The 112,699-nt window shown below is 45.5% G+C and overlaps 3 protein-coding genes and 1 long non-coding RNA gene across 15 annotated transcripts; 3 read left to right on the top strand and 1 right to left on the bottom strand.

The window, feature by feature from the left end:
- The first annotated feature begins 3,763 nt into the window (after nucleotides 1–3,763).
- On the top strand, nucleotides 3,764–4,255 carry LOC134729677 (zinc finger protein 157-like). Its single transcript, XM_063600889.1, has one exon. It carries the CDS (start codon nucleotides 3,764–3,766, stop codon nucleotides 4,253–4,255), a length of 492 nt encoding a protein of 163 aa, XP_063456959.1.
- Nucleotides 4,256–46,157: 41,902 nt separating this feature from the next.
- On the bottom strand, nucleotides 46,158–82,315 carry LOC129394904 (uncharacterized). The gene is made up of 5 exons (XR_008622293.2): nucleotides 78,473–82,315; nucleotides 70,790–70,880; nucleotides 67,458–67,827; nucleotides 51,715–65,338; nucleotides 46,158–51,254 (listed from the first exon to the last, which is right to left on the bottom strand). It is a non-coding gene; the product is annotated as an uncharacterized LOC129394904 (long non-coding RNA).
- On the top strand, nucleotides 51,886–92,527 carry ELMO2 (engulfment and cell motility 2). 4 transcript variants are annotated; one of them, XM_008951398.6, is made up of 22 exons: nucleotides 51,886–52,015; nucleotides 64,076–64,174; nucleotides 64,490–64,530; nucleotides 64,978–65,050; nucleotides 65,436–65,486; nucleotides 69,350–69,531; nucleotides 71,143–71,242; nucleotides 72,306–72,457; nucleotides 75,092–75,170; nucleotides 76,342–76,377; nucleotides 78,280–78,330; nucleotides 82,806–82,928; nucleotides 83,226–83,360; nucleotides 83,961–84,065; nucleotides 84,161–84,269; nucleotides 85,063–85,199; nucleotides 86,622–86,785; nucleotides 86,900–87,012; nucleotides 87,132–87,239; nucleotides 88,068–88,150; nucleotides 89,608–89,685; nucleotides 91,017–92,527. In XM_008951398.6, the coding sequence occupies exons 2-22, from the start codon at nucleotides 64,097–64,099 to the stop codon at nucleotides 91,215–91,217; spliced, it is 2,199 nt and encodes a 732-aa protein (XP_008949646.1). In that variant the 5' UTR covers nucleotides 51,886–52,015; nucleotides 64,076–64,096; the 3' UTR covers nucleotides 91,218–92,527. The 4 variants fall into 4 exon arrangements, with proteins under 4 accessions (XP_008949646.1, XP_003826050.1, XP_003826049.1 ...); XM_003826002.7 differs by lacking the exon at nucleotides 76,342–76,377; XM_003826001.7 differs by lacking the exon at nucleotides 76,342–76,377 and having other exon boundaries at nucleotides 51,971–52,015; nucleotides 64,047–64,174.
- Nucleotides 92,528–94,122: 1,595 nt separating this feature from the next.
- SLC35C2 (solute carrier family 35 member C2) lies at nucleotides 94,123–108,710 on the top strand. 9 transcript variants are annotated; one of them, XR_608374.4, is made up of 10 exons: nucleotides 94,123–94,232; nucleotides 99,822–100,198; nucleotides 100,812–100,962; nucleotides 101,950–102,013; nucleotides 102,713–102,785; nucleotides 103,308–103,514; nucleotides 103,622–103,705; nucleotides 106,234–106,409; nucleotides 107,570–107,699; nucleotides 107,936–107,954. XR_608374.4 is itself a non-coding variant. In XM_008951392.4 (10 exons), the coding sequence occupies exons 5-10, from the start codon at nucleotides 102,720–102,722 to the stop codon at nucleotides 108,064–108,066; spliced, it is 756 nt and encodes a 251-aa protein (XP_008949640.1). In that variant the 5' UTR covers nucleotides 94,123–94,232; nucleotides 99,822–100,198; nucleotides 100,883–100,962; nucleotides 101,950–102,013; nucleotides 102,713–102,719; the 3' UTR covers nucleotides 108,067–108,710. The 9 variants fall into 9 exon arrangements, 8 of the variants coding, with proteins under 8 accessions (XP_008949640.1, XP_008949639.1, XP_008949637.1 ...); XM_008951392.4 differs by having other exon boundaries at nucleotides 100,883–100,962; nucleotides 103,346–103,514; nucleotides 107,936–108,710; XM_008951391.4 differs by having other exon boundaries at nucleotides 103,409–103,514; nucleotides 107,936–108,710.
- Nucleotides 108,711–112,699: the final 3,989 nt, after the last annotated feature.

Here is a 112,699-nt window from a genome sequence, read left to right as displayed (position 1 = left end):
CTTGAGTCAATGCAAAGTCTGTGGTACTTTATATCTTTCGGCTACCTGTGCTAGATTTGTGATCAAGGAATTGTTACCAAAAGGGTAGATTAATAAAGGAGACTTGTGCCAAAATTTTTTTTTACCAAAAATGGGATAAACTGACATTATCCCACTGACCTAGCATGATATACTAAGAAGAACACAATATTCCTTATATAGGATTCCTGCCAAGAAATGTATAACCTGAATCAAATTATCAGGAAACACTCAGACAAACCCAAATAAAGCAACATTCTTCAAAAAAACTGATGCGTCCTCTTCAAAATTAACAATGTCTTGAAAGACAGAGAAAGGCCAAGGAACTAGATTAAAGTGGTCTAAATGATATGGCAACTCTACGTAAAAATGAACCTCAATTGAACCCCGGATCAGAAAAAAAATTATAAAGGATATTATTAGAACAATGAGTAAAATTTGAATATGGTCTAGATTTTAGATAATAATATTATATCTGTTTAAGTTCTTGGATTTGATAATTGTGGTTATGTTTAAACAATTTTGATAATTGTGGTTATGTTTAAAAATTTTTGATAATTGTGGTTATGTTTTTAAAAAGCCCTTGTTCTAGGTGATATATGCTAAAGTTTTAGGGGTGACAGTTCATATTTGTAACTTACCCTCAAATGGTGATGAGGATGAGGAGAGAAACAGAAGGTGGGGAGGCAGATATTTGCTGTTGATGAATCTGAGTAAATGGTTTACAGATGATCCGAATGAATCATCCCTGAAACTTTTCTGTAAGTTTAAAATATTTCAAAATAAAAAGTGTAAAAGGGTAAGAAAATTATTAACAACATGTTCAATGAAAAGACCCAAATCACTCATTGAGATTTTGGGGTCCCATTTCAATATCATCTAACATTGACCATGGTCATCTCTGGAAGGGGAGATTCTGAGTGTGCTTCTTAGATGAAATTTTCCTTTGATTTATGTGTATTTGCCGTTATGTGAGGTTTTTACTTTTGAAATCCAGTTTCAGGTGGAGGTAATATTTGCATTCTGCGGAAAAAGCTTTCTGGTCGTGGTTATTAATCTTTTACTTATTGCTTTGCTTTATTTTCTATAAATATTCCACTATGTTGCTTGGCTTTCATTAATTTTGTTTTCAGATGTGCAGTTGACAAACTCCTTTCCTTCTCACGGTAGCTTTGCCTCTGAAGTGACACTGATTGTAAGTGGAGTGCATGCAAATCCGCTACCTGGTGGGTTATGAGGAACTAGGGCTCCAAATAAAAGTAAAGATGACTTTGGACCACAAATCCCCCAACTTGCCAAGTAAGCCAGAAACTCTTCAGACGTTCCTTAAGGAAGGGGGCGCGGAGACTTGTGGGAAACGGAGTCTGGAATTTGATGGATCGCCCCGGGAGCGCCCCGGGAACCGGTCTTTCGCAGCCCCGTCTGCGCATGTGCAGACTTCCTCCTTGTTCCTTACTCCTGTCTCTGATCAGCGTGGAGCCTCCGCGTCTACGCGTAACTCAGCGACCAGGTGCTGCACTAACGATGCGCTCCGCAGGTGAGAGCCTAGCTTGGAGGGTTGCTTTGCGGGGCTTGGGGTAGGTTTGTGTTCACAGCCTGTGGAAGCAAAAACTTGCGCAAATCCCACGCGGGTTGAGACCCTCTGGCACTTGTTCCCGAGTCTGCCCTGCATCTGTCCGTCTAGAAAGCAAGTGACGGAGGAGGAGGTCCGCTGCGGATCTGCAGGTGCCACGAAGAAGATAAGGGCGGAGGGAACAGGTTTCCTGATCAGAATAAAGGGCTCCGTGAAAAGGCATTCACATGTTAAAAGAGCTGTTTCCAGAAGCTCCTCTAACTCGCAGGTGCCCTGGGCAACCATTCATCAGCTGGTCAAACCCACTACTCCAGCGGGGATGAGAACAATTCTTACAACGTTTACTTTATGCTGTACTATCATTCCTACCTTAGCAAGCCTATTGCAGATGCAGAGCCTGAGTTTGAAAGTAAGACGAGTTCACATCCTAGCTCTGTCACTGGCTCTCCATGAACACAGTGATGAACCTAAACTCTAAGACTCAATTTCCCCATCTGTAAAATGAAGTTATTTCTAAAACCTGCTTCAGGGTCGTTCTGAGTGTTGAATAAGAGAGCACCTCTAAAGCACTCCGCACAGGTCCTGGCATTTTCTAAGCACTCTGGAAATGCGGCCTGCCTTTCCCACTGTTCTTTTCACTCGGTGTGTCATTTGATTCTCAAAGACCCCCTGTAAAGTCGGTGTTACCCACCCTATTTTAACTGAGAAGAGAACCAAGACTCTGGAGGTGAAGTCACATGGCTAGCAAGTGAAGGATCTGGGATGCAAGCCTCAGTTTTATTTCCAAATCGCATGCTTCACAGCACTTAGCAGAGTGGCATGTCTCTATGGGCCAACCGGAGTGTGTAAGGACTGAGCCTTCCCTTAAGGATCTTGGAGATTTCTTGGTATCTCTGCAGAACCCTGGGGGTACTGTGTAACTGAGGCCTCTGGGAAACTCAAGGTCCATCTGTTTGTGCCCTCCACAGTTCTCAGGTTCCCAAAGGAGATTTGCAGGCAGTGGTTTTCAAACTCGCATGCATCAGTATCACCTGAAGGGCCTGTTAAACCCCACCCCACGACTGGGCCCCACACCCAGCGTTTCTGATTCAGTAGGTCTGGGGAGAGGCCCAAGAATTTGCGTTTCTATTTAGTTCCCAGGTGATGCTGATGCTGCCAGTCCAGGGTCCACACTGAAAGCCTCTGTTGTAGGAGATAGTGAACTCCAAGAGAGAGTTGGAACCGGCTGAAGGTCCCAGTTATCTGAATTTATTCCCTCTCTCCCCAGCCAGGGTCACCCTGCTCCTGTGAGGAGGGGACGCCAGAAGCAGGAATCTCGCCTGGGAGGTTCCCACCCTCTCATAAAACGCACACAGCTGCACCAAGGACGTCCGGGAAAACAGGCAAGTCTGTAAGCGCTTGCTCTTGAAGCAATTCCCGATTCTTCCGCCCTGAATAACTCATCATGTCGGAGGTTGCCAAGAACCGTCGGTCAACGAAGGTGTGGGCCAGCTGTCACAGGACAGAGGTGAGCTGGGCTGAGGATGGCGAGCTGGACTGAGGATGGTGGGCAGGAGGCCGGCTGCGGGGGAGGAGGAACTCCCAGGTGAGTACCTGGTGCGCATGACGGGGAAGATACTATCACCACTCCTCTCGGAAACTCTTCCCATGCCCCTAATTCTTCAACCCCTCTTCCTAGATTTCTGCAGAGCCCTCAAACCCCACGCATCTCCACATCTGGAATTTAGGGACATGCTACCCACTACCTACTCTTGACTTTATAGGAGTACGGGGAAGCTTTTCAGCGGTTATGTAATTGTGCCTCATTTTAAAAGTGAAAAATATTAACACAGTGCTCAAGTGAATGGATCTGGGGCCGGACTGCCCGGGGTTCAAAGCCCAGCTCCACCACATTGCTCAGTCTTCCCCTCGCTTTCCTATTCTATGAAATGGAAGTCATAATAGTAGCTATGCTTGGCTTTATTTTAAAGGTTAAATGAAGGAAGACATACAAAGTACTTAGAACAAGTCCTGTTATATAGTAACTACTATACAAGTATTGTCAGTATTTTTTTTTTTTTGAGACGGAGTCTCGCAGTGTTGCCCGGGCAACACTATGAAGGAGAGAAACACTATGAATGTAATGAATTTGGAAAATTTAGCAAGAAATCAAACTTTACCCAACATCAAAGAATGTACACAGGAGAAAAACCTGATGAGTGTAAAGAAAATGAGGAAGCCTTGAAGAAGTTATACCATACTCAAAATGAGAGAACTCATGCAGGAGAGAAAGTCTATGATTGTAAGAAATGTGAGAAATTCTTTCATGAAAAAGCATGCCTTGCTCAACATCAGAGAACCCACACAACAGGAAAACCCAGCAAGTGTAATGATAGTGAAAGAGTCTTAAAGAAGGAATCTTGCCTCACTCCCAATCAGAGAATTAAAACAAGAGAGAAAAACTGTAAAGGTAATAAATGTGAGAAACCTTTCTTTGAGAAGTTGAAACACACTCAACATCAGAGAAGGCACTTGGGGAAAAAAAATAATGGGCGTAATGAAAGTGGGGTGCCTCAAGTAGGAAGTCACAACTTACACAAAGCCAGAGAGCTCACAAAAAAAGAGAAAACCTATGACTGCAATAAATGTGGAGAAAGCTTCCATAAGAAAACAGATCTCAGATAGCATCAGAGCACACACACGGAAGAAAACCCTATGAATGTAATGAATGTGAAAAATCCTTCTTTGTGAAGTCCAACTACGCTGAACATCAGAGAACTCACACAGGAGAAGAACCATATGAATGTAATGAACGTGGAAAGTCCTTCTGCCAGAAATCAGCCCTCACAGTACATCGGAGAACTCACATGGGAGAGAAACTATATAAATGCAATGAATGTGAGAAAACCTTCTGTGTGAAATCAAACCTTACTCAACATTGAAGGACTCACACACGGTGAGAAACCCTATAAATGTAATGAGTGCTGGAGATCTTTCTGTGTGAAATCCAACCTTGTCGTGCATCAGAGAACTCAGGAGAAAAACCCTACAGATGTCCTGAGTGTGGGAAAACCTTCTATGAAAAGTCAGCCCTCACAAAACATGAGCGAATTCACACAGGGGAAAAACCCTATGAATGTAATGAATGTAGAAAAACCTTCAGCCAGAGGTCAGCCCTCACCAAACATCAAAGGAAAACACTCAAGAAGAAAACTATTATCAACACCCTCCATGTGCAGAAACGTGCATTTTCAAGGCAAATTTGTCAAACATCAGCAAAATCATAGGGCAGAAACACTAAGGTATTAATACATGTAGGAAAGTATTTGTTTGTAGGTTATAACGAATAGGAATTAGAAAATTAACATAGGAGTGAAACCACATGAATGCTTTGAACATGTGAAAGCTTTCAGCAAGTATTCAGAGCTGTGGAGGAAAAATTAATTTTAAGGTATATGAATGCAAAATGTTCTTGTGCATAAAATGTTTAGGTAGAAGTCATCTTTCAGATGTAATAGCAGAGTAATTAAAGAAAAGATTAGAAAATGACTTGTTCTTAATAGAATGTGAAACATTATCCTTTTGTAAAACTATGAATTATTTAAGTCATTGACACGATAGCGTTGAATATGTGTGAAGATTTCCTGAAGAATATTGGGCTATATATAGTTACATAGGATACGAGTGTGCTGTATAACATAAATTATGTGTATGTTGGATTTACACATGGGAACACAACAATACAATATATTTTATAAGTGAAAATTGAACGGTCACATAACCTGTGGTCCAACAATTCCAATTCTAGATACATACCATAAAACAATAATTCTCAGCTGGACTTCCTAAAGTGTGTTTGGAAATCTGTTGTTTTGATTGTCACATCATTGACATGCTACAGGCTCTGGGTAGATGGGAGGTCAGAGATGCTAAGTTCCCTATGATGTATCAGTGAAAGGACAGGAAATAGTCTTATCCAGAATACCGGTAGTTTCACCACACAAAAAAATTGCCTTACAGAAACTCTTGCACATCTGCACCCACAAATTTGTACAAGAATGTTCACTACAACATTGCAATAGTTTTTGTAAAAAAAAATTTAAAGAAAATATCCAAATGTTGATTAACAATAAACTAAATTAATAAATGTTCGCATAGTCATATGGTAGAAATAATATTCATCAAAGAAAATGAATAAAACTCTGTTAAACACATCAACGTGGTTATATCTTAAAGTGATGTTGAATTTAAAAAAGGGAAAAATATAGATACTCTGTTATGTTACTTATATAAAGTTCAAAAACAAACCAAGAATACATTGTTCAGGGATACATATATAAGTAGTAAATTTAGAAAAGAAAGCAAATCCATGATTAACACAAAATCTACAATATCAGTTACATTTTAGGAGGAAGGAGGGACTTACATTCAGGGAGAGAAAAGAGAGCCTTCATGGTTCTTAAATGGGTTATTTTTATTTATATAATGTATATGCATATTTATATCCATATGAATATCTGTTAATAGAATATCTGATTTTCCAGAAAAGTCTTAATGCATTAGAACATTAACAAAGGTGATGTTTTGTAGTAAGAATTGCAGCTAAGTTTTTTTTACACTTATCTATTTTTCTGTAGTTCAAGTCTCTTTAATGACTTTTTACAAGTATCCATACCAGTAGTCATTTAGGCCTACCCTTGATTTTCTTGATTGTCTTTTTCCATTTGTTTCCTAGTAGAATTTCTCCTAAATTTTTTTAAATGATAAAGTGAACACTGACCAAGATAGAAAAAGTAAGGAAAGTGGAAAAGAAAAGTACAATAGACTTTAAACAAGTAAAAATGAAAAAGAATCAATAAATGTTATCACAAATAATATGAACAAATTGAATTCCTACATCAAAGACAGAGGTAGTTTAACAGTGAGTTAGAAAACTAAATCCAACTATGTATGGCTTGTAAAAAAATGTACCTAAAACCAGGTGACAAAGGGAGTTTGAAATTTAAGGGATGATAAAAATAGATCCAGGTTTTTTAAAACATTTTTCCACTAAAGTGTGACAACATAAGGGTAGTCCTGTGATTACCTTGTTTAACCAAACTTCCACGGAGTTGTAGTCTAGGGGATAGGATGGATGTTAAAAGCTGTGGCAGGGTCTGCTGATAGCCCTGCAGTAGCCATGGTTCCCTTCTTCCTTTAATAGTAGAACTCCCCAGTGAATTCTGGCAGGGCATATGGCCACCCAACTAGACTCTACATTTCCTGTCCTACTTTGCTACCAGAAAAAAACAGGAAGGAAATGGCACTTACCTGTCCATTGTAACTCTCACATGGATTATTTGGAGAGTGTAGACATTTATTTCCGATGGATTTAGTGATAATTTATCCTCCTTTGAATAACAACAAAAAGCTGAAGGCCATCAAATATACAATAGTAAGGGATTGGCTAAAGAAATTATCACACATCCAAAGGGCAGAATATCTTGCTATTTGTCAATAATAGAAAACTCTGCTATAGCAGAGTTTACTACATGCCAAGCACTATTCTAGGATATATATACCTATATATATATATGTAGAGATAGATGGATATAGATAAGACGAAACGGTTATTTAATCCTCATAACAACCTACGAAGTAGATACTGTTATCCCTGTTTTACAGATGGGTAGACCAAAGCACAGAGGTTAATTTGCCCAAGGTCATATACCTAGTAAGACATGGAGCCAGGATTTGAGTCTAGGAAGTCTGGCCCCAGAGGCTGTGCTCCTAACCATTAGCTTCTTCAAAAATGATCTTGTAGGGGTAAATCCACTGATAGGAAAATATGTTCATGTTATGTTCCTTTTCTCTCTGCAGCTAACATTTCTAACCTTTCATGGTCTGAGAATCCACAGGAAACTGGAAAGGGCAGGGCAGGGAAGGAGCTTTCAGGCACGTCTGTCTTTTTTATTGATGGTGCTCTCTTCGTCATCATTTCTAGTGAGAAACTTTTAAAGATATCTTATTTTGATTTTATTTGGAATGATGAACAGCACACAGAATGGGGCAACTTCTAATCTTGACATTGCCTCTAACCGACTGTGTGACCTAGTCTAGCCCAGTTTTATTAATCTTTAAATTGAGGAGGCATATTTAGATAATACTATAATGCCTTTCCATTTTTATCATTCTGAACTTTGTATGTCAATCTATAGGGCAATCAGCACATCCTTAGAAGCCAAAGACAATGATGGATATAATATGAGTGTAGGGCCAGCTCAGATCAGGAAAGAATGAGTGGAAAATAAAGCATGTGTCTTCAGAGAATGTCTTTAGAGAAGGTTGAGATTGAATTTTCTCAGCTGGGCCTGCTGACTCTCTCCTGTCTCGAGTGTGCCCTCACAGATATCCAATAAGCCTTTTATTGTGGAGTCTGCCCCCTGCCAAGCCCCTCAGCTTAGCTCCCTCCTTTGAGAAGTGCCCTGAAACGTCCATTGGCACACAACCCAAGTTGTCTCTGCATGGGGTAACACCATGCAAATTTTGCACACTCTGAACAGAAGGATCAAGAATTGTTTATAGCCCAACTCCTTGCCTGGGGCTTTTCCACCCCTGCCTAGAGCTCTGGTGTGAGGTCTCACTGAATTTCTATTCCAGGAGTCTTGTCCTCCTAACACACAAGATCCATTGCATTCACATGGAGTCAGTATCTGAGCTCCAAGCACAGCTTCACTTTAGACAGGACCTCTCACCTGATAACCAATATTTGTCGCTGATAGTACACATTGGCCCCTGAATCTCACACTGGCTTCTGGTAAACTCAAACCAGGGGTGCTAGGAACAAATACAGGCCAGAGAGTACATAAGCCATCCTGAAGCTGCAGAAATACAGTGTCCTCCCAAACACCAAAGAAACATCAAGAAATCCTGGGCCTAGGAGGCTGGAGTCCATTTTTCTTCAACATTTATTTCTTGTGGAGTCATTAAGATCATTTCATGGGGCTGAGTGCTGTGAAGAATTCAAAGACAGTTAACGTCCAAGTCTGGGTTTTTTGGCAATATGGCGTATTGGTGAAGCACAACACAGAATGGAAAGCAGTTCTGGGATTTAAAACCCCAGCACTTTCGCCACCTACCTGCTAATGTTAGATGACTGACTTCACTTCTCTGAGCATCCATTTTCTTATTAAAATAAAGATGACATAAAATAATAAGATATCAATACTAACCTCACAATAAACATGTTCATTGGTACACTTAATTAAAAGAACCTAGCAAAGTATCTTGCATAATAGAAGCAATGGCTTTTATTAGGATCTTGTTATGCAACAAGCAAGGGTATGCATGCCATATCACATTTAATCTCCAAAACAGGCCTACAAGATAAGTTCTCTTTCCATGCTCATCTTAAAGATGAGGAAAACAAGGCTGATAGATATTCCTTAAAATTACTGGAGTTAGGCCAGGCGCGGTGGCTCACTCTTGTAATCCCAGCACTTTGGGAGACTGAGGCGGGCAGATCACCTAGGTCAGGAGTTCGAGACCAGCCTGGCCGACATGGTGAAACCCCGTCTCTACTAAAAATACAAAAATTAGCCAGGCATGATGGCGCATGCCTGTAATCCCAGCTACTCAGGAGGCTGAGACAGGAGAATCACTTGAACCCGGGAGGTGGAGGTTGCAGTGAGCCGACGTCATGCCATTGCACTCCAGCCTGGGCAACAGAGCGAGACTCCATCTCAAAAAAAATTACTGGAGTTATAGAGAAGCCCAGATCCCATAGAGACCCTGACTTGCACACAAGTCTCTGGCATCTGCATTTCTGACCTTCGTTACATCAGTTTGCACTCTCCTTGCCTCTTCCAAATCAGCACAAAATATTAATGCTCTTCCTAGTTGCTCTCAAGGAACTTACCTCTTAGAGTACCAGGCTGCATGCTGGCCAGGCTATACTTGGCAAGAGCAGTTTCTAGAATCATCTCTTGTGCACTTTGATGCACATTCCTGGCCTCCCATCCAGCACCCTGTTCCAGAGAAGGAAGCAAATGCCCACTCTCCAGCCCTGGACCCAGCAGATAGGAAGCCAAGGCCTTCTCTTGCCTGCCATTCCCTTGAGACCAAGTCTAGGACAGTCTGGGAGCACTTAATACGATTCCTCAGTGTGTTGTTTCTACCTTACAGGAGCACAAGTCAATTCCACCTGACATTCTCCCCCTTCCACCCCCAATCTCTATGCAAATGTCCTTTTCAAGGCACTTTCAGTTTGGTTCCTAGGACCAATACTTTGGATGGACAAAGATGTGGAGTCTCCCCCATAAGGCTGTAGACAGAGCAAGAGCAACCTCTTTCCCTAAAATGGAACTGTATGTGTGCAGAAGGAGCTACTAAACATCTGTCCCTGGTGACTTCCTCTGGGCAATGCAAGACCGCATTTCCCATAAATTTCTGTGGCACCTTTATTTGTGATTATGCAAGAGTTTCTGCTTTATTGGGTACACTGAATGCTTGCTCTCAAAGGTAATTTTTTTCATCCCCATAAATGCATGATTTTTTCAGTACCCACAGAGATTATAATTAGAAATGGTTTGAACACAATCTGTGTGTGTGTATGTGTGTGTGTGTGTGTGTGTGTGTAAAATCTGGAAGTCACCCCAAGATATAAATCAATTTCATCTATTAATATACATGAGACACTTAAATAAAACTCTAGGAAATAGAATCCAACAAGGTACTGAAAGAATAATAACCATAATCAGTAGCATTTCTTTTGGGAATGCAAAAAAACAACAAAAATCATTCAAAAGGAAAGCATTGGTCACCTTTGGAGGATGCTTTGAAAACTGGAAAATAAAGGGAAAGAATCATGAATACTGCCTTTCCTGTATGAACCGTTCCTCAGAGTAACCAAATAATTGTGAGGGGAATGTTTCTCTTGCCAGAAGTATTACAACCAGCAAATGAAGAAATCATGTTAAAATAAGTATATTACCATTGTGTAATCCCTAATGCATTAGTGGAGCTGGGCAATGATCATCAACAGCTGCTAACATTAAAAAAAAAAAAGCGGGAGGCCAGGCGCAGTGGCTCACACCTGTAATCCTAGCACTTTGGGAGGCCAAGGCAGGCAAATCACTTGAGGCCGGGAGTTCAAGACAAGCCCGGGCAACATGGCGAAATACTGTCTCTACTAAAAATACAAAAAAATTAGCTGGGCGTGGTGGTGCACACCTGTGGTCTCAGCTGCTTGAGAAGCTGAGGTGAGAGAACCACCTGAACCCAGGAAGTCAAGGCTGCTGTAAGCCAAGGCCACTGTACTCCAGCCTTGGCTACAGATGTCTCAGAAACAATTGTCTCAAAAAACATGGGGGAAGCAATAATAATTACCTACCTTCTGATGAAAGAATGTACCACCATATATTCATGTTCAAAACTTGCATCTAAATCTGATCAAGGCCAGGTGTGGTGGTTCACACCTGTAATCCCAGCATTTTGGGAGACTGAGGTGGGCAGATCACCTGAGGTCAGGAGTTCGAGACCAGCCTGGCCAACATGGCAAAACCCCATCTCTACCAAAAATACAAAAATTAGCCGGGCGTGGTGGCACATGCCTGTAATCCCAGCTACTCAGGAGGCTAAGGCTGGAGGATCACTTGAATCTGGGAGGCAGAGGTTGCAGTGAGCCAAGGTCATACCACTGCAACTCCAGCCTGGGCGACAGAGCGAGACTCCGTCATGAATAAATAAATAAAGCTAATCAAGCCTCTGGTACCAATGTACATGAAATGGCAGGAACAAAGGAACATGTTGCATGACTTCTCAGAGATGCAATCAGCAAGCCTAGGTGTGGGGAAGTAGGACAAAGGATCTGGTTCCTTAACAAATAAAAAGCGGAACAGGAGAAGCAACTGAATAATATATAGATTTTAAAGCCTAAGAGATCTTTACACATTCTGATACAAGGAAGAGGAGCTTTATTCCCTCCCCTTGAGTATGGGCTGCACTTGGTGACTTATATTTGGTGAATAGAGTATGGAAAGAGGAAAATAGTACCTTCATAGTGAAGAGACCTGGCAGACACTACCAGAACCAAGTGATAAGGTTAATGACACCAGTGACAAGTCATGTGGATATCATATGCTCCCTGATATGAAGTGATTAAAAGGATACATCACCTCCATGACATTCTTTCCCAAAATGCATAACTCTAGCCTAATCATGAGAAAACATCAGACAGACCCAAATTGAGGGATATTCTACAAAATACTTGACCAGTACTTTTCAAAAGTTTATAGAAACTGCAATCATTATGTATGAAAATTATATTTAAAAAAATAAAATGTGTGTAGGACATATGCACCTGACAATTAAGGAGATGGTTGTATGTAGGCTACTGCAATAGAGAGAATGTTCATTAATTAGAAACATGTTTAAAAAAGACTTGGGGTTTTATAACACAAGGGAGTCATTAAGGGAAGGGCGGTCTAAGCCATATAGGGAAGGCGTGTTTTTTGCAATTAACCATTTCCTGAAACACACAAGAGTGGAGCATTTCTTATCCATTCCTATTTTCCTGGAGCAAAGAGCTCAGGTAAAGTTGAATGTATCCATTCAAAAGAAGAAAGAACACTGCACTCCAGCCTGGTGACAGAGCAAGACTCTGTCAAAAAAAAAAAAGAAAGAAAAGAAGAAGAAGAGGAGGAGGAAGAGGAAGAAAGAAGAGAAGAAAAAGAAACAAATGTCAGATAATCTCACCTCCCACAAATAATAACATTTAATATGGTTGTTTTTCAAATCTGGAATTATTAAAGAACTATGTCTTATGATTATCTCTTCACTCAGCAATATACTTTTATAATGTAACTGTCTCAAATGTCTGTAAGACTCAGGAAAATAAGCTCCCATTCAAAAGCACAATAAACATAAATATACCTAGGATATAAGCAGGCAATTTACACAATGAGAACTCTCAAAAGCTAACACTCATATGAGAGGTGCTCACAAATGTTAATAATCCCAGAAATGCAAATTGATGCAAGAATGAGATATAATTTTACACCTATTATATTGGCAAATATTAGGAAGTTCAGTAAAACTGAGTGTTGCGGGGGTATGAGGGTACGGCAACCTCATGCACTGACCTCCTAATTGGACAAATTGAGGAATCCCACAGTGAGTACAGCTTAATGGAAGACAGGCTCCAGCTTCCACCAGGGATGCTGCAGGATGCTGTACATTTCCTTTCCACACCTGCTGACAGGCAGGGCTGGGCACACTCCCTGCGACTGGCCACTTAGGTGAGCCTCCCTAAGACTTTGAATCAGGGGCTAAAGGTACAAAGACCCGAGAAAAGTTAGCAATTCTTCTCAGAAGAAGCAATGGACTCCAGCGCCCAGCAGTATGACTTTGGGTGTCCAGTGGTGTTTGTGCCTGTGGCAGAGTCCTCCCAGGACTGCTTCTGTGCATGCCTTATCAGTGTTCTTCTCAGCTTGGAGACCCTGGGTCCCCATCCAGCAGTGCTTGGTTCTTTAGCTTTCAGGAAGATAGAGCAGACACGCTTCTCCCTATTCCTCCCAGTAAGGACAACTAAAAACTCTGAACATTTGGGAAACTTTCAGCCATTATTTCTTTGAATACCTTTTCAGCCTTGTCTTCTTTCTCTTCTCCTTCTGCAAGTTCGATGACACAAACATTGGGCCTTGTGATAGTCTCACAGGTCCCTGAAGCTCCATTCATTTTTTTCCATTTATTTTCTCTCTGTTTTTCAGTCTGGGTGATTTCTCTAGTTATAGTTCTCAGTGCAGTGATTTTTTTTCCTCTGTCTCCTCTATTGGCTATTGAGCCCATCCATTTGTTTTGGTTATTGTATTTTTTCAGTAGATTTAGTTTGTATGTAAAGCAAGTATAAAAATATTCTGAAAAGTTGAGAAAAGAAGGCAGACCAGCTAGGAAACTTGGGACTGCATAGTGCGTTCTCCTGGCTTTCATTTTGCCTCATATATCCCAGACTTAGAACTGAAGAAGCTCGCGACCTGGAAATTCTAGTGTTTGAGATGGGGGGGAAAGCCCCATCAAAAGCCTACTCCCTCTAGACAAAGCAAAAACAAAACAGAAAGCAGAAAATGGGCAGCCTTACGAGACAGAAAACCTTGAGACAATAACCTCTCTACTCCAGCCGAACACCACAGAAAGACTGTGGCCCTATCCACACTCACACAAGCAAAGGCAGAGGTGGAGATCCTAGAATTCCACCCACACCAGGCTGTAAAGAGGCACCCCAACTCTCCCCATGGGCTCCCTGCAATATCAGTGAAGACAGTGGGGGAGTCTGGACTTCCACTCCCATCCAGCAGTCATGAGGTGCCCCTCTCTGCTCTGCTGGGGCAGTGTACCAGAAAACCCAGAGGGGGATCAGGACTTTCACCACCAACTAGTGGTAATGAGGCCACCACCCCTTGTGTCAGTGGAGGCCCCTTGGGGAGCAGTCATGAGCCGCCCCACCCAACTGTCCCCCAAGTCAGGGAGGTCTTAGTAGAGGCCTAGGGAGAAGCTGGAATTCCCATTCCCACAACCAGTAATAAGGAGAGAAAAGAAAGAGGGTGAAACGGAATGAAACATCAAGGATGAAATGGGATATCACTACAGGCTCTGTGTACATCAGAAGGATAGTAGGGGAATACTACAAACAACTCTACCCACATAAATTTGACAGCTTAAATTAAACAGGCCAATTCCTCAAAAACTACAACTCACCCAGTATGAAATGGAATTTTAAAAGCTGAATTTGTAATTTTAAAACTAAAATTTAAAAACAGCTCCTAGACCAGGAGAGTTCACTGGACAATTCTACCAAAAGTTTAAAAAAGAATTAACACTAATTCTACAAAATCTCTTCCAGAAAATTGAAGATGAGGGTAGACTTTCCCATTTATTTTATGAAGCTAGTACTAAATCTGATACTCAAACCAAAAAAAAGAAGATAGTACAAAAAACAAAAGACTAATATCATGAATATAGATGCAACATTTTTTTAAATTAGCAAGTAGAATTCAACAATGTAAAAAAAAGTATACACAATGACGAAGTTGAGGGCGGCTTGCCCTGGCCTGTAGGTGCCCCTTGCTGTGAGCAGCCTGGGTGCCATGCGCAGTGGCAGGAGGCAGATGGGCTCCTGGGCAGAAGGGGGCAGGTCTCCAGTGAGGCCCCACCTTCAGGCCAGGGAGGGCCTGAAGGCTGGGGTCGGGCTGCCAGCCCCACAGACCAGAGTGGGAGCTTGTGGTGCCTTTTCTGGGCCTGCCCATGGACCAGTTGGCATACACTTTCCTCCCTCTGAAGCCCATAATACCCCTGCGCTCAACCAGAGCTGAGCAGACATTAGGATGACCAACAGCAGAGAGGAGCTACCCACTCCAAGGCCTCCTCTCTGCTGAAAGCTGCAGAGACGATGGGACCACCTGTATGCAAAGAGGAGCTTCCCACTCCAGGGCCTCCTCTTTGCTAGGAGCTGAACACTCATCATGACACCCTGGCTGTGGAAAGGAGCTACCCACTGCGGGTTTCCTCCAAACTGTTCTGTCGCTCAATAAAGCTCCTTTTCATCTTGCTCACCCTCCACTTGTCTGGGTACCTCATTCTTCCTGGTTATAGGACAAGAACTTGGGACCCATTGAATGGCAGGGCTGAAAGAGCTGTAACACAAACAGGGTTGAAACATGCCCCTTGCTCACTACATTGAGGGTGAAGAGAAAGAAAGAATAGCTATGGCCCTTCGGGAAGCCCGGACCTGGGAGCTCCCCTAGCCAGGGCTATGACTCTTTCTTGGGAGCCCTGTGGTTCCTGGCATCTCCAAGCTTCCAGGCACCACTTTGTTCCCCAGTACCAGCTGTGGAAGCTGTGTGCAGTGTGCCTGGCCCAGCCACAGCCTCACAGAGAACTAGTGCCCGTGCCAGCACCTGGAGCTGCCCACCCCACTGCAGCAGCTGACATGTCTGACTGCACAGTGGCCAGACCCTATGCTCACTCACACACCCCTTGCCACTCCATGCCTGACTTGCCTTTGGCAGACATGAGATCCAGGCTGGTAGCATGAGCTGAGCACAGCCTGCCAGGCCGAGTGGGCGGAATGAGCCCAGTGAGCCCAAACAAAACTTGGGCAAAGGCGCCACTGGCCACAGAGGTTTCTGGCCAGAAAAGCAACACCCCAAAGATCTTGTAACACAGTGAGGCTTACTGCAGGAATGCAGGGCAGTTGTACTATTCACAAATCAGTCAACATAATCCAACATACTAACTGGATACAAAAGAAAATTGATCTTACCAATCAATACAGAAAAAGCATTTCACAAAATACCCATTCATGGTTTTAAAAATGCTCAGAAAAAGAGAAATAGAGTTTGTCCTAACTTGTTAAAGAGCATCTATAACAACTCCACAGCCAGCATCATACTTAACAGTGAAAGACTGAATGGTTGTACCCCTGAGAAGAGGAAAAGGGCAAGGATGACTGCTCTTACCATTATTGTTAAACGGTGTTAGAAGTTCTACCCAATGCAATAAGGTAAGAAAAGGAAATAAAAGGCATACAGATCAGAAAGGTAGTAATAAAACTGTCCCTATTCATGGATAACATGCTTGTCAAAGTAGGAAATCTCAAAGATCTACCAAAAATAAAACAAAAAACCAAAACTCCTAGAGCTGATAAGTGACTTCAGCTAGACTGCAGGAATATGTTGTATTTCTTTATACCAGCAATGAATACATGGGCACTGAAACTTAAAATACAGTAGCACTTCCAATTTATCAAAAAACAAAATACTTAAATTTAAATCCAACAAAACATGTATGGGGCTTGCATGCTGAGAACTACTCAGGTTTAAATTGTAAGAGATAAAACTTTCAGAAAAAAAAATAGGAGAAAATATTTGGGATCTAGATAGTGAGGCAAAGAACTACAAAATGCTGATGAAAGAAATTTCAAAAATCTAAAAAAATGGATGAACATACTTATTTATGGATTAGAAGACTTAATATGGTAAAGCTGTCAATTCTTCCCAAGTTGATATAAGGATTTAATGCAATTCTTATTGTTACAGGGTAACTGAGTTCTATTGTAACACCTAATTGGGAAAAAAGGCAAGCAGGTTTTATTCCTGGCCAGGAATGGAGGAGGGAGCTCTTTCTCTAAAGACTCCTTCTCCCTGAGATATGAGGAGCTGGGGCATTTTAAGGAGTTAGATGTGGGGCAGGGAGGTACGTAAACATGTATGGGGAGGAACTCCAGATGTGCAGGTGCAGATCATGAACATGCTTCTTCATATAATGTATATTCAGAAAATGGCAGCAATTATCTTCTATGGGTGAGGTTTTAGCATTATGATGATATGTTAATGATCTAAAGGTAACACGGGGTCGCTGGTTCAGGTTTGCCCCGGTTTCACACAGGCCTTATCTTCCTCTGATAATTGGCAAAGGGTCCTGCAGCTCCCGGGCCATCTGGAGTTCTTTTAAGCAAGCTTACCTATAGATAAAGAAATAGAAAAAATTTAAGAAAAAAAATGAGTTTTTTCAGTTATCTACTGTTTAAGAAAATAATGAGCTTTTTCGGCTGTATCTCTGGGGCTGCCCTAGTAACACTATCAAAATCTCAGCAGGATTTTTTGTAGATACAGGCAACATTATCTGAAAGTTTGTATGGAAAGGCAAAGGCACTGGAATAGCTAACATAATTTTGAAAAAGAATAATAAAATGGGAGGAATCGGTTTCCAGTAATCAAGACTATGTGGTATTGGAGGATGGATAGACACAAAGATCAATGGAATATAACAAAGAATCCAGAAATAGACCCACACAAATATGTCCAACTGACATTTTACAAAAGTGCAAAAGCAATTCAGTGGACAAAGGATAGTCTTTTCAACAAAAAAGGTGGTGCTGGAACAGTAAGACATCTATGAGCAAAAAAAGAAAAAAGAAGGAAGAAGAAGAAAAGAAAGAAAGAACAGAACTTCACCCTAGGTCTCACACCTTACATTAAAATTAACTTAAAATCAATCTCAGATTTAAATTATAAGAGATAAAACTTTCAAAAAAAATAAGAGAAAATATTTGGGATCTAGATAGTGAGGCAAAGAATTGACAACAAAAGCACAATCCATAAAAGGAAACATTGAACTTCATCAAATTAAAATGTTTGTGCTTCAGAAGACCTTGCTACAAGGATGAAAAGACAAGCTACACACTGAGAGAAAATATTTGCAAACCATTCATACAACAAAGAACTAGTACCTAAAATGTACCAGTACTTTGTTGTATAAATGGTTTGCAAATATTATTATATATCCTCTGATATAAGGAATTCTCAAACCTTAACAGAAAAAAAAATCAAATTAGAAAATGGGCAAAAGACATTTTATCAAAAAAGATATATAGATAGTAAGTAAGCACATGAAAAGATGTTTAACATCCATTAGAGAAGTGCAAATTAAAAACACAATGAGCTATAACTGCATCCCCATCAGAATGACCAAAACAAAAAATAGTGACAACACCAAATGCTGGTGAGGATGTGCAGAAACGAGACCATCGTACATTGCTAATGAAAATGTAAAATGGTACCGCCACTCTGGAAAACAGTTTGACAATTTCTTTAAAAACTATGCAACTACAACCATAAGAACCAGCAATTTCAATCTTGGGCATTTATCCCAGAGAAATGAAAATTTGTGTTCACTCTAAAAAATAGACATGGATGTACATAACAGCTTTATTTGTAATAACCCAAAACTGAAAACAATCTAGATGCCCTTCACTGGGTTAAACAAACTGTGGTGCGTGGATACCATAGAATGCCACTCAGTGATCAAAAGGAATGAGCTACTGATACATGCAACAGCCTGGATGAATCGCCAGAGAATTGTGCTGAGTCAAAAAAGTTACATACTGTATTGGTGCTCAAGGGCTCAGGAGGGTCTCCAGATGCCAGTAAGGCCCCAACTCCAGCTGGTGTCCAGATTATTGGCACCATCACAAGAAAGAGCTCAGGGATGAGTCAGAATAAAGCCAAAGGCAAGAAGCTTTTATTGCAAATTGAAAGTACACACTTAAGAGAGAAGTCAAGCCTGCTTGAGAGAATAAGTCACACATAATGGAGTTTGGGTGTCTAATTTTATGAGTGTTTCTTTAATTAAGGGGTGGAATATCCCGGAAAAGGAGGGGATTTCAGGGACACACCCCCCCACTCCAGTTATTACCCTCTTTCTGCCTTACTTGGTTTTGCCTGGAAGAGTCATGGACATTGTCACCCTGACCAGAGTTTTAGCCATTTTCTTTCCCTTATTTTGGGTTTTCTATTATGCCATGGTTTCTTTGCCTAGTTCTTGTTTCTTTGACTGATTCCTTCCTTCCTTCCTTCTTTCCTTCCTTCCTTCCTTTCTCCCTCTCTTTTCTTTCTTTCTTTCTTTCTTTCTTTCTTTCTTTCTTTCTTTCTCTCTTTCTTTCTCTCTCTCTCTCTTTCTTTCTTCTCTTTCCTTCCTTTTTTTTTTTTTTTAAACAGAATCTCACTCTGTTGCCCAGGCTGGAGTGCAGTGGCATGATCTCAGCTCACTGCAACTGCCGCCTCCCAAGTTCAAGCGATTCTCCTGCCTCAGCCTCCTGAGTAGCTGAGACTACAGGTACCCACCACCACGCCCGGCTAATTTTTGTATTTTTAGTAGGGGCAGGGGTTTCATCATGTTGGCCAGGCTGGTCTTGAACTCCTGACCTCAAGTGATCTGTCCGCCTCTGCCCCCAAAGCGCTGGGATTACAGGCATAAGCCACCGCACCCTGCCTTTGGCTAGTTCTTTTTTGAGTTTTTCCATCCTCCTGCGACCACCCAGTGCTGTTCCCATCTCAGTATCATTCTGTTTGTATAGCATTCTTGAAATGACAAAATTTTACAAATGGAGAACAGATAAGTTGTTGCAGGAGCTAAAGAGGGGGTGTGATTGGAAGGAAGGGAGGGTGGCTACAACAGGGCACCATGAGGGATGCTGGTGCTGATTGACATGTTCTGTATCCTGACTGTATCATCGTCAATATCTTGACTGTGATATTGTTTGCAAGATGTTACCACTGGAGCATACTGGGTTAAGGGTACACAGGATCTCCCTGTATCATTTCATACAAATGCATGTGAATCTACAATTATCTAAAAATGAAATTTAATATATTAAAAAGGGATCTTGGCAATGATCCACACACAATGTGGGTTAGCTGTTACTACTGGGATGGAGAAGGGAAGAGGAAAAGAAAAATAAATCACCTACAGCACTGAGGCATCTACCTTATGTTTGCAGTGAATACAGATTTTCAAAATCATGGCCCCCCAAAATGACTTTCCACAACATGACTTTCCTTTTTATCACTGAGTGGTATTCCCCAGTGCGTGTGCACCACCGTTCGTTTAACCGACCATTTGCCCAGTGAAGGACATCTAGATTGTTTCAGTTTTGGCTGTTACAAATAAAGCTGCTATGGACATTCATGTCCATCTTTTGGAGTGAACATAAATTTTCATTTCTCTGGGATACATGTCTAGGAGTGCAATTGGTGTGGTATTTTCCATTATCCCTTTAAATCTGTACAATAGGGCTAGCCCTCGCCCTGCACCTGGATGGGACCTCAGGCAGGCAGTCCCCATAACCTCTATGATTGCTCTTAGGTAATAAACAACTAGTAGCTAGTTATGCAAGCAGCTGCATGTCTGACTCTGCGTCCTCATTCTGCTTTATGAAGAAGGCCTAATCTAGTCCCATACTGATAAACTAAATCAAATTCAGAGACTTCTGAGTCTTTTCAGATGGAGAACTCAGACACAGTCAGAATTGTTTTTTCTCCTTTCACCTCCTCCTCTTTAGGATGAATGCTGAACTTGGGGGACGGAGGGGTGCACAGATGCACTGCTGAGGCAGTGGTGGGGAGAGAATGCTGTTTCTCCATCCCATCTTGGTAGAGATTGTCTCAATAATTATCTTGCCTCCTGCTCCTGGGAGAAACTGGTCCTTGGCACTGGTGTTGCATGGGGTTCCATGGATACTGCTCGCGTGGACCCTAGGCACCGACTTAGTGCACCTTAGCCCACTAGGGTGCTCATCCATGGCGAGGAACCACATCATCCACTGCTTCCCAGCAAGGCTGTCCCAGCCATGTCCTGACCAAACATGACTCATGGTACTCATGGTATAAAATTATAAAGCAGTTTTATTTTTATTTTCCACTGTCCCTTTAAATCTGTTCTATAGGGCTAGTTCTTCCCTTGCCCCTGGATGAGACCTCAGGCTGTCTTCATAATGTCTCCGGTTGCTCACAGGTAATAAACAACTAGCAGCTAGTCACGCAGGCCCCTGTACACTGAGGAGACCTCCGTGTGATTCCTGTGTCACCGCTTGCTCCCTAGGGGAGAGACTGGCTTATTTGCTGCTTGCCACAGTGTTTGCTGCTTTCTCAAAGTATGCTGAACCTTTGGCCTTGAGTTCCACAGCTTCACGGCAGCCCATGGAGTGGGTAGCATCCATCCAAGCCCAAGGCGTCGCCTGTGGGACCTGAGGGCGGGGAAACCAGCGCAGCTCTGCAGATGCACATGCTGCTTGCTGCACTTGGAGTGAGAAACTGTCTTGCTCTCATCCGTTGCCTGCCTTGGGGACCTCTAGAGCCATGGCAGGTTTACTCCTGGCCATCCTCAGTGAGCCTGGGACTCTTTCCTAACACCCTGTCTACACTGCACCAAGAGGAAGGAGCAGCTCCCTAGGGGAACCAACCCTCCTGAGCCATGCGAGTTAGACTCACAGGACCCTGGTTCCAATTCCTCATGTGTGGTTTAGTCTTACCTGAGTATCTCTTTCATTTCCAACTTTTATTTTAAGTTCAGGGGTACAGGTGCAGGATGTGCAGGTTTGTTACATAGGTAAATATGTGCCATGGTGGTTTGCTGCATAGAGCATCCCATCACCCAGGTATTAAGCCCATCATCCATTAGCTATTCTTCCTGATGCTCTCCTTCTTCCCACCTCTGCCCTTTGACCCCCACCCCAGTGTGTGTTTTTCCCCTCCATGTGTCCATGTGTTCTCATCACTTAGCTTCCACTTATAACTGAGAACATGCAGTATTTGGTTTTCTGTTCCTGCGTTAGTTTGCTAAGGATAATGGCCTCCAGCTCCATCCATGTCCCTGCAAAGGACAGGATCTTGTTCCTTTTTATGGCTACATAATCCATGGTGTATATGTACCACATTTTCTTTAACCTCTACAATTGATGGGAATTTACTGGGGAAGCATCAAGATTTTCTTCTGCCACTTCTGCCTCTGTTTCTACAGAGCCTCAGTTTTTTTCTCAGTCTTTGTGGAACAGCCCTTTGCAAAAAGCCAGCACCGCAAGACTTAACCCAAGTCATTCTCACTCCTCTTCTGCTCCAACTTCTAGGAGAAAAGGGAAATCATCAGGTGATAATGCCCTAAATATCCCAAACTTCTACCCTACTCCTACCTGCCCCTCATCTTCCTTTCTGTCTCAGAGGCCAGGGAGGGGACTCCCCTCTAAAGCCAGTAAGAACCTGGCTTGGGAACTCCAGAGGAGGGGACTGTGGGCTTTGGAGTCAGAGAAAAGTGACTCTGAATGCCATTGTGACTCCCTCACCACTGTGTGGTTCTGACCCAGTTATTAAACCTTGCTGGGCCACAAACCCAAGCCTAGCTCTCAGTGCACGGCCTGTGATGGATGCTGGGCAAACAGCTGCTAAATGAATGGGCTGCGTTCAATTTATTGGAGAATGTTCCTGAAATGCCCAGCAGAGGGCTCTAGTTGCACAGAAAAGACTCTGCCACTTCTCTGCCTGGGTTGAAAGCTCTCTGCCTGCCAACCCCTTTGCCTCATTTCGGGCTCCCATTTTCATGAACCTACATCAATGCATAGCTCTGGCGAAACACTTTTTTGCAGTTATGTGTGTCACTATGCTTCCATGAAAGAGTCAAATCAGATAGCTTTACATTTTCATTACAATACTGCTTTTTCCCTGCCTACTTGGATTTTTTTCTGATGGGAATAAGTCATGATTTCTCAACAGGTCAAAAGAGCCCCCACAGGAATGAACATTGGTTCTTAGGATGCCCCCAACATCTTAGCTGTTACGTCTATTTGCGGCCCTCCAGGAGACCACAGTACGTAAACAGACACACAGTATATCTGCAGTATTTTATATATATATATATACATATATATTTTTTTTTTTTTTTTTGAGACGGAGTCTCGCTCTGTCACCCAGGCTGGAGTGCAGTGGCGCGATCTTAGCTCACTGCAAGCTCCGCCTCCCAGGTTCATGCCATTCTCCTGCCTCAGCCTCCCAAGTAGCTGGGACTACAGGCGCCCGCCACCACGCCCAGCTAATTTTTTGTATTTTTAGTAGAGACAGGGTTTCACCGTGTTAGCCAGGATGGTCTCGATCTCCTGACCTCATGATCCACCCACCTCGGCCTCCCAAAGTGCTGGGATTACAGGCGTGAGCCACCGCACCCGGCCAGTATTATATTTTCATGGGGAGGTGGACAATTAAAAAAAAATGTAAAATGGTTCCTTGGAGGAGCTATAAGTTTAAAAATAAGGGTTGAGCAACACTGAAATGAGGGAAGATGAATCAAGAGAAGATACCATCATTGTCACACACTTGGAGTTAGGGACACATAAGACAAGTCTTTCCTGGAACGTGGGGTACGCATGACACTGTCCAACCTCAGCAGTTCTAACTGCAGGTCCTGTCATTGTTTAAAACATCCCACGCACCTCACCCCCACCCCAGGGAGAACTTAAGTTCCAGTGCTCTGCTCTCATCAACCCCAGAGTTTCCTCTTGCTCCTTCATACTCCCTCCCTCCCATCCCCCCATCCCCCATCCCCAAGGAACCACTGATCTGTGTCGTGTCACTCTAGATTAGTGAGCATTTTCTAGAGGGTGTTATATAAGTGGAATCATAGCCCAATTTATTCTTTCATTCACTTGGTGGATATTTGGGTTGTGTCCAGCTTGGGGCTGTCGTGAATAAAGCTGCTATGACTATGAATGTATAAGTTTTTGTATGGACATATGTGCTCACTTCTCTTTTTTTATTATTGGTTTTTTAGAGACAGGATCTCACTCTGTTGCCCAGGCAGGAACGCAGTGATGGGGTCACAGCTCACTGCAGCCTCAACCTCCAGGGCTCAAATGATCCTCCCACCTCAGCCTCCCAAGTAGCTGGAACTACAGGTGTAGATCACCACATCTGACTAATTTTTTAAAATTATTTCTCTTGAGTGAGTACCTAGGAGTAGAATCACTGGGTTTTATGGCAAGCGTTTGTTTGACTTTTTAACAAAGGGGCTGATTAAAGTCTCTTTCCCCAGGCAGTGGGGCCTCTCTGGGGGAGGGAGCCACCTTCTGTAATTCAAAAGGATTCTTTCCTAGGAAGACTTCTTAAGAGATGTCAAATATTCATATCCATCCTTCAGAGAGCAGGGAGTTGACAACCACATCCAGTTATGCCAAGACAATTTTCTGGAACATCTCTCCAGAGGACGGAAAACACATATTACATATGTAATCTCTGGCGTGACAGAATATATTTGCTATAATATAAAAATGTGAAAAATAAAGTATTGTAGGAAAGGAAAAATTTTACCTTACCCTTTTAGAGTTTTTTTCTAACTGGGCCTGAAAATGAAATTGACATGAGACAGATCAACAGGAGAAAAGCACACACAGTTATTTAATGCAAGTTCTACCTGCACAGGAGCCTTCATAAGGAAACAAAGGCCCAAAGACGCTGTTAGAGATGAATGCATGGGAAAAAGCAGTATTGTAATGAAAATGTAAAGCTATCTGATTTGACTCTTTGATGGAAGCGTAGTGACACACATAACTGCAAAAAAGTGTTTCGCCAGAGCTATGCATGGCTGCCCAAAAGCCTCAGAACCAGGAAGTTGCTGATATAATTCTTAGTCTGAGGCCAAACGCTTGAGGATCCAGGGGGCTGCTGTTGTTAAGTCCAGAGACTGCTGTTAAGTCCAGAGGCTGGAAAGCCTGGAGAGCCTGGAGTTCCGATGTCCAAAGGCAGGAGAAAAAAGTGTGTTCCAGCTCCAGGAGAGAGAAGAAGAGAGGGAGGGAGAGAGAGAGAGAGAAAATTGTTTTGTTTTGTTTTGTTTTGTTTCTGCCTTTTTTGTTCTATGCAGGTGCCAGCTGATTGGATGGTGCCTGCCCATAATGAGGGCAGATCTCCTCCTCTCAGTCCACCAAGTCCCAGGCCAATGTCCTCTGGAAACACCCTCACGGACACACCCAGAAGTGATGCTTTACAAGTTCTCTAGCTATTCCTTAACCCAGTCCGGTTGACACCTAAAATTAACCATCACAAGCTCCTGAGGGCTACTTGGCCCCGGAGGGAGGGAACACCCGATCACGGGAAAGCAAACGATTGTGCAGCCAAAACTATCCACAGTGAGTCAGATATTTGTCAGATCAACCAAGTCGTAAGATCAGGTGGGCCCAGCAGCATGCCAGAATAGAAGTGGGACATGGAGGATTGAGCAGAAGGAGGACCAGATGGCATAAGCGAGCTGCGTGAGCAGGTAACCAGACCCCCATCTCATCCACCTGTTGTCTTGCTCTCAGCTCATACCGATGGCTGCATGGGGTGGAGAGAAGGGTCCTTTATGACCAGCCAACAGAGGAGGAAGGAGCCTGAGCTTGGTATATGGATCAGGTGCCCAGTTTTGATGGTAAATGGACACGTACATCCATCATGGCCTCATACATGAGAGGCATGGTGACCAAGAAGGGCTCAGATCGCTTAGGAATGAAGGTTGGGGTCACACCATCAGGTAAGCTACCAAGCCCAGCAGAGGTGCTGAGGGTGAGGGAAGCTGGAAGAGGGTAGAGGTTTTCTGGGCAGCTGCCTATATCGGCAGCTCTCTGCTGCAAGGAAAATTAAATTTCTTACATATTTAAACCACTGTAAGTTGGGTTTCTGTTACACCAATTCTGACTGATATAGTATTTCTAACAACAGCATATGGCTGGTTTTTGTTCTTCAATCCTATTTAATGAACTTTGCGTTTTAATGGGAGAATTCGGCTCATTTGAGGTTTGTGTAAACCTGGATATAATTTATTTTATTTCTTCCATTTTAACTCAGGTTCACTATTTATTTTACTTTGTCCTTTCTCTCTTTTTCTTGTTTTTGATGGCTTGGTAACATGGCCATTTATTAGATTTTTATTTTCTTGTAGATTTTTTTCTTTTAGATTTTCTTATAGATTCTTATAGGTTTCTTAGAGAAGTGCTATACTTTTCCATGCCGTGAGTGGTTATCTGTATTTTTTTCACATTCGGAATAAAATACACAATTGCAATTATATAATCCTCCATTATGTGAGAAAAGCATCTATTTCCCCACATTAAAGAGACCTATTTGTAGTATTTTTCTATCTCCACAGCCCGCAAAGATATTGAAACACTTTTACCTTCCATCTTCTTCCGCCCCTTCCCTAAACACTAGGCTGAGATCCTTCAGGACTTACAGTCTGACATTACTATTAGTCTTTCTTTTAGGATTCCTGTTCTCTCAGAAATCTGTATATATACTTACAGCATAGTTTGCTTCCACGGATGCAGATGAGAAGTCAAATGACATCTCATTGTTTCTTTGTAAGTTACTTATTTTCCCTCTCTAGAAATGAGTAAGCTTTTATATTAACAGTTGAGATTTCAGTCATTGTTTTCAGGACATGGCTAAAGATGAGTATTATTTTGTGTAAGTTCTGTTTGGAATTCAGTGGGTCCTTCAAATCTCAGATCAAGTCTTTATTGGAAAATTTTCAAGGACAATTTCCTCTATTATTTGTTTAATTATTGCCTGTCTTCCATCTGCTTTATTTTACAAATTTCTATTATCCTAATAATAATAATTCCAACATAGAATAATCCAAATATGCAAGTATTTGATTGCCTGCATCATTTCCTCAAACTGTTTATTTCACCTCATAATTTTCCTCTCTTTGCATTTTTGATTTGTGTTTTGTTTCATTTCTCCATTTGGCATTCTAGGTCAGGTTTCAACAGTGACTCTGCAATCCTTTGATTCATCTCTTGAAATTTTTAGTCTGAAAATGAGATTCTTTAGATCCAGAACATGTGTGTGTGTGCATGTGTGTGTGTGCGTGTGTGTGTGCATGCGTGTGTGCGTGTGCATGCATGTGTGTGCATGTGTGCATGCATGTGTGTGCATGTGGGTGTGCATGTGGGTGTGTGCATGCGTGTGTGCGTGTTGCATGCATGTGTGTGCATGTGTGCATGTGTATGTGTGCGTGCATGTGTGTGCGCATGTGTGCATGCATGTATGTGCGCGTGTTGTGCATGCATGTGTGTGTGTGTGCATGCGTGTGTGTATGCGTGCGTTTATGCACACTGTATTTGTGGTTCCTTACGTGTTGTTGTCATCATTGTTTTTGGTTCAGGCTGTCCTCTCTCTCCCCCAGAAGGTTTGTAGCTGTTGTTCTCTGCAATATGCTGGTTCTTTCACTTTCTCACTTCTGGGTCCCCCAGGATGGGTTGGTATTTTCCTTTGCTGACCCACTGGGGCCCATGTTCAGCTGCTGGGGATCTAGAGCAAGGCCAGTCTCTCGAGTAATGGATGTTGCAACAGTCTTTGACTTGCTGGGTCCGCTGGCAAGTGGTTGGTCCCAAAAGGTCTCCCTCTGCCCGCTAGTCTCTTCAGCTGCAAAGGCTGGCATTTTCCCAGTTGAGGAGAGGATTTAGCACTTTTGTTTTCCCCCACAGCTTTGTATGAGCTGGAACAATGAGACCATAGAGTGCTCACGGGGGCAGCTGCAGCCTCTCCCTTGGGAGGTCCTTGGATTTCCGTAGGTCAAGTGTTCCCGATTTCACTTTTCTTCTGACCATTACTCCTGGGCTCTGCACCTCCAGTCCCCGGACTGTCGTGGGGCTCAGAAGCAGAAACTTGCTCTGCCAACTCCCTTCTTCTGGACCCCAGAGATGCACTAGATCTCTACACCCCAGAAGCTGCTTGGCTCACAAAAGGCTCAGTAGCCGGTTTTAAATTGAAGGATGAAGGCAGCACAGATGTATTCAACAACCATCTCCACAGAATTCTCAGAGGAAATTCCACTATATTCTAAATGGCAGAAATATGTTCACAGACCACAATGCAATAAAACTAGAAATCGCCAAAGAATAGCCAAACAAACAAAAACCTCATTACCAACAAAACCCCTATAGACATGAATATTCAAAACCTACTCTTTTAACTATCTATTGGGTTCAAAAGAGAAATTAAAGTAGAAATTATAAATTATTTCTAATGAATAACAATGAGGGCACAAAAAATAAAAAATCTGTGAACTATGACCGAAGAAGCATTCAAAGGAAGATATACAGGCATATCTCAGAGATAATGCAACTTCAGTATCAGACCACCACAATAAAGCTAATATTGCAATTAAGTGAGTCATATGAATTTTTTGGTTTCCCAGTGCATATAAAAGTTATGTTTCCTCTATACTGTCATCAGTTAAGTGGGCAATAGCATTATGTCTATAAATGTACATGCCTTAATTTTAAAATACTTTATTGCTAAAAAATATTGATGATCATCTGAGCTTTCAGTGAGTCGTAATCTTTTTGCTGGTGGGAGGGTCTTACCTCAGTGTTGATGGCTACTGACTGATCTGAGTGGTAGTTTGCTGAAGTTCGGGGTGACTGTGGCAGTTTCTTAAAACAACAATGAAGTTGGCTGCATCAATCAACTCTTCCTTTCATGAAAGCTTTCTTTGTAGCATGTGATGCTGTTTGATAGCATTTCTCCCACAGTAGAACGTTCAAAATTGGAGTCAGTCCTCTCAAACCCTGCCGTTGCTTTATCGACTAAATTTATGTAATATTCTAAATCCTTTGTTGTCATTTTAACGATGTTCATAGACTCTTCACCAGAAGTAGTTGCCATCTCAATAAATTGCTTTCTTTGAGCATTCATAAAAAGTAACTCCACACTCATTAAAGTTTTCTCATGAGACTGCAGCAGTTCAGGCACACCTTCAGGCTCCACTTCTAATTCTAGTTGTCTTGCTATTTCTATCACATCTGCATTTACTTCCTCCACCGAAGCCTTGAGTCTCTCAAAGTTATCCATAAAAGTTGGAATCAACTTCTTCTAAATTATTATTAATGTTGATATTTTGACCTCTTCTCCTGAATCACAAGCATTCTTGATGTAATCTAGAATAGTAAGTTCTTTCTAGGAGGTTTTCAATGTATTTTTCCCAGACCTATCAGAGGAATTACTATTTATGGCAGCTATAGCCTTACAAAATGTATTTCTTAAATAATAAGACTTGAAAGTCAAAGTTACTCTTTGATCCATGGGCTACAGAATGGATACTGTGTTAGCAGGGATAGGAACAACATTTGTCTCCTTGTACATCTTCATCAGAGTTTCTGGGTGACCTGGTGTTTTGTCGATGAGCAGTAATATTTTGAAAGGAATCTTTTTTATTCTGAGCAGAGTTCTCAACAGTGGGCTTAAAATAATCAGTAAACCTTGCTATAAGCAGATGTGCTGTCATCCAGGCTTTGTTGTTACATTTATGGAGCACAGGCCAAAGAGATGTAACATAATTCTAAGGGGCTCTAAGACTTGAGAAATGGGAAATATGCATTGGCTTCAACTTAAAGTCACCAACTACCTTAGCTCCTAACAAGAGAGTCAGCCTATCATTTGAAGCTTTGAAGCCAAGCATTGACTTCTCTCTATCTGTGAAAGTCCTTAATGGCATCATCTCCCAATAGAAGGCTGTTTTGTCTACATCGAAGATCTGTTTTTTAGTGTAGCCACCTTCATCAATGATCTTAGCTAGATCTTCTGGAGAACTTGCTGCAGCTTCTCCATCAGCACTTGCTGCTTCACTTTGCATTTTTATGCTATAGAGATGGCTTCTTTCCTTAACCCTCATAAACCAACCTCTGATAACTTCAAACTTTTCTTCTGCAGCTTCTTCACCTCTCTGTCTTCACAGAATTGAAGAGAGTTAGGGGCTTGCTCTGGATTCGGTTTCGGTTTATGGGAATGTTGCAGCTGGTTTGATCTTCTATCCAGACCACTCAAACTTTCTCTGTATCAGCAATAAGCCTCTTTTGTTTTCTTATCATTCATGTGTTCTGAATTAGCACTTTTAATTTCCTTCAAGAAGTTTTTCTTTGCATTCACCACTTGGCTGTTTGGTGCAAGATGCCTAGCTTTTGACCTTTCTTGGCTTACAACATGCCTCCCTCACTAAGCTTAATCATTTCTCTTTTTTTAATTTTAATTTTTAATTTTTGTGGAGACATAGTAGTTATGTATATTTATGGGCTACATAAGATATTTTGATACTAGCATACAATGTGTAATAATCACATCAGGATAAACTAGGTATCCATCACCTCAAGCATTTTTCCTTTGTGTTACAAACAATCCAATTGTACTCTTTGTTGCTTTTAAATGTATAATTAAATTATTATTGACTGTCATCACCCTGTTATGCTGTCAAATATTAGGTGTTACTCATTCTTTCTATTTTTTTGGACCCATTAACCATCCTCACTCCCCTACCCCTCTCCCAATTACCCTTCCCAGCCTCTGGTAACCATCATTTGACTCTCTATCTCCATGAGTTCAATTCTTTTAATTTTTAGCTCCCACAAATAAGTGAGAACATGCCAAGTTTGTCTTTCTGCTCCTGGCCTATTTCACTTAATGCACTGACTGCCAGTTCCATCTACGTCATTGCAAATGACAGGATCTCGTTCATTCTTATGACTGAATAGTACTCCATTGTATAAATCAACCACGTTTTCTTTATCAATTCATCGTTGATGGACACTTAGGTTGTTTCTAAATCTTGGCTATTGTGAATAGTGGTTCAATAAACATGGGAATGCAGATATCTCTTCAATACACTGATTTCCATTTTTTTGTGTATATACCTGGCAGTGGGATTGCTGGATCATATGGTAGCTCTATTTTTAGTTTTTTTTAGGAACCTCTGAATTGTTCTTGATAGTGATTGTACTAATTTACGTTCCCACCAACAGTGTATGAGGGTTCTCCTGTTTCCACATCCTCACCAGCACTTGTTATTGTCTGTCTTTTGGATAAATACCATTTTAACTGGGGTGAGATGATGCTTCATTATAGTTTTGACTTGCATTTATGTGATGATCAGTGATGTTGAGCACCTTTTCGTACACCTGTTTCTCATTTGTATGTCCTCTTTTGAAAAATGTCTATTCATCAGATCTTTTGCCCATTTTTAAATTAGATTATTAGATTTTGTTCCTATAGAGTTGTTTGAGCTCCTTATATATTTTGGTTATTGATCCCTTGTCATGTGGATAGTTTGCAAGTATTTTCATCCATTCTGTGGGTTGTCTTTTCATGTTGTTGTTTCTTTCACTGGGCAGAAGCTTTTTAACTTAATGTGACCCATTTGTCCATTTTTGCTTTAGTTACTTGTGCTTGTGGGGATCATTTCTAGCCTTTGATTTAAAATGAGATATGTGCAACACTTCCTTTCACTTGAACACACAGAAGCCATTGTAGAGTCATTAATTGGCCTAATTTCAATATTCTGTGTCTCAGGGAATAGGGAGGCCCAAGGAGAAGTATAGAGATAAGGGAATGGCTGGTAAGTGGAGCATTCAGAGCACCTATAATATTTATGGATCAAGTTCACTGTCATATGGGCACATTCGTACCCCAAAACAATTAAAATAGTAACACCAGAGATTACTGATCACAAATCACCGTAACAGATACAATCGTCGTGAAAAAGTTTGAAATATTGTGAGAACTACCAAAATGTGACACAGAGACATGAAGTGAGGACATGGTGTTAGAAAAAAATGGTGGAGTTGCTCTATGCAGTGTTGCCACAATTCTTCAATTTATAAAAACACAATAGCTGGAAAGTGCAATAAAACAAGGTATGCCTGTACAGATTTAAATAATTGTATTAGAAAAACAAAACAAAGGTTTAAAAATAATGAAGAGGTCCCAGGTAAAGATACAGATTGAATATACAAGCCTAATTTTGTTCCCACTGAAACACCTATTAAAAATAGAGGAAAGGGATTTTGTTTTCACCTTGATATTTTGTAAATGTCAAATCCTCAGAAAAGGCAGAAGAATGCTACAATAAACATCCGTATATGAATCATCCAGATTCACCAGTTGTTAAGATGTTACCACACTTGCTTTATCTCTGTCTCCTTTTTATACATATATGCATACACATTTTTCCAGAATAATTTGAAAATAAGTTACCCATGTTATGACTCTTCACTCTTAAGTATACATCCCCTAAGAATAAGGACAACCTCCAATTGTCATAAACTGGCCTCCGTAGAAGGAAGACTCAGAGATGTGCATGCAGGAAGTTTATTAAGGAGAGCTCTTGGGATCAACATCTTGGAAGGAAGAAGGATCAGGCAAAGTGAGGAAGTGGACTGTGATACAGATTCAATAAAAGCAACAGTCATCTCCTTGAGGAGCTTTGAAGCTGTAATGGCACTTCAGGGTTGTCCCAAGTTGGAGTGAGGGGAGCTGGGGCTTTGTGCCTTCATGTCCACCAGTAATAAGGCATGAACTGCCTTGGGAGAGGGCGTGACCTTGGGTAAGCCTGGACTCTTCAACCCAGGCACTTCCAGAAAAGAGCTGATATCTGATGGCTATTTGCTGGCAACACTGCCAGCAGCTATAGAAATAAGTCCTTCACTCTTGAGGGGGAATCTGGGCAGTACACCAAGTGTCCACTACAGTCTGCCCGTTTGCCACACAGAGCCACTTTTTCACTTAGGTGCCAGGAGCTACAACTCCAGGATTCCCGTGGGCATCTTTCCTGGGAGAAACTTAAAAGGAGGGTTAGAGGGAGACACTACCAACCCAGCCAGTGCAGCTGGTCTCAAGGCCACAACGGTTATTCTTGCTCAGTGTGTTCAGGATCCAAAAATTAGTTTTGATCTGGAAACAAACAAAAAGTTTGAGTAGCAATATCCACATCACATGGGTTGGATTTTAAGAATAAAATTCCAAACTGGATAAAGAGGGATATTATTACTACAAAATTTAAGAAGAGGATTTAATGAGCATAAAACTTTATGCACCAAACGACATAGCAAATAAATATAGAAAGCAAAAAAGTATTAGAAATATAAAGAGAGCCTCATAAAAATACAATTTTGATGGGAGACTTCAACATGTCTGTTTCAAAGTCAGTAGCTCTAATAGGAAAAATGGATGCGTAGAAGGATTAAAAATAGAATCAGCAAACTCAAATAAGTATTTCTTCAACTACTGAATATAGATTTTTATGCATACATGGAGTATTTACCAAAATTTATCTCCTATTGGGTCATAAGGAAAATCTTGAAAAATTAAATAAATTAGGTATTTTATAGGCTATCTTTTCCATTCATCATCCAATAAAAATAGAAGTAAATAATTTAAAATATTACCAAAATATGCTACTGATTCGGAAATTAAGTGTAAGAAATACAGTGTTAGGTAACCGTTGGATCAAAGGAAATAAAAAATAAAATTACAAATTATCTGGAAAACAATGGAAAGGAGACCTCGTCATTCAAAAGCTAATGGAAGACAGAAAAAGCTGCAGTCAATGGAAGTTGTATAGGCTTAAGTAACTTTGTCAATAAATGAACTTAATACTTGTATATGACTCAGTTTATGTATTGCTACAGATCCATAGCAACCCTGTACCCCACGCTTCCTCCTCTGACATCAACCATTGCCCTGCTTCAGTGAACATCACATAGGTCTTACCATGTAAACCAGGTATCAAACTTTAATGTGCCTACAGATCACCTAGGAATCTTGTTAAAATGCAGATTCTGCTTCAGTAGGTCTGGAGGGGAGCCTGAGAATTTGCAATTTTTTTTAAGACAGGGTCTTGCTCTGTCACCCGGGATAGACTGCACTGTTAGAATAATAGCTCAGCTCACTGCAGATGCACACCACTGAGCCTGGCTAATTTTTTTGTCTTTGTAGAGGCAGGGCCTCACTATGTTGTGCAGGCTGGTCTTGAACTCTGAGCTCAAGCGATCTTCCTGCCTTCGCCTGCAAAGTGCTGGGATTACAGGTGTAAGCCACCACAGCTGGCTGAGAATTTGCACTTCTAAAATGCTCCCAGGTTCTTCTGCTGCTACTGGTCCCCTACACACACACACACACACACACACACACACACACACACACACACACAAACTTTAAGTAGCAAGGCTATACATCATCACCCAAAAGCAATCAGACTGACAGAAATGGCCTCTCCAAGGTTTAGTTAAGGTACCAGCTTGGAGACGACACCTTCTGGGGATGAGGTGCTTTCCTCCAGAATATGGTACATACACTGAATTAATGGCCAATATACAGTGTGATATCCCCAGGAGCAAAGGACTGGAAGTAAGATTAGCCTCTCAAACCAGCTGGCCATTTGGGGCCATTTTGGTCATTCATGCCAGTTGACTAGCAGATAAAGAAAGAATGGTTTTACCTGCTGAGATAATCCACTCTGTAACATGAGGAGCTGGGGTAACTGCTACACAATGAGAATCCAGGGAATCCCTGGGCATCTCTTAGGACTTCCATGCAAAGGACAGTCCTAAATTCCTTGCAGCAACTACAGTTAGACAAGAGCAAGGGCTCAGATCCCTCAGATCCCTTGAGGAGGAAGGTCTGAGTCACTCCACCAGGAAGCAACCCATTTCAGTTGCATAATAGCCAAGAGGGAGGGAAATCCAGAATAGGTAGCAGAGGAGGAAGACAATGAATTGGAATTACTATCCTGGAACAGGTTACAGCAGCAAAAACTGTACTTGGTTTGCCAACCCTCTAAAATTGCCAGAAGCTGCAACAAGTCACCACCTTGGAGGACTGACTTGCATCTCTCCCCTAGGAGATGAAATGAAGGCATCGTTCTTATATGTGCTCCAGATATTATAAGAGGGTGAAAGTAGGTCTGAATGGTGCAAAGTGGAATGTACCAGACTTGGTATGCACTGCCGTAGATCTCTCTGTGATATCTTCTCCCTAAGCCCTATACTCACCAACCTCAGGCCTAAACCCCTTGCCTTCAATCCTAGATAGAAGAGAGCTACAGGGGACAGCAAGCTAGTCCCTGGTCATGGAACGAGGTCAATGCCTCTGCCATTGACTACACTATAGATGGAGAATCCCCACAGTGGCACTGTCAGAAAAGGAGAGACAAGCTACTACCTGCACTAGCTAGATTGGTCTGGAAGGCTCTGGCTTCCCCGGCTGCTGTCTGGAGAGACCAGGTAATACAGCCTGAACGTGCTGGAGGGTTAATGCCCTGTGGGGGAGACTTTGAGCCACAGGGGATGAGACAAGAGACAGGAAGGAGCCATGGTTAAATTCTACTCACTTACTCCTCCTGAGGATGTTCCAAGACAGGGTAGTTCATACAACTTCTCTGAAGATCTGAAGAGGTACTGTGAGTCCAAGCAGTTAGCTTCATTAATTACAAAACTCGGGTCCTCTCAGTAATGCCTCTTATCTTTGCATTTCTCCTTCTTGCCTCGTTTTTCCCTCAATCTGGTTTCTCTGAGGTTGCACTCCCCAGTGAGGTGTTAGCATACAAACTTGCCAAAGGTTCTGTTTTCTAGAGAATCCAGGCTAAAACAATATTCTTGAGAAATAGAAAAAGGACAAGAAAATTAGCTGGGGGAAGGGGAAACTCATTAAGATGGAAGATAATACTTTAGAAATAGTAAGGGGAAATACCAGGAAAAAATAAATCCAAAATCTATGTCTTTAAGGAAAAAAAATCCCAGTATATCAGTCAGGATTCTATATTGCAAGCAACAGAAGCTGATTTGGATGATTAAGCAGAAAGCAAATTTATTAAAAAGATATTGAGTAGCTCATAGTATTTTTTTTTTTTTTTTGAGAAGGAGTATCACTCTATTGCCCGGGTTGGAGGAGAGTGGCGTGATTTCAGCTCACTGCAAGCCTCTGCCTCCCAGGTTCAAGCGATTCTCCTGCTTCAGCCACCCGAGTAGCTGGGACTACAGGCACACATCACCATGCCTGACCAATTTTTGTGGGCTTCACCATGTTGGTCAGGCTGGTCTCAAACTCCTGACCTCAAGTGATCCGCCCACCTCAGCCTCCCAAAATGCTGGGATTATAGGAGTGAGCCATCACGCCTGGCCAAGTAGCTCACAGTATTATCGGGAGGGCTGAAAAGTCAGATTCAAGGTTAAGCAATGCCCAAAGTATACCCAGTGCTGGCCTGATAAAGAAACTGCCACTGCTGTCACCACCCACCAAAGGCAGGGCCTTGACCTCGCAACCTCTTCTGGAACCGCCACCATCAAAGCTGGTTGCATGTGCCACCTGCGCCTATGGAAATAAAAACTCCATGCAGAACTTGATCCCTCATGTAACTGACTTCCAATTCATTCTACAAACGTCAAATATGCATATCTTAACTGTGAGAGAGATTGGGAATTTGAGGTCTAACTCCTACCCTGGAGAGGTGAAACTCATGATTGTGAATTTCTCCCAACAGAAAAGGGCTATTCAAAGATGATGGCAAGTGATGAATAAGACAGATGTCTACTATGAGACATAAAATAGATATATCCCTCATGAGGCAGATAAAAGATAAGTGAAAGAGAGCAAAAATGTTTAAGAAATAGCTCTGGCGCAACTGATCATCTGAAATAGAGCTGTCCAATAGAAATATAATGTAAGCTACGCATGTAATTAAAATGTCTTTTTTTTTTTTTTTTTTGAGACAGGGTCTTGTTCTGTCACCCAAGCTGGAGTGCTGTGTCTCTAACATGGCTCACTGCAGCCTCAACCTCCCAGCATCAAGCGATCTTCCTGCCTCAGCCTCCCATGTAGGTGGGACCACTGGCATACATCGCCATGCCTGGTTAATTTTTTAAAAAAATTTTTTAAAGATTGGATCTCACTGTGTTGTCCAGGCTTGTCTCAAACTCCTGGGCTCAAGCAATCCTCCCACCTCAGCCTCCCAAAGTGCTGAGATTACAGGCGTGAGGCACCATGCCTGGCCTAAAATTTTTCTAGTAGCCACATTAAGAAGTAAAAAGAAATATACAGTTAATTTACATAAATATTTTATTTATTCTAATGCATCCAAAACATTCACATTTCAACATATGATCAATATAAAAGTTATAAATTAGACATTTTACAGTCTTTGTTTTCCATACTGAGTCTTGGAAATCAGTGTATATTTTAGACTTACAGCCCATTCCAGTTCTGAAGAGTAATATTTCAAGTGCTCAATAGCCGCAAGTGGCTATGGCTACTGTATTGGACATTGCAGAGACAAAAGAAATAAAATTGGGACTTTATTTTATGTCATTTAGACAGAAATGAGCTCCAGATGAATTAAAGACTTAAATCTAAAAAACTGAAACCATTTTAGAAGAAAACATGTGACATTACATCAACCTAGTACTTGATGAGATCTTTCCATTTATTTGCAAATCAGATGGCAGATAAAGGGTTAATACCTATGTGCGTATCAGAATAAAAATGGTATCAGCATAAAAATGATCAAAAGCTATCCTAGACAATTCCCAGAAGAACAGGTCCAAATGTCGAATAAATGTAAAAAGATGTTCGGTCTCCCTAAGAGTTAAGGAAATGTAAATTACACAACAATGAGTTATCACTTTACTCACATCAGACTAGCAAATTGGGAACATGATAACACCTACTACAGGCTGGAAAGGGACACTCTTCACCACATCGCCAGCAGCTGTGACCTTGTTGGAGAGCAATCTGGCAACGTATATCAAAAGAAAACAACTCCACACATTCTTTCACCCGGCAACCCCACGCATGGGAATTCTTCCCATAGAAATAAAAACACCAGAATATATGTGTCTATGGATGTTCACATCAACAGTGATCATGATTGCAACGGGGGGAAAAAACCTGAAAGCAATGTGAATGCCCATAGACAGTAGAATTATTGAGTAAATTGCAGTACATTTATATCATGACATAATGCAGCCATTTAACAAGAATAACTGAAACCTCTGTCTACTGACTGGCGAGCACTTCCATCTTCCATTTCTGAAAGATGCAGAGAAATTTATAAACTGTGGTTCTATTTTTGTAAGCTATAGGAAGAGAAATCTACATATATATGTATATATTTAGATACGATTTTATGAGCATGAAGAAAGATATAGATGGATACAGTCACTCTGCTAGCAATGTTACCTGGGAAGAGGAGAAGCAGGCAGCATCATTGGACAGAAAAGAAGAAATAAAAGGTTAAAAGGAAAAAAAGCTATTATTTCAAGTCAGGACAATTTTTATAAAGTTATCATGTGTGTTTGAAAAAGGCAAACATTTATCTCTATATAAATTTATTTGATTAAACTTGGTGGGCTGGGTGCAGTGGCTCATGTCTGTGATTTCAGCTCTTTGGGAGGCCGAGGTGGGTAAATCGCTTGAGTTCAGGAGTTTGAGACCAGCCTAGGCAACATGGTGAAACCCCATTTCTACCAAAAATACAAAAATTAGCCGGGCATGGTGGTGTGCACTTGTGGTCCCAGCTACTTGGGAGGCTGAGATGAGAGGACTGCTGGAGCCTGGGAAGTTGAGGCTGCAGTGAGCTGAGATGGCACCACTGCACTCCAGCTCGGGTGATAGAACAATAGTAATAAATAAAATAAAATAGTAAATAAAATAGTAATAAATAAATAAATAGTAATAATATTAATAATAAAACCTTGTGGATCATGGTACTAGATCTTTGTTTCTTACTTGATTTTTGACTACTTGTTCTATAGATTTCTAAAGGTAAAGTTTCCCACGAAGTCATGGATTTGTTTTCTCTTATAATTCTGTTTTTGTATTACAAATTTCAATCCTATGTTACTAGGCACACACAAGCATAAGGCTAAACTGATTAGTAGATTGAGTATTTTATCACTATGAAATATTATTTTTTGTCTTTTTGAGTAACAATGATTATTTTTTCTTAAAATCCGTTTTGTCAAATGATAAGATTGCTTGTACCACTTGCTTTCCTTTTCCTGGCATTTTCCCAGTTACCTTTTCCAACTCTTTATTTTCAACCTTTCTATATTACTGTGTTTTACTGTCTCTTATACAACAACACACGGTTTGACTCTTTTTAAACTCAATTCGAAAGTCACTGTCTTTTAGCAGCGATTTTGATATAGTCATATTTATTATGGTTACTGATATATTTGCACATTTTCTACCAATTTACCTTGTGCTTTCTATTTTATATGCTGTTTTTGTGTTTCTTTTTCATCCCTGATCTTTGGTTAGCTGCTAGCATTTTACTTGTTCCCAACTAACTTTTCTTCTAATGACTTGAAAAGTATATGTTTAGTTTCTGTATCTTTGTATTTTTATATACATAGTTGCACATATTATTAATTGACATCCAGAGCTAATAGTATAAATAAAATGAGGCTCCTAGCATGCTTTTACTTCTCTCTCTTACCTCCTTTCCAGACTTCATAACTCTCCATCCTGAGTTATCTCAGATTTTAGTTTATTATTATAGGTTTATTGTTATAATTTATTTAGACTTAAAAGTAAACTTTACTGATTTTCTTGCTCACCTGTGCTTCTTATATCCCTTTTTTTCTTCCTAGATTTATTTTCTCTTTGAATATATTTTCTACACCACGGTTTCTCAACCAGAGGTGATACAGCACCCCCTCCAAATGTGGGGCTGCTGTGTATTGTCACGGGGAGGAGAAATGCTACTGGCATTTAATGGATGATGGTCAAGGACACTAAGTAACCTGCAATGTGTGGATCAGTCTTACACAATGAAGAATTGTTCCACCCCAAATGCCAGTGGTACCCTGTTGAGAAAGGTTACTCTATGTGGACAGTGAATTATAAACTTTTTGAATCTGTTTGTGTGCCTTAAAATGTCTTTATGATGTCCTCACATTCACTTGCAGTTTGGCTGGTTAAAGAATGTTAAAAGAACACTTCAAATTGAACTTAATGGAGTTTAATTGAGCAAGAAGAAAAAACAATTCACAAGTCGGGGAGCCTCCAGAACTGCAGTAGATTCAGAGAGACTTCAGGGATGCCTCATAATCAGGACAAATTTATAGACAAAAAAAGGAAAGTGACACACAGAAATTGAAAGTGAGGTAAAGAAACAGGCCGGGCGCTGTGGCTCACGCCTGTAATCCCAACACTTTGGGAGGCCGAGGCGGGCGGATCACGAGGTCAGGAGATCGAGACCATCCTGGCTAACACGGTGAAACCCCGTCTCTACTAAAAAATAGAAAAAATTAGCTGGGCGTGGTGGTGGGCGCCTGTAGTCCCAGCTACCTGGGAGCCTGAGGCAGGAGAATGGCGTGAACCCGGGAGGCGGAGCTTGCAGTAAGCCGAGATCGCGCCATGGCACTCCAGCCTGGGGGACAGAGCGAGACTCCGTCTCAAAAAAAAAAAGAAAGAAAAAGAAACAGCTAGATTGGTTACAGGTTGGCTTTGACTTATCTGAACACAGTTGGAACACGGAGCAGCATATGAGTGATTGGAGTATGGCTGCTGGGATTGGCCACGACTCAGCTACTGTTACAGATGCATACTCCTAAGCTAGGTTTTCAATCTTGTCTATTAAGTTAGGTTATGGTTAGTCCACAAGTATGGAGTCCTTCTCAGGCCATATTTAGTTCGCTTTAACAAGAATCATAAGTTCACAAGTATTTTCACCAGAAAACTTTAAACATGTTATTCTGTTTTCTTACTTACTATGTTGCAAATGTAAAGTCTGGTGTCAATCTTCTTCTTATTCCATCCTGCCTAATTTTTTTTCACTCTGAAAACATTCAGAGTTTCCTCCTTATCCTTAATGTCCTGAAATTTCATCATGATTTACTTACATGTCAGTGTTTTTACATTCTTCCTGTAAATATTCACTGGTTCCTCTCAATGTGAGTATTTCCAATTTCTAAGAAATTGTCTTAAATTTTTGCCTTGTTTTAGGCACTCTCCTTCCTTAATTTTCTTCTCTCCTCTAATTCACATTAAGCAGATAGTGGAACTTTTACATCTGTCATTCATGTCTCATAACATTTTGTTCATTCTACCCATCTATTTATTGTTTTGCACTGCATTCCGGGAGAATTACTTAGCATGATATTCTGATTCACTGATATACTCTTCAATCCATTTTGCTATTCAACCCATCTATTGAGATTTTTATTTCAAGAATAATTTTTTTAATTTCTAAAACCTCGATGCATTTTTTATTTTTTTAAAATATGAATACAGTAGGCTCTGCCATTTGTCCAAGGTATATAATGATACTTATTCCATAGTCTGGTTCTATTTGCTCTCTTTGTTTCCTCAGGTGTAAGTTCTTTGGTTTGTTGTTTTTGATGTTACTGTTTCATGTGTTGGGTTTTCCAAATATCTGGTGACTCTTGGCTATGTTTTTATTTTGAAGTTTAAAATTTCTTGTCAGCCTATCTGAAAGTGCTTTATCTGTTCACCACAGTCTAACTCCAGGGATAGAATATAAATTTGTTTTCTGGACTTGGAGACCTCTGTTTCTCAACCTGCTCACCCAGGACACAGTTTTGTATTCAGACTTACTGCTGCCATCTGTGGGGAGACACTTATGTAACTTACTATTTAGCCAAAGCAGGGTGGATGGGAGGGAGCTGGTCACCATGCCTGACGGCTTCTATTGCACTGCTCCAAATCAATCCCCTATGTCCCCAACCTCTTTGCTCTAGGTATGTACCACCCTTGGAATGACACCCATTAGTTACTGCCTTGGTGTGTTTGAGGCTTTTTTCACTTCTCTTTAATCTCATCTTTTGTAGTTTCTAAACCACTGGAGACATATGCCTTCCTGATTTTCCATATGGTTTTGGAACACACACACACACACACATTTCTGTTATTTCTAGATATTTAGGGGTTGGGCGAGGCTGCTGTTAGGTATCCCATCTGCCATCTTGACCCAATCATCCGTAGATCACTTTTATGAGAAAAAAATGATAATAGCTACTCCTGGGACCTGCCTCTGTTTCAAAACAGCTGTTTCTGCTGTGACTTGGTGCCCTCTGGCTGCTCCTCCTTTTCTTCCAACAGAATTTACAGTAAAGCCAGGCCTGCCTTTGTGGGAAGGCAGCCATAGTAGAAAGACTGACGCAGCATAAAGAGCATGACAGAGGGGACAGAGCAGAGGCTGTGGAGTCAGATAGGCCATTTGCTAGCTCTGTGACCCTGAGCAGCGGTTGCACTAGCAGAAATAGTAGTGCTAATCTATTAAGTAACAAGCATACATTGAGTATCTGCTATGTCCCAGGCAATATGCTATATGAACTGTATTCCCTGATGCATCCTGCAGGTAGGATTATTATTGTCCCTGTTGTACAAGTGAGAAGAGGCCAGAGGGGTGAGTCTCAACCTCATCATCTGTTAAACAGGAATGATAAGACCTACACTCAGTTTCATTATGGCAGTTAGCGTTAACATAATGCCAGGCATGTGTTGCACACTAAATACCTATTTGCCGAATAGGCAAAAGTGATATAATATATGTAAAATACCTGGCACATACATAGTAGGTATTCATTAAGTGGAAGCATATTACCATTATTATCATTATCCTTATTATTAGCATTCACTGAGATAATGACATTCAAGGATTTTATGTTCTTGGTTTCAACTATGTAAGAACGCCACCACCCCTCCCACCTTCAGATCTATGACATGGACTGATTTATAACTTTGCTGAGGCACGAATTTGAACTACAAGTAGCAAGGCTGGTGAGTGGGCGTGGAAATGTGCCCAGCATCTGTCTTCCAAAATGGGTTTATGTTTTTAATATATGACACCAGTTAACCCTCACCACTACCCCAAAAGGCAAATATCATTATTCCAGTTTTATAGGATGATAAACCTGAAGAAATTGCAAGCTGTGGTCACAGGGCAATGGTTTAGGACTCCAGGCTAAGCAGTTGGATGGACAGACGTGGTTCTTTGTGACTCCAGAAACGAACTCTCTGGGCCTCAGTTTCTTCTTCTGTAAAATGGACCTTACAGTGACTCTTTTGTCAACTCAGTTGGAATTCTACTCATCACTCATGCTTCAATGCCTAGTACAAATGCATTGTGCCACTTCTAAGGATTAGAACCATTCAGGCTGAACTGTCCCCACATGTCCCTACATTCCGCCACTTCCTCCGGCCCTTCATTCACCAAAAGCATCACATGTTGCTAAGAATCAGCTGATTGTACATGCATCTGCTCCCACAACCAAACGGAAAGCAACTTAAGAGAAGCACTTGAGGTGACAATGAGATGAGTCCCCCAAATTTTAGAAATGAGGCTGACCTCTGATAATTAAACGCTTTGTAAAAACGGCATAGAAACAGAGAAATATAATGTCCCCTGTTGCAGTTATTAAGCTGCTGGCTCTCAGCTCCAAACCTACCTTTCCATACCCTGGTCTGTGGTGCTGGAGCTGGAATTCTGAAAAACTGCACTTCTGCTTCACCAGCAGCTCTCTTAGTCTCTGCTAATGGGAGTGCTCAAGGGAGCTACAAGTCTAGAAGAGGAAAAAGCTTTGCTCTTTCCTGTTTGCTTTTTGTGGAATTGTTTTGAGCATCACTTATTCACCTTGGCAACAGCGGTGCAGTGTCTTCTTGTAACACCAGCTGAGTCCAGTTTGCAAGTTTCTTCAAAACTTGCAGACCAGATTCTAAGTCTTAATAATTTCAATGTCTTTTCTTTGTTTCTTTCAGCCCTAGAGGTGGTAGATGCTTTCTGCAGTCGCTACCCCCATGAGACCTTAGAGTTCTTTTGATCCTTTCCAGAGACCTACTTAACAACTTTATACCTGGTTAACAATTCTTTATATTGACTTATGTCTGTTCAAATAACTGGTGTGGTTTCTCTCTCCTGACTCAACCCCGAATGACACATTCCCTTGAGGGGGCAGAACATCCCCTGAGACAAGATGCAACGGTACACCTAAATAAAGACATAAAATCTTCAAAGAAAGATAATGTCCTTCAGAAAAGGGCTTGTCAGCCATAGGCACCTGGCCCAGGGAGGGTCAGAGAATAAACCCCAGGATGACATCCTCAGCAGTGACAAGAGAACAGACCACCACCATCCATAGCCTGGATGACTGTAAAGACTCCTGCTATAGACTGAATAACTGCTTCATGTGCCCCCTACCCTCCACCCCACTGCCCATTCATATGTTGAAAACGAATCCCCAATGTGATTGTATTTAGAGTGGAGCTTTTAGAAGGTGATTAGGTCATGAGTGTGGAACCTTCATGAATGGGATTGGTGCCCTTAAAAAAAGAGACTTCAGAGAGCTCCTTTCCCCTTCTGCCACGTGAAGACACAGTGAGAAGATGGCCATCTGTGAACTAATAAGGCAGCCCTCATTAGACATCAAATCTGATGACACTTTGATCTTGGACTTCCCAGCCCCTAGAACTGTAAGAAATAAATATTTGTTGTTTATAAGCCACCCAGCCTGTGGTATTTTGTTGTAGCAGCCTGATCAGCCTAAGGTAACCTCTACTGGAGGATAAAACCACCCCTTAGTGTCTGCAACCAGCTGCATTTCTTGCTTCTTTAAGCACAGGAGCCCTTCAATGGTCAGGTATAGTCTGGATGAGCAAAACAAACTGTTAATCTTATATAGGTTTGGGGAATAATTTGTTTGGGGATGAGTTTGGTTTCCACGCAGAGAGAGGGGTGACACCAGCCTGAGAAACATACTCACTGCAGTGAATCTGGGGCAGCTTGGCTGATTCTCAAAGCACAGACTATCACTGATTGGTTGGTTTCAGATGCAGATTCAGTGAGATGAGTTGTCATTAACCTATTAGGCTTAAGACCAGTTCTGGTGTTTACTCATTACTAAGGCCATAGAACAATCAGTCTTTTCCTATGAGGGTGGGGGCTTCTTAATATTCACATCCCACTCGGACTCCTTGCTTCCATCTTTGTATTCTACAAGCTAGTCTCAACACAATCTGGTCACAGCAACCAACTAGATATTTTTCAAAACTTAAATCAGATTTTGTCATTCCCCTGTTTGCAAGCTTCCAATGGATTCCTATTATACACAGAATAAAACTAACCCTCTCCACAGCAGGGCCAACAAGGCCCTTAGTAGTAGCTGCCTGCCTTCTCCTTAACCCTTCTCTTCTCTTCTCTTCTCTTCTCTTCTCTTCTCTTCTCTTCTCTTCTCTTCTCTTCTTCTCTTCTCTTCTCTTCTCTCTGCTTTTGTAATCCAACCACCCAGTTGAAGTCATTTTTTTTTTTTTTTTGCTGTTCCTTCTACCTGGAACACCCCACCTTTCACTTCTTACCTGGAAAACTCCTATTCATCTACCAGGTCTCAATAGAATCATCACCTCCACAGGGAGGACCTCCATGACTACGCTCTCCTCCTGCTTTGATTGCTGGAATGTAGGGAGGTGAGCCTAACCATTTTCCTATTACATTTATCACAGTTTATAGTCACACTGATATGTTTGTTTGCTTCTTTATATGCTGTCTGTCTCCCCTGTATCACTGTGAATGCCAGGAGGACAGGGACCATGTTTGTTTTGATCACTAACATACAGCCACTAGCTAGCAGACACGGAGCACTCAACAGATGTTTGTGGAAAGAATAGATAGACGATCATATGTAGAGGTCTTCCTAGATAAACCAGAGCCTCGTCTCATGGTCACTTCCCGCAGCCAGCCCTCCACAGCCAGGCCTTCACTTCCTCTATCATGGCTACCTCAACTTTTCAACAAATGGGCAGCTGCTCTGGACAAACTGAGCCAGTTCTGTAGAACTGAGTGTAGACACTCAGGGAGGTGTCTAGTGAAGCAAAGTGACCATACACCGGTTAAGGAACCCCCAAACCCGCCCCAGGCTCTGGGTTCCAGGACTCAGCTACAATTGAAGAGGATGAACACAATGGATGGTGAGACAGGGTCGGGAGTCAGCAAGACTAGCTCATTCTCCCCACCCCAACAACCGCCCCCCCCACACACACACACATCTGTTCAGGCCATTAAGACCAACTCTCATTGACTGAATACCTCTCTGAAGTAGAAGCAGGAACTTTACTTGCTTTTCTTTGTGTAACCCCTGCACCAGACCCATGAGTTAGTTCCTACTATTACCGCAGGACCCACAGTAAGGTTGGCAGTATTCAGCCAGCATAGCCACACCAACTGTTAAAATATTGAAATTCTTCCATATTCATTGGTAAATAGTAGCTGCCTCAAACCACTCTTCCCCAGCAACGCTGACCTCATCTTCCACCTCCAATGCCCCACATTCCAGTAAGTAAAAGGGTTAAAGCCTTGGATATACTGTGGGGGAGGCAGAGGGACTGTCTCCTGGGACCCTGGGGGGCGGGGGGGGTGCTGTCTGTTCTGATCTGTCAGTACTGGTGCCTCCCTGGGTGCTAAATATTTTGCATTGTTCATTAGGACTGTCTGCTTTGTTGTAGCCAAACAAAATGTTGTACTATTGTAATGTTGTTACTATTGGACAAGCAGATCCCAAGGGCCAAGCTGAGCACTGGCTGGGGGCTTGTCTCTGGTTCAGACAGATGCAGGGGATTCTAAGGCCAGCCACCCAGTGAGTCTACAGCCTCCCTGAGCTTGAATACAAAAAGCAGCAAACTCACCACCAAGTCCCAGCCTGGTTACCATTTTCAGAAGCACTGAGCCCTTGCTGTGTGTCTGCTCTGAGTGAGGCTCTGTACAAGGAGACTTGCCAGGGGGCACTCCAGACCCAAAGAAGGGCAACGTGGTCATTTCCAGGGCACAGACCTGGAAGGTCAGAGTCCACTTGTTCAAGCCTCTGATCTGCCACTTAATAGCGGTACAGCAAATGACCTAATCTCTCTGTCAGCTTCCTCGTGTGAAAAATCGAAGTCCTAACAATAATTCCTAATTCAGGGGGTCAGGGTAAAGGTTAAGTTAGATGCAGTATGTAAAGTCCTTAGGAGTAAATAAATTAATGTAAAATCCTTAAACAGCCCCTGATCCCCACCCCAATGTTATATTGCTAAGTGGCAGCTATTATTTTTATTTACTGTGTGCATTAGAAATTTTGCAAATCTCAGCCAGCTGCAGTGGCTCATGCCTGTAATCCCAAAACTTAGGGAGGCTAAGGCAGGAGGATCACTTGAGCCCAGGAGTTCGAGACCAGCCTGGGCAACATAGTGAGGCCCCCATCTCTACAAAAAACTTTAAAATTACCCGGGCATGGTGGCGCGCGCCTGTAGTCACAGCTACTCGGGAGGCTGAGGCAGGAGGATCGCTTGAGCCCAGGAGGTTGAGGCTACAGTGAGCCATGACCGCGCCGCTGCACTCCAGCCTGGGCAACAGAGTGAGACGCTGTCTCAAAAAAAAAAAAGAAATGAAAATTTTCAAATCTCATTGTTTCCCCAATGCCCCCCCCCACACACACAAATTTTCAAATCTCATTGCTTCCCCAATCACACACACACACACACACACACACACACACACACACACACACACACACACACACACACACACACACACACACACACACACACACACACACACACACACACACACACACACACACACACACACACACACACACACACACACACACACACACACACACACACACACACACCCCCCCCCCCCATACAACCGGCTTGCTTGATGTTGGAAGGTGGCTTCCGATGCCAGCAGAGGGCGCTGGTCTCCCGCAGGCGGCTTGAGCACGCCTTCCAGGGGCTGACAGCCACTGCTCACCAAGAGTCCGGCCCCTTCCTGGGCTCCACTCACACAAATACACCATAACCACGTCCCCCGCCCCCCAGTTCCTGGAAGAACGATCTTCGAAAATTAAGTTATTGTGAGTTATGTGAACCCCTAGCCTGCAAGCGCTGGTGCTAGACTGGCTGGCTGCCTCCTGCCCTTTTGCTTCCCGTTTCAAGAACCAAGTCACCATGAATTTTCTTAATGATACTTTATTCGCCTTTTTAGCCATTTTTCTTCTCTTTCTATCTGAGGCAGAGAGTGGTCTTAACGGAGACAGCGCGCTATTGCAGAAAAGACAGAGGCCTTGAAATTAAATAGAGCCGGGTTTAAATACTGGCTTCACCACTCAACCAGGTAACCGTGGGCAAATGTCTAAAGTCTCTGTGCCTCAGTTTCCTCGTTTGTAAAATAAAGGTGATAGCAGTATGTGCTTCGTAGAAACATGAGGATCAAATGAGATAAATCATGTAAAGACCTTAATACATAGTCTCATCTATATCCAGGATTAATAAGTGTGAAAAAAATGAAGAATTAAATGCGCAGTGGAATGCTGTTTCCACTGAGTGGTGTAAACAGAAAGTCGGACTGACTGAGTACCAGCCAGGCTGAGGTGCCTTAGCAAGCTTTTCACATCTCTAATCTTCAATCTTTCTCATCTGCAAAATGGGCACACTAATCTGCCATAGAAAGTTGACAGTTTTAAGTGTGGTAATGTGTATAACAGCCTCCAGTATAACTCTTGGCACATAGTAAACCCATGATAAATGCTAGTTCTATTTCCTTTAGCAGATAAATGAAGGTTTTGGCATTTATGAGCTACCATGTAAAAATCCTTTTGGGACGGGCACAGTGGCTTACGCCTGTAATCCCAGCACTTTGGGAGGCCAAGGTGGGCAGATCACTTGAGGTCAGGAGTTCGAGACCAACCTGGCCAACATGGTGAAACCCCGTCTCTAATAAAAATACAAAAAAAAAAAAAAATTAGCCTGGTGTGGCAGCAGATACCTGTAATCCCAGCTACTTGGGAGGCTGAGGCGGGAGAATTACTTGAACCTAGTGGGTGGAAGTTGTGGTGAGCCGAGATCACGCCACTGCACTTCAGCCTAGGCAACAGAGCAAGACTCCATCTCAAAAAAAACAAAACAAAAAAGCCTTTTGTTGTGGTGGCAGGGATTGTATTTGACAATAATTCTATGTGAGAAGGGCCATGATTAATCTGTAACTGTTTAGAAAGATTTAAGTATAAGTCAAGTTCATAGAGACCTTCCATTTACCCATAGGTCATTTTTGTTTACTCAGTGATGCAACCATTATTTTACATGGTCAAAATAAGATATTGACCCCATATTATGTACTATAATAGATATGTTCTAGGTAGCAGAGATACAGCTATGAACAAGACAGTCAAGATCTCTGCCATCATGGAGCTTACAACTAATGGGGAAGTCAGAAAACAAAACAAAGTAATATGACATGCAGTGCTAGGGAGAAGACTAGAGCAGGTTAAGGGAAGAGAAGGGTGGAGCGGCTGGATGATAGGAGACAGTGCTGTCAGGGAAGACTTGGAAGAGGAGATAACAGAGCATGGCCTGAATAAAGTGAAGATGGAAGCCATGTGATGAGCTGGGGGAAGAGCATTCCAGGAGAGGGAACAGCAAGTGCAAAGGCACAGAGATGAGAAGAAACTGTGTGTTCACAGAATGGGGAATTAGTATGTAAGACTCAAACAGTAAGTTAGGGCGAGAGTAGGAATAGATTAAGTCTGAGAAGTAAAGTGCCAGATCATCTAGGGTCTTGTAGACCGTGGTAAAGATTTTGTCTCTAAGCTCCCCACCACTCTAAAGATGGGCCATATTTGCCCGGTGTGGTGGCTGATACCTGTAATCCCAGCACTTTGGGAGGCTGAGGCAGGCAGATCACTTGAAGTCAGGAGTTCAAGACCAGCCTGGCCAACATGGTGAAACCCCGTCTCTACTAAAAATACAAAAATTAGCCAGGTGTGGTGGTGCACACCTGTAGTCCCAGCTACTTGGGAGGCTGAGGCAGGAGAATCTCTTGAAACTGGGAGGCAGAGGTTGCAGTGAACCAAGATCATGCTGCTGCGCTCCAGCCCGAGTGACAGAGGGAGACTCTGTCTCAAAAACAAAAAACAAACAAAAGTCAAATGGATTAGAGAACTGAGAGGGGTAGATAATTCACTCACACAATAAGTACTTATGGAAGGCCTACTATAATTTTAAAATTTTATAATTTACAATTTATTGAGCACTTAAATGCAGACATTTTGCTAACTGTTGTATATTTACAGTGATCTCATTTCTCAAAACAATCCATTAAGGCTGGTACTGTTATTCTCCCCATTGTACACATGAGGAGACAGGCTCAGAGAGATCTAGTAACTTACCCAGGGACAAACAGCTGGTAAATAGCACAAAGGTCTGCAAGGTTACAAAGCTCAGAATCTCTACTATCCTCTCCCACGTGCCAGACACAATTGCATTTGTGTAATCATGACATTCAGCTGCAGGTACTCCTCCTATTTGATTCCAGCCTGAAAACAGGGCACCTGAACCTAGTTGCCCACTGGGAGCAGCTGAGGTGGAGGAAGAGGGATCTGGAACTCTGCACTTCTGTGCAGTCTTGGTGGAGCTGTCCATCAAGTTGCCTGCCCTCCTTAGCTAAAGTGTGGACATGTTACCTGAGCTCAGCCAATCGAACCCTTGCTCCAGGGACTTTGACTCATCAAAGAAAACTCTGGTCAAGAAAGGGAAGAAAAACATGGAATTGATTCACTTGCCTGCCTAAACTCTCAAAGCATCTCCACTTTCTGTCCTTTTCTAAGCCTGATTCTCCAGCTTCCTGTTACCTCTGTGAGTTAAACACTAGCCTGCCAATAAAATCTTTTTTGGGTAAAGTTAGCCAGAATTGATTCCTAAGACTTGCAATCAAAGAACCTGCACTGGCAATATCAGGGGAAAAAAAAATGACACAGTCTTGTAAAGCTCTCAAGTGAGTGATTCATTCCTTGGATAAATGTGTTATTAAGCAGAGCCAGGACTAGGATGAAGCAAACTGAGGCACCCAGGGTACAAAATTTAAGCCTTTCTTCCTCAGTGTTGTGTGAGTGCAGGGTTGGCTCAAACAGCCCTCCCTGCTATCAAAGTTAATAATAAAAGGAACGGAGAAGATCATTTCGCTTTCACATAAGAGTATGAAGTGAGTGTCCCAAGTAGGCAGGTAGCATTTGGCACCTCCTGTGCTGTAGCTCTGTCCCCTAGCACATCATCGTCATCATCACAAGGTCAAGGCTGGGTCCAGCCAGTGAGAAGGAGGAAGAGTAACTCCTGCCAGAGCTTTAGCAATGTTAGCTATGGCTAAGCCTCAACCTCCCCAAGCCTCACTTTATTCACCTGTAAAATAGGACTAACAAAAATCATCTTTAATTCCAGATGTTTCGAGGATCAAATGAAACAACATATTTAAAACTGCTTTGCAGACTGCGCAGTGGCCTATAAGTGGTAGTCACTACATCGTCTCTTTGCTGAGTATCAGTTTCTTTATCTGCAAAGGGACAGCTGAATACACACCTCCCAGGATTGTTGTAAGAATCTGCTAGACGAACGATTAAAGTATAAACTTTGGAATCCAACAGGCATAGGTTGGCATCTTGCTCTGCCTCTCACCAGCTGTAAGATCTCGGACCCTCTCTGAGCCTCAGTTTCCTCATCTGCAGCGAAGGGATCACGGTGCTCCCTCCATCACACGGCTGCTGTGAGCATGAAGAGAGACAGCAGGAGTGAGTCCTTGGCGCGGTGCCCGGCCTTGTTCCGATCCGCAGGTGCAGTGACGAATGCCACCTCCCACGGATCCCTTCCAACAGCACAGCTGAGTTGTACCCTTCTGCCTCTGCTCAGCGCCCACGGTCAGCCCTGGGTGCCGGTATAATTAGCTCCAACTCGGTGGTGAGCAGCGCGGTTGCTCACAGCCTCTGACACGACTGTCACCTCCCACTCAGTTCCCCAAACCACAGCTATCCCCACTGTTGAGTGTGCGGTAAGTGCCCGCTGGGCACAGGGCGGAGTGCCACCAGAGGCCCGCTTAGAGCTCACAACCTATGATTTGACACAGCGAACAAAAGCCTTTTCCTTCACTCTAGGACTGCATACCAAAAAGAAAAAAAAAGTTTGGGGGAAAAAGAAAGCTGCCTCTTGGGTTAGCTGGGAAATTACCTTCCTTCAGACCCTGTAGCCCGCAGGGGAAAGGCGTCCTGTTTCTTTAAGAGGCCTCCACTAGGGGGGCGGGGACGGCCGGCGTTTTTCCCCTCTACCGGCAGCTGTGCCCGCCCCTTCTTGAGTGACAGACAAGCAACCTAATTGAAGAAAGAGAGTTCGGCGTGACGGCGAGTCGGAGCAATAGAAGCCGGGCCCGGCCTGTGCGGGGCGGGGTCCCAAGAAGGCGGGGCGGGCGGAGGCTGGAGGAGCCGCCGAGCGGAGACCCGGGAGCGGGAGCTGGGCCTAGGTCTGCGCCCTGGTGAGTGAGGGGCGCCCTGGGGGCCGGGGCGCGGCAGGCGGTGGAGAGGGGCCCGGCCCGAAAGACGCAGGGAAGAGAGGCCGGGCCGAGCGTTGCGACTAGCGTCTGCTCCGGAGGCTGAGGGGCTGAGAGGGCGGGCCTGGGCTGGACCGCGCCGGTTCGTCAGGCCCCCGAGGGGTGGCGGCCCTGCCGGGGCCTTAGGAAGGGAGGAGAGACCGGGTCCTGGACCCAGAAGGGGCGTCGCGTGGCGGAAGAGGGCGGGCCAGGCAGTCAGGCGCGGGGGCTGGGCTGGGCAGCGGTCGGAGGGAGAAGGAGGGAGGCGTTGGGTGGGAAGATCGGGGAGGGGCGGCAAGGAGAGGGCTGGGAAGAAGCCGGAGAGCGCTCGGGGCGGGCCCGCACGAGTTGAAAGCCCGGGGTCATGCTCAACCTGGACCCGGCTGCCCGCGTCCACCAGTCCGCCCCGTGGATCCTGCTGGCTCAGTAGCACCCCGGTGCATGTACTTTCCACCTCCTGCGCTCACCCTTCAGTTCAGGCCCCTCTCGCTTCCTGCCTGGGCAGTTGCAGTGTCTTAAGTGGTCTGCCCTGCGCAGGCACGGGGCCCTTCTCCTGTCGGCCTTGCACCGTGCCCAGAGAAACCTTACCTTTTTTTTTTTTTTTTTTTGAAACCTTTCCGAGACGGAGTCTCGCTCTGCCGCCCAGGCTGGAGTGCAATGGCGCGATCTCGGCTCACTGCAACCTCCGCCTCCCAGGTTCCAGCTCTTCTCCTGCCTCAGCCTCCCGGGTAGCTGGGATTACGGGCGCCTGCCACCACGCCCAGCTAATTTTTGTATTTTTAGTAGAGACGGGGTTTCACCGTGTTAGGGTGGTCTCGAACTCCTGACCTCAAGTGATCCGCGTGTCTCGGCCTCCCAGAGTGCTGGGATTACAGGCGTGAGCCACCGCGCCCAGCCGAGAAATGCAGAGCAGATCTGGATACTTAGGGCATGAAACTGGCCCGGCGTCCCACCCCTTTGTAGGGTCAGATCCAGAACCTCACTCAGGCCCTGGAGATCTGGTCCCGCTGACCTCTCCCAAGTCTGTCTACTCGTCCGTCCGCTTGCTCAGTGCTCTCCACACACTGGCCTCTTTCTGTTCCTTCTACATCCCAAGCTCCTGCCTTCCTTGGGGCTTTTTATTTAGTATTCCTCCTCCCTGGTCTGCTCTTCCTCCCCTGGCTTAGTCTTGTAAACTCTTCTTCATCCTTCAGATCTCCGCTTAAGCATCACTTCTGCAGGGGAGGCATCCCTGTCCCTGCCTTTTCGACCAGTACCCCACTTTTATCACCCTGGGTACTTGTCCTTAACAATACTTGCACAACTGCAGTTTTACATTTATTTACAAAAGTATTGATATTTCTCTGTCCATCCCACCAGATTGTAAGGTCCACGAAGAAGATAGTGTCGGTTTTGCTTCATGTAGCATCTCTAGCATCTCACACAGGGCCAGGCAATATAAATATTTACCAAATAAATAGATGCAGGGTTTGAATTTGGCAAGAGGAAGGGGATGTGAATCGTGGTCACTGATGTCCTACCTGCAGGGGAATGAAACTGACATTTGGAATGCTTTTTGTGTGCCAGGCTCTATGCTAGAGTGATGCTGCTGTCTAATAGAAATGTAATGTGAGCTATAGATATAATTTTAAATTTTCTAGTAGCCACATTAAAAAATGGAACAGCTGAAATTATTTTAGTAATATATTTAACACAATATATTCCAAAATTATATTATTATAACATAATCAATATTAAAACATTATTAATGGGATATTTTACGTTCTTGCTTTTTGTACTAAGTTTTTGAAACCTGGTTTGTATTTTACACAGAGGGCAGCCTGTGCCACTTTTCAAGTGGTTAGTAACCACCTATGGCCAGGGATTGTGGTATTGGGCTGTACAGTGTCACACACTTTGTATACCCTCTAGAGTCTTTTGAGATAACTGTTGTTATCTGCACTTTACTGATATCGATAGTGAAGCTTCTAAAAGAGGTTGCCTGCCAGGGATAATTCTAGAGTTTGTAAGTGGAGGAGGTGAGATTAGGAGCCCTATCTGTTCATCTTCAGTCTGGTCTTTCTATATATCTGATGCGGACTCTAGGAGGTGCAAAGGAAGTTTGAGGGTACAGGAAGTCAGGACCAATCTTCTTTAAAAACTTCAGTGTACAGCATATTCTAGCTTGTTCTGTGCTCAGATAATGTGTCCAGATGTAGCAGTACCACCTGCCAAGGTGGCCCAGCAAGAAGCATATTTGATGCAGTTGAAGAAAAGCCTGCAAGGCAAGTCCTTTGACCTGGTCACCATACCTCGGCCCAGCCTGGACTAAGTCTGGTCCCAGGACCTGGATAGAAAAAAACACATACCATGCAGCATCTCAGAGATGCTGAGAATACTAGGCTTGAGTTTATAGCCTGGCTTTTCTTTTTTTTTTTTTGAGATGGAGTTTTACTCTTGTCGCCCAGGCTGGAGTGCATTGGTGCCATCTCGGCTCACTGCAACCTCCACCTCCCGCGTTCAAGCGATTCTTGTGCCTCAGCCTCCTGAGCGGCTGGGATTACAGGCGCCTGCCACCGTGCCCGGCTGATTTTTGTATTTTTAGTAGAGACGGGGTTTCACCATGTTGGCCAGGCGGTATTGAACTCCTGATCTCAAGTGACCCGCCCACCTCAGCCTCCCAAAGTTCTGAGATTACAGGCATGAGCCATGGCGCCCGGCCTACAGCCCCAGTTCAGCAATTGCTCACTGAGTATCTACCACGTGACCAGCACTGTTGTAAGCCATTTTTGGTGATTGGGCAGTGTATGTCATAGCCTTCATCTTCAGGATGCTTCAGGTATACTTGCAAAGACAAGACTGGATCACATAAAATGACTAGATGGTATGCAAGGCATCATGAGGTGTAATGAAGAGCCAGAATCAGTATGGGCTAGAGGCTGCAAAGTGGCTGTCTTGGCCAAGCTGCATGATGTGTTTTTAAAAATGTTGGATTTAAACTCCTCTAGGCAAGGTGGTACTTTGCAGTGTTACAGACCCTACATGGAGGCTGCTTGTTTTATTTACTTACCTGCTTGGCTGCCCAAGACATTTGAATTTATAACCCTATTAGGCATGCTATGCTGGTTTCATGTGAGTCACTAGAAAATATTTGTTGAGCACTTCTTATTTGCCAGGCATTGTATTAGCTGCTGCTTTGGAACTGATCATAACATTTTCCAAAGTTCTTCCACTGGGAAATAGTAATAATAATAGTGGAACACCAACAAATGCTTTGCCTTTTGTATTGACTTTCCTCCCGGACTGCCTTCACATATGCTCTCTTATTTTGTCAACAATACACAACATACCTGCCTAGCAGGTAGGGCTTACTGTGTTGGGGAAACGTGGTTTCAGAGCTTTTGCAGTTTCTTCAGGTTCACACGGTTAGAATTCTGCTATTATGCTTAGTGCTTTATTATCCCACTTGATGCTCACAACAGCTTTACGGGGTAGAGTTGATGCTAATCCCCATTTTACAGGTAAGAAAATCGTTAGTGCTAAGATCCAAGTTCAGGCCTTTCCCACTCCAGAACACAGCTCCTAACTTGTTAAGCTACACTTCCTCACTAGAAGGCCAAAGTTGGAAGAAAGCTCAAAAACATCTAGTCCAGCCCCCCATGTAGATCAGGACCTGAGGTCCAGAAAGGCTTGTGTTTGTGGCAAAGCTGTGCTGCAGGAGGAGGACTAAACCAGAAGTGGGGGCCTACGCCTTCTTTTGTCCCTAACTGGTGGCATGGCCTTGCCAGCTTCTCTGGACTTCAGTTCCCTTATTTATGTAATGAAAGGGCTTGGCCTGATTTTACGCTGAGAACAATGCTGTGCTGTTATGGTCGGTATTGAAGGAGTTCACAGCCCGAGATTTTAGTCGTAACCCAGGACTCTTCCCAGCACACCACACTCCCTCCCTACCCAAGCTCCATCTCCTTGTGCAATCACAGTTTTCTAAAGTTTAATTCTGAAGGTCATCTGTATTTTCCATCTCAGTTTCTGTTTCCTCTCATTTCCAAAAACTGAGGTAAGTGGTTTGTAAACACTGACTTTTTGTAAATTCATCTCTTCAGTCATTGTGGTTAGGGATTTGGAAAGTTCTAGGCAATTAATAATCCTCAGTCAGTAGTGTTTTCACTCTCTTCTAAAGGCATCTAGGTCTGGAGGCACCCTGGAGGGAATTTTCCTGTGGAATTCTATGGACACAGCTATGTGGCAGGCAGTGTGCTGCAAACTGGGGGAAGAGTAGATGGGGGAATAGACTTAGGCTTCATGAGTCCTTGCCCTCAGGTTGTCAACTCACCTGGAGCTGTGGGTCAACCCTGAGCATCTGAGAGTTTATAAATGACCTAGGGTGTGTGTTGATGGTGCACAACCAGAGTTGAGAACCACTGTTTCTCGGACTTTATCTGATCTAGAGCCTATGTCCCAGACTTGAACGTGCACTTGAACCACCTCAGGATCTTGTTTGAAGGCAGATTCTGATTGGGTGGGTCTGGGCTCCCAGGGATACTGCCGCTGCTGGTATGCACATCACACCTATTGTAGCCAGGGAAGAGACTGCACATAGAGAATTATAAATCAGTAGGATCATGAAGGTATGTACAGAAGACTGGGATCACAGATGAGGCTGCAATTAATTTTCCCTGAGGTGAGAGGATTAGGAAAGCCACATAGAAGAGTGATTATCTTAGCTGGGCCTTGAAGGTTGAGTAGAAGTTTGCCAGCTGGACAAGGAAGAGGAAATAATAGCACAAGCAAACATACAGACTCAGAAGAGCATGGTTTTTCAGGGAACAGGTGGTCTGGTGAGAACATGGCATCTGCAAAAGCGAATCTGAAAGCCAGTTCCACCACAGAGCCACGGTGGAACTGGAGTAAGTTGAATGCTCTGCTAAGGAGCTTACTTAAGCACTGTTCTTTAAGTATAGGAACACTACAGAAGGTGTCTGTGCAGGATAAGAGAAGACCCAGGCCATTCTTACAGCAGGAATCAAGATGAAGAAACCCAAATAGTTCCCCTGCCCCCACACCCCTTCTCACCACACCTTTGCCTCTATGTAAGTTTGTGGCTTTTAACCATGTGTGAATGAGTCCTGTGTCTAACATACTTCAACAAAAAGGGGAAACCTCAGCTGCTGTTGGTATGGTGGTCCTTCCCAGGGCTTCCAGCAGTAAACATAAGAACCTTAATCTCTGCCAGTCAAATCCTCCCTTTTCTGTACCTCAGAGTCTGATCGTCATTCAGTGGACTGAACTAAGGGAAGTTGAATCACTTCTCAGATGAGAAGATTTCAGAGGGGGAAGCCTTTATAGAGATTGTGTTCTCGATTAGAAAGGGCGTGACTCCAACTTGCCTTCTTGATGAGGTTGCATTCTGTTGCAGGAAACATAAACCAAACTTACCCATGCCTCCTTCACCAAATCAAAAGCCAAATAACTGAACAAAAAGTACACATCCGTTCTTATCCTTAAAGGAATAGGGGGAAGGAGGGGAGCTGGAAACCTGGCATTCTTCATCCCAAATTCCTTACTGATAGGAGGAGATCATCTTTCACTTCATTCCTTAAGATTCGGTTTCCAACCCTGCTCTCAGAATCCAGCTCCGTGAAGCAGCAGTCACTGCATGGGTGATTGATAAAGCTCCATGGGGCTTCTGTAACAGTGCTGATTTTATAAGCACACCTTCTAGAAGCCACTTAGAGACTGCTCCATTGGAGACACTAATGTTCCTATTTTTCTCTACTTTTCCCAGCTCTGTGTTTGAAAAACTGGCCTTTCATTCTTATGACTTATAGTAAAATTGTCATCAGGTCAGTGTGTGCCTGTCTCCTGTTTTGTAGCATTTTGAGTTTTCCAAATCATCCTTATATCTGTAATGCTTAAAGAGGAGTGGAAGGTAGAAGGGTGGAGAGTTGTTTAATCCGGAAGGGGCCCTCTGGGCCTGGATATGGAACTACAGCTCCCTTATGCTGGTGGTTTGCAATTGAGCTACAGTACTGCTGAGTGGCGGAGCAAGAGGCTATTTATAACCCTGAGAATTTTGCAATGTTACTGAATTCCTTTGACCTAATTTCCACTTCCTTTCTAGAATGAAAATGAAGGGAGTAAGCAAACACGTGCTGGAAGGGTTCCCTATAAGGAGATCCTTTATCCTGGGAATATTATCTGGAGAACAGAATTATTTCTAGTCTCCTATCTCCTGATGTTTCTTTTCGATAGGGAGAAAAGCAGAGGGATGTTTTCCTCTTTCTTTCAACTAGAGTTAGGGGTGCTAACCCTGATTTTTCAGTAAGACTTATTCTAATGTTTGATATGAAAACAACAGTTTTTTATTTTATTTTTATTTTTTAATAGAGACAGGATCTCACTTTGTCACCCAGGCTAGAGTTCAGTGACATGATCATAGTTCACTGCAGCCTCGAACTCCTGGGCTCAAGCAACTCTCCTGCCTCAGCCTCCTGAGTAGCTAGGGACTACAGGCACACGCCACCATGCCCAGCTAATTTTTATTTTTTGTAGAGAAATGTCTCGAACTCCTGGCCTGAAGTGATCCTCCTGCCTTGACCTCCCAAAGCATTGGGATTACAGGTGTGAGCCACTGCGCCCAGCCAAAACAAACCGTTAAACAATGGAAATACTGTGTAGTTAGAGGGTATTGGGACGCAGAGGGAACACCAGACAGCCTGCACAGTTCATGCCTGTCCCTGTCTGTTTGGAGCCAGCCTGGTTCACAGGAGTGGAAGAAATCAGAGCCATTGGGTTTAAGCAGACACAGGTGCTTACTGAGCCTTCACTGGACACCAAGTGCTGTGCTAGGTTATGAGACTGCAGAGTTATACCTGTTCTGGAGGAGGAGCTAGTGGAGATGTGTAAATATGTAACTGTAATAGAGTGTGACAAAATCGTACTCATTAACGGAAGTATGAACAGGATGCTGTGAGAACACAGAGGCCCCTATCCTATTTACTTTTGCCAGGGAAAGTAGAGAAAGCTAAGACTAGTACAAGGAGGAGGTAACATCTGAACTAGGCTCTGATGCTTGAATAGGAGCTCTTCTGACAGTCAGTAGGAGGAAGAGAATGGGCAGAGGTACAGAAGAATTGAAAGAACATGGCCTGCCTTATAGAAATAGCCCGTCGTCCAGGATGGCTAGATTGTAAAGGACCAAATAGCACACGAGGGAGTGTGGCCCACCTGTAGACAGTGGAGAGCTGTCTTCTGTTACAATGGTGAGTTCTTGCTGTGAAGGTTTCTTAGCCTCAGTGTGCTTTGGTTTCAGATACACAAACCAGAAATCTCCACAAAGCACCTGCTGCGGGTCAGGTGCAGAGCCACCTGCTTTCTCATGGCTTTCCAGCAACACCAGACAACCTGGTATCAAATTCTGGCTGTGCCACTTGCTAGCTATGTGACACTGAGCCTTCTACTTAACTCCTCTGTGCCTCCATTTTCTTATCTCTAAGGTGGGGATAATAACATACCACACAGCATTGCTGTGTGGATTAAATGAATTAATATATGTAAAGCCCTTAAAATAGTGCCTTAGCATTATGTAATTGCTAGCTAATGTCATCATCTAAGGAAGTATTATATAGAGTGATGAGAACTGGCTTTGGAGTCCTAAGACCTAGGCTTGAGACCCAGTTCTGATGTGTTGGGTTGATTTAGTTTTATTTCTTTTCCCTCCCTTCATTTTTTTTCTTTCCTTCCTTCTTTTAGGAGGGAGGTGTAGAAAGAGGTACATGGAGAACAAGTTTGTCAATCCGTCTGAACTTCAGTTGCCTTACCTGTAAGATAGGAATGTTTTTCAGAGTTCTTATGAGCATCAACTATAATAATGATATAGAAGTGAGCAATCAACTATAAAGAGGCTACCTGGGCTGGGCACAGTGGCTCACGCCTGTAATCCCAGCACTTTGAGAGGCCGAGGCAGATGGATCACCTGAGGTCAGGAGTTCAAGACCAGCCTGGCCAACATGGTGAAACCCCGTCTCTACTAAAAATACAAAAATTAGCTGGGCGTGGTGGTGAGTATCTGTAATTCCAGCTACTCAGGAAGCTGAGGCAGGAGAATCGCTTGAACCCAGGAGACAGAGGTTGAAGTGAGCTGAAATCATGCCATTGCACTTCAGCCTGGGCGACAAGAGCAAGACTCCATCTTTTAAAAAAAATTAAAAAAAAAAAAAAATAAAGAGGCTACCTGTACGTTACTACTAGATATATGATTACTATGAAGTTACCATATAACCGATCTGTTTCAAACAAATCAGACCTATCTAGTGGGTAAGAGCAAACCAGAGCAAACCCATGGGTTTTGCTCTCATTAATTCAGCCATTGTTAATTAAGTGCTTACCCAGTACCATCATCATATGCTAGTGATGCTGCTGTCTGCTCAGACCTCCATTTTAGAGTTCCTGCAGAGCTTGGGGGCAGCTGTGGTCTTAGGCTTATTAGTTGCAATGAGTAGAAACATAGACTAGCTTAATTTATAGGAGTTTTATTGGCAGGATACAGTGGACTTTCAGGTACCCCGAGCATAGGAAGTAATAGCCACATAATCTGGAAAGTTAGCAGGTAATGGCTTTTCCATCTCTTTCTGATTTCTGGCCTCAGTTCATTTAGATATTTATGGATTCCTCCTGCAGAATCACTTCCTCTGAAAGGCTCTTGGTTTTTTATTCTCCATATCTTTGGCTCGTGCGGATCTTTGGCTTGCCATGGTATTTGCTCTGAAGCTTACTATGATCTTACTTCTCCAGGGTCATTATCACCCAGTTCCCTTAGTCTGTGTCTTTTATTTGTTTGTATGTATGTATGTGTGTATTTATTTATGATGGAGTCTCATTCCGTCGCCCAGGCTGGAGTGTAATGGTGCAATCTGTGCTCACTGAAACCTCCGCCTCCCGGGTTCAAGCTGTCCTCCCTGCCTCAGTCTCCCAAGTAGTTGGGATTACAGGCGCCCACCATCATGCCTGGCTACTTTTTGTATTTTTACTAGAGACGGGGTTTTGCCATGTTGGCCAGGGTGGTCTCAAACTCCTGACCTCAGGCAATCCACCCACCTTGGCCTCCCAAAGTGCTGGGATTATAGACATGAGCCACCACGCCCAGCCAGTCTCTGTCTTTTAAATTCAAGAGAAAGAACTGGAATAGTTCAGCTAAAGTTGGGTATTCACTTTAGTCCCATCAGCTATGGCAGGGTTGTGGAGAGTGTCATTCAGTTCAGAGAGGCTGCCTGGGCTTTGTGGGAAGGACAGAGTCACTGAGAATGGGGGCTTATTAATAATATCTTTCAAATAGTTTGGTGGTTGCAAATCTCCATGCTTTAAAATGTATATGGATTTTTAAACAGCCGAGAATCATTCAGGGCTAACTTTAATAAAGAGAGAGTCAATCTAGGATATGTCATATGGGGTCAAGAGAAAATAATAGCTATAACCTAATGAGCTTTAGCTTAATCTCCAAAGACAGCGTTCAGAAAGGAGTTAAAAATCATGTGGTTTGTTTCTTAGCAGCACCATCGAAATTAAGGAAGGGTGTAACTTCATTTGGTAAGGACTTTAAAATGGGCATCCTCACTTGGGTTTTTAAAATTCCACTTAAGAATCATGGACTTTTAGACTTAGAAGGCACCTGAGACATGCTTTAGTTCTACACTCACATCTTTCAATAGAAGAAAACTGAGATTTGGTTAAAGGGCCATGTATACATTGTGAAAGACCTAGGATTGGGTCCTGAGGCCTTTGGTTCTAAATCCAGTCACTTGTTTCAGCAGGGACAATTATCCCAGCCCAGTGCTCTTTCTGTTGTACCTTCTGTGCCTGCTTATTTTAAAAATAAGAAGAAGCCAAACTAAACAAATGATCTAAAAAGTCATATCGTATAGTTCCATTTATATGAAGTACAAAACCAGGCAAAACTCATGGATGATGATAAGTCAGAAATTCCCCTTTAAAGGACTGGAAGGATTGACGGGAAGAGGAAGTATGAAGTAATTTTCTAGGGTGATGAAAATGTTCAGTGTCTCGTTTTGAGTGCTGGTTACAGGGAGATGCATGTGTATATTTATATGATGTATATTTATATATACAAACATATGTACCCTTAAGCCCTCTGCATTTTATTGTATGTAAATTCTATCTCAGTTTTTAAAATTGACCTCACAACCGTGCAGTCCTGTCTACTAATTGCAGCAGCTTTGCCGATAAGGATAAGGATGCATCTCTAGGCATCCAGAGATTGATGGCGCCACCCCTAGAACAAGAACTCCCTGTCTTGCTGTAACTGGAGCAGAGCATTTTCCCCAGAAATTATGCAGATAGGGCCAGTTTCTTTTCTGAGGTTTGTCGTGTGTCTAGGCACATAAAAATTACATGTGAAAAATTCTGCCATGAGCTGCAGAAGTTATGGAAGCCTTGGGGGCCATAAGGCCAACCCACTTCAATCCCTTTAGGCTGCGTTTAATTGCAGTGGACAGAAGTTGAGGCTGGCTCAAAGGAAAAGGGGAAAGCATTGGCCGAAGCCAGTCCAAGTTCTGTCAACCGTTATGACTTACTAGCTGGGTGACCTTGGGCACTTAACAAAACACTGAGCTTTAGTTGTGCCATCTTCAAATGGAGGTGATAATCCTGTTCTGCCTAATTCGTGGGGCTGCTGGGAGGACACAATAAAATAAGTGAAAGCACTTGGAAAACTAGTTCCTTTACATTGTCGTGTTCTGGAAATGCTGGCTTTTTATGACAGTAGACTTCTGAAGCATCCCATCCTGACTAGGAAATGGTCATGAAAGCATCCCTCTTTCTGAGGCCGATGGGCTTGTGGGGGACAGGACTTTTACTCCTTTTCATCTAAGAGGTTTATACTTACCAGGCTGTGAGAACTGACATCTGTGTTTGGGCTGAAAAATTGATAGCATACATGCATAATAGCCTCGCGACAGCTATGCTTTGTACGCCAGGAGAGGCAGGTGGTCCCCATTAGCGAGGCATGAATTGTGGGTGAATGGCTAAACCTGGAGGATGCAGAAAGGTCTTTTTCATTAAGGCCTCTCCTGAACTTGTAGGCAAGGAGTGTAAATATACATTGAAATAATCCATCAGCCAAGTGACTTCCCTTCGTCAGACCTTGGAGAGAGAATGCTTTAGTTACTGCTTGGAATACCAGTAAGCTATCAGAGTTGCCTAGGATACCAGTCACATGGGCCCATCTTCCAGACTTGCTCGGGATGATTTATTTTCCTTTATTTTGGAGAGAAGTGGGGGAGGGGGTCAGAGGTACTTGCAAAGCCTTGTCCTTATAAGAGGGGCCCTTGTGTGAGGATATCCTTACCTCTCTCCACTTGAGTTGTCAGCCGCCCTTGCCCTTGGCAGTAGGGACGAAAATAGCATTTCCTGTCCCAGTTATCTTCCCCATTTTCTGATGTCGTCCCACACAGAGGAGGCTTTGCATTGTGTCCTTTGAGGGGAAAGGGGTGGCATCGATGAGTGGGGAGGAAGCAAGAGAGCATGTAGCTGGGCCCTGCTGACGCTGGGATCTTCCTAGGATGACTGCAGAAAGAAGTAGCCTGGCTCCTCCAGCTAACCACTCAACCAAGAAAAGGCTGTCTATTCTTATCTGTCTCGGAGCATATGCTTCTCTCCTCCCAAGGTCTCAAGACAGGAATTTGCAGTAAATACATTCCTCTACCACTGTGTCTTCTTGACTCTTAAACTGAAGTGCCACATTGGCATATCTTGGACTGGCTGATCTGTGGATGATAGATAGTTTGTCCCATTTCTTCTTGCTGATTTAATCTCAAGAGACAAAATCCTAAGCAGAAGTTGTGGTATGATCTAGAAAAATTCAAACCAAGTAGTTTCATGTGTTACTTTATGCAGTGTCTGTCTTCAGACTCTTCAAAACATGTAACAAGAGTGAAAAATGAAGAAATACTCTTTTTCTACCTTTCTGATTCTTTCTCCCCAGGCAGCCGTGTCTGTGTTTTTGTCTCGCAGAATTAGAGCCCATTGGGAACGATGCCACCACCGTCAGACATTGTCAAAGTGGCCATTGAGTGGCCAGGTGCTAACGCCCAGCTCCTTGAAATCGACCAGGTATGCTCCTGAAGTGAGAAGCATTGGTTCAAGGAAAGGCACCTGGGGAGTGCATGGCAGAGGACATCTTGAGGGATGGGGACCACCGGCATCAAGAGTAAGAACGAGCAACAGGAAGGCTAAGCTTTGGGCCTGGCCCACCCTAGGGAAGGTCGGTCACCATGGCTTGGGAGAGGCTTCCTCTTCAACAAAAGCTGTTAGGAAAGAAGTTCATTCTCATGCCCCAGCTTGACCCTGCTTGGCAGGCCTCTTGTCAGAACCTTGGCATGAGTAGGATGTTGCTGCTGTTGAAGGCTTTCTCTCTCTCTCTTTCAGAAACGGCCCCTGGCATCCATTATCAAGGAAGTTTGTGATGGGTAGGTTGAAATGGACCCCGTTTTCAACAGTGGCAGCTCCGACTGAAAGAGCACTCCCACACCTTGAGGGGAGTTCTGGGAAGGATCTCCAGTTAGGCAGGTCCTCAGCATGGGGGTCTTGGGAATCATTGTCTTGGGAAGGAAGTACAGTTGACAACCATACCCCTAAGACGTTTATACTTCTTAATTTTTTCCTTAAAGTCTAGCATTGCCCTATTGAGGTAGGATCTGAGACCCCTCCTCAGTTCTGCACACCTCCTATTGTGGTGCTCATCTTTACAAAAGGCTGAGGCCATGATTTTTTCAACATGACAACCTAAAGCTTTGTTTCCGCTGTATTCCAAATAGGCCACCCAATCCCTTGAGCAACTCTTTTGAAAATTACTTATGAGCAGCTTCTGAACAAGAGAGTGGCCAAGTGGGATATACTGTTTTTCTCTTGCATAGGTGGTCGTTGCCAAACCCAGAGTATTATACCCTCCGTTACGCAGATGGTCCTCAGCTGTACATCACCGAACAGGTTAGTACAGGGAGAGGCAAAATCAATATGGGCCTTGCTTGGAAGTAAACGACCCAAGGAGACGGCACTATTTATCTTCACTCAGCATCCAGGTAGCTTCCATGTGTTGGGTAAAGAGTCACTCTCCGGACAGACTGGGAAACACCAGCCCTTGTTCTTCCCTAGTGGCTAGAAAAAGGTGGCTTTTACTTCCTGAGTGCCCAGGGTGCTAGAGGAGGATCTTAGAAACTCTTTGCCAATGAATAAGCAGGAGAAGAGGGCCCGACTGAAGAGCCTCAGTTACATCTACTGTAAAAAAGACAAAACATTATTGTTGATTCAACTTGCTTGTACCACTTTAACATTTTATCTTAGTTACTTTTTTTGTTTGTTTTTCACTACTCAGACTCGCAGTGACATTAAGAATGGGACAATCTTACAACTGGCTATCTCCCCGGTAGGTATTCTTTCTTCCTTAGGAGTTTATTCATGTCACAAACAAATATGAGCACCTACCATGGGCCAGACTCTGTTCTAGAAATAAGGACTCTGGAGATAAGAAAGTCAGTCTTTTTGTATCAGGAAATAGTACAGGAAAATAAGTCTGTCTTGGTTCTCACCACCTAGTGGGGAGTAAACAAATGCAATAGAAGGCCTGTCTCAAGGGTCTTGAGAGAAAGTTGCTTAGGGAGCTGTGGGAACTCACAAAGGGGACCACCTAACTCAGCCTGGAGATTTCCAGAAAGTCTTGCCAGAGAAGGTGTCACTTAGCTCAGATGTTAAAGGATGAGCAAGAATTAGCTAGAGAAATAAGAAAAGGAAAAGTATTCCAGTCAGAGAAATCAGCATATGCCAAGGCACAGAGGTATGCTGTGTTTGGGAAAAGCAGGAGTGCTGGGTGGCTGGAGGCTTGTAGCAGTCATTGAGAAGCCAGATATTCAAGGTTCCTTGATGGCCTACTCATAGGTTTCAACTCTGTCCAGAAGGAAACTGAGGACATTGAAGAATTTTAAGCAGGAAGATACGTTATGTTTAGATTTTAAGTTTTAGAAAGATCACTTTAGTGACCATGTGGAAGATGGGCCTTAAGAAGAAGGTTGGTGGTAGTAGGAACCTTTGAAGAGGCTAATAAGGAATGTTAACAGCCCAGTGAAGGCAAATGGTAATGGAGATGAAAGGATGGATATGAAGAGTATCTAGGAGGTAAGCTTTATGAGTATGGTGATATGCTGGATGTGGAAGGAAAGGGGAGAATGGAGGATGACCCTGGTTTCTGTGAGAGCAGCCCTTAAAGGTCACTAAGGAAGCAACCAGAAGGGTAGAAAGAACACCAAGAAGGTGAAGTGACTGAGGAGCTTTGGGCAGGGAGAGTGTCAGGACTGAGGAGAGTAATGTCTGCAATTTTTAATAAGCAGAGAGATTTAGTAAACTGAGAGCAGAAAAGCTGTCTAATGACTTGGGAGGTTAGAGGACACTGGTGATACTCACAAAAAAGTTATGGTGGGGAGGCCAGGTGGCCAGACTGAAGTGGGTCAAGTAAAAGAAAGGTAAAACAGTGAGGACTTTGAGTCTACTGCTGTATCAAGAAGCTTGGTTTTAAAACACAGAGAAGGTGATAACGCGAAGGGGACGTGGAGTCAAAAAGATGTGCTTTTTAAAAGCAGGTAAGGCATTCATGTGTTTCACAAATCAAAAATTTTCACAGAGATGTAGCAAAAGGTCTCCCCGCAACTCCTGTCCCCATCTGCCCAGTTCCCCACCTTTCTGACCCTTCGTGGTGGTTGTTTCTGTTGCAATTTTTTATGTGCCCTTAAGAATGTGTTCAGATGGAAGAGAGGAAGGTTGAAGGTGCAGGAAAGCAGGTAATCAATAGAACAGGACCTTAGTGGACCAGGAGAAGAAGGACTCAAAGCCCAGGTGGAGGGAATCACTTTGACTGCTAGGCCCATGAAGAAGACAGCCAATATGGTTGCACCTTTGGTTACATTTGTAGAAGGGCAGCCAGAAAATTAAGGGCATGATGGCACCTCTTTTCTTGGTGCAGAGAGAGACTGGTTCATCTGAGAGGAGGGGAGGTATGAAGTGATATCAGCCAACGTTTACTGAATGCGTATATTTTGCTAAATACTTTGTGTAATTAAATCATCTAATCTTTACAGACATCCCATGAGATAGGTACTCTTGATAGCCCCATTCTGTAGGCAAGGAAACTGAGGGTTAGAGAGGTTAAATTACTTGCCACTTGTCACACAGCTAATAAAGTAGCCAAGCCCGCTCTCAGACCCAGGTCTGTCTGACTCTAGGCCCATATTCCTCCCATCATGTTCTTCTGCCTCCCCCTCTTCTCCTGAACTCTTCTCATCTTAAGGACTTCATTCTTCCCTCCTAAGCTCTGGTAGTTTAATACGACAGTCTGGGAGTTACTCACTTTTATGGAAGTGCCAACACATTTCACAGACCTCTTGCACGGTGTAGTTGACTTTCCCAGAAGCACATCTCTCTGGAGCGGGAGGCAGCAGCCCAGAAATGCTGTCTCAGGAGGAAAACTGACATTTGGAGTTGGAGGTTTCTAAGTGGGATGCAGACCAGTGCTCTTCAGATTGTTCTATGCTATGACCTTTTCCCGTGGTGCACATTTTCTCCACTGTAGAGATAGCGAGGGCTTCTGTATTGCAGAGAGCACTGTGCTTTGAAGGGCCAGCTTTGTAATAGTAAAAGAGGAGAGGCAAAGGGGAGAGGGCCAGCAGGCCTGACTCCTTGGCAGCAGCAGGAATTGGGCTCCAGTCACTTGCTTAACACTGAGAAAAAGGAAAGAAGACAGGAGTGTTTTTGTTCTTAAGTCTCTTGCTTTCTAGTGGAGAACATTAAATTAACACCCAAAAAACAGAGAATGATGAAACAATAAATTGTGAGGCACTATGTAGTAACGAGCTCAGCAGAAGGAAAGCCCACTGAATACTAGAGGAGGGATTTTAGCCGCAGCTTGCAGAAAAGGAGGCAGGCATCCTGCTAGGAAAAGTTCATGTGCCAGGAGGAGGTTTTGTCTTCACCAGCCTTCATTTTCAAAAAATGATTGGGAAATTGTTTCTGGCTCCTTGATGTTCTTAAAGTTTCCCCAGAACTGTCACTTTGAGGAACAATCATATGGATTTTAAGAGAAAGTTTTTAAAAAATTGCCAGGCTTTTCACATTTTAGGATTAAAAGGGACCTTAGAGGACATCAGATTAAATTCTTCACCCAATGCAAGAATCCCTTCTACAGCGTCTTTGACAGATGGTTGTCCAGATTCTCCTTGATTGCTTCTGCTGACAGGGAGCTTAATACCTCAAGAGAAACCTCTTCTGCTGTTTAACAGTTTTATAAATTTTATTTTATTTTATTTTATTTTTTTTGAGATGGAGTCTCACTCTGTTGCCCAGGCTGGAGTGCAGTGGCACGATCTCGGCTCACTGCAGCCTCTGCCTCCTGGGTTCAAGCAATTCTCCTGCCTCAGCCTCCTGAGTAGCTGGGATTACAGGCGCATGCCACCATGCCCAGCTAATTTTTGTGTTTTTAGTAGAGACGGGGTTTCATCATGTTGGTCAGGTTGGTCTCGAACTCCTGACCTCGTGATCTGCCCGCCTTGGCCTCCCAAAGTGCTGGGATTACAGGTGTAAGCCACTGTGCCTGGCCAATTTTATTTTATTTTTTATTTTTGAGAGTCTTTCTCTGTTACCCAGGCTGCAGTGCAGTGGTGCAGTCCTAGCTCACTGCAATCTTGAATTCCTGGGCTCAAGCAGTCTTCCCACCTCAGCCTCCTGAGTAGCTAGGACTACAGGTGTGCACCACCACACCTGGCTCATTTTAAAACATTTTTTGGAGTCAGGGTGTCACTCTGTTGCCCAGGCTGGTGTCTAACTCCTGGCTTCAAGCAATCCTGCCTTGGCCTTTCAAAGCCTTGGGATTACAGGCATGAGCCACGCACCCAGCAAGACAGCTTAAATAGAAAACCTTCCTCTATTAAACCAGTATCTCTTTCTCTGTGACTTACCATCGTTAGTGGGCCTCCCAGATGCCTCCAGTATTCCCTTGGTAGGAATTTTTTAAATCCATAGGCCAAAGCGGTACAGAAAAGATGCAGATAACTACAGATTGGTTTTGGCATACTAATAACTCCCTGATTGATTCCACAAACATTTATTTAGCAACTCCTAAGCTGTGTGAAAAAACTAGTTCTGCCTCAGGTTTGGATGTCCACAGAAGGGCCTCTGTGAGCTATCCACAGAGTAGTAACCTGCTCCAAGGAGCAGATGGCACATATCTTGTCCCTGGCCTCCTAGTCCCGGGCTGCACGCCAGCTGATGGAGAGGACCCAGTCATCCAACATGGAGACCCGGCTGGATGCCATGAAGGAGCTGGCCAAGCTCTCTGCCGACGTGACTTTCGCTACTGAGTTCATCAACATGGATGGCATCATTGTGCTGACAAGGCTCGTGGAAAGTGGAACCAAGCTCTTGTCCCAGTGAGTATGACTAAGGTCTCGTTCCAAGGACTTTGACGATTTACTACATCCCACAGGGCATCCTAGTCTCATTTCCCTTGAGTCAAATAAGGAGTTTATTGAATACCACCTGTGTGCAGAGCAGTGTGCCAAGCACTAGAGTCCATACCAAGAGATATAATTCCATATTGTGATTCTAAATCATGTAGTCTATTTGGGCTCTCACAAATTAAATAATAGTACAAAACAGTACTGTGCCAAGTGAGCAGTGAAAATAGGGGCTAGAGAAGTCAGGAGGAGAGGAGTCACGTCGTGACAGACCTGTTAATTGCTGGAAATGTTTGGTTTGATGAGGGTTAGTGAGCAGATGGTCCAGTATCTCCCAGGTGTCTGTTTGTAATCATCCCCTGCTCCTCCCTCTTCAGTCACCTCCCACCCCATACACACACACACACACACACACGCACACACACACACGCCTTCCTTTGTGTTTACCACAGGTGTCAACCTACCCATTCACCATCTCCCTGCCACACTTTTGCACAGGGAGGAGGAGACCAGAACTTTGTGATACCCACAAGCATCTTCATCATACCCCAGAGTTCACATGCATGCGGTGGGCAGTTGTGCCTTGTGAGCAGCAATCAGTAAACAGGTGCTTGGAGCCTAACCTGCCAAAGAGGGAGTCAGAAATCTTCTCAGCCCATAGATCAACTATTGAAATTGTTAGCCAAATCGAGTAACTAATCATAGATATTTGTTTTACATATTGGATCTTCCAGCTGTATTGAAGTCCTGAAGCCTTCAGCTGCCATCAGCACTGACATAGTTCTACAGTCTCCCAAGGGTGCAGGGTTAGACTGGCCTTAGTTTCACTCTCTTCAGCCTGAGGATAATAATAGCTACCTTGCAGTATTATTGTGAGAAGTATTGTTAATGAGAATGTGTCTGAACATGCTTTGTAAATAGGAATATCATCTGTTAATTCTAGAGCACTGTACAGATGTATAAAGGATTAAATGTATAAGGAGAAGAGAAAAAAGAGAAAACATTTTAATCCTTATTCTCTACCAGCACTAGAATAAGAGCTTTGCATACATCATCATCTTGTCGTCTCCACAACCCTGTGAGGTTAATGCTGTGAGACTAACTTGATTTTACAGAGGAAGACACTGAATTTTGAAAAGATAAAATTTGCTTGGTTAGTAAGGTGGACAGGAACTGAACCCATCTCTTGCACTCTACTGCCTCTTGGCCCAAAGGTTAACATGGCACTTACACTTCCTTAGGTTCTCCCAACAGGTGTTGGAGTTTGACAAAGGTCCAATGTCTTCTTTGGTCTTGGGAAATAGATAAGTGATTCTGTGTCCCTGGGATGAAGCATATGGAGAAGGAAGATCTAATTACCCAGCAACATTTTTTTTTTTTTTTTTTTTTGCAGCGATAGATACCTGGGCTGAATCTGCTCTACACTGGCTAGGTGTGCACACAGGCACTTACAGTTACAGTTGCATCGACTGATTTCCCATGGGGTGTTCACATTAAAATTCATCTTTTTTGTGGCTGCCCTCACACCTGTGTTTCCCGATCTGAATCTTTGTCTATTTTGTGTGTGTGTTGCACGTGTCTCAGCTACAGTGAGATGCTGGCATTCACCCTGACTGCCTTCCTAGAGCTCATGGACCATGGCATTGTCTCCTGGGACATGGTTTCAATCACCTTTATTAAGCAGGTGAGGCCTCCAACATTCTGTCTTTCTCTCCTCCCTCAGCTGCCAGTTCACAAGGCTTAAGGGGAGATACAGGCAATATTGCCATTCTGGTGAGATCAGCTTTATATTCCCTGGGGCCAGATTTTTCATCCTCAAGCTCTAGTCTTCTGTGGCTTCTGAAAGATTTGCATTTTGTTATATTCTCAGGGCCTGCACTGAGATGGAACTGGACCGTCAGAACTAAATATGATCAAAGTAGAATTAGATTGTCAGTGAGACTGGGGATAAAGCCAGCCAGTCAACCAGTACTAGCCCTGAGTCTTTTGACCGACTTCCTGAGCTCTCTCTTCTTTTTATATATATATATATAAAAAAATTTGCATTTCATTTGTAAATTTGCCTTCTATTTACAAATCTGCAAGGTAGCCTGTTTGGATTGTCAGACTAAGTTCAGTGGGTGGGAGAGGGTACTTCTGGTTTTACCCTCCTTTCTTTTACACAAAGGAGCAGTGTCAATTCAGAAAACTGAACTAAAACCAATGAATAATATTGTATCTGCTGCCCTAGAACTTCAGCTATCATTGGCTTAGGACATTGGGACTCCCCGACACTGGACACAAGTGAAATGACCATGTGTCAAGGATATTATAATGGGGACTGAGAAGAAGGATTAGAGTAAAAGGCTTCAAGGTCCTTTCTACCTCTCAAAGTCTAAGTGTGTTTAGCGGGAGTGTGTGTCAGGGGAGGTACATGGAGATAAAATGAGATCCCAGTATCAGTAAAATCCTCTGCTTTTTTATACCCCACTTTCTCAAACTGGAACCCTTATTTTGATAAAAAGAATTAAGCTTTTAGATTTTGAGGAAACAATTAAGTGGATACTATAATCTGAGATTAAGGTATCCATGCCAAGGGAATCCCTGGCACATTGGCCAGGGTAGCCATAAACCAGATACCACTATCCACCTAGCAACAGCTGCCCAAATGTGAAGCAGAGAGAGCTTCAAGGGCTAGCATCAGATGCTAAGCTTCTATCTTTCTTGGGCCCTGAGCTTCTCAATTGATGTGCCATCTCTGGGTCTAGATTGCAGGGTATGTGAGCCAGCCCATGGTGGACGTGTCAATCCTTCAGAGGTCCCTGGCCATCCTGGAGAGCATGGTCTTGAACAGCCAGAGTCTGTACCAGAAGATAGCCGAGGAAATCACCGTGGGACAGCTCATCTCACACCTCCAGGTGTGAGTAAAAAACCCTACACCTCCCTCCCTTCACTTGTCTGTCCTCTTTTCTCCTCTTATTTTAAGTCTTCCAATCCTACTCTCCTTTGCTTATATTCCAAGCTGCTGGTTGGCTTCTTCATTCATCACCTCTTCCACACTCCTGCCAGAATTTCTCCCATCATTCAGACTTGATCATGTCATGCTCCTGCCCAAAATCCTCTGTAACTCTCTCTGCCCCTTAGGTTAAAATGAAGATTTTCCCAGTCTTCCCATACCAGGGTGGTACCAGGCAAAATTAGATGCTTTCTCACATGGGCCCAGTAGTCTCTGTACCTATGATAATTATATAAAATACTGGATTTTTATTATCTGTTGCCCATTTTGAACATACAGCCCCCTTGAAACAGAGACCAATCATTGTTGTATCCCCTGTTTTGATTTAAGTAGAGGCTCAATTAGTGCTTGTTGAATGAATGCTCACTGAACCGACAATGCACTGTGGGTGATTTGTAAGAAATATCACACAGGTGTGAGTTTGGAATATCAGTTCAAATCCAGGCTCTTCTGCATACTAGGTCTCTGCCATCAGCAAGTAACCTAGTCTCTTCTGGCCTCAGTTTCTTCATCTCTAGAATAGGTTAATCACCTTCACCTCTCACACTGTGAGGATCAAAGGAGATTTTAAAAAGGTCCAGCATAGAGGCCAACCTGGGTTAGGTATTCAGTAAATTCAGGGGCTTTTTTCCTTTGTTTGTTTGTTAAGACTCTTATCACATCCTAAAACATTTTACCAGATACTGAGACCATATGACAAATGAACCCATTGGAGCAATGTTTCTCCCGTCTCCGCTGTTTTTACCTCACTTCCAACCAACCTACACCATGTAAGGAAGCTGGACTTTGCAAAACAGTGGTGGCACTCCTGTTGATTCTCTTCTGACTGTTGTTCACTTCTGTTTTTTAGACATTGTCAGAATGTTGCCAGAATCCCCCACCAGTTCGAGGGGAAGTCATAGCTCCCAGATTTGGGAGTTTATAGTGGCCCTGTCTTCACTCAGCTATGCTCCCAACTTGTTTTTCCCCACTAATCCAAGTAAAAAGAAAGCACAATTATTTCTTTGCAACTCTGATTTCTCCTTGTCACTTTTAAGGAATTTTCAGCCTCAGCTTTCTTTGCTTTTCTTTTTTGAGACAGGGTCTCACTCTGCCGCCCAAGCTGGAGCGCAGTGGCATGATCATAACTCACTGCAGGCTCAAGCGATCCTCCCCATCTCAGCCTCCCGAGTAGCTGGAATCACAGGCACACTCCACAACACCTGGCTAGTTTTTTTTTTTTTTTTTTTTTCTGTAGAGACAGGGTCTCGCTGTGTTGTCCAGGCTGGTCTCAAACTGTTGGGCTCAAGCAGTCCTCCCACCCCAGCCTCCTGAGTAGCTGGGACTACAGGTGTGAGTCACCATGCCTGGTCTAGCCTCAGCTTTCATACCCAGCGAGCCACCAAGGTTGATTAAGGTGAGAGGGACATTATAAACTCCAGATAGAGAATTCTGATTTTCCTGTAACCTCACATCTACCTCTCTGGTTTTTTTTTGTCTCTGAATTCAGAGTGGCCCCAGTTGCCTCCCTAGGGATGATAGGGGAACATGGCATTTCATAGGAGCCAATACTTTCAGCCCACAGCTGTCACCAGAACTTATATGCTTTCCTTTTTGGGCTGAGGGACACTTAGTGCCCTCTGTTAGACTCCCTGGGTACCATGTGACTAACCAGGAAGCCCATCAGACCCTCTGGAAAGACAGCCACAGAATGCACCCAAGACATGGCAGGTGGAGATGTCAAGTACCAGGATTGTAAGATTCCAGAGAATGATAGTAGTTATTTTGTTTGTTCATAATAAAATAAGTTTATCGTCAAAGACTTTAAAAATACAGAAAAACGCAAAAAGTAAATTATTTGCCCATTATCTCACCTCCAGACATACCCACTGTTAAACATTAAATTGAATGTCCCTTCAGTATTTTTATGCATATTTTTAACAAAATTGGGATCTCATTATATATACTATGTGTACCTTGATTTTTTTTAACTGAATAATACATCTTGAACATTTCTCTATGTCAAAGATTTTTCTAAAAGGGTAGTTCTAAGTCTTTTTTGCAACCTAGACACCTTTGAAAATCTGGTAACAAGTATATACTCTCACCAGTTTGGAAAAAATACCACTTAGTTGGCAAACTACATAGAATAATTTCTGTATCATTCCTGGGGTTCACAAATACTCTAAGCCCATCCCTGAATCCCAGGTTAAGAATCTTTACCCTAAAACATGACTTTTAATAACTACTTAAGATTCTCATATGTATAAATGTTGGCTAATGTGACCATTTGGATTACTTTCCATTCTTTTTTAAGTAGTACTTTAATGAAACGCCTTGTCAGTAAATCTTGCATAGCTCTCTGATTACTGTCTTAGGATAAATTCCTATTAGTGAAATTGCTGGGTCAAGAGCACGCCCACTTTGAATGCTTTTGAGACTGAGCTCCAGATCATTATTTGCTTATAATCTGTGAGTGATTGTTTTAAACCATTTCTAAGCATCATCTTGCTGTTCAGTCTTCTAATCTCCCTCTGCCTTCTTTCTCCATTGACACAGCTCCAACCAGGAGATTCAGACCTACGCCATTGCACTGATTAATGCACTTTTTCTGAAGGCTCCTGAGGACAAACGACAGGTCTGTGGCTGCCTTTTCACATTTTTCATCTGGGCTCTTCTGAGATAATTCTCACCCCATGCACTCTTTGCTATGCAGAGAGCACAAATCCAGCCATTTTCCCAAGAGTTCTTCCTCCTAGCTGTCTGGTCTGGAGCCCAGCAGGGTGGCTTTGCTAAGGAAGACCCAGGGAAGAACTATGAGGGGAAACCAGCTGGGTCTTAGATGAGAGCAGGGCCCTTCAAACTTTTTCCTCTAAAGGGCCAGAGAATAAATATGTTTGACTTTATGGGCCATATGGTCTATGTGATAGCTACTCAACCTTGCCATTGTAGCCAAAAGCAGCCTCGGCCAGTAGGTAAATGAATGGGTATGGCTGTCTTCCAATAAAATTTATTTACAAAAACAGGCAACAAGCCTAATATGGCCATAGTTTGCCAACTCCTGGGTTACAGAATCAAGAATAAGGAAGAGGAGACCCTGTGGGTACCCTGAGTCCAACGAGTCCAATATGAATGGGATTTCACACTAAATCTTATGTTTAAAGGTTCTCTGATGGAGATTCTAAACATCTTCCTTCCCCTGTTCATTAACTGTGACATTATGCAGATAGCTCTGCCTCTGTGAACCTTAGTTTCCTCACCTGTCACATGGGAGCAACAACATCTGCCTTGTTTACCTCGCAAGGATGTCCGAGGAAAAACAAGATCCCTGTTTCACAAATGAGGAAACTAACAATCAGCTGGGTGGTGGAACAAGCACTGACCTAAGAGCCGAGGGGCCTGGGACTAAGTATTCTCTCTGCTGCTGGCTGGGCAAGTGTTTGTAACCTCTTTGGGTCTCAGTTTCTCTTTCTGTAAAATGAAAGGGCCAGTTTAAATGATCTCTGACAGCCCTTCCAATACTAACATTCTAGATTTCTCTGAGAAAAGCCCAAGTGGTGTTAAAAGTAAGACATTTTAGTTCTCTGACAATCTCATGGGCTCAGTAAGATGAAATTCAAGTGGGATCATGTATGTACCCAGCTCTTGGTAGATTCTAGAGGGAAGACCAGAAGCATCTGTGGTTCTGTCTGTCCTTGTCTTTCTTGGATGGCTTGGCTCTGTTAATCTGCCTTCCCGGTCCTTGTTTGAATGTAAGCTGAAAGCTCATTCCGTCTGCTTCTCTCTGTGCTTTTGCTTTCTGCCGGCAGGACAAGCACCTTAATCCTCTAGACCTGCCTGTCACTGTAAGTAGCACTGCCATGTGGAAAGGGCCCCGGCTCTTGCAGGTGGGGAAGTCAAAGCTAGGCAAGAATCTCATGGTCTGATCTAGATGTTCAGGGCATGCCAAGACCCAGGGAAAGGTTGTGTGCTGTGAATCTCCTTTGTCAGGACACTTAGGGAAGTACCGCAGATTAGAGTCACAGAAAGGATTAAGGGGGTACCTGCCCCAGGGAGTGTGGCCCCAGCCTTCCTTTCTAACGTGCCTTTGCATGGGTCTGTAGTTCAACTAGGGAAGACCAGACTCAGAAACAGCTCGTAACTTTGATCTAGACAATACCATGGATGCGTCACCTTCTTACTTGCTTTAGTGGAAGAGAAAAGGTATCCATGCCCTTTTTGGACTCTTACTAGACCGTAGGAATCCGAAAAGGTTTAGACAATCGACAAAAGGGAATTTGGATGCTCATTTCTTCATTATAGGGAGCTTTAGAGAGGTCAGCTTTGCGAGGAGATGAAAGGGGATAAGTGCCTCCCCCTGACACCACAGAGAAGCTTTTGGTCTAAGACCTTTATATTCTAGCTGCAGACCACTGTCAATTACCCACTTTATGAGTTGTCCACAGCAAGATTTAATCTCAGTCGACCTCCTATAGTTACCAGAGAAGTTTCTAGGCCACTGTCCTCCTCTGCTAGCCAGTATGTATTCAGAGAATGCAAAGTAAAATTTAATGTTCCTGGCAGCATTAGCCATTTGGAATATGGCTAGAAATCCAGAAGTGTGACAGAGGGGCCTTTCAGCTCTGAGAAAAATGACAGAGAGCTCACAGATACTACTCCATAGGAGAGGTGTGACAGCTCCCTCAGGCCCACTGATTTAGGATTCTCTATAAAATTAAATGAAGGCGGCAGTTTAGAAAATGAAGTCATGGTAATTAACATCAGTAAGAAGTGATGGTCGACATTGGAAGGAGGAGACAAGAATTATGAAAAGCTGTCAGAAAAATTAAAGGCATTGTAATCTGGGACCATTTTGTTTATGGGAAAATAGCTTCACATCTCAGTAGCTCCTCAGGGTATCACAGTGTCACAACACAGAATAATCACTGATGTTCTTTTTGATGAAGCCGACTCCTTAGCAGTGATTAAATTATCACTGTAGTCACTTCAGAAATAAATGTATATAATATGTCTTTAAAAGATTTGCATAAGAATGGTCAAAATAATGGTTCTGAGAGAACCCTTAAAGCTTTGCTCCCTGGAAGATTCATTTATGTAGGATGCTTGATTTCCTGGGTGGGCTAAATAAATAAAGCATAACTATCAAAGTCTGGATCAAATATTATTAAAAAAGTGAGCCTGTTATAAAAAATTACCCAAAACACCAGACCCATTGTTCTCTAAGCCAGTTAGAACGGAATCCTAGACTACTTACTGTTGTAGAGCGTCCAGACCCCAGCCGTCTGCTGTAGGGTGGGAGGGGGTTGCTGGACCAAAGCCCTTCCTTGTTTGGAGTCAGTGCTTCACTAGAGTTCCTTCTAGCCTTAGCAGTGGGGTCTACCTGGCACGATACATGTGGCTTAGAAACCATCACACTGCTCTGTGTCCATGTGCAATGTCCTTGTGACACAAGCGTCTCATCTTCAAGCAGTCCTCATCTCTCTTTGAAGACAGTGGAGTTGATTGTGCCATTAGGAAAGGAAATCCTATTTGAATTAATTTGCACTCACAAAAATAGGGAATGTTGCAGAGTGTAAAATACATCTGATGGTCAGTGGATTTTCGTTCATTCACCCACTTTTCATTTGGGAGGAAAAAAATTTAAGAAAGCAAAAAAGGCCCAGAATTTTGACATCACCTTCCTCTCGATAGTAGTCACAGGTGTGTGCCTGCCACCCTGCCTTATATTTGCTTATTTTCCTCCACAGGATATGGCAAATGCATTTGCACAGAAGCATCTCCGGTCTATAATCCTGAATGTGAGTTCCTGGAGCACACTGTATTTTGTTACTATTTTGTTACTATTAACAACAATTATTACTGTTATTGTTAATATATTATTATTGAAATTATTAATGAGTGAGGAGGACACACAGAGGAACCTTATCAATAGGTAAATACCTCTCGAACTGAAGAGCTTTTTCCCGTGATCTTCTGTGAGCAGAGTTGCCTCTAGGCAGCCATCTCACCAGCAATTGCAGTGCGTCCAGGGAGGGACCAAGGCCAGCTCTACTGTTTGTTGCCCTGCAACTCCAGAATTTTTATCCAGAGGGAATATGTTAAAATAGGCACAAAGGGGGAAAATAACTCATCCAGCTGACACTGATTAAAAATCTGAATTGTGTAGGGCACTGACAGAACTAAGTAAGCAAGTGTATTTGCTCTCAAAGACCTTCTGGCCTGGTAGGAAATACTAGTGATCATAGTGGGGTGTGATCTGGGTCTGTGGTCTAGGAAAGGATGGAGGAGGAGCAGTGATTTCTGCCTTGAAGGAGAGTGTTTCCGGAAACCTTTAGAGGAATGTCTTCAGGTGACCCTTAGAGGATGAGTAGGCAGACCGGGAATAACAGGAATTTCAGTCAGAGGGTAGCCAGAACCCAGAAGGAGTGTGTGATTAGGCACAGAGCAAGGAGCAAGTAGGTGAGGAGGCTAGAGAGGTAGCGAGGACCAGATCAGGAAAGGTTAGTCTCATTCCTAAGGACAGCTGAGGGCATTTAATTGAGCTTGTGAAGTAACCAGACTTGCATTTTAGAAAGAGCACATGAAAGACATGTGTTTGCTAAGGGGTGCCTGAGGGAGGAGCGCAGAGCAGGAGCTGGCAGGGGGATCTGGAAAGAGGTATAAATCCCTGTTACCATCTGTGGGGTGGAGTAGGGCTGACGTTGGGAGGTGGGGCCGGTGGGAGTGGAGGAGGAGAGCCAAGGATCTGAATTAAAAGGAGGCAACTTTGGCCGGACGTGGTGGCTCACACCTGTAATCCCAGCATTTTGGGAGGCTGAGGCGGGTGGATTGCCTGAGGTCAGGAGTTCAAGACCAGCCTGACCGACATGGTGAAACCTTGTCTTTACTAAAAATACAAAAATTAGCCGGGCGTGGTGATGGGTGCCTGTAATCCCAGCTACTCAGGAGGCTGAGGCAGGAGAATTGCTTGAAACCCGGGAGGTGGAGGTTGCAGTGAGCCGAGACCAGGCCATTGCGCTCTAGCCTGGACAACAAGAGCGAAACTCTGTCTCAAAAAAAAAGGAGGCAACTTTATCAACTGTCAGAAACAAGGGAAACCTGGGAGACCACAGTGAAGGGAATAAAATGAAAAATTAGAAGTCAAGTTTAAGACTTAAGCTAAACATGGACTTTGGAGTCCCCATTTTCCAATCTTTGATCTTGAGCATTTCACATAACTTCTCTGGACTTCAGTTTGCTCATCTGGATATGAGGACTAAGTGAGCTAATATACATACTGTGCTTAGCAGGGTGTCTGGCACTCAGTAAGCACTTTGCTTGTATTGGCAGAACAGGATGCAGAGGTGATAGGATTGAAGAAGTAAGCTCTGAGCACTTGTGAAGCTGAGCAGTCAGCTGCTCTAAAATGCAGAGTCTGCCAGACTTCACCTTGCAGAACCAGCTTCTCCCTGCTGGCTGCTTCCCTGGTCACACCCAGCTACCAGCCTGGCAGGAGGGGCCCCAAGCCCACAAGTGACAGGAGTACACAGGTTCCCACACATTCCTGCCTACACTCCTGAGCAGCTCTCCTGGTCACCCTCTTCTGCATGTGTGGGGATGAGTGCGCCCTTCTGAGGGAAATTTAATTATGTTTGAGACTTACTATTTAATCGGGTTAGAAGTTCAACTCATTTCTGGACAAACCTTGTGAACAAGTAAAGATTTCACTATAGAAGGCAGTTCAGCATCAGGACTCAGGACTTAAGTGGCCTGGCAGGAAATGGCTAATGCATGGTCACTGAAGTCCAGGGATTTCACTGAGTCAAGCCGGAGAACTAAGACCCTGAGATACTTGACAGTTAAGTGAGACTTCAGGTGAAACCTCAAACTGTCACTCATCAGACTGGAGCTGTACTTCTTTAAGTCATTGATGCTAGGATAACTAATTACCTTCCTGCCCTGATGTTTCTTAAGTTGGAGAAAGAGAATTAAAGAGAATGAAAATCAGAATCACATTAACTTCTACCTCTATTCAAAGCTGTTTTATAAATTAGGGAGAAGAGTGAGGAGAGAGGAATAGGATAGACGAAGGTAGAGAGAGGGAGCAGTGGAGAAGAAAACCTCAGAGTGAGGCAAAGGAAGAGGTGTGGAGGGGAAAAGAAGTGGCGATGGCAGGGAAGAGCCCCTGGCCATGAGAGAGACTGGGGGAGTCGGAAGGAAGGGAAGTTATGGGGCAGGGGGCACAGAGGAGAGAACAAGAGAGTAAGGCTAGAGAGATGAAAGAAACAGTGAGACTGAGCTAAGAAGAGCGATCTCACGCTTAAGAGACAGAGGGCGTGCCTGTGACAGGGCGGGAGCTACAGGACTGGACATGATCACCGATTCAGAGGGAGGGAGGGATGCAGGCAGAGGCCTAACTCCAGCATGTTAGCATGTGCTATGGAAGTGCTGTCCACAATGGTGGCCACTAGTCATGTGTAGTACTTTAAATAAGTCTGTTGTGGCTGAGGACCTAATTTGTAATTTTAATTTCATTTTAAATTTAAATATCCATATGTGGCTCATGGCTGCTGTATTAGGAAGTGTAGATCTAGAGAAACAGCTAGAAAAAGGAGAGAGCACTGGAGTCACAGTAGGGGAAGAGATCTAGAGCAGGACCGTCCAGTGGACATAGAACCCAAACCATGCACATGATTTTAAACATTTTAGTAGCAGCATGAAAAAGGAATAGGGACATTAAGTTCAATAATATATTTTATTCAGCCCATGATATCGAAAACGTTACCATTTCAACAAGTAATAAATATGAAATATTATTAATAAGACATTTTACATTTTCTTTTTTCCTACTAAGGCTTCAAGATCCGGTATGCATTTATACTCACAGCACTTCTCAGTTTGGCCTAACAACATTTCATGGGCCTGGGGGCTACCAAACTGGACCTCACAGGTCTAAAGAGATTGATCTAGAGTCAGAGCAAACTCTAGGGAGAGCTGATCCAAAGTTAGAAGGAGCTTTAAAAAGATACTGAGTCAGATACCTCTCTAAAGTCAGAGCGCTCTAGAGCATTGCTATTCAGTAGAACTCTGTTAATGGAAGTGTTCCGTATCTGCATTGCTGTAGCCGCTAGCCACGGTGACTACTAAGCACTTAAAATGTGGCTGGTGCAACTAAGGAACCAAATTTTCAACTTAAATTTGTTTTAACTGATTTAAATGCAAATAGCCGCATATGGCTAGTGGCTGCTATACTGGACAGCACAGCCCTAGAGACAGAGCTACTGAGTAGGGAAATTGAAGGACATAGTGGTGGTACATGTGGAAAATGGAGGACAGTCTCATTTGGGCAAGAAAGAACCAAGAGGGACAGGATTCATAATGGTGGGTGAGACAGAGGGAGTGACAAATACAAGGGAGCAAGAAGGGAAGCAGGATATTGTGGGAGTGAGGACAGGATGGTGAGAGACAGGAATGTAATCAAGGGTTGATCAGCTAGGACAGACAGAGGGAGACACAGCATGCAAGAGAAAGACAGAGACAGAACATGAGACAGGACCAGGGGACCTAAAGTGGGGTGTGGGCATCAGAGGGACAAAGGAGGAGGTGATGAACCGACAGGGGAATGTGGGTGCACAGAGACAGTGGGGAGGGAGAGTCAGGAGGGAGAGGGACATGGTGTGGGCGGCACAGGGAGCAGGGACAGAGTGATAGGAGAGAGGAGAGGACAAGTGAGAGGAAGGAAGGAAGGAGAGGGCCGTGGGAGGGAGCTGGTGGGAGAGTGAACTGTTCCTCCTTTGTGTTGCTATCTCAGTATCATTGAAAGAAAATGGCCTTTCCCAAAGCCTCTCTGCTGGGTGAAGCCATCCAAAACATTTTATTTTTCTAAGAGAAAAACAACTCTGCCTCCATGCACACCATCTATTGTTTTGCATTTAGTAGGCCTGTGAAATGCCTGATTGGAGGAAGGTCCAGCCCCCAATGTTCTGTATCATAGCCTTGATGGAGTAGCCTCCCCCATTTCTGGTGTGGTTGGGTATAGCCCCTGCCTTCACTCTACTTCCCCTGCCCAGGGGAATGCAGAGGAAGGGATGGCGCCTTTCAGGCCTGCAGTGAGTCATCTCTGCCTGAACCAAGCCCATTCATGCTCCATCGCCTTCTAGAATATGAAGTCCTCGTGTGTGGGAGGAAAGCTCTGTTCCCTTCCCAACATACATTCCTTTTCCTTAGCATGGATGTGGCCCTTCATTAAAAGAGATCAGTTCAGTCCCCTGCTCCCTGCCTGTGCTTTTTCTAGCATGTGATCCGAGGGAACCGCCCCATCAAAACTGAGATGGCCCATCAGCTGTATGTCCTTCAAGTCCTAACCTTTAACCTTCTGGAAGAAAGGATGATGACCAAGATGGACCCCAATGACCAGGTGGGTGCTAAGTGGAGCAGCTGTTTTCTCATGGCTGTGGTGCAGTCCAGCCTTAGTCTATGTGCCAGGCACTGTGCTTGGTCTTTGTCTGCAGAAGTAGTTTGCATCTGCCCTAGAAAATCTAGCATGATCTGCACCATGAGCCAAGCCCATTTCTGTCCTGCTGTGGTAGAGGTGATGCTTCCTAAGGGATTGATTGGGGCCAAAGTTTGGCCCAGAAAAGCCTGACCCACTGTTTCTTTTCCTTGCTCCCTTGGTTAGCCGATTCACCTGCTGACTGACTGTTTCACCTCGCAGGCTCAAAGGGACATCATATTTGAACTGAGGAGGATTGCATTTGACGCAGAGTCTGATCCTAGCAATGCCCCTGGGAGTGGGACCGAAAAACGCAAAGCCATGTACACAAAGGACTACAAAATGCTGGGATTTACCGTAAGTACCTCAGAGCATAGACGGTGGTAGGCCCTCTCCCCTGATGGGAAGTCAATGGTCCCACCCAGACAGAGCACTGACAACCAACCCCATGGTGGCCCTGGAATAGATGACAGTTAGGAAGCTGGTGGAGCTTTAATGCTTGCTTTGCTTTGCTTTGTTGATGGTGAGTCTGTGACTTTATGTGCAAAGTTTGGTCCTGTGAAACGAATCCATCTGTAGGGGGGTTGCGGTCAGCTAGAGTGGGTAGAGAGGGGACCTGTCCTCTTACCCAAACTGCTAGGTTCTTTGCAAACCTAGTGTGAATATTTTGTGATAGAGTAGGGCTTGAGGATGGGGTTAACTGGAAGAAGTATTTCTTGCGTACCTACTCAGTGTGCAGCAGCATGTGAAGTAGGTTCTGGAATGCATGGTGAGGCAGCCACCGTCCAGCACTCAAGAGCTCACAGTTCAGTGGTGGTGATGGGTGTGAAAAGAGCTAGGACAGAGGTGGGTGCTGAGTGGTAGCAGCATCAAGAGGAGAGGCGAGAGGGCATCCCCTCAGGTCCCTGCACACACGGAGACTGCCGCATCTCAAATTGGGTGTCTTTATTTCTCTAGAACCACATCAATCCAGCCATGGACTTTACCCAGACTCCTCCTGGAATGCTGGCCTTGGACAACATGCTGTACTTGGCTAAAGTCCACCAGGACACCTACATCCGGGTAAAGGCAGGGGAGCTGGCCTTCTCAGTCCTGGTGCCACATCTCCTGCCTTCCTCCTTCATCTCCCTAATCCTCCCTTTCTCTTCCCCCGACAGATTGTCTTGGAGAACAGTAGCCGGGAAGACAAACATGAATGCCCCTTTGGCCGCAGTGCCATTGAGCTCACCAAAATGCTCTGTGAAATACTGCAGGTTGGGGAACTACGTAAGTCTCTGCAGCTCCCTCTTCTTCAGCCATTCCTTGTCATCAAGAGCTCAGTGAGACTTGAAATTATAAACAGTTACATGTCAGTGGGGTCGGGCGTGGTGGTTCACACCTGTAATCTCAGCACTTTGGGAGACTGAGGCAGGAGGATCACTTGAGCCCAGGAGTCCAAAACCAGTCTGGGCAACATAGTGAGACCCCATCTCTAAAAAAAAAAAAAAAAAAAAAAAAAACCAAAAATTAGCCAACTGGTAGTGCATGCCTCTGGTCCCAACTACTCAGGAAGCTGAGGTAGGAGGATCACTGTGTCAGGAGGTCAAGGCTATAGTGAGCATAGTCATGCCACTGCATTCCAGCCTGGGCGACAGAGTGAGACTCTATCTTAAAAAAAAAAAAAAAAAGATGTCAGTGGGACTAGACAACCTTAGGTGGGTTTTTAATTTTGTTTTTTGTTTTAAATCACTGCATCAGCTGATAATTCCATCTTATCCTTATTTATGGGAATCATGGTTGTTGCTTTGTTTGAACTGGCAATTTGAATCATATTCCAAAGCTACCCCATGCCTGTGGGTAAGGGCTGGCTGAGTCTGTAACAGGGTAGAGGGAAGGCAAGAAAATGCACCCTGGAGAAGAAAGCTAAGGAAGTGAGAAACGCCCATCCCACACTCCCTGTTAACTGCGCGCCTTGGGCTGCTGTTGTTCCTCGGGACTTTGGTGCAAAGTTTCCAGACATGAGCTCCCAGGCCCTTGTGGACAGAGGCTTCATCTTCTCCCTGTTTTTTCACTTCCACAGCAAATGAAGGACGCAATGACTACCACCCGATGTTCTTTACCCATGACCGAGCCTTTGAAGAGCTCTTTGGAATCTGCATCCAGCTGTTGAACAAGACCTGGAAGGAGATGAGGGCAACAGCAGAGGACTTCAACAAGGTCAGTGTCTCCGGGCTGCTCTGAGGCCCACGGGAGGAGACCATCACACGACAGCCTTTGACAGCTGGCTGGCACCTGGAGAATCCGAGCTGGAAAAGCAGCTTGGTCTGCAGAACTGTGTCACAAGACTGAGGCATTGGGGAGCCTCAGCCCCATCTGGTTGTTGCTCCCTCTGTGACCTTGAGCTTGTCTTCCACTTGGTGCCGTAGGCCCTCATTTGTCCATTGAAGTTAGCACCTGTCCCTCCCGTCCTCCAGAGAGGTCAGGAGGATAAGCATTAGAAGACTCACTGTGGTTTATTGAGTGCTTACTGTGCAGGTACTGCTGTAGTTTTGTGAACTGGGAAGGTTAGAGAAGAGTGGACTGGCATGATGTGCACACCCTGGGTACTTAATTGATAGTTATCCCTCGGTGCTTTCAGTCCTCACTCTATGCAGAGCACTGTTGTGCCAGGCCCTCAAAAGCTGATCATCTAGGGATCAAGTGTTTTGAAGTTGATCATCTCATCATAAAAAATTTGGAAAGTATAAAGAATAAAAAGTTACCTGTATTTACACCATCCAGTGACAAACATTTTTGTTTTCCTCTAGTCTTTTTTATCCCCTACAGGTTTTTCCTTCATTAGCAAGATCATACTGCGCATGCAGTGTGGTATCCTGTTGTTTTCTTTAATAGTTGTTTTAAGGGGACCAATGCATTTTTTTTAAAACACCACAGCATGCCAGGCACTGCGCTTGCCTTTCTATTCTTTTGTTTGTTTGTTTGTTTGTTTTTTTGAGACAGAGTTTCACTCTTGTCACCCAGGCTGGAGTGCAGTGGCACTGTCTCGGCTCACTGCAACCTCCACCTCTGAGGTTGAAGTGATCCTTCTACTTCAGCTTCCTGAGTAGCTGGGACTACAGGCGTGAGCCACCACACCTGGCTAATTTTTGTAATTTTTACCATGTTGGCCAGGCTGGTCTCAAACTCCTGACCTCAGGTGATCCGCCTGCCTCAGCCTCCCAAAGCATGAGCTACTGCAACCGGCTGGTATCTCATATTCTTTATGGCAACACCTATCAGGAGATGTGTCTTCCTTTCTCTCGGTTTAGAGATGAGTAGATGCACACCTAAGGATGTTAAGTGACTTGCTGAAGGGACAGAGTCAAGATGTGAACCCACTTCTTTCTGACTACAAAAATCCATGCTCATTTCCCCCACACCATTGACCAATTGAAATATATGGGAAATAAAGCATCTATCAGTGTCAGTCATGTGACCTGAATAACCGTCTAAGAAGGTATACCTTACTCACCCAGCAGATGTCTGTAGTGCCTGCCCTGCTCAAGACCCTGGGGCAGGAAAGAGCCTTGGTGCTCCATAATAGGCCTGTCCATTTCTCAAGAGTAGTGGTGTGAGTTGGCTGGGTTCTTCTCCTCTTAGGTTATGCAAGTCGTCCGAGAGCAAATCACTCGAGCTTTGCCCTCCAAACCCAACTCTTTGGATCAGTTCAAGAGCAAATTGCGTAGCCTGAGTTACTCTGAGATTCTACGACTGCGCCAGTCTGAGAGGATGAGTCAGGATGACTTCCAGTCCCCGCCAATTGTGTAAGTTCCATCTCAGGGGAGGCTGGCGGGGGAGGTGGCTGCCAGCTCTGCTTTCCTTCCAGAGCTCCACTGTCCCCATGACCTTCCGCTCACTCCAGTGTGTGTCCGCCCCAGGGAGCTGAGGGAGAAGATCCAGCCCGAGATCCTTGAGCTGATCAAGCAGCAGCGCCTGAACCGGCTCTGTGAGGGCAGCAGCTTCCGAAAGATTGGGAACCGCCGAAGGCAAGGTGAGAGGAGACGGGGCAATTCTTGGTGCCGGGAAGAGCCTGCCTGGATGGCCCCTTTTGTGCCCAGGCCTTTCCCAATACTGTCGTTGCTCACCTGTTTGGCTTCCCTTGTGTTCCAGAACGGTTCTGGTACTGCCGGTTGGCACTGAACCACAAGGTCCTTCACTATGGTGACTTGGATGACAACCCACAAGGGGAGGTGACATTTGAATCCCTGCAGGAGAAAAGTAGGTTCATTTCTCTGTTGATGTGTCATGGTCGCTGGACTTGTCAGGAGACAGGAGTTCTAGTCCAGCTGTTTGTAGCTGATCATCTGGGCTTGTACCTGTTAACCTCTCTGGACCTGTTTCCTTATCTGTCAGCGATTTCCTCTACCTGGCCTACTCGGTGGGGTGGTTTGGAGAAACAATGAGTTCACAGGTGTGAATGTATTGTGTAGATTGTAAAGGGTGGTACATGACTAAGTCGAAAGGCAGTAGTTAAGAGGAGAAGCTGTGAAGCCAGACTGCCCACATTCAAATCCTGGCTTTGCTCCTAATTAACTTGAATTCTAATTAATTGCAAGTTAGTTCTCCCCTCTGCCTTGGTTTCTTCTCCTGTAAAGTGGGAATAATAGCCACACTTTCCTCCTAAGAGGATTGCATGAGTAATGTATGCAAAGCACTTAGAAGAGTGGTTGGCAGGTAGTCAGCATAACTGTTAGCAGCTGCCACTGCTGTTGGCGATGATGGCATCATCATCGCCATTATTGTGAAGGAGAGGGGAAGGGAGTCACCAAGGTCCTGTTCCTTGGGGATATAAATCCAAGAGCCCTGAAGTGACCCTCAGTTAGCTTTGACACAGCCTCACTGGGCTGTGGTCTACAGGAGTGACCAAGGAGGGAACAGTACAAGGCCACCCTCCCCACCACCCTCACTGAGCTCATACAGCAGCCCTTGGAGTTTGGGGCTGAGGCTTTCTATGCATCTGCCCCAGTACCTCCCTTCCAGCACTGATGTCGGCACTGACCAGCTTGCAGCATGAACTTCCAGAGACTAATTCCCATCATTTATCAGTTCCTGTTGCAGACATTAAGGCCATTGTCACTGGGAAAGATTGTCCCCACATGAAAGAGAAAAGTGCTCTGAAACAGAACAAGGTGAGTAGAGAGGCCAGTTTGAGTAGCTGGCTCAGTGATACTTGGAGAGTGCCATTGGTGGTGGTTTTTTCCAGGTGCATTCTTGGCATCTTCCCCTCTCTATTCCTGAATGTTTTATTAAGAATTTTGAACATACACAAAAATAGATGGAACCTCTGTATACACATCACCCAGACTCAGCAACCATGGCCAGTTCTGCCCATCCACTTGTTTCTCTCCTTTATCGCTTTGAAGAAAGTCCCAAGTATCACACTGTTTCATCTGTAAATATTTAGTGTACATCGTATAGTATATAACATTGCCACCAGTCCATTAGCACACATAACAGGAAATGAAAGTAGTTATTTCAGATCAAATATACCACTGATGTTGACTTTCTACCAATTGTCTTATAAATGTCATAATTTCTCTACAGATATATAAATGTTTATATGGATACACACACACACACACACACACCCGTCTTGTCTAAACCAGAGTCTAAGACTGGTCTTTTAAGTTTCTTAATTCATAAGTTCCCCCGCCCCCCATCCCCCACCATCTTTTCCTTTGCAGTTTATTAGCTGAAGAACCAGATTGCTTGTTTGGTAGTTTCCTAGCATCTGAATTTTGCTGATTGTTTCCCCGTGGTACAGTTTAACTTGTTCCTCTGTCCCAGATCTGTAAATTGGAAGAGGGATCTAGAGGTTTGATCCAGTTCAGGTTTAACTTTTTTTCTGGCCAGTGTCATCAGTGGTATTATGTTCTATCAAGAGGCACATCATGTCTGGTGGTCTCTCCTTTTGTGATAATTAGCAGACTGTTGAAGCTCAGTGCCTCATTCCATTAGTCAACTAAGGTTTGCAAACTCATGATATTTTGATGCAGTCATTGCTTTTCATTTATGAGCTGAACCATGAAACTTGCCCTTATCTACTATTGGTTTCCCAGTGGTACAGTTTATATAGGAAACGAGAATAAATGCTGATTCTTCTTTTATGTACTTACTTTCAAAATAATGAGTTAGTTCCTTGGTATCATGCAACAGTGACCAATTTTGTGTGTGCGTGTGTTTTGTTTTGTTTTTTAATTGTTAAGACATTCCTATGCCAAATACAGCACGATAGAAGTTGTTAGTCATCTTGGTAATATAAAAACTTTTAGGATAACTTACAGTCATGGATCGTGACCTTCCAGGGTTCTGAGTGTTGAAAATGACTTTTTTCCAATCTTAAAAATATCACAACATCTTTGATGTGACTTGGGCAGGGAGTGGGTAAGTTAAGGTTGATTTATGCTGGGCCTCATCTCCATATCATTGATGAGGCATCTCCTCATCAATGCCTAGGAGCATTGATGACATTCATCTGAATCAGCATGTTTGGTGATGATGCCGAGTCACTAGGACTTTGGGCAAGATCTTGATGTGCAGACCCCAGGCTGTTCCATCGCTCTAATTTAAACCCTTTCTCCTTCAGGAGGTGTTGGAATTGGCCTTCTCCATCCTGTATGACCCTGATGAGACCTTAAACTTCATCGCACCTAATAAATATGAGGTGAGCAGTGTGGCGCTGCCTTAGACAACAGAGCCATTTCTGTAACTCTTCAGTTGGTGGCAGGAATGAGCAAAACAGGAAAGTCCCCTGTGGTGGGTGGCTGCAGTGTATCTTGAAGCCTAGGAAGGCTTTGAGAAGAAGGTGGCGTTTCAATAGGATGGGAATGTCTCAAAGGAGGAGCTGTGGTTGGGGGGGCACCCAGATGAAGCAGCAGGTATCATTACATAATGTTGGACCTGAGGTTCCTCCAGGCGCATTGGGTGGCTGCCGAGGATCTGTCACACTCTGGATTGTTTATCTGTGAGCTGGGCTCTCCACATTACTCTTCAGCAGCAGCCATAGGTTGTCATTACAAAGATAAGGTCAACTAGGAATGACTCATTTACCTGGGACTGGGAAAATTCTCCCCTTTTCAGTTTCTCTGTGGTCAGCTACCCAAGAGAACTTGACAGATCCTTCCTCCTAGGGGCTCCTGGTCACATGTTGTAGTGGATCCAGTGTGGACTTTGAAGCCAGATGGAACTGGTCCTTCTGACAAGGGCCCTGTAGTTCCCTCTGCAGCACTGGAAGATACTAGATATTAAATGAGTGATTGCATTTGAGACCCTATGTGCCTGGTGAGCTCTGAGAGCCATCACTGGGAACTAGAGGTGGGACTTCTGGCAGAGGAGACACTTGGGCAGGGCCTGAGCTGCCGCTAGTGGAATTCTGTTGAGAGGAAATGAAGAACAAGCAAGTGGGGAACCAGGTGAGCAACGGTGTGGAAAAAGGAAAATGGCAGCAGAGGAAGCAGGAAGAGTCAGGGAGCGGTGGGATCAGAAGGCTTCCTGGTCACCCCCTCTTAGCATGAGACCCACCAGTTCCATTTCTTTAGTATTTACTCTTTAATATGTATTGACTGGATTATTTTTAATTTTTTTTTCGGGGGGAGGGGAGACAAAATTGAGATCCCACAGTGACTTCTGTTTGTGTCTTGCTTCTTTTCACCTAATACATATTTCCCTTCTCTCGCTTCTGATTTTGGGGTAACTTCAGGTAGATGATGCCCCAGTACTCAGATCTCATTTTGCTGTATTCGTTCATTGCATTTTTAGGTTCTACTTCATATTATTGTAAGGAGTTGTAATATAAAACCCCTTATAAAAACCAGATCTCTTGAGAAAGTGAAGGATCACCTCCTAATTTATCTTTGCTATCATTCCAAATCAGTTTTGCCTATACTGATTAGTTCCAAAAGGAACTGTTGTGAGCCCCATCAGAAAAGAGACCTTGGCAGGATCTCCTGCTGACCAGGGGTCACGATGTGACATTTTGCAACTTGCTCCCCACAGTACTGCATCTGGATTGACGGCCTCAGTGCCCTTCTGGGGAAGGACATGTCCAGCGAGCTGACCAAAAGTGACCTGGACACCCTGCTGAGCATGGAGATGAAGCTGCGGCTCCTGGACCTGGAGAACATCCAGATTCCCGAAGCCCCACCCCCCATCCCCAAGGAGCCCAGCAGCTATGACTTTGTCTATCACTATGGCTGAGCCTGGAGCCAGAAACGACGGTACCCAGGAGAAGGGATTTTGGGCCCAGGAGAAACACTTACATTCTGGTGCCTTGTCTTTTGCTTGTACAGAATCTGTAGTGATTTTGGTGGCCAGTAAATGCCAGCCATTTCTCAAACCCACCTCGGACCACCCAGAGTTTCCTCTTGGTCCCTGTCTACTAAGAGTCATGAAGGCAGGGTGCTCTGCCCACTCCATCACCATGAAGCCTGGGATTGGGCCACGAGGAACAAACAGCAGATGCCCTTGCCTTCCAGTCCAAGAAACTGCTTCTTGAAATGGATTTAACAACAGCCACTCACCTTTTCCTCCTGAGCCTGCTCTCTGATCAGCTGGATCCCCACGTGAGCAAGAGCTGGCCCAGGAAAGGCTGCCTGCAGAGGACAGGTGTGTTGGGCGTGTTGAGAGCCTTGGAGTGACTACCTGTATCTTAGATCTGAGTACAAGCCTGAGGCCTTTGCTTTTGTCTTTTTTGATGAGGGCTCACTCCAGCTTCATATGGTGCCAAGATGTTGCTGCTTCTGAGGTTGGCTCTAACATCTCTGGTCTTTAGAGCCACCAGATCTCTCTGGCCCATACAGATATCAGAGCAGACGGAAATTTCTCCCTGCAAGCGCTCAGTCTCATCCCAGCAAGTCAAAGACCTCCTGGCCAAGTCCTGCCCTCTTAAGTCTCCAGGAACGCTGCAGGGAAAACCCAGCTGAGGCCTGGGCCTAGACTGTGGTGAGGTCACTAGATTCTACTGCTCTTCCCCCACATTAATACCTTTTCCTTCCTCAGAGAGAAATCTCCCCTAACCTGAATTGCAGCCCCCTCCAGTTTGCTTTCCTTTGGCCTTCCAGACCCCAGGAAGTTTGCCTTCCCTTCCTAGTGCTATGGTTTCTGCCATTGGCCATGATTTCAGGGAGCTGGCTGAGGCCGGCTGAGGCCACACCTGTGCCAGTGGGGCTTCCCTGGTGCTGCAGCACTTGTAAACCACACACACAGCCTCTCTCCCTGGACATACGTTAGCACACTGGCATTCAGTATTGGTGGCCTGGCATGGTAGGTACTACCCAATGAAGAGTGTACTATATATTTTCATTACTATAGGCCATACTTATACAGACGTGTATATATATTTATATAAGATCTACCTATCTTAGGATGGAACCTTGGGGAAAAATAAAATTGGGGGGAAGTAAAAAGTATGTAACACTTCCAGTTGTGAGCCAAGATTGTAACCAGAGAGCAGCCAGGAGCTTCCTGTCAGTAACCATGTTTTCAATAAATACTCTTTCATGTACAAACCGTGGTTCCTGTTAACAGCTGTTTGTCTGTACTTGCCCCCTGCCCAATGGTGAAGATTTCACCTTGACAAGACTTGATCTCCATGTATCTGGGAGACTCTGGAGAGCTCCAGCTGGAGCCCTTAGTCACCTTCCAAGAGTCCCTTCCTCCTCATCATTCGCTCCTCCCACACATACACACACACAGACACACACCTGCTGGTTAAGAGTGTTCACAGATTGCTGCACTGGGACAAAGCGTTTTCTGCTCAACCCTGCCGGGTACAGCAAGGTAAGGCATACTGTACACCCCCATGAACACATCCTCCCTCTTCTCCCTGCCAGGGACACAGCCAGGGAACAGCTCGAGTACTTGTGCCTTACAAAGAAGACACGCTCTTTACCCTGTGTGTTGCCTGTGCTTAGTGCCCAGCCTTCCAGCTGGTGTTTTAGGCTGTTGCTCCAAACCTTGGCCTTGGTAGCTGGGAGACTTAAATGAGGGTGGTGATGAAAATAGATACTTTCTCTTGCCTCTGAGAGAGAAGGGTGTGAGGGCAAGCTCTTTCAAAAGGCATAGAAAGTGCATGCAATACAAGCCTGAGGACTGAATAAAGCCAAGACCTTGGGCAGTGATGGGTACCATTGTAGGTGCTTGGTAAGCACTCAATGAACTAATGCCTGCATGATGCCAGCTGGCGGCGGTGACAGCCGCAGTTTGCATAAAACACTGCTTACACTCTGGCCTGGAGCCTTCTGTTCAGAGGGGCCAGGGATCCCAGCTGAGTCACTTGTAAGGATCCATGTTTGCAGCTGGTCTTACTGCCAGAGAGCCCAGGAGGAGGCTAGAGGAGGGCAAAAGGCACAAAACTGGGTCTGAATGTGCAACCCTAGCTTGCCCTGGCCTAACATTCTTGACTGCAAATGCTGCCCTTTTAATCCATCCCGCAAGATGAAGAAAATCTGAACTCCCTAGGCTGGCATTTTGGGGCCACTGCAACCTGCCTCTTGGCTACTTTAACCACCACAGTTATAAACAACCTGTGAGCCCCAGGCACGGCTGGAGCTTTCTCACCCTCCTTTAGGATTCTCCCATTTCCTCTATCTGGGATGCTCTCTCCCTACTCAACCTATTGAAGTTGAGATAACTCTTAGAAAGTTTCATACAGAAAATATTTCACAAATGTTTCGTATTACTTCTGGATCGCCCAAGTTTTAAGTTGTAATGGCCCCAGCTCGCCTGAGCTCCCAGAAGAAAAAGCCCATGAGATACTTATCTTCGTGGTTCATTCCATGGTTGCCCAGCATTAGACTGGACATAAGAAAAACAATTTGTTCAGTAAAAGTAAACAAGTTACCATTTTTTGGATGCTCACTGTATGCAGAACACTAGCAGCCACCGGGGTTCCAAAGCAAGCCCCTGATTGAGCGCGGGAGAGACGCAGACAATTACACGGCCGTGCTCTGAGCCTGAGGGACTTCGCGGAGGACAAAACTACGCTGTACCTCAGAAAGACCAGACCACCTCAGAACCCGACCACAACAGACGCCCCGCCCCCGTGCTGCCCCGCCCCCGTGCTGCCCCGCCCCCGTGCTGCCCCGCCCCGCCTTTTCGCCCCGGCTCCGCCCAGCCCCTGGGTAGCTTCCGGCGGAAGTTACCGCCCGTGCCGCGGCATCCGGCCTCGCACTTCCGGTGGGAAGATTCCGGCCTGGAGCTCCCAGGGCCGAGGTGAGTGGGTGCGCGGCCGGCCTCCCGGCGCACTCCCAGAGGCTGGGGGGCCGGGGCTGGAGACGGGAAGCGGGCTCCCCGCCCGGGAAATGCGCGGGTTGACATGGAGTACGCCACGCCCCTGCCCCTCCCCGGGCCTCAGTTTCGCCGTCTGTGGAGAGGGCAGGGGTCTCCAAGCGCCCTCCTGCAAGGCACCTGCCGGACGCCGGCTCATCTGGTATTTCCTGAGCACCTGCGACGTCCTGGGTGCGGGACCCGGGCCGGAATCGGACACGGCTCTGCCCTCTGAGAGGCTGCTTCCCGCGGTGGGATTGGGGCGGGCAGTAAACACGTGAGCAAACAAGGAAACGTCAGAGGTGGGAGTGCCACGAGGATTGGGAGGGGTGGGGCATTGGAGAAAGTATTCAGCCAAGCGGAGGTCTGCGGAAGGGAGCTGAAGGCAGGAAGAGCAGCAAGTAAAGAAAAACACAGGTTTGATGTGTTTGACACGTGGCAGGGGGCCGCTGTGGCGGGTGCTGGGACCGGTGGCAGAAGAATGAGGTTACAGAGGCCTTCCTTGTGGACCAGGCTGAGGAGCTGGGCTTAGCCTTAGGGCATGATCTGTTTCGTGTACCATCTCTCTGGCTGCTTTATAGATTCCAGGCCTTAGGGGCGAAAGAGGAAACAGGGAGACCAGTTAGACCAGTGGCAGTCAGCAGGTGAAAGATAATTGTGGCTTAGACTGTGGTAGTGGGAATGGAGAGGAAGAGAAGTAGAGGGGTCAAGAAGTGTATTGAAAGTGGAACTGACAGGGCAGGATTTGAGAAATGACAGAAATAAGTGGTCAAAGATGACTTCATCATAGATTTTTGGTTTTGGCTTAAGTAACCAAGTGTATTATGCTGGCATTTACTAAATGACTTTGGGATAGATTGGGAGCGTGAGAAATAATTACGAAATCTTCTTAGGGCATCTTAAGTTTTAGGTATTTGGAGTGCAGCTACCAAATAGGCAGTTAGATATATGAGTCTGATACAGAAAAGATCAGGGCTGATGTAAAGAATTTAGAAATCATTGGCAAGTGGATTGGGTAGGATGAGATTATGTAGGGTAAGATTTAAGAGAGAAGAGAAGCCAGGTTCCAAGCTTTAGGCACCCAATTTTTATAGATTGAGTTGACAAGAAGGTGCCAGCAAAAAAGACCAATAAAGAGTCCAGAAAAGCAGAAGAAAAACCAGGAGAATGTGGTATCGTGGCACCCAAGAGAAGGTTTTTTCTAGGAGGAGGAAGTGATCCATTGTGTAAGGTAAGAATAGAGACTAAGCCGGCCCGGCACGGTGGCTCACGCCTGTAATCCCAGGACTTTGGGAGGCCAAGGCGGGCAGATCACCTGAGGTCGGGAGTTCGAGACCAGCCTGACCAACATGGAGAAACCCTGTCTCCACTAAAAATACAAAATTAGCCGGGCATGGTGGCACATGCCTGTATTCCCAGCTCCTCGGGAGCCTGAGGCGGGAGAATCACTTGAACCCGGGAGGCGGAGGTTGCGGTGAGCCGAGATCACGCCATTGCACTCCAGCCTTGAAACTCCATCTCAAAACAACAACAACAACAACAAAAAGAGTAGAGACTAAGCCTTTGAAGGGGCAGTAGGGAGGAGGGTGTGGTGACTCACTGGAGCAGTGGAGATGGGCTGAAGTGAGAGCAGGGGGTGAAGGAGTTGGACTGGCAGTGCAGGGTCCTCTGGGGAAGTTTCACTGTTAAGGGGACCAGGAGGGGAGTAAGCCTCTACCATGAGCCAGCATTTAATGCTGTACCTGATGCCACTTTACAGTTGGAGAAACTGAGTCCAGAGGTCAAGTAACTTAGGGTCCCACAGTAGTGAGTAGGGACACCAGGATTTGATTCTCAGTGTCTAACTCCAAAGCCCACACTCTTAAGCACTAAACCATGCTGCCCAAGTTACAGTTAGGAAGATGGAGGGAAGCAGGTGTGGCAGTGATGCACCAGCCAGCCTTACCTTGATGTGACTGCTGCCCCCAGCTAAGCTGCTCTCTGTGGAAAGTGGGGCAGAATATGGACTTTCCTTCCTGAGCAAATGAGATTTCAAAAAGAGTTGTTTACTCCTTTAAATCTTGTTTCCCTTATAAAATAAGGGTGGGGACCTTTTCAGTTTCACGTCTGTGTCTCCAGTGGTGGGCCTACAGGAGTGCTTAATAAATGCTCATTAAGTGCCTAGATGATCTCCAGGGACCCTTCTAGCTGAGATTTGGCTTTGTGTTTGGGCATAGGTGACCTTCTGAATCCCAATAAGAAAATGAGTTAAATTTGAGACAGTGCTTCTTGTAGGCGGGGTAGCCATAGGGACTTATTGGAGGCAGGGGAGCTGGGCCAGGTCTGTGAAGGAAGGTCAGCATTTGAACAGTGGAGGGAGGGTGTTGCAGTGCTGCAGCAGGAAATGCAGCAAAAGCAGGAACTGCAAGAAGTTGGTTAACAGAAGAGTGAACAGACTTCCCTGGCTTGGAAGCCACAGGAGGAGCCATGAGGGAAGAGTGCTCAGAAGAAAGCTCTGTTAGTGCCAGCATGTCCTGTGAGTGCCTGTCACAGGACAGGGTCAGCAGTGGTTCTCAACAGGGAGCAGGTTTGATCCTCAGGTGACATATGGCAGTGTCTAGAGACATTTCTTGGGTATCACAACTTGGGATGGGGGGAAGGATGTGACAGGTGTCTGGTGGGTATGGGCCAGAAATGTTGCTAAACATCCTGCCATGTAGAGGATGGGTCTTCTCACAAAGAATTATCTGTCCCCAAACAGCAGTAACGCCCAGGTTGAGAAACCCTGGCGTAGAGGAAAGAGTGTGGGTTTTGAGATCTGTAGACGTATGTTTGAGGCCCATGCGCCCTCTTTGTTGGAGGAGCCTGATGGTGGTGGTTGCAGGAGAAGTAGAGAGAACCATGTAGGAGACTCCTGCAGTCATTTGGGGAGAGGATGGTGGCTGAGATGGTAGTGGTGGAGTTCAGGACATGTGCTCATATTTGGGATATTTCTGAAGATAGAGCTGACGGTATTTATTGATTGAATGTGGGCTAAGGGGAAGAGAGGAATCAGATGAGCCTAAGGCTTTTGGCCTGAGCAACTAGGAGAGTAGTGGAGCCATTTGCTGGGATGGGAAGTAGGAAAAGGAACAGGCTTGGATGAAAGGGGGGTGTGGAAAACACGAGTCAGTTTCAGACACTCTAGATGTGAGTGAGATGCCTGATATTAGATATCTAAGGGAAGAAGAGGTTGGGTAGGCATTGGATATTCTTCTGGAGTTCACATGAATCAGAGCCGGGGCATATATTGGGAAGACGTCAGCTTACAGAAGGCATTTGAAGGAATGAGAATGCATTAGGTCAGGTAGGAGTCTCAACTCATTGGATCTGACACCTCTTTTTTATTACAAATATTTTGTAACAGTCCCTTTTATTACCCTAAAATGAAACATATGATTAATAAAAACTGCCTACACATAATTTTTTAAAAATCAACAAATGCAGCCGGGCGCGGTGGCTCACGCCTGTAATCCCAGCACTTTGGGAGGCAAGGTGGGCAGATCACCTGAGGTTGGGAGTTCAAGACCAGCCTGACCAACATGGAGAAACCCCATCTCTACTAAAAATATAAAAAATTAGCCGGGCGTGGTGGTGCATGCCTGTAATCAGTCCCAGCTACTAGGGAGCCTGAGGCAGGAGAATCGCTTGAACCTGGGAGGCGGAGCTTGTGGTGAGCCGAGATTATACCATTGCACTCCAGCCTGGGCAACAGGAGCGAAACTTCGTCTCAAAAAAAAATAAAATAAAATATAAATAACCATGCCCTATAACATAAAAGGAAAGTAATTGATAGTAAAACAAAATATGTTTCAATATGTAAGTTTCTGGGCACAATAGTGCTGGAAGTTGCAGTGAAGCTGTCCCTTCTGTGTGGACCCTCTAGGAGTGTGATGGCCACAGACACAGACTGACACAGCCGTGTTGTGTCGCACCTCGAAAACCACTAGTGCCATTGCTGTAGATGATGTGGTTTTTCCAGAATGGAAACTTTTGGTGCCATTTTGAGACCAATTTTGACCATTTTCAGTCTCCATTGTACATAGGCGTCTTATTCTTGGAAGTGTTAGTTCACAGCAGAACCATGGAAACACTGCACTGTGTTTACATGTAAACAGAGTTACATTCTAGGTTCAGATAATTATAAGCTAATCTTTCACCTGTATGGATGTCAAAGTCGTGCGGGATGCAGAGCAGTAATTGGCTATGTGGACTGCCCCTTCTTTATCCCTGCTTACTGAACGCCAGGAGCATATCCCCGAAATACCGCCGCAGGTTTCCAAAGCTCCTCTGAAGACAACTGTAGCCCCAGAGATTCATGTGGACACAGCCAGCTCCCTGTTTGCCCCGGGGAGGGGAAATAGTAACAAGAGTTCCAGAGTGCAGAATGGAATGTAACTGCTCCCTTCAGAAATGTTGGGGTGGGAGATGGAGAATGTGTCTGATCGTGAAGCCTAGGAAGGCTTCGAGAAGAAGGTGGCGTTTCAGTAGGATGGGAATGTCTCAAAGGAGGATCTGTGGTTCACCCAGATGAAGCAGCAGGTATCATCACATAACACTGGACCTGAGGCTCCTCCAGGCACAGACAGGTCTACCCGGCATGCTCCGGGCACTCATCAGGGTTGGCTGGATTGACAGGGAGGCTGGGAGTGGTTTCATTTGGCAATACCGTAAGGCAGGCTCTGCTTCCAGGGAGTAGTGGTTACAGCCTGGTCTTACAGTGTTCCAGTCGTTAGAGTGTTGGTTTCCTTCTCCATTTTTAACCCCTAAAGACCAGACCAGTCCCCTGAAAATCGCATGCCTGCTCTCTGTCAGTCATCAAACCAGACGGAGAACTTAAAGTACACCAGCTGTGCGTAAGGCCAGTGTGGTCTTACTGGTCCCTATCTTTGTGCCGCTCGTAGCCTCTCAGGGGACAGACATTACTCAAATCACACCCTGCACAAGTGCTATGAAGGAGAAGTAGGAGAGCCGTGAAAGCAACATGTATCTCAGGGGACTGATTCAGGGGATGGGGTGGGGTTCCCTGAAGAAGTGACCTCTGAGCTGAAGATAGGTAGGATCGATGAAGGACTGAAGGGTGGGTGCAGTGTTCGTTCATTTCCTTCAGACAACGGGAAGAAAGCTGGTGTGTTTGGGGAGCTGAAAGGCGCCCAGTGGGGCCAGGTCCTGGAGAGCCTGTGGCTGAGACTGGGAAGACCAGCAAGGCCAGATCAGGCCGTGGGAGCCCAAAGAAGGGTGCTGGTCTTTATCAGAAAAGCACCGGAAGCTGCTAAAGGGTTTTAAGCAGTGGGCTGACATGATCAGTTTGTGTTTTAAAAGGTCACTTTGGTGGCAGTTCATGGAGAATAGCTTGAGGTGACAAGACAGCAGACATGACATGGGTCTCTGGGACTGCCTGTGCCGTTGTGGGCAGCCCCTCCAGAGCCCTGAGTCACGCAGCCTTCAGAGGCAACCATGGCTACGAGAAGCACAGTCTCTGCCTGAGGCTCCAGAGCGGCCCTTTTTCCCCAGCAGCAGACCTTGGGACCTGTGAGCGCTGCATCCAATTAACCATGGGAAGGGTCAGCACCAGCCACCAGCCCCTTAGGTGAGGACTCTGCCTGGGGCTCCGCTGATGGTTCCGAATCATGGAGCTGCAGAGAGCTCCTCCAGCCAGGAGACGTTCTTGGTGAAAGCTGTGGTCTAACTCCACCGGCTCTTCCTGCACATTGTATTCAAGAGGGGTGCCTGTCCCCGCTGACTCAGGAGCTCCGGTGCTGCAGCCGCCACGAATGGGGAGGTGGGCCCTCGATGTGGCCTTTTTGTGGAAGGCGGTGTTGACCCTGGGGCTGGTGCTTCTCTACTACTGCTTCTCCATCGGCATCACCTTCTACAACAAATGGCTGACAAAGGTACCAGGAGGCCTTGCTGGGGCGGGGCGCTGGGATGAAGGTGGCCAGAGCCATGGCTACGGTGCCCTTCATGTTTAACAGGAAGGCACAAGCTTCAACCAGTCTAACTGGAAGCCAGTCACGGCTGGGCTGGAACAGGGCCCTCCAAGCCCGCCGTGCCAGGGTTCCCCTTCAGTGTTTGGATCCAGGAAAACCAAGGAGAGCGGGGGGTGTGAAGGGATGAGCTGGGGAAACTGGGGCTCAAGCAGCAGCTATTTACCCCACTAGAGAAGTATTTCAATATTTTAATAAGTGATACAACGTAGTGGGCCGCAGTGGCTCTCACTTGGGCATAGGCCGTGAGGAAGGCTGGGCAGGTAGCTCACAGGTGTGTTGAAATGGTGGAGACAGCACCAGGCTAGGATTGAGTCTCTTGGCTGCCACCTGTCTTCGTGACCTAAGAGTCTGTCATTCCAAGCGATGATACTGTAACTAAGGGCCCTACACACATAGCAAGGTCCTCATGAACCACCGAATGAGCCCCACTCCAGCAGAGGGGCGAAGAGGAAGAGGGAGCCGGTGGGGGGCAGGCTGTCTAAACCGAGCCGGGGTGTCTGCTTTGGGCTCCATACAGAGCTTCCATTTCCCCCTCTTCATGACGATGCTGCACCTGGCCGTGATCTTCCTCTTCTCCGCCCTGTCCAGGGCGCTGGTTCAGTGCTCCAGCCACAGGGCCCGTGTGGTGCTGAGCTGGGCCGACTACCTCAGAAGAGTGGCTCCCACAGGTAGGTGGGGGACCTCAGTGAGGGCAGAGCAGGAAGAGGGGCTGGGGAACCATAGGATGAGAACAAGAGAGACACCCGCATGTCTGGAAGCCGAGTCCCTCCCCTCTTCCTGCACTGTTCCTCCTCTGCCCTCTTGACCTGGCCTCCCTCCACCCACGCTGCTGCCTCTTGCGCACTGCGTGCCTTCCCACTGCCCCACCACACACCCACAAAACCCCCTCTGCACCTGCGGCCCCGCAGCTCCCTCTCCCGCCAGCAGACACCGAGCCTGGAGTGCAGCCCTCAGGCCTGGAGATAAGTGGTGAGCAGGCAGGGTCCCTGCCCTCGCAGGGCTGTGACACGGACATGGAGGGCACTACGGAGCCCAGGGAGGGGACCAACCCAAGGCCGGGGCCCATGACTGGTAGAGGAAGATTTCCTAGGCCAGGTGCCAAGTAGGCAGAGCCCTGAAGGATGCATGGGACTGGTTGGCCCTGGGAGGAGGGGCCCTCGTGGCCCGAGGGAGATTTAGTGCCAGCTGTGGGGTCTGGAAGGGAACTCAGAGTGTTTCAGGATACTGAGAACCCGGTGCTGGCCAGAGGAAGTGGGAAAAATGAGAACTGAGAGGGTGGGCAGGGGTCATGTCCTGGAGGCCGGATTCCCCGTGGAGGAGTTTGTGTTCCATCCTGAGGGAAAAGGGTTTCCAGTAAGGGATCAACCAGATCAGGTTAATACCTCTGCTCAGGGGGCTTGCCGGAGTGTTTGTGGAAACCATACCGGCCCAGCCAGTTGGAATGGGCCCCAGCCCTAATGCTAGAGCAGCCCCCCACCTTTGGGGGGGCCAGATATTAACCCTTTAGTTGCTGGTGGAAAAGAAGGCCCAAGGGCCCCACAGGAGGCACCGGGATGGTTCAGAAGTGGGGGACACTCAGGTGCCTCAGGGTACCAGCCCACCCCAGCAGAGTGTGGACCTCCCACACTGTCCTGTGGGTGCCTGTGTCTTCACAGCTCTGGCGACGGCGCTTGACGTGGGCTTGTCCAACTGGAGCTTCCTCTATGTCACCGTCTCGCTGTGAGTACTGGCCATGCCCTGCTGCCTCCCTTCAGGCTGAAGCTGTCTGTCTGTCCAGCGGGGTGTCTGCACACCCGGCTGCCAGGCCAGCCACTCCACCACTCTGGGACCAGCCCTTGCTCTCTCAGCCTCTCCCTGGCACCCAGCAGCTCTCCGGGAAGTCGCCAGCCTCTTCCGTAAGCCCAGCGCAGAGGAGATGCTGTGCCCACCTGCCAGGCAGCGTGGGGAAGCCAGGGAGCTCTCCCAGAACCCCATCATCAGAGCAGGGGAAGGCAGGCTGCAAGGCCACAGACAGGTGGCCACTGGTGGGTGGTACACGCAGCCGCAGCAGAGCCCTATGTGGCCTGGGGGCTACACAAGAGTTTCTTCTTCCCTCTGATGTTTTGCTTCAGAGAGCACTGTTCCTGCCTTCTTGTCCTCCTACTTCTCATCCTTCCTTCCCGCTCCTGGGCTCTGCCGAGGGTTAGGTAAAGAACAGGACTCAGGGAGCTCAACGTCAGACCTGTAACCTCTTCTCTCTGGTGATAACCAGAGGCCTCTTAGTCAGAGATTCCTTCTGATTAAAGGTCGCTTATCACTCAGATGACAGCCCAGCTCTGTTTGGTCATTTCACTCAGTGATTTGTGCTCCTGCTCCTTTCTCGGTGATGGGTCTGAGCCCTGAGCTCCAGCAGTGCATTGTGGGTAATTTTGCTTCCAGGTACACAATGACCAAATCCTCAGCTGTCCTCTTCATCTTGATCTTCTCTCTGATCTTCAAGCTGGAGGAGCTGGTGAGGCCCCAGCGTCTCTTGTGTCCTTCCTGCCCCCACAGATGCTAAGAATAAAGTGGGAGTCTGAGCAGTGGCTTGTCCTGCTGTGTGACAGAGGAGACAAGCCCAGTCCAGGTGGCAGTAGATCCCTTTCTGAGAAGGGACCTAGACATGGGCAATACTCAGAATATTTAGAAACCAGTGTGGCAGGGTAATGACCAAAGGTGAAAGCACTGCGGGATGAGGGTCCCAGCAGAGCTGGGTCTAGGAAGCACCCTGCTGTGGGAGGCAGTAGCCCTGTGTGTTAGGCCCAGGGAGGAGGTGGGACCACTTGGGGGCCTAGGACAGCTGTCAGTGTGGCAGAGCAAGCAGGGCTGTTGGCATACCAGCTGACCGTCAGCCCTGCATGCTGACATTGGTGGGCAAGGACTGTCCAGGACCCCCTGGGATGGAGCTGAAGGGTGGAAGGATTTCTTGCCCCAGGGGCAGCCAAGATGGCTGCTGACCCCAGGCTCCAAATGTGATGAACCCTTGACCCTCAAGACCCCCGAGTTAGCTGCCACTGCTCCCCATCCTACCAGCGCGCGGCACTGGTCCTGGTGGTCCTCCTCATCGCCGGGGGTCTCTTCATGTTCACCTACAAGTCCACACAGTTCAACGTGGAGGGCTTCGCCTTGGTGCTGGGGGCCTCGTTCATCGGTGGCATTCGCTGGACCCTCACCCAGATGCTCCTGCAGAAGGCTGAACTCGGTGAGCACGTGCCACTCATCCTCCAGAGAGAGGAACCCCGGCACAGGCAGGGCGGAGGCAGGGCAGGGCCGGACCAGACCTGATGGTGCCTGTCCCCCGCCCTGCAGGCCTCCAGAATCCCATCGACACCATGTTCCACCTGCAGCCACTCATGTTCCTGGGGCTCTTCCCTCTCTTTGCTGTATTTGAAGGTACGTTGGGCCTTCCCTCTCAAGGGCACCTCAGTGCAGCAGACCACAGATCCTCGCCCTGAGCCCAACACAGTGGTAGCTGCAGAGATTGAGATCAAAGATGCAGTCCCTCCCCTGGAAGCGCATGGTTTGGGGTTCAGCATGATAAATGCTACAGAGAAAGCACATATAAAATTCAGGGAACAGTAACAGTAAGTGTGCACAGAGCCCTGAAAGTGCACCAGGGCTGTTCTGATCTTTTTAAACATAGGAACTCATTTCATCCTTCCAAAAACCCGGTGTGGCAGTACTATTATTATCCCCCATTTTGCAGGTAGAACAAAGTGAGGCCCAGAGAAGTAAAGATAACTTGCCCAAGGTCCCATAGCTCGTAAATGAGCCAGAATTTGAAGCCAGCAGCCTGGCTCCAAGTGGTCCAGCCCTACTCTTAACCACCCTATCCTGCCTCTAAGGAGTGGGGAATCAGGGATTGTTCCAAGATGCTGGAGTAATCAGGCAAGTCAGAAAGGCTTCCCAGGCCGTGGTTTTGGAGGGTGAGTGGGATTTTGGCAGGCTGCAGGGAGCAAGGCATCTCGGAAGTAGGAATAGGAGGTTCAGCCATGTCCAGGCATATAACCTGGGGATGTGTGTTCAGGGAGTGTGGGCCACGCAGGATCAGCAGAGGGTGGGCTTCCAGAGCTGGGGGCTGAAGACCAGGAGCCAGCACACAGGAGCCCGGGGACATGGTCAGTTGTTCCTCCACTGTCGTCCTCCAGGGATGAGGAGAGCCCTGGAGAACTGTGTAGGCTGGGAGGTGTGACGCCACCTTCGTTTCTTTGATGTTTTGGGATTAGCCTTTGTCCCCTTTCTGTTTATCCTTCCTCCCAGAGTCCCGTCTGTAATGCCCTCAGGGTCATTACAGAAAATTCTGTCCCACATCCATTTAAGTTTCAAGCAGTGAAGCGTCTTGAACCTCCCCAAGAAAATTATTCTGAAGCCCCGTTGTCCAGGAAACTTCTGTTCAGGGCCTCGGTTTTTTTCCTTCTTTAAAATCTCTCCCCATTCCTTCATTATGCCCCCTTGTACCAAACGCCACACTCTCCCTCCCCTCCCGGGTGTTTACACCATGCCCCATCTCTGCAAAACCTCATCTGAAAGCCCCTGGTAGTCGTCACTTAGCAAAGCTGCATGGATTTAGCTCCTTTAATCTTTTCTGGTAAATTAATCCCCCAAGCGCCTTCATTACTTATGTTGCTCTTCCCCGAATTCCCTTCAATGTGCCGACGCCTTTGCAGTTCTGCTGAGCCCAGCACCAAACAAGATGTCTTACACTGTGAGGCTGTTTTGCCTGGGGGGACTGTCACTTGGCATTTCTTTGGTGCTTCCCTCCAAAAATCTCAAAATACTCGTCCAGCTTCCAGCTACCACAGTTGTCTCTTGTGCCCAGTTCCGGGCCCCCCTTCACCCTGTGCTAATACACCACGGGGACTTTCCTGTGGGAGGGACGCCGGGAGTCATTCTCCCAGATGGACAGTGTTGGAGGGACCATGACTCCTCCGAAAGTCTAAGCTAAATTTGGGGTAGGGGGTGTGCATGCCTGTGTTTCTGGAGCAAGGGGCCATGTGTTTGCATTTTCTTTTTGGGAAATGTTCATCAAGTGATACCACGGGTTGGAGAAATACCAGTCTGGTCCCAGGCCTCTCATTTTATCAGTAAGGAAACTGAGGTCCAGAAAGGGGACACATCTCAGCCCAAGTCCCACAGCTCTGTACTAGCAAGACCTAGATTAAAATGAACGTTTGTAGGGATAGAATTTTGTCCCTGTTTGTAGGTGAACTGGCTGAAATGTAGACCAAGGAGCTCCCTGAGTGGGCTGGGGCACTGTTGGTCCTTCGTCACTTGGTAGCCGCCCTACCTTCTTTAGCCCAGTAGTTACCACAGCTCCAAAGACCCCATGAAGTCAGCAGCCATGAGCCCCTCCCCACAGACCAGTAAGGGAATACTGTCCAAAGGTGCAGGGCACTTCCATCCGTCTTTCCATGCAGGGCCACCCCCCTCTACTTTACCCCAGAGGCTCAGATGAGCCCTCCCCATCATCCCACTAGGATCCCCATCATTCCACTAGGATCCCATCATCCCGCTAGGATCCCATCATCATCCCGCTAGGATCCCATCATCATCCCGCTAGGATCCCCATCATCCCGCTAGGATCCCCATCATCCCACTAGGATCCCCATCATCCTGCTAGGATCCCCATCATCCCGCTAGGGTCCCATCATCCCGCTAGGATCCGCATCATCCTGCTAGGATCTGGCTTGTATTGCCCCCAGGCTCTCTGGCAGCCATCACTGCTTCCCTGGTTTCCCCAGGTCTCAGGCCATCTGTGTGGGATCACTTTATACCTTCCATGCTTTTTCTCTGGGCTGCAGACAGTTAGCAGGTCTCAGTAAGGACTCACTACTACAATGGAAGATCTTGTGTGGTTGGCATTGGGCTGGCCGAGGCAGCCCAGGACCCGGCCTCCCACTCTCTCTCCCTGTTGCTTTCAGGTCTCCATTTGTCCACATCTGAGAAAATCTTCCGTTTCCAGGACACAGGGCTGCTCCTGCGGGTACTTGGGAGCCTCTTCCTTGGCGGGATTCTCGCCTTTGGTTTGGGCTTCTCTGAGTTCCTCCTGGTCTCCAGAACCTCCAGCCTCACTCTCTCCATTGCTGGCATTTTTAAGGTACAGACTCGGGCGTGATGCCAGTCCTGTCTTAGAGAGGGAGCCCCCAGGGGTTTCTCACCAGCAGCTTCAGTCCCAGCTCCTGCACCCCAGGGCCCTGCAGAGAAGAGAAGGAAGTGCCCCATTAGGTGCCAGGCACTTTGCTGAGTGCTGTGCTGGCCCCTCCTTCTGCCTTGACCACAGCCCTGTGAGAGGGTATGATCACTCCCATCCCACAGACAGGGACACAGATGGAGAGCCGCCCCTCCCCAAGGGCACAGCAGGGGCCTCAAAGCCAGCTCTGACTCCGCCAGGCCTGGAACGCATTCACATTTTACCTTGACTGCCAACTCTGGCACTGGGCAGTGGCCTGGAGCCACAGGTTGAACAGCCCCTATCCAGACTCATCAGGAAAGAGTTCCGTGATTGACTGGCGGTGTCCTCCAAGGCCATGGCCAGGGCTAGTGAGACCCTGAGAAAGCACCCCTGTGGCCAGCCTTGCTGTACCTCTGCCTCGCAGGCCTGTCCTTCCCTCTCATACCTCTTCTCACTTCTCCCTCTCCCTCCCACACATTTCAACAGTCCTCCCTGTTCAGGGGCAGGGAGGGACTTTTCTCTTTGGCCAGGCACACACCAGTATTGAAGCAGTGTTGCCTAAACCCAGAAATGCAGGCCTGTCCGAGGGTCTTCTGGTGGCCAGCCGCATGCTGAGGCATGGCTGTGGTTCTTGGATGAACGGCCTTGCCAGTCCTATTTGGAGTCTCTGTTTATAGAGAGCCCCGGGACCAGTTGTGTCTTCAGTCCGGGGTAACACAGCATTCTCACACATAGGCTCAGGGCTCTCTTCTGTGGCTGCCTTCTGGGGCAGCCGTCCTTTATCCTTGTGGATAAGGCGCGATCTGGACACCCTGGTCCCCAGCCTGGGATCTGGTTTGCCTCTTTTATTCCTGACAGAATTCCATGACAAGCACCTCCTTTGTTGCATCTCACAGAAGGAGGCTAGCGGGACAGCGCCGCAAGCCGGCCGGGTCCCCTGACCTCTCTGCCTGCCTGGGCCCAGGATTTCAGGCAGATCTTGATCTGCCCACCTGAGTGTACCTAGTGCCCCCACCTTCCACCCTCCTGGTCAAGCAGCCAAATCTGCCTGTTGCTCATGCTCCCTCCTGCTTCTCTGCCCCCAGGAAGTCTGCACTTTGCTGTTGGCAGCTCATCTGCTGGGCGATCAGATCAGCCTCCTGAACTGGCTGGGCTTCGCCCTCTGCCTCTCGGGAATATCCCTCCATGTTGCCCTCAAAGCCCTGCATTCCAGAGGTAACCCAGAGTCCCTTCCAGAAGCCTCTGTTTTCTGTTCTTCTCCCTGTGACTCTTAGTGATTCTGATGCAGGAAGTGTGCCCGGTGGCTCTGCTGCCGTCACTCCTCTAGGAAGATGTGGGGGTCATCTCCAGAGTGGGTGGGTGGGGCCTGGGTGACTCAGCACACATGCAAATCAGAGCAAACCAAGAAAACCACGACTGGGCCTGTAACTGTGGTCTCTCTCTATCCCAAGGTGATGGTGGCCCCAAGGCCTTGAAGGGGCTGGGCTCCAGCCCCGACCTGGAGCTGCTGCTCCGGAGCAGCCAGCGGGAGGAAGGTGACAATGAGGAGGAGGAGTACTTTGTGGCCCAGGGGCAGCAGTGACCGGCCAGGGCAAATGGCTTAGAAGCAGGCCACTCCCCACCCTGCTGCCAGCACTCACTGTGCTCAAGCCGCCGGGGCTCATCATGGTAGCTGGGAGCTGTGGACGGGAGTCACCAGGTGGTGGGACCAAGCCAGGGACTCATGACTTTTGCCCCTCCCTTCAGAGCCTGGTCACACAAGGGGCGAGCACCAGGCCAGCCTGGGACTGGCCAGAGCTGGGCCCAAGCTGTGCTGGAATCACAGCAGGAGAGGGGAGTGGGCTGGTTCTTCCCACCACTTCCCAGGCTCTGACAGCCGAGACTCATTTCCAAGGCACAGCAGCTTTCTAAAGGGACTGAGTTTGGACTGGGTTTTGGACCTCGAGGGGCTGGAGCTTCATCACCTGGGCAGTGTCTTTTCTCAGAGAGCAGGTTTCTTTATAGTTTGGAAATAAATGGTTCACGGTCCACTGGCCGCCTTGTGTTGCTGGAGACGTGGGGGCAGGGAGGGGACAGTGTGGGCCTGGCCTCTCCTTTCCCTGCCTGGAGCCTTCTTCAAATGTCTGGTCTTAAGCCAGGCCTCCTTCATTTTCTCGCTCCTGTTCCCCAATGGGGCCCCACTGCACCTGCTGGCAGGAAATAAATGAATGTTTACTGAGTACTGCATTCCGGAGACCTTACATGTTTTCACAGCCTAGTTTGAATCCTGGCTTTGTCACTAGCTGTGTGACCCTAAGCAAATGACCTAACCTGTCTGTGCCGTAGTTTTTTAATCTGTGAAATGGGGATAATGTCTATCTCAGAGTCCTTTTGAAGATTGAGTCATTATTAGTAACAGATTAAATGTTATATAAGCATTTCTTTTAATCCTTTTAACAACTAAGAGACTAAAGCCTGGAAAAGATAAAGAGCTGCTTAAGTGGCCGGGCTGAGGTTCACGTCCAAGTCTGTGTACGTCTGTGTGTGCACGTGCTGCACGTGACATCCACACAGCCTCCTGGAACTTCATGGGCCCCTGGGGCTTGGGCTTTCCACTCCTCCTTGGCCAAGTCCCACGTCTTCTCTAGACTGCAGGCCTCTCTCAAATGAGGAAGGGAGGGGGCAAGACCCCAGCTCTGATGTGCTGTGGACTGAGTCTACTCCTGTAAACTGGTTCCCGGGCCCTGGGAGACCCCACCGGCCGTTGGGGACAAAACTTTCCAGGCGAAGTGCTCCTAGGCACTCACAGCAGGTGGCGCCATTGCACCACACTGGCTCCCAGAGCCCAGCTGCCCTGCCACGGCTATCCAGACACCAGCAGAAAAGGGGTGCTTGGAAGAGGACAGTGGGTATCCATGGGTGGGGACAAGGATGGGGCTTGTTCTAAAATTGTTTCCATCAGGTTGGAGTCACTAAAGCTCGTTCAGTTAAGCCCAGGAGAACTTTAATACTTTAAAAATGGGTCTCCAAACTTCCTGTAAAGGGCCAGATAGTAAATATTTGGGGTTTGGGGACCATATGGTGTCTGTTGCAGCTACTCTGCCATCGTAGCACAAAAGCAGCCATAGATGACACAGACCCAGGGTGTGGCTGTCCCAGTGAAACCTCATTTACAAAAGTAGGATCCAGCTTGCTGGCTGAAGTTTACCAGCAGGAGAACCTTCAAGAATTCTCGAGTCCAACTTCCACTTCTGCAGCAGGAGACTGAAGCCAGGAGGGGGCGGTGACTAGCCCAAGGCCCTCAGAGCCTCCGTGCTCAGGAGTCAGACCGAGATCTGCCTCTAATTCAGATTCCCAGCACAGACTCAGCAGGCGGAGGTGGAGCACCAAGGGCGCTTGGAAGCGGCCTCTTATCTGGCTCCTGCACCTCTGCCCCCCTTGGATTCCACAAGCTCAGAGGCCAAGATTAAAGGAGGCTCGTGCTCCAGCTGGATGATGTGGGAAGAGCCAGCCAAGGAGGGGGACCAGGGCCTCCTCCGTCTTAGTGGCTGCTTGGGATGCAGGCTGCTTGGGCGGCAGGGGGAGCCTGCCAGAGCCCCGCTGGCTCAGGTGGATGAGAGCTTCCTGTCTGCTCCCCCACTGCCCGCCTCCCAGCACAGGGAGCAAGCGTTGCTGTCTGGTGCAGTAATTACAAGGTGCAGAGCGGGGGCCCTTACCTCGCACATGTTGGGTTCAATGACAGCCCTTCATTTAGCAGCAATTACCAGCTGAACCTAAAGGAGGGCTCCCTCTCCTCCCCCACCCAGCCCACCCAATCGCCTGGCCTCCCAGGCCAGACAGCGTCCACCTCGGCATTGAGCCCTAGAACCACCCATGCTGTCTGCAGCCATTGCATCTCAGGACTGCAGCATCACCATGGCAACGCGGTGCTTGCACAGGTTGAGGGGAAGCTGAGGATGTGACTTGTCTCTCCAAGGCTGTGGTGTCTGTCCCCACACAGCCCCAGCTCTGAGGCTTCTGCAGAAGGGGGTGGAGAGAGGAGCACTGACCTGCAGGTTCGAGTTTCAAGTGCTTACATGCCCACCACCTCTCCCAGGGGCCCACAGTGGAAGGAAGGTTAATGGCTCCAATATGTGAGGACGTCCACAGTTGGTGTTGTGGTGGCGGTGAGAATGGGCTGCAGTTTGCCTGTGGGAGGGACCTGAGCCATCAGGCAGGGCCCGGCATACCTTCATCTTCACTCCGGTACCCTTTTCTACCTTGAGGGCTCAAGGGATTGTCTCCATCTGTTTCTGCTTTATCCTGCTGTGAAAAACCTGAAAATCCCAGTGTCTTGAGAGTAGTTACATGGCACCAAGAGAATTCTCATGGTACTTGCTGCAGCTTCCTGCATCACACACTAGTGATGGACTGAGGGTGGGGACTCCCAGGCCATCCATTTAGGTCAACAGCATTCAGTGAGTACTGGCTACCTGGCAGACACTGCCGGACGTGGGGACAGAGACATTCGTTTTTGGAGTCAGCCTTCCTCCCAACCCAGGAAAGTGATGAGGCAGTGGGCTGGGGAATGGGGAAGAAAGAACAGAAAAGACCGTTCACTGGGCACCATCTAGGCCTTTGCCATAGGTTATTTAATCTGTAACAGCCCGGTGCAGTAAGGACTGATTGTATTTCTTTCCTAGCTGTGGAAACTAAGTTCCAAGTGGTTAAGCATAACGATGGCTAAGGATACAGCCTGCAGACGCCGTAGAGTGAGAGACGTGTCTCTCTCTGCTGTGATTAGCTGCGTGCTTTTGGGGACACGTTGCTGATCTTCTCTGAGCCTGTTTCCTTGTCTCTACAGAAGGAATAATAATACATACACCTGAAGGAAGCTACTGTGAAGGTGAAATAAAATAATGTAGGTAAAGCACACAGTGCTCGGCTCATAGTCATCACCACTCAGGAAATGGAGCAGGAAGGACATCACATAACTCGCCCAAATGAGAGGAGGAGCCAGCGTTGGAGCTCTGGCCTTCCAAGATCCCCATCTCTGCTGCAGTGTCTGGTACTAAGCATGCACTTAACAGATGCTTTTTTTTTTTTTTTTTTTTTTTGACATGGAGTTTCGCTCTTATTGCCCAGGCTGGAGTGCAATGGCACGATCTTGGCTCGCTGCAACCTCCACCTCCCGGGTTCAAGTGATTCTCCTGTCTCAGCTTCCCAAGTAGCTGGGATTACAGGCACCCACCACCATGCCTGGCTAATTTTTTGTATGTTTAGTACAGGGAGCTCTAAAGCTGAGATGCCTTTCAGAGTTGTCCCAAGTTGGGGTGAGAGGTTCATGGCTTTATGCCACAGCATTTTTTGTATTTTTAGTATTTTGTATTTTTGTATTTCAGTACATGTTGGCCAGGCCGGTCTTGAACTCCTGACCTCAGGTAATCCAACTGCCTTGACCTCCCAAAGTGCTGGGATTACAGGTGTGAGCCATCCCACCCGGCCCAGATGCTTGTTTTTTGAAGGAATTTCCACTAGCGGAAACTAAAGTGGGGATTTTACAGGTTCTAACTTCCAAATGACTTGCCCTGTAAGAAGGGGCTGCTCCCTCCCACCACCACCCATTCCTGCCAGCCTCCGGTCTCCCAGCCATCCCATGGAGTTTTCACCCTAACTGCACAGCCCTGACATCAGCCACGTCCCTTCACCCCTGCTTTGTAGTAACCAATTAGCTTAACGTCTGTTCCCATGGTTATTTAGTTTCGTTGGCAACTAACATACTTCCCAGAAACAGGCCAGCATCTCCCAGTCCCACCACCATCCTGCTGGTGGGGCCGTTCTCTTCTGGATGTCAGATGAGAACTCTCCTGCTGGGGAACAACAGAAGGACAGAACATAGAACCAGAGGAAAATGCATTCAAATGCATTCCATCAGTGTTTCTGGACCGTCTACAATGTGCCCTGGCCGGTGATCGCTGCTGGAGATATCGAAGTCATTAAAACATGGTCTCTGTCCTCAAGGAACTTCTGTAGGGCTTTTTATTTTATTTTATTTATTAGAGATGGGGTCTTCCTATGTCTTCCAGCCTGGAGTGCAGTGGCACAATCATAGCTTACTGCTACCTTGACCTCCTGGGCTCAAGTGATCCTCCCACCTTAGCCTCCTGAGTTGCTGGGACTGCAGGCTTGTGCCACCATGCCTGGCTTCTGCAGGGCTTTTTAATCCAGTGGATTCCCTGGGAATTAGATTCAGAGAT

Source organism: Pan paniscus, chromosome 21, assembly GCF_029289425.2.
Source record: "Pan paniscus chromosome 21, NHGRI_mPanPan1-v2.0_pri, whole genome shotgun sequence".
Classification (NCBI taxonomy): Eukaryota; Metazoa; Chordata; class Mammalia; order Primates; family Hominidae; genus Pan; species Pan paniscus.
Note: the sequence above shows the minus strand (reverse complement) of the source record. Positions and strands in the feature narration are given on the sequence as shown.

What these genes read in the sequence shown, in the direction of transcription:
- ELMO2 (XM_008951398.6), top strand. Translation starts at nt 64,097, where the DNA reads ATGCCACCACCGTCAGACATTGTCAAAGTGGCCATTGAGTGGCCAGGT. An exon ending in TACAACTGGCTATCTCCCCG is followed by an intron (nt 65,487 to 69,349) that starts GTAGGTATTCTT and finishes CTGGCCTCCTAG; the next exon opens with TCCCGGGCTGCACGCCAGCT. An exon ending in TTCCAGTCCCCGCCAATTGT is followed by an intron (nt 86,786 to 86,899) that starts GTAAGTTCCATC and finishes TGTCCGCCCCAG; the next exon opens with GGAGCTGAGGGAGAAGATCC.
- SLC35C2 (XM_008951389.4), top strand. Translation starts at nt 100,079, where the DNA reads ATGGGGAGGTGGGCCCTCGATGTGGCCTTTTTGTGGAAGGCGGTGTTG. An exon ending in ACAACAAATGGCTGACAAAG is followed by an intron (nt 100,199 to 100,811) that starts GTACCAGGAGGC and finishes GGCTCCATACAG; the next exon opens with AGCTTCCATTTCCCCCTCTT. An exon ending in TCTTCAAGCTGGAGGAGCTG is followed by an intron (nt 102,786 to 103,345) that starts GTGAGGCCCCAG and finishes CCATCCTACCAG; the next exon opens with CGCGCGGCACTGGTCCTGGT.
- LOC134729677 (XM_063600889.1), top strand. Translation starts at nt 3,764, where the DNA reads ATGTACACAGGAGAAAAACCTGATGAGTGTAAAGAAAATGAGGAAGCC.